Source organism: Arachis stenosperma, chromosome 5 (genome assembly GCF_014773155.1).
Source record: "Arachis stenosperma cultivar V10309 chromosome 5, arast.V10309.gnm1.PFL2, whole genome shotgun sequence".
NCBI classification, from domain to species: domain Eukaryota; kingdom Viridiplantae; phylum Streptophyta; class Magnoliopsida; order Fabales; family Fabaceae; genus Arachis; species Arachis stenosperma.
Window position 1 is genome coordinate 4,116,430 of NC_080381.1, and position 141,072 is coordinate 4,257,501.

General features: G+C 31.7%; 21 protein-coding genes, 2 long non-coding RNA genes, 1 other non-coding gene and 1 pseudogene across 42 annotated transcripts; 14 read left to right on the forward strand and 11 right to left on the reverse strand.

Moving 5' to 3' along the window:
- Positions 1-12,165: 12,165 nt before the first annotated feature.
- LOC130979174 (acidic 27 kDa endochitinase-like) lies at positions 12,166-14,092 on the forward strand. Its single transcript, XM_057902546.1, has 3 exons — positions 12,166-12,501; positions 13,221-13,365; positions 13,560-14,092. Exons 1-3 carry the CDS (start codon positions 12,219-12,221, stop codon positions 13,924-13,926), a joined length of 795 nt encoding a protein of 264 aa, XP_057758529.1. The 5' UTR covers positions 12,166-12,218; the 3' UTR covers positions 13,927-14,092.
- Positions 14,093-15,201: 1,109 nt separating this feature from the next.
- On the forward strand, positions 15,202-26,866 carry LOC130982057 (DNA (cytosine-5)-methyltransferase 1-like). The gene is made up of 20 exons (XM_057905903.1): positions 15,202-15,495; positions 15,594-15,696; positions 15,938-16,045; positions 16,714-16,833; positions 16,937-17,036; positions 19,291-19,505; positions 19,611-19,676; positions 22,310-22,567; positions 22,693-22,751; positions 22,944-23,010; positions 23,134-23,463; positions 23,582-23,650; positions 23,743-23,829; positions 23,956-24,043; positions 25,121-25,239; positions 25,323-25,424; positions 25,536-25,579; positions 25,677-25,746; positions 26,211-26,314; positions 26,537-26,866. The coding sequence occupies exons 1-20, from the start codon at positions 15,308-15,310 to the stop codon at positions 26,706-26,708; spliced, it is 2,469 nt and encodes an 822-aa protein (XP_057761886.1). The 5' UTR covers positions 15,202-15,307; the 3' UTR covers positions 26,709-26,866.
- Positions 26,867-34,350: 7,484 nt separating this feature from the next.
- LOC130979147 (uncharacterized) lies at positions 34,351-35,304 on the forward strand. Its single transcript, XM_057902514.1, has one exon. The coding sequence runs from the start codon at positions 34,351-34,353 to the stop codon at positions 35,302-35,304; it is 954 nt and encodes a 317-aa protein (XP_057758497.1).
- Positions 35,305-39,142: 3,838 nt separating this feature from the next.
- On the reverse strand, positions 39,143-39,988 carry LOC130979090 (uncharacterized). The gene has a single exon (XM_057902446.1). It carries the CDS (start codon positions 39,986-39,988, stop codon positions 39,143-39,145), a length of 846 nt encoding a protein of 281 aa, XP_057758429.1.
- A 1,203-nt stretch (positions 39,989-41,191) lies between these two features.
- LOC130979155 (uncharacterized) lies at positions 41,192-42,016 on the reverse strand. The gene has a single exon (XM_057902519.1). The coding sequence runs from the start codon at positions 42,014-42,016 to the stop codon at positions 41,192-41,194; it is 825 nt and encodes a 274-aa protein (XP_057758502.1).
- A 4,740-nt stretch (positions 42,017-46,756) lies between these two features.
- Positions 46,757-47,880, reverse strand: LOC130982909 (uncharacterized). The gene has a single exon (XM_057907044.1). The coding sequence runs from the start codon at positions 47,851-47,853 to the stop codon at positions 46,870-46,872; it is 984 nt and encodes a 327-aa protein (XP_057763027.1). The 5' UTR covers positions 47,854-47,880; the 3' UTR covers positions 46,757-46,869.
- Positions 47,881-51,790: 3,910 nt separating this feature from the next.
- On the reverse strand, positions 51,791-52,637 carry LOC130982440 (uncharacterized). Its single transcript, XM_057906449.1, has one exon. The coding sequence runs from the start codon at positions 52,613-52,615 to the stop codon at positions 51,791-51,793; it is 825 nt and encodes a 274-aa protein (XP_057762432.1). The 5' UTR covers positions 52,616-52,637.
- A 1,197-nt stretch (positions 52,638-53,834) lies between these two features.
- On the forward strand, positions 53,835-57,625 carry LOC130981757 (uncharacterized). The gene is made up of 2 exons (XM_057905435.1): positions 53,835-55,709; positions 56,357-57,625. The coding sequence occupies exon 2, from the start codon at positions 56,754-56,756 to the stop codon at positions 57,570-57,572; it is 819 nt and encodes a 272-aa protein (XP_057761418.1). The 5' UTR covers positions 53,835-55,709; positions 56,357-56,753; the 3' UTR covers positions 57,573-57,625.
- Positions 54,395-55,234, reverse strand: LOC130980293 (uncharacterized). Its single transcript, XM_057903981.1, has one exon. It carries the CDS (start codon positions 55,232-55,234, stop codon positions 54,395-54,397), a length of 840 nt encoding a protein of 279 aa, XP_057759964.1.
- On the reverse strand, positions 55,254-66,238 carry LOC130981753 (putative pentatricopeptide repeat-containing protein At5g65820). Of its 4 annotated transcripts, none has more exons than XM_057905431.1 (4): positions 66,155-66,238; positions 62,756-65,187; positions 62,365-62,514; positions 55,254-55,724 (listed from the first exon to the last, which is right to left on the reverse strand). In XM_057905431.1, the coding sequence occupies exon 2, from the start codon at positions 64,920-64,922 to the stop codon at positions 62,922-62,924; it is 2,001 nt and encodes a 666-aa protein (XP_057761414.1). In that variant the 5' UTR covers positions 64,923-65,187; positions 66,155-66,238; the 3' UTR covers positions 55,254-55,724; positions 62,365-62,514; positions 62,756-62,921. The 4 variants fall into 4 exon arrangements, with proteins under 4 accessions (XP_057761414.1, XP_057761412.1, XP_057761413.1 ...); XM_057905429.1 differs by lacking the exon at positions 55,254-55,724 and adding an exon at positions 59,382-59,617; XM_057905430.1 differs by lacking the exon at positions 55,254-55,724 and adding an exon at positions 59,382-59,617 and having other exon boundaries at positions 62,756-65,201; positions 66,155-66,234.
- LOC130981756 (uncharacterized) lies at positions 59,171-60,076 on the forward strand. The gene has a single exon (XM_057905434.1). It carries the CDS (start codon positions 59,171-59,173, stop codon positions 59,993-59,995), a length of 825 nt encoding a protein of 274 aa, XP_057761417.1. The 3' UTR covers positions 59,996-60,076.
- On the forward strand, positions 61,273-62,124 carry LOC130981755 (uncharacterized). The gene has a single exon (XM_057905433.1). The coding sequence runs from the start codon at positions 61,273-61,275 to the stop codon at positions 62,116-62,118; it is 846 nt and encodes a 281-aa protein (XP_057761416.1). The 3' UTR covers positions 62,119-62,124.
- Positions 66,239-69,686: 3,448 nt separating the features above from the next.
- LOC130983275 (uncharacterized) lies at positions 69,687-72,974 on the forward strand. Of its 2 annotated transcripts, XR_009087298.1 has the most exons (4): positions 69,687-70,078; positions 70,607-70,752; positions 71,158-71,217; positions 72,521-72,974. It is a non-coding gene; the product is annotated as an uncharacterized LOC130983275 (long non-coding RNA). The 2 variants fall into 2 exon arrangements; XR_009087297.1 differs by lacking the exon at positions 72,521-72,974 and having other exon boundaries at positions 71,158-71,516.
- A 209-nt stretch (positions 72,975-73,183) lies between these two features.
- On the forward strand, positions 73,184-76,194 carry LOC130983274 (inositol 1,3,4-trisphosphate 5/6-kinase 4-like; annotated as a pseudogene).
- A 169-nt stretch (positions 76,195-76,363) lies between these two features.
- LOC130982358 (uncharacterized) lies at positions 76,364-79,002 on the reverse strand. 4 transcript variants are annotated; one of them, XR_009087150.1, is made up of 4 exons: positions 78,602-79,002; positions 77,876-78,319; positions 77,696-77,768; positions 76,364-76,956 (listed from the first exon to the last, which is right to left on the reverse strand). It is a non-coding gene; the product is annotated as an uncharacterized LOC130982358 (long non-coding RNA). The 4 variants fall into 4 exon arrangements; XR_009087149.1 differs by having other exon boundaries at positions 78,520-79,002; XR_009087148.1 differs by having other exon boundaries at positions 77,876-78,117; positions 78,228-79,002.
- Positions 79,003-79,480: 478 nt separating this feature from the next.
- LOC130982064 (protein S-acyltransferase 10-like) lies at positions 79,481-85,344 on the forward strand. 2 transcript variants are annotated; one of them, XM_057905916.1, is made up of 11 exons: positions 79,481-79,967; positions 80,157-80,271; positions 81,293-81,367; positions 81,495-81,566; positions 81,685-81,822; positions 81,909-81,942; positions 82,264-82,373; positions 83,205-83,291; positions 83,473-83,556; positions 84,328-84,393; positions 84,545-85,344. In XM_057905916.1, the coding sequence occupies exons 1-11, from the start codon at positions 79,874-79,876 to the stop codon at positions 84,717-84,719; spliced, it is 1,050 nt and encodes a 349-aa protein (XP_057761899.1). In that variant the 5' UTR covers positions 79,481-79,873; the 3' UTR covers positions 84,720-85,344. The 2 variants fall into 2 exon arrangements, with proteins under 2 accessions (XP_057761899.1, XP_057761900.1); XM_057905917.1 differs by lacking the exon at positions 81,293-81,367.
- Positions 85,345-86,549: 1,205 nt separating this feature from the next.
- On the reverse strand, positions 86,550-89,703 carry LOC130980003 (lysine histidine transporter-like 8). The gene is made up of 5 exons (XM_057903594.1): positions 89,156-89,703; positions 88,926-89,062; positions 88,073-88,500; positions 87,619-87,750; positions 86,550-87,380 (listed from the first exon to the last, which is right to left on the reverse strand). Exons 1-5 carry the CDS (start codon positions 89,617-89,619, stop codon positions 86,895-86,897), a joined length of 1,647 nt encoding a protein of 548 aa, XP_057759577.1. The 5' UTR covers positions 89,620-89,703; the 3' UTR covers positions 86,550-86,894.
- A 2,456-nt stretch (positions 89,704-92,159) lies between these two features.
- On the forward strand, positions 92,160-97,947 carry LOC130980980 (uncharacterized). Of its 4 annotated transcripts, none has more exons than XM_057904622.1 (15): positions 92,165-92,288; positions 92,601-92,751; positions 92,919-93,237; positions 93,369-93,461; positions 93,554-93,644; positions 94,191-94,257; positions 94,360-94,402; positions 94,741-94,912; positions 95,014-95,112; positions 95,860-95,928; positions 96,123-96,261; positions 96,734-96,881; positions 97,195-97,301; positions 97,400-97,436; positions 97,624-97,947. In XM_057904622.1, exons 2-15 carry the CDS (start codon positions 92,617-92,619, stop codon positions 97,776-97,778), a joined length of 1,674 nt encoding a protein of 557 aa, XP_057760605.1. In that variant the 5' UTR covers positions 92,165-92,288; positions 92,601-92,616; the 3' UTR covers positions 97,779-97,947. The 4 variants fall into 4 exon arrangements, with proteins under 4 accessions (XP_057760606.1, XP_057760605.1, XP_057760603.1 ...); XM_057904620.1 differs by having other exon boundaries at positions 96,734-96,932; positions 97,624-97,943; XM_057904621.1 differs by having other exon boundaries at positions 92,173-92,348; positions 96,734-96,932; positions 97,624-97,944.
- A 210-nt stretch (positions 97,948-98,157) lies between these two features.
- LOC130980981 (putative F-box protein At1g65770) lies at positions 98,158-99,959 on the forward strand. Its single transcript, XM_057904624.1, has one exon. The coding sequence runs from the start codon at positions 98,378-98,380 to the stop codon at positions 99,500-99,502; it is 1,125 nt and encodes a 374-aa protein (XP_057760607.1). The 5' UTR covers positions 98,158-98,377; the 3' UTR covers positions 99,503-99,959.
- A 4,635-nt stretch (positions 99,960-104,594) lies between these two features.
- Positions 104,595-106,652, forward strand: LOC130979399 (L-aspartate oxidase 2-a, chloroplastic-like). Of its 7 annotated transcripts, none has more exons than XR_009086643.1 (5): positions 104,595-105,081; positions 105,317-105,556; positions 105,717-105,838; positions 105,929-106,009; positions 106,368-106,652. XR_009086643.1 is itself a non-coding variant. In XM_057902833.1 (5 exons), exons 1-5 carry the CDS (start codon positions 104,755-104,757, stop codon positions 106,431-106,433), a joined length of 771 nt encoding a protein of 256 aa, XP_057758816.1. In that variant the 5' UTR covers positions 104,612-104,754; the 3' UTR covers positions 106,434-106,652. The 7 variants fall into 7 exon arrangements, 5 of the variants coding, with proteins under 5 accessions (XP_057758818.1, XP_057758816.1, XP_057758817.1 ...); XR_009086642.1 differs by having other exon boundaries at positions 104,598-105,081; positions 105,922-106,009; XM_057902833.1 differs by having other exon boundaries at positions 104,612-105,081; positions 105,782-105,838.
- An 18,766-nt stretch (positions 106,653-125,418) lies between these two features.
- LOC130982296 (uncharacterized) lies at positions 125,419-127,376 on the reverse strand. Its single transcript, XM_057906251.1, has 3 exons — positions 127,044-127,376; positions 126,697-126,961; positions 125,419-125,926 (listed from the first exon to the last, which is right to left on the reverse strand). Exons 1-3 carry the CDS (start codon positions 127,171-127,173, stop codon positions 125,704-125,706), a joined length of 618 nt encoding a protein of 205 aa, XP_057762234.1. The 5' UTR covers positions 127,174-127,376; the 3' UTR covers positions 125,419-125,703.
- A 5,738-nt stretch (positions 127,377-133,114) lies between these two features.
- On the forward strand, positions 133,115-134,859 carry LOC130980294 (uncharacterized). The gene is made up of 5 exons (XM_057903982.1): positions 133,115-133,595; positions 133,715-133,798; positions 133,841-133,971; positions 134,017-134,138; positions 134,238-134,859. Exons 1-5 carry the CDS (start codon positions 133,115-133,117, stop codon positions 134,857-134,859), a joined length of 1,440 nt encoding a protein of 479 aa, XP_057759965.1.
- A 2,214-nt stretch (positions 134,860-137,073) lies between these two features.
- Positions 137,074-137,223, forward strand: LOC130983382 (U4 spliceosomal RNA). Its single transcript, XR_009087377.1, has one exon. It is a non-coding gene; the product is annotated as a U4 spliceosomal RNA (small nuclear RNA).
- LOC130980295 (uncharacterized) lies at positions 137,095-137,540 on the reverse strand. Its single transcript, XM_057903983.1, has 2 exons — positions 137,535-137,540; positions 137,095-137,231 (listed from the first exon to the last, which is right to left on the reverse strand). The coding sequence occupies exons 1-2, from the start codon at positions 137,538-137,540 to the stop codon at positions 137,127-137,129; spliced, it is 111 nt and encodes a 36-aa protein (XP_057759966.1). The 3' UTR covers positions 137,095-137,126.
- A 420-nt stretch (positions 137,541-137,960) lies between these two features.
- Positions 137,961-140,838, reverse strand: LOC130980259 (thiol-disulfide oxidoreductase LTO1). 2 transcript variants are annotated; one of them, XM_057903937.1, is made up of 6 exons: positions 140,339-140,838; positions 139,848-140,101; positions 139,629-139,741; positions 138,965-139,112; positions 138,372-138,509; positions 137,961-138,285 (listed from the first exon to the last, which is right to left on the reverse strand). In XM_057903937.1, the coding sequence occupies exons 1-6, from the start codon at positions 140,691-140,693 to the stop codon at positions 138,211-138,213; spliced, it is 1,083 nt and encodes a 360-aa protein (XP_057759920.1). In that variant the 5' UTR covers positions 140,694-140,838; the 3' UTR covers positions 137,961-138,210. The 2 variants fall into 2 exon arrangements, with proteins under 2 accessions (XP_057759920.1, XP_057759919.1); XM_057903936.1 differs by having other exon boundaries at positions 139,842-140,101; positions 140,339-140,832.
- Positions 140,839-141,072: the final 234 nt, after the last annotated feature.

Consider the following 141,072-nt stretch of genomic DNA (forward strand, 5'->3'; position numbering starts at 1 on the left):
TATATGTATATTAAAATTAATTACTAAAATCTATCTTTAATATAAAATATATATTAAAAATAAATTAAATAATTTATATATTATATATAAATATATTAATAATTAATTTTAATATACAAATTAAATAGCATATTTGTTTTTAATAAAATATGATTAACTTGATTAGTATTAGCAAATTACCATTTTAAATCTCATTATCATTATTCGGTTAAAAAATAATAAAATAAAAAGTTATGATTTATTTAATTATATATGCATCGCACTATATATAGTTAGAGTGAATGCGGACTAAATTAATAACAATTCATCGCTAATAACTTAACAAATTTGTTGTAATTAACCTTTAACAATAAATTAACTTTCTTTATCTCCTTTATCTCCCACAACAACGAAGGATTGTCTTGCCAATAAATTTGAGTTTGCTCCAAAATTCATTGAACAAATAAGAAAAAATGGACTTAGTGATAATATTGGCGATTTAGATTTAGAATACAAAATAAAGGTCTAATTCAGCATATTTAAATTTGGAGTACAAAATTAGATTTACATCTAATATAACTACATTCATATTATCACAATAAATTATAGGTGATTTTGTCATTGGAGTATGGATAACGTGTAGCAAATTCTGAATTGAGATTGTCTCTACAATAATATCAGTCACACTTTTATATTCATGCTTAATTGAGATACAACATGTCATAAAATTACTATTTTAAAAGTTTAAATTTATAGAATGAGACAATATACACAATTATATTTTTATCCTTCTTTTTAACTACTTCTTTCTTTAAAAAGTCAAATGATGTTGTAAACCAAAGGAAAAAAATTAAAAATTAACTTTCATTCATTATTTCTTTGTAAAGTGATTGTTGCTTAAGAAAAGTCTCTACAGCAAAACTGTTAAACAAATTTTAATTTGATTCTTTTATTTCCTTTCTCTGGTTATAATTTAATTTGAATAATTAAACTTATTTTTGTTTCACTAAATTAATGATTTCTTTCGCTATTTAATTTTTAAAATTGTTGAATTTATATATTTGAATTTTTCATCTTCTCATAAATTGATCATTATATAAATTAACCTTTATAGAAATTTATATATTTATTGTTATAAATTAAAATTCATTTTTTCTCTCTCATTACTCTTAATAACATTTTCTTGACTTTTGGTCGTCTATCATCATTTAGTCACTTTTTTTTACATAGTAGTTATTTATTAAAAATAAATTATAAATAATAAGATTAATATTTTATTTTAAAAATTAAAATACGTATAACGTGTTAAAGGCGTGTATAGTGCATCAAGAAAAAGACACGGTTGCTGATTAATGGAATCATTCATCACTCATCACTCGTCAGCATTGCAGTGTCATCCTATCCTTGCCTTTAATTTGTAAATTTGGAGTGCTTTATATATTTTTATTATTTAACTTGACGAACATTTGCTCAATTTAATGGTATAGATTTCACTCTTTATAAGTTTTTTTGTCAAAATAGATTAGATAGTCCCAATTTTAAATATTATATTCATGTTTCGCACTTTATTTTTATCCGTATACCTCTATGAATAATATAACCATGTTATAAAGTACTGTTTAAATACTGAGGTATGTTCTCAAGAATCTTAACAAGTTTTTATTTTTAAAAATTATTCTCGTCAAACATTTAATAATATACCTATTTAAAGAGAATAACTTGAATTCTATGAACTATATGTATTTAAATTTAAACATTATCAATTTACTAAATTCAATTTCAATTCAAAACTAATAGTACAACAATAACAATATCATTTCATTATAGCATTAGAATTCACAAAAGTCTAATAGCATAATCTAATTCTATTTTAACAAAAAAAATTACTTCTAACTAAATTATTATACTAATTAACAACTAAAACCAAATAAATTTTAAATTTAGTGAAAACAAAACGAAAGAAAGAAAGTTGATAATGATCGGCATTGTTAGTGGCAGCCGGCAAAACTAGATAAAGGCGAGAGGGAGAAAAGCTACTAGAGAAGATGCGGCGGCGGGACTGACGAAGCGGAAGGAAGAGAGGGTTAAAGAGAGAAAAAGAAAAGAGAGACATATTGAGAAGACAGCGGGGCTGACGAAGTGGTAAGAAAGGAGAGGGCTAGAGAGAGAGGGAGAGAGAGACAGATTCAAAAAAAAAGAAAAAATGTTGGCGCTTTGAATTTAGGGCAAAATTACCCTTAAATTATCGTCGAAAAAATTCGACGTAAAGTCAGTTAAACGTAACATTTTTACTAAATAAATTCCGTCAGTAAATTTAATACTAATTTATGCACCTATTTTTTTCAATTATTACCACAAATTTATCGTCGAAAATATAAATTTACCAGTAATAATTTAATATAACAAAATTCGACACCTTTATCATCGGACAAATTTATTGCTATTCTACAATCCTAAATTTGATTATATTTAATATTTTTTTATAGTAGTTTTTCCAATTAGGCTCATCATGAACCTGGAATTGATGTTATTAGGTGCAAAAGATAGCACAGGGAAATATATGTATGTACGGTGTTTGGTACATGAATTAGGGCATCTATTTATTTATAATAAATTAAAACAGAATTGGAGAGAGTGTTCTAATACATTTTTAATTTTCTAGTTCTCTAATATTATGCGATATCAACATAAGTAATTAATTGGCACAATTCACATACTATTTATCTAATTAAATTATTTTTTAACTTTTTTTTTTCTAATTAAATTGATTTTAAATCTTTTAATTTTTACTTTTTATGTACCTTATTATTATAGTTGTTTTTTTATTTTTTTTTTTCATTCTTATGACAATTATTTTTCTTGATGTTATTCTATAATTTTAATATTTTCTTATTCTTTATTTTATATAGGATATTATATACTTTCAATGTTAATATTAATATTTTTTATTAAGTATAAACATAATTTACTTTCTTTTATAATCACTCTTTCTTATGATTATTATATAGAATTGCAATTTAAAATTTTTTATGCTCACTCTTTTTTATGAATATTACATAGAATTGCAATTTAGGATTCTTTTTTATTTTTCTTCTCACTCTTATGTCATTTATTTATTTTTAGATTATTCTATACTTTTTATATTCTCTTACTCTTTATTTTAATATAAGATACTATATGATTTTAATGTTAATGTTATTTCTTTTTAATAGGTATAAATTGAATAATAAAACACAATTCACTCTCTTCTTTTGTACTTACTTCTTCTTATATTTTTATATAAATCAACACTTCATATCTCTTATCTCCTCTTTTTACATAATATCTCGTCTCTTAATTTTTTTCATTCTTAGTAATATTTTACACAAGTATTTAAAAAATTCGGTTGATGATCATAACTTTTTTTTTTAGTTTACTAAACATATATATGTGTTAAGTAATAAATTTTTAACACTAGACTTTTATAATATTTTAATTTTTTTATCTAATTATATTCATTTGTTATATCATTCATGTATCATATCTGTTTCTTTAAACCATTTATATATTTTTTAATATTATTTAGTAATTTTAGTTATAATATATTAAAAATATATGATACTAACTACTATTGTAAGCCATAGAAAATAAAATTAAAAAATTAAATATTAATTGCAATTAATATCATGTCTTTTATAATATTTTTGAATTTTTGAATTTTTAACCTATTTGTATTCATTAATTATATGATCCAATCCTTTTTTAAATTATTTATATTTTTTAATATTATTTAATTATAATATTATTAAAAATATATAGTATTATCGTGAATTATAAAAATAAAATTAAAAAATTAAATATTAATTTTAACTACTAAAACATTATATTTAAAATTGTATTTCATCTAATAATTTTATATATGTATTATAATATTTAAATATAATTTAAAAAATAAAAATAAAAATGAGTACATAGAAGAACAAAAATAAAGATAATAATATAAAATTAAATAAATAAATTTGCATTAATTATTTTTATAATTTTATTAAAATCAAATTTATGTATAAATTTTAGTTATATAATATAATTATTAAATTTTAAAATAATTTATACATTTTATACAATATATATCTATTTTATTTTTGTGCAATGCGTAGATCTAATCGATCTAGTGATTAATTGTTATTATTTCTCAAATGTATGTAATTAATGTGAATAAAGTTTACCAAGTTTACAGTTTCAAGAATTTGCTATTAGAAATTTGAGAAAAATAAATAACCGTCTATGATGCATGAATATTAATACAGACACGGAATACGATATGACACAAAATATATGAATACGTAAATTTAAAATTTTTATAAAATATGAAAACACGGTAAATAAATACAATATAAAGTATTTTTTAGATAAATTAAAATAATATTTTAATATTTTATTAATATTAAAATATAAATCAATCCTTTTGTTATTTTTATTATATAAAATATTTTAAATATATTTTGTTTTAATAATTAATAATATATATTATTTTTAAACTCATTTTAAAAATACATATTAAAAATAAAATTAAACACACTGATACATATAGTATTTATGTATGTTCAAATTTATCTGCAAACGAATTTTTTATTTTTTATTAAATTACAGTTAAATACAAAAAAATACGTATATTGAATAAATATAAATATGTATTGTATTTAAAATATATCTGACGTAAGAACGCAACAAATTAAAAAAATATCCTTACTTTATAACTAATAATTAATCTATAAAACCACGTCATTTTATAATTATATTTTTTAGAACCAACATACTGCGCACAGTTTTCAATTATTTACGCAGAGTTCATTTTTACTATTTTTTTTTTTTTTACACGGCTATTGATGCTCTTACTCTTACTTTAACTCCTTCTTTCTTTTTTATATTTTCGTTATATCTTTCTTATTTTAATTTATAGACAGTTGCATTGTTGTGCAGGGACATTTTTTGTTGTTTTGTTTTATTTTTTCTTAGTTGACGGAATCTCTTTTACAACATGGTCATGCTATACGAATCTTATTCAATCCCACTATGTATATTCTTAAGAAATAATAGGAGACAAGTATGTTAATTAAAAGCGAATTCTTGTAATATTTAGTTGTTAATTATTAGAATTTTTTACATTTTAGATGCCAACCAGACACTTAATAAATTAAATTATGTAATTTTTAATCTACCAGATATGCTATAATAGTTTAATTAAGTTAATTAAACCTGCGATAAACTAGTAATAACCAAATTTATTTATATTAGTATAATAGAAAATTTTGAGAGATGTAAAACATATATTTTATTATAATTTATGCAGGGACGGATCCACTTATGTGAGTTTAGGGGCAAGTGTATCCACTACAATTTAAAATTTTATTGAGTAGTATATAATAATAATATTTATTTGTTCTTAGTAAATTATTAAATTTGACCCCACAATAATTTTTATTCAACGTTTAATATTTGATAGTCAATTTGAGAACTTCATATTAGATGTCTATTATAATGATCAATTTTTAAATTTAAATAAGATTGATGTTATTTCTTAAAAATCGATTTGAAAGAATATTATCTATCCATTTGTGTTTCTTCTTTTAAAATTAGTTTTAGTTTTTTTCCATAATAACTACACTAATTGAATGAACTTTTTCAACTATAAATATCATCAAGAGCTGATTGTATGAAAGTTGAGTTTTAAATGATTGTTTAACGATATACAAAAAAAGACATTTTAATTATATTGTCAAGGTATTAAAATATGAAATATAAAAAAGTAAATTTTAAATTACATGTTATTATTTAAATTACTATTTTAGTATTTTAATTTGTAATTAGATATTTTAAAACCTAATCATAGTTTACAATAGCAAAATATAATTATAACAACAATTATGTTATATATACATAAAATAATCACTTGTATAAAATAAATCTTAAAATATAAATTTTGAAATACAAAATACATATTAAAAATAAGTTAAATGATATATATATATTTATACACAAATTTATAATAAATTATTTGATAGCTAATTTTTTATGTAAATATAATATTTTTATTATAAAAATAATTATAATATTATATATATTTCACCCCACTATCAAAAATTTCTGGATCCGTCACTAAATTCGTGTCATTTAAAAAAGTGATTTTGTACACTATTGATAGTGACCCGAAAGTAATTTAATTTATCTATTAGTATTCAATATATAAATAGTTTTGTAAATTTGATTTAAAAGACTATCATTGTTCATTGATATAGTCATGGTTTTAGACTTATTTTAACGCTATTTTATTAGTATTTGAATTTACTTAATTTTTTAAATTAAGATTAAGTCAATCTAATATTTAATACTTTTTAAGAAATCTAAAATAAATAAGATAGAGAAAGAAAATTTTGGTGTGAAAAATATTTTACTAGCTAATTTATTGGATAAATAGCTCAACCAATAAATTATTATCCAAATTGTTTACTTTAAATTTAATTATTAAAATTATATGAATATATAAAATATAATACAATTCGTTTGGAATTGTATGTAATATATAATAACTAACACTTTTTTTTGGGTAAAAATAATAATTGACACTCACAATTATAGCATTGTTCTAGTGGCAAAGCTTTGGGCCTTACGAATGCTCACAGAATATTTTTTTTTTCTCTTGCACTAGGTAAAGCAAGTAGCATATTGTGTCCGTATAGTTGATATCCATCAAAGCTTTAAATAAAAGGACCAATTGTCTTTAAAAAGCCCTTTCATACTTCTCTTTAATTTTTTTTTTATTATAGCTACTTTTATATATATATATATATATATATATATATAAAGAAAAAAAAGAGACAAAACAAAATTCGCTACATATACAAGTGTTTTTGGCATACAAATTTATACAAATTGGTCTAAACTCAATTAAAACCGCAATGCTAAAAATTCAAATAAGGAGTAAAATTTCTCAAAAATATTTGAAAATCGTCGCGAAAAGTGAAGGAAGTTGTGAAGCTGAATTCGAAAAGAATTATGAGAAAATGAAATAAGAAGATGAAGAAGAAGAAGCACCAGAGATGTGGATGAGGAAGATGAAGAATTTTGAATTATATAGAATTTATCATACACTGAACATTCTTAAACAATACACTGAAATATGCTGCAAATAGAGAAAAATATTTTTTCTGCATTTTTTTCTTGACGCGGAAAATATAATCCACATGTCGTGTTCTAATTTATCCACATTTTTATTGTATCGTTACATATAAATTTATTATCGTACCAAAACAAACACTTTTTTTTATATAAGTACAAAATATGACTTTAACGACGGCAAATAGTTAAAGTGGTTCAAAATCTAATATTTGAGAACAAACCTACTCTTCTTTATGAGTACCTGTCTTATATGCATTTGCAAAACTATAAAATAAACATGAAAAAAAAAACGCTAACTTTAGGTGACAAATTTAAAATTTACAATACTTCACAGAGATTTGAAGTGTTCATAAATACAAAAGGAAAAATCTACACATTTGCATAGTGAAAGCTATAAAATTACGAAAGAAAATAAAAGCAAACTTGCATGAAAAGATAAACTTTGCATGAATATAAAGTTCAAAATAAAATGATCCAAAAATGAAAAAATAGAAAAAAAGAAAGATAAAAAGAATTTTACATGGAAAAGTAATTTGAACAAGATTCAAAATTTTGTTGGAATGTAAAAAAATGAAGTATACTTTCTAGTGAAAAATTTTAACTCTATTAATCACTTGTCACTTTATTTATAAGTATTTTTAATTAGTTTTGTACTGTTATCTGTCAACTTTAGAGCAGATTCAAAAATAATTATTTTTATATTAATTATGTAAATAATTATATAAAAAAATTAAATGTAATTAAATAATTATATAAAATATTATATTAAAATATAACTCTTTAAAAAGAAAAATACTGTGTACCTTGTTTAAAAATAATTGGCTCTAACATAGTTTAAGGGAAAAAACATAACACATTTAAAAAATAATAAATTATTATTGATAACACGAAATTTTAGACTTTTATACCTAAATGCGCATGTGAAACACTTTAATTCCTAAAATGCGCATGGATTGAAATCTTTTTGAAAATGCGCAGCTCCGTTTCTTGGCCGGCGTCCGCAAAATGAATTTCCATATCATTTCAAGTCAGGTGCCCACAAAATGGGCCAACCATATCAGGTGCAGCTCCCACGAAATGGTTATCCCCATTTTCTTAGTGACAGTAGCGAAATGGAAGAAACAACTCAGGGACACCAGGCGCGAAATGGGGACACTGACTGTTTGCCAGCTTAATATTGTACAATGTTAATACTTAGTTGCTAATAAAAACATAGATTGAATCCAATACAAAGTATCTAATTGAGAAAGTATTCTTTGTGCCCTAAATGTTATTATCAAGTTTGTCAACAGTATATTATCAACCTTAGATTTTCAACTATATCTTAATTAACTTTGCTGCCCTTGAATGGTAAGTAATATGAATCAACAATACCCACAAAACATATAGCATCATAAAAGTTAAGCAGCTTATCCGAAACTGTACAAGTAGAAGGAATAACCTTTGGTTGTAACGTTGCAAGAATTTCACTAAGTGAAGGTGCATGAATTAGCAAATATAAAATGCAATTATATGAATGAACCCAAAATCTCTTCTACCATGATAATAAGAAAAATGTGTCACTTCTATAAGAGGTAATAAGTTGCAAGCTCATTAGCATCAAAATTACAATATTCCAAAGTAGCTTTTCTGAGTTCTTATGGATTGTCTGCCTATGATGATATCTCATAAAATAATTTTATAAGAAAGCACTGGCATAATATTAGATTAATAGTTCATGTTCACCTACAAACCTCAAGAAATGTCATCTTACATATAGAGAGACTATAATAATGAACAACAACTAAATTATACAATTGACCAGCAAATAAATCATCATAGGACTAGTTTGAATTGGTTTTTGAAAAAAATATTTATCCTTTTATCTTTTTTAAGAAAATCATTTTTTATAGATAAAAGTTATTTTATATTTGGGTAGACTTTTTAAAAAGAATTTTCAAATATTAAAAACGTCTTTTGCTTCTATTTTTTTTTAAAGCAAGGTATTACTAGCTTTTAGAAAAAAGCAAATAATTTACTTTTTTAATAAAAATACTTATTCTTAAAAGATGTATCAAAATGTGTTTAAAACTTAAAGTATTTTTTTTTTTATAAAAAGTACTTTTTAAACTCAAATAAGTTAATTCAAACCAACACATAATCAGAAAATTCTTACTTCTAAGTACGTCCAGATAATTATGGTCAATTGTCTAGATAATTCTGCAACACATACAAACACAAGTAACCTAGATATAACATTTTAAACAAAATCTTTTTTAATATAAGGGCAATAATATTCACTTTTCTACATCAAATTATGACTATACCATAGAGTGAATATGGGAGTGTCTTCACCTCCGCAGTGTCCCAATTTCGCGCTTGGTGTCCCTGAGTTGTTTTTTCCATTTCGCTACTGCCACCAAGAAAATGGAAGTAGCCATTTCGTGGGAGCTGCACCTGATATGATTGGTCCATTTTGTGGGCACCTAGCTTAAAATGATATAAAAATTTATTTCACACATGCCGGCCAAGAAATAGAACTATGCATTTTTAGAAAGATTTCAATCTATACGCATTTTAGAAATTAAAGTGTTTCACATGCGCATTTAAATAAAAAAGCCCAAAATTTTATGAATATATGTATGTGTGGTGGCCTCAACAAATCATGTCTTTATTTTGTTCATGCATATTACATGATGATAACTCTTTTTATGCGGCTATACGTGTCTGCATCATCTGTCACGGAGGTCTCATTAAAGACTACATTATACATCCATGGCAAATGTAACAAAGCTTGAAAGAAGACGTTGATTGATGAAATGCAAAACCTAAAATAATATCTCAGTTGTATTTGTTTGTTAGAATAGCATAAAATAAAATATTAAGAATAAGACATAAAAAATAAAAATATAAAATTTAATATTTTTATATTATATTTAATAATAAAATAAAATAAATTATAAAAGTTGTTTTATTTTTATTTTTTATTAAAATTTTTTAAAAATATAATTATAAAAAAATAAAAAATAAAAAATAAAAAATTATATTTTTGTTAATATTTTTATATTTTTTTGTCAAATTACAAAATATATTAATTAATTATATGCTAAATATTAATTTTGTATTTTTATGTCCCGTCATATAAATAAATACAGCCTCATATATATAATAGAAAGAATTTTAAGTATATCAAATATATCGACATTCTAATAATTTTAACCATTATTATCAATTATAAAAAAAAATATATAATATATTTTAATTAAAATCAATACTAGAATACCGGTGTTTTAAATAAATTTTCTTATATAATATATGGTATTGCATTATTGACTAGCTAGCTTCATAGTAACCGTTTTGAATGTGGGTGAATTTCCATGAATGCCCTTTAATAAATTTCCCAGCAACTTCCACAAAAATACCACCTAAGCATTTCCCTACTTTACGTATTCTCTTTATTGGTCACGGCAAAGACTTAAGAAAATACTTAGTCAAGTCTAGCTAACATAAGTAGACATAAATTTATGTGACATATCGACGGTCCATACGAAAAAGAAATGATAGTTCTGTCTTAGAATTAAGAAAATAAAGTAAATTATTAATCCAGAAGTATTACTTTTCCGTATCTGAAAAATCTCAATCTAATGAGATAAGGGGACGGTGCAACCTTTTTGTCAAAATTCGAACTAAGAGTCACCATTTTATTAGAACGCTTCATCAGCTTATATAACACAATTCCTCCACTTCACGGCATTGATATAGTCAATGTTGTGGGGCACAAAAGAAAAGAAAGTCTTTGAACTCTTTGGAATGTTATTCATCAATTGAAACCTGAATGCAATTTTTTTTTTCTTGTCAGAGGAGACCAAAAAAATCACATGTTTCAAGATGTTAGAATTCACTCGCCATGATTTGGAAAACAACTAAATTTGGTGTATTAATCATATTGGGCTAGAATTGCTTTTCATATACGTATGTACTATAGTCTATGAGAACATAAAAATTAAACCTTAAATATATGTTAATGGAATAAAACAATAACTTCCAATCATATTTATTAAAAAATTAAATTAACTCTATTTGTCTATTTTTTAACAAATCTATGGTGGTTCTAATTCTATAAGTACATCAAAGGTTTTTGAATTAGATGAGTTTTAGAACAAAAAATAAATTAAAAAAATGCCAAAAAGATAAAAGAAGTGTAAAAGAAAAAAATTCGAAAAGTAAATTGACTGAAATAAAAAAAGGTTTACATTAAATGTAAACAAAGCAGTAAAATGCATTCGATTGAATTAAAGAACTTTTGACATAGAAATTAAAGATGTTGAAATATAAATTGGGTAAAGAAATTAAACATTGCTTGAAAGATAAATTGGATAAGAAAAGTAAAGTTATACATAAAGTGTAAATGGAAATTTAAAGACAATAGAAGGAACCCTACCGAAATTGAACTCGAATGCAGACTCAGAAATTCGCTGGAGATGTGAGTGGCTTGAGTGTATTTCTGAAGAAAAGTTCCAATGCGCACTCTAAGTAACCGTTTCTGCTCTTTTGCTGATAAACGTTACTCATAAATTCCTTACTTAAAAACAACCTTCCACTTCTCTATTTAGTGTAACCGTCCGATTCTTTATTCGAAGTCCCATTCAATTCTTCAATCGAATGTTTGTTTGATTTTCCATGATGTATAGATCGAGTTCTTGTAAAATAACTTCTAATAAATATCTGTACGTGCGTCATTTCGACCTTCGCTCCCATCTTAACATCTCTTCAAAATTTCGAATTAACTTATCCTAGTCAAAAATATTTTTTGACTAACAAATTCTAACAAATAAACCTTGCTGACATGATAATAGACATTGATACATTTGAATATACGATAATATATAATTATGCATTATATTTAAATAGAAAATATTATACTTAAAAATTATTAAATAATTTAATATATTTAACTAAATTATTAATATTCTTGACATAAAAAATTATTTAATATGACACGTATATATATACTTTTCCTATATCTTTACCTATATATAGATATAGATATATGGTACATCCCAAACTCAAAACAGAGTGGTAGAGTGTAAAAACAACAAATAACAATGAAGTTTTGCAATTTCTTTGCATTCACCTTGGCTTTAATAGTAGTGCTTCAAGCCTTAGGTGCAAGTGCGGACGATGCTGGAACCATAATCACTCAGCCTCTCTATAATGAATTCCTGAAGCACTTAACCGATTCCAGATGCGAAGCCCATGGCTTCTACACCTACAATGCTTTTGTCACCGCCGCCAGAGCATTTCCCGCCTTTGGGACAACCGGTGATGACGTCACTCGCAAGCGAGAACTCGCCGCCTTCTTCGGCCAAACATCACACGAGACAACAGGTACGTACACATTACTGTACAAAGTTAATATTCAATTTAGTTCTTGAAATTAATAACAGTCTTTGATCTTTTAAAATGATCAAATTGATTTTATGTTTGTAAATTTACGGAATAATTTAGTAATGTTCAAAAACAAATAACTGTTATGACTAACGTTGAAAATTTCAGAGACTAAACTTAACATTATTTTTTCAGTAAACAACTGTATATAACTTGTGCACAAATTAATTGAAAACTTTAGTTAATTGATTACTGTGTGTGCATTATATTCTTAGTGTAACTAAGTATTTTTAAAATATTATTCTTTATTCAGTTTTTAGAAAAAAAATAAAATAAAAAATAAGTATTTATTTTTATTTTTTTAACAATTAATACGTAAAAATAAATATTTAAATTAATTAAATAATAATAAATTATTAAAAAGATTGACTACTATAAATTAGATTTTAAAAGACAAATAACATTTTTGTTATATTATATATGTTATCGAATTACAAAATATTTAATAACAAAAAAATATTTTATTTAATATTTATTTAGTGTACTAATTAATAAAAAAATATTTAATAATTAAAAAGAATTAACTAAAATAACTTAAATTTATCTTATTTAATATTTATGATATATTATATTATTATAATTAATAAATATTAAATAAAATAAATTTTGATTATATTTGTTTGTTTTTTTAATATTACCGTTTTAATTATATGTTGCAGGAGGAACGACTAATGCTCCAGATGAATTTGAATGGGGTTATTGCTTTTTGAGGGAACAGACTAAAGAACAACACTGTGATTCTACACAAGCACCATGCCCCGCTGGCAAGCAATATTATGGCCGTGGTCCCATTCAGCTTACAAGGTAATTATTAATTTGAAAGTATATATATTTCATTTCATATATGTTGTAATTAGCTTTGGCCTCTAAGATATGTTGTCACAATATTTTTAGTCTTTATACAAATTAATGATCAGTCCGCCACTTTATATGTAATATTTTTTGAAACAAATATAAGTCTAATTTTATTTATTTTTCATATATTGTTTTCCATTTAGCAACTCCAACTATCAGCTAGCTGGACAAGCTATAAAGGCAGATTTGATAAACAATCCAGACTTGGTAGCAACAGATGCGGTAATATCATTCAAAACAGCTATATGGTTTTGGATGACACCACAAGGGAATAAGCCCTCGTGCCACGACGTCATCACCAATGCATGGAGGCCAACCGCCACTGACTCGGCGGCAGGTCGAGCCCCAGGCTACGGTGTCATCACCAACATAATCAACGGTGGGATTGAATGTGGGAAAGGTGCCAACACAAACTCCAATAATAGAATTGGATTTTACAAGAGGTACTGTGATATCTTGAAGATTGGCTATGGGAGTAACTTGGATTGTGCAAATCAACAGCACTTTTAAATTAACATTACCGCCCCTAGGGTAAACTATTATGTTTAAGTTGTTGAATAAATATAGCTATAGTTATATAGCAGTATAGCACTACTGTAATAAGAGCGTGTGCAAACTAGATCCACCTATCGGGTGTATCTTTGTTTTGCCTTGCAATAAAATTTCAGTTTGTCGATATAGAGGTTGTTGGCCTAATTAATCCAACATTTTATAAGCACGATTTGTTGTCCTTTTTTTTTTGGTTCGAAGCAGCTTTAGTTCGAAAAACGCCCAAAAACAAAGGATTAACCAATCACTAAAATCAGCCACAAGTATAAAATATGTACTGAGTTAAATCACACATGTATTTATATATAAATACATTAATGACTGATTTTAGTGTACAAATAACATTTGTCAAAAAAAAAAATTATAATTTATAAATATATAATAAATTATCTGAATCAATTTAAATTTATTTTATCTCATTTTGATTTTTTATTCCAACTGTGTAGAAATTAGAATAGATAATAATGGATTAATCTACCCTTTACCCTTTATAAAATTAATTTCCGAAGTTCATTCCAATCATAGTACAAGAATCACAACATTTTGGGGCGAAATTATTGATTTAAATTGATATACTTTCTATAATTTTTTAAGCTGATCAATATCACTTGCATATCGTTCGGGTACAAGCAACTTTTATTATTACCATAAATGGATAACTTTCAAATATGAAAAGGTTTTTTTTTAGTCAAAATAATATATAATAACACCAATAAAAGTTCATAAAGCTCCAATACTCCATTTGTTTCCATATATGTATATCAATAGAAAAAATAAATAAATAAAGTAGCATTTATTTTGAGATATTGGAGCGAAAACTAAAAATTTAATATCATTTTTATTAATCAAAGAAAATTGGTATTAAAATTTCAGTTTTTGTCTATAAAATTTCAATATTTCAATATTTTAAAAAAATAAAGACATAGGAATTAAAATTTATAAAAACAAAGAATAAAATTTTAATAACATTTTATATTTAAAATATTTATATTTAAATTAATTAATTCTAACTTTATTTTTTATATAAATTAAATTAAAATTTTATTTTTATTTTCGTCTCTTACTTCACACTATCAATATAATATTAAAATTTATTTCAATATCTGTCTCTCCGTCTTTATCTTTTAGTCTGTTTCTCAGATTCTGTTTCTATTCTGAACGCTACCTAAAAAGTAAAGTGGCGAAAAAATCGGCGGGCTGTTTTTGGCTTTTCCCTCCCAATTCGAGGAGTTTCAAAAATCAAAACCCCCTTTGTGCTCTCTCACCCCCTCACTCACTCACTCAGCTGAATCCAACTGTATCACTCGGTGCTTCTGTTTTTTTTTTGTCTCCCTCGCCCGAGATGGGTAAGAGGAAAACAGTAACACCCCCATCCAAACCCACAAACGACGCCGTTTCGAAGTCAAAGAAGAAGTCCAAGGGTTCATCATCCACCCCTAACCCCGACGACTGCTGCTTCGTCGGAAACCGCATTCCACCAAACGAGGCCCGGGCCAAATGGCCTGCGCGCTACAAAGGAGCGGTAACAAAGTCAGTCGTCAGTTTTTCCATTTTCCATTTTCCTTTTTTTTTATTTTATAATTATTTTAGTTTGGTTGCGAATTTTCTGAGTGGGTATAATGTTGCAGTGGAAAGACTGAAAACGGTGACGTTTTGAAGGCCAAGTGCCATTACCGTCAAGCTACGGTAGATGGGGTTCTTTTCGAGCTTAACGACCATGCCTATGTTAAGGTGTTCTTCTTTCTTCATCTTCTCTGCTTTCAATTCCTTCAATTTTCTCTCATTTCAGTTAATTGTTCATTCAAGAGTTGTAAATATGGTGTGTTATTGTGAGTTTTATAGAATCCTTTTCCTATAGCACCATGTTACTCTAACGTGGGAGTAAAATTTGCAAAATTGAGTGGCGCTTTCGATTGTTAACTGCTACTGTTTTACTGCATATTCGGTTGTTCATGTATTGCATGTTTTTCAGGCTGGGGATGGTGAGCTTAACTACATTGCCCGGATTGTTGAAATGTTTGAAACTGTTAATGGTGAACAATATTTCACAGCCCAGTGGTTTTACAGAGCTCAGGACACGGTGCGATCCTTTTTGCTTGAATCACCTCTGCACGCTCGTTATACCAGCTTTAGTTGACTAAATATCCATTTTGGTCCTTGAGATTCACGCAATTACTCAATTTGTTTTCTGAAATTCAAAATTATCTATATTAGTCCTCCAAATTCAAGTCTGGGTACCAATATGGTTACTCGACTCTTTTCGGCGGTGACTAGGCAAACAGAATGCTGAGATAACACCCTCTCTACCACGCCGGATGATGAGTAAACGACATAGTTTACCCTTGGCATCCAAAAAAGTCAGAAATGAAGAATAGCGGAGGTAGAAAAGAAGAAAAATATTTTATTTTGGATCTCCATTGTTGCTTCTCCCTTGATATACAAAGCGACGATCTTTCTGACTTTTTTGGATGCCAAGGGTAAACGATGTCGTTTACTCATCATCCGGCGTGGTAGAAAGGGTGCTATCTCCCGTTCGTCTAGTCATCACCGAAAAGAGTCAAAGGACCACATTGGTGCCCGGAGTTGAATCTGGAGCATCAGTCTAAATAATTTTGAATTTCGAGGACCAAAATGTAATCATGTGAATCTTAGGACCAAAACAAGAATTTAGTCAGCTTTAGTTATTGTTTTTCCACTCCAAACTATTTTAATTAAACCTGTTTGTTTCGAATTTCGAAATTGCTGCAGGTCATCAAGCAACATTCAGAACTTATTGATGAGAAAAGGGTGTTTATGTCTGATGTACAAGATGACAATCCACTTAATTCTATTGTTTCCAAAGTTAAAATAGTTCAAATCCCACTTGATGTGAGTGCTATTTCGTAATCACATTCTTATTTGTAAATTACTTGTGGCTTCCTACGCAACTTTCAAGTAGTGGGATGTAAATATTTGCAATTTGCTTCATCAGATGGACTTGAAAGAAAAGAAGAAAATAATTGCTCCTTATGATCTCTATTATGACATGAAGTACACAGAGAGATACCATACCTTTTCTAGTCTTGTAACAGGTATGGATTTTTATTCAGATGTATGTTGATTTGTATGTCACTATTTTAATTTATATAGATGTAGATAAGAAAAAAAGTTTTAATGTTACATAAATGTGTGCAGATAACTTGAATGAGGAAAAAAGTTACACATATTTCATAAACTGAATTTGTTTACATGCATGTTTAGTTTGTCTCTGTAAATTGAATCAAATAAATTCGATTTATATTTTTTTCACTCTTTTTGTTGATGAATTCGGGGGTCCCATTGAGTACTTAATAAGAAGAAGATTTCTTATTCTATAAATGACTCAATAGATAATTTTTTCAATGTTTTAAAAAAGTTCATTTCAATTTTTTTTAATGTTTTTTAAAAATGAATTTTATTTTTTGATTAAAAAAAGTCTTTTCCAAAAGAAAATTTCTTTCAATTTAAGTTGAAAGAAAAGTAAAAAAAGAATAAAAGGGGAATACAGTTGATTCAATTTGATATGTATATAATTTACTAGTAGTAAATTGAATCAACTAATTCGATTTACTACTAATACAACAATACATCGTAAATCGAATCAATTATACAACATATATATGATAAATCGGATCAACTTTATTCAATTTACTACTATACAACATATACATAGTAAACTGAATAAACTTGATTGGATTTACTACTTATACAGTTTAATGACATTTCTTACTTTTAAGTTAATCGTTTATATTAACTTTAAAATATAAACGTTAATAAAAAAATATCCTTTTAGATTAAAATAAAATATTAAAAAAAATCAAAACGAATAAGAGTAGAAATTTAAATTTTGTGTTTTACTTTAAATTTCAGAACATTTACATTTTTATAAATTTATAAATCCAAAACGAAACAATAAACGATTTATAAAAATTCATTAGATATTATCCTTTGACTCATTAGCATCTAAATAATCGTTATCATAATTTTTGATGTTAAAAAAGTTATTATTAAGTATAGCTCTTCAAGATAACATAGGAGTTAAAATTAACAAATAGCCATCCAATACAAAAAATTAATTATATTTATACAATATGTAATTAATTAAAATAATTAAAATATAATAATTAAATTATTATTTAATTTATGAAATTAAGCGTAGAACAAACGATTTAATTTACTATGTATATATTGTATGTTGTATAATAATAAATCAAATTAGATTAATTCAATAAAAATGTTAAGACATACATATAACAAAAATTAGTTTAGCATATCTGCATAATTTTAAATTCTAAATTATTTATTCATATCAATTACCCTAAATCTCAGGATGCCATCTTAAGTGAATAGACATTCTAGATAAGACTGGTAGCATTACACTTTATTTGTAGGTTCAATTTTGCTTTAGATGGTCTGAATGCGTGTGGAGAAATCTATAAAAACCTGGTTTAGGATACTAAATAACATTGAGTATATCTTAATAGCTATATATGAATCATGAGTATTAGAAGATTTTATGATGCATGGACACGTGACATTTAGATATAGAAATTTTAAATTTTTATAAAACATGAAGACATTATATATATATATATATATATATATATATATATATATATATATATATATATATATATATATATAAAGTGAAAATTTAGTTATATTAACTTTACGTGAAATTGATAGTTAAGAGTGTTAAATAATTTGAATAATTCGGCTAAATTTTTATTTAACGGCTTTCAGTTATTAACATTATGTGAAATTGACTGCACTAAATTTTTACCATATATAAAACATAAATTATTTTTTAGATAAATTGTAATGATATTTTAATATTTTATTAATATTAAAATATAAATTAAATTTTTAACTATTTTTTAATTGTATAAAGTATTTAGAATATTTTTTGTTTTGATAAATAGTAATATATATTATTTATAAACTCATTTAAAGAATACATATTAAAAATAAGATTAAATATGATAACATGTGATAATGTTTAGATATATCTAAAGTCTAAAAAATAATTTTTTTATTTTTTTATTAAGTTCCCGTTAGACACATAAGACAATTGTGTTGGATGAGTGTTATGTCTAACATGCAGACATAACAACTCAACATAATATCTGTGCTTTACAAGAAGATTTAGATTCTAATTATTTGTGTGCAGTGACAGATCATTTTGCATCCAGTCGAATAAGACTTATTTGTTGCATGATATTAGTTACTGTTGATTTTTTTTTAATTTTTAATTTTTGCATGAACTATTGATTTGTTAATTAAATGTGATTTACTCTGTTAATCCAGAAACAAGGATGGAAAGTGATGGGAATTCAACAGTCTCTAGTGAATCCGGATGTCCCAGTCAGCTTAATGATACGGTTATTGAGAAAGAGGAGACATGTCCAAATAATGTATTTGATTCATCAGAAAGGACTTTATTAGATTTGTATTCTGGCTGCGGTGCTATGTCCACAGGACTTTGCTTTGGTGCATCCATATCTGGCATTAAGCTTGTCACGGTAAGCGCGTAATGCTTGTTTTGACTAATTTATTAAATTTCTTTTATTTAACTTTTATTCATTTGTTATTATTGTTTTGACGAATATTTTTGTTTGTCTTCAAAGAGGTGGGCTGTGGACATAAATGAACATGCATGTAAAAGTCTGAAGCTAAATCATCCTGAAACTCAGGTGAGTGTTTGTTGGCGTTTGCTGTAACATTTTAACTTTTTGAATCATATCACTATTCAATAACCAATTAAATAATTAAAATGATAATAATTTAAGAAAGTTTAAAAAAAAAAAATAGAAAACAATGCATTTGGAAAACTAACATATTTAATTTAAAATTTAAATATATGAATATTAACTTAGTAAATTCCTAACAAACAATAAATCACCTTTCAACATATAGTCATAACTAATTTTATACTTTTGGAATTTGAATGATCTTTAATTATATGAAAAGATAAAAAAATTAATTTTATTCTTTAAGTTCAGTACAAAATCAAATTCAAATTCAATTAGGTAGAAAAATCTATTACAAGTCTATAATAAAAAATCGTGTTGTTACAACCAGCTTGATATACTAATAGTTTTTCGGAAATATCTTAAGCTGTGGTTATCTAATTGATTTCGTTTGAGATTTGTTTTAAGACTAACTCATTTCTCTATAAATTTGTGTCTAATAGCTATTTTCAAATTCCAAACGTAGAAAACTTTATGGGGCTTATAATGTGACGAATTAGATTAGAGATTTTACTTAAACCGGAATTAGATTCTCTTAACATAATCTATACTACCTAAAAGCTATTTGAGTAATTTCTTTCTCATTCTATTCCCTTTTTTCTATACAAAATATTCTAGGTAACTTATCTTTTTCACTTTCTATTATCTCTATAAATTGTCATTCACATACTTTTTTCATTATAAAAGAACCATTATCTCTTCTCACTACTTTACTCTCACTCTAAACCTTTTGCCAAAATATTTACAAAGTCCATTCATATATTATTTAAGAAGATATACTTTTTGAATTATGCAAACTACGCAATATGAAGATTTACTTTCTATCCAGTTAAAGATTCATACATACATCAAAACATATACAAAGTATAGTTATCAAACAAGTTTCTCTTCTTATCAAATTGCGTCTATTTGCATCTGAATACATATAGAAATTTCACTCGAGGTAGGGATTTTAACTACTTTTTTTTTATATGTCATATCTTAAATATTTTATTTTTGTATAGATGTTAGCATTGCATGTCATGATATAATGTCTTTTTATTTCATACACATTACTGAGGTTATGATCTTTTGGTAAGGGAATGTGACTCCTAAGATAAGATAATCGAAATGATCCTTTGGTAAGGGGAGGTGATTGAATCTAAATGATCCTTTGGTAGGTAAAGGTGATGGCAAATTTTTAGGATAAGAACTTTCGGTAAGGGAAGGGAACTCCCATCAATTTTATATAATAATATATCTTTGTTGACATAACTCTTTTCTTGTGTATATTTAAATAACCTTGATTGTAAATTGAACTGAGGTTTTCGGTAAAAGAAGGTGACCTCCTAAAGACAAGATATCGGTATGATTCTTCGGTAAGAAAAAAGTGATCAATTGAAATGATTTTTCGATAAGGAAATGTGTTTTCCAAAACGTTTGGGATAAGAACCTTCGATAATGGGAGGTGACTCCCACTTTTTATACTTTGAGCTCAATACCTTTTATAAAAGCCATGAGAAAAAGTAATGAACAGTACAATGAAAAATGTGATTATGATTGTTCTTCTTTTATCCTTTTTGTTTGATTTATAATTATAGCTATTATTCTTATTTTATTCAAAGATCCTTCTTTTATCTGAAGTTTGTTTTGTTTGATTTATGATATTATTTAAGATCTTTATTTTATTCAGATTCATTTTGTTTGACTTATCTATGCCAATGTTATTATTCTTCTCTTATTTTTTTTTATTTTGCCTTGCTTTATGGTCTATGAGAACATCAAATCAAGGTTTATGAGTTTGTATTCTATATGTTTTAACGCTATAGGTATTTTATATGTCACTTATGTAATAACATAAGTAAATGAGAAGCATGTAAAAGTCACACTATTCCGACTAACAAAGATTTTTAGAAATAATAATTGAACAACATTGCATCATTACTGTTTTTATTTTAAAACTCTGAGTGGCTGGAGATGGATACGATGATACATATAGATAAACTATTGAGAAACTTTTGGCTTTTAACCCTCTTTCCGTACAAAGTAATACACTGCTTGGAGGAAAGACAAATGCACTATTAGGAGTGAGATATCAAGGACGTAGATATGAAATGTTAAGCGCTTACCAAATTCATATTAAAGAAAAAGAGTAGGCGATTGTTTTAGTCATAGTTATACAAATTAAGAGAATTAAGATTTTCTATGCGTCTTGTTTATTTTTATTGAGTGATTGCAATAGTGACTATGATATTTTTTTTAATGATTATTTCATATGAGTAAAACTTGTCATTATTTGTGCCTTCATAGTTTAACACGCCCGTTTTTCATGTTATTACCTTCAAATCCACTTATATTTTTTTAACTAGTAACCATTCTAATAAAAATTAATTATTTACTAATTTTACACCTATATAAATGATTTTATATAAAGATTTCATATTGTTTTAAAAATTTCACATGGTTTTCAGTATCAACGACCAATATAATCTAAATAAGGCTTAAACTCAGTTTAAAATATTATGGTGGTACATTTGCTATTTTTATTTTTAAAATCTTTATAGCAATACTTAACCTGCTTCCAAAATGATAATTAGGTGAGAAATGAGCCAGCAGAGGATTTTTTAAATCTGATAAAAGCTTGGGCTAAGCTTTGTGAGGATTTAAAATTTGTGGGATCCGACAGGATTGAGTCTAGTTCAATTATGGATGAAGATGGTGCTAATGATGAAGTTGATGATGGCCATGAAGCTTCAGAAAAACCATCTGATTCTGAGGAATTTGAGGTGGAAAGGTTACTTGCTATTTGCTATGGTGATCCTAATAATGTTAAGAAACCAGGAATATATTTTAAGGTATGCTAGTATTAGAGATGTTTTAATTGTGTTGAAGTTTTGTACAATGATAATTTTAAGAATTTTTTTTTTTAATTTTTTAAAAAATATATAAGCAAACAAATCTTGCTTTTACAATCCTTCAGGTGCGTTGGAAGGGTTATGACTCCAGTGAGGATACATGGGAGCCATTAGATGGCTTAAGGTATAGACTTGTTATTTGAGCTGTATATATAATTTTTATGCATTGTGAGTGTAACTGTATAAAATTTTTTATAGCGCCAAAGCATGAAAGTTTATATATATATATCTGTGTGCGTGTGTGTTTTATTTGCTAGATATTATGTGCTATTTTTGTCATTGCTTTGCATAATTGATTGAGATTGTGTTATTATAGTGATTGCAAGGAAGTTTTAAAAGTTTTTGTGAAGCAAGGACTTAAAAAAAAGTTATTGCCTCTTCCAGTAAGTTTTCTATTTCTCTTCTATGAATGCATTTAAATTTTGGTTTCATGCAGTTGATCTTTAGTTGGACATGCTCTTTTTAATGGTTTATTTATCGGTTTTGTATATTTTAAAAATGTGTAGGGTGATGTTGATTTTATTTGCGGAGGACCACCATGTCAAGGAGTTAGCGGTTTTAACCGCTTTAGAAACTATGAAGATCCGTTGACAGATATAAAGAATAAACAACTACTTGTATTTATGGATATTATCGAATTTCTTAAGCCGAAGTATGTACTTATGGAGAATGTTGTTGACATTTTAAAATTTTCTGGTGGATTTTTGGGTCGCTATGCTATAGGCCGCCTTGTTTCTATGAATTACCAAGCAAGAATGGGCATTCTAGCTGCGGGCTCTTATGGTCTTCCACAATTTCGCATGCGTGTTTTTTTGTGGGGAACTCTGTTCACTGAAGTAAGGATACTATAGTGTTTGTTTTTTTTTTTTTATTATTTTTTATTTTGATAAGAATTCAAGTTTTTTCCTTATTTAGGGAGAATATTTCTAATTTAACTATACCTTTTGTGGTTAGAGATTGCCTCCATATCCGTTACCAACTCATGAGGCTGTGTCAAGAGGTGCTCCGCCGGTAGAGTTTGAGGTATTCAAAAGACCAAGATATCTTTTGCTTTATTCGAAGATAAATGTGTTATGTTTCAATATTCAATGGGTTTTTGTATTGTCATAATGTAGGAAACTACAGTGGCTTATGACAAAAACGAAACTTGTAATCTTGCTGAAGCTCTTCTTCTTGGAGATGCAATCTCAGATCTCCCTCCAGTGAGTATTTTTCTCTAAAGTGTTTTTTGTTACTCTAATTGAATTAATGAGTTAATTATTAATATACAATCTGATGTCATTTAATAAATTGATTATTATCATTTTTAAAATCTTCTTGCTATTTAGGTTGAAAATGATGAAAGTCAAGATGAAAGAAGTTATGGAACAAGTGCTCGTACTGAGTTTCAAAAATATATTAGATTGAGTAAAAGTGGTACGCTTTTTACCTTTAACATGGTTAATGCATGGTATCATGTTATATGAATTGAGTAAAGTATCATTTTAAGTCCTAACGTTTTAAAATTGACTCAATGTTTTCCTACCGTTAGGAATCTGTTAAAGGAATTGACGGCCGGACAAAATTGAGACGATTTTGAAACGTTAGAGATTTAAATAAGACGAAAACGTTGGGGACAAAAATGATACATAAAAATAAATTTTAATTTTATCCTTCACTAATATCAATCTTTTATGGTACATAGTTATTCAATTATTTTTAATTACATCTAAGTAAATGACACTTAATTACATTAATTTTATTCTAAATAAATTTATTTTTTTATAATTTTATTTTTAAAAATTTTTACTCATCATAAAATTTTTTTGAAAATTTATTAGAATCACATTACTTTATTGTATATTTATCATTTTTTTCCCCTACAAGTTTATGTACTAGTCATTCTATAAACATTTCATGATGAGTAAAAATCTTTAAGAGTAGAATTATAAAAAATATAAATTTATTTAGAATCAAAATAATGTGATTAAGTGTAATTTATTTAGATGTGATTAAAAATAATTGAATAATTATGTACCGTAAAAGATTGATATTAGTGAAGGATAAAATTAAAATTTATTTTTAGGTATCATTTTCGTCTCTAACGTTTACGTCTTATGTAAGTTTCTATCGTTTCAAAATCGTCTCAATTTTATCTTGCGGTCAATTCTGTTAACAGATTTCTAACGGTAGGATAACATTGAGTCAATTTTGAAACATTAGAGACTTAAATAGGACGATTCAAACGTTAGGGATAACTTTGAGATCCTAAATGTTGGGGATAAAAATGATACTATACTCTATATAAATTATATCTGATTTTACAGTGTGTATCTTTAATTTGTAAAAGTAAATTAATTTATCTGCTAGTTATAGTTTATTCATTCTCTGTCTTTGCAAGATCCATGACTTTTTTCTACAATTAGATTAGTATTATGCACTCAACAGTCAGCACACAATATTTCAAAACAATTTGAATATTTCCTGATTATAGTTTCTTTTTTTCTGTTTTAGAAATATTGAACAATGGGAGTACTTCTCAAAGCAAAGTACCCAGAATGCTATATGATCATCGTCCCCTGCGATTAAACAATGATGATTTTGATCGAGTTTGTCAAATTCCAAAAAAGAAGGTATTGTTATAGATACATTGATTGAATTCTTTTTTCTTCATCTATTATTGGTTAAGTTTACGGTGCTTGTTTATCTTTTATAGGGTGCAAACTTTAGGGACCTACCAGGTGTGTTAGTGATAGGCAACAAAGTTGAATGGGATCCGACGGTTGAAAGAGTGCTGCTTAATTCTGGAAAACCTTTGGTATTATATTTGTTTTATCCTCTTATCTCGAATATTTATCTTAGTTATAGGTTTTTTCTTGTTAATATTAAAGCATATCCTCAAATATATCTTTGTAATGTTTTTGTTTAGGTTCCTGATTATGCTATGCAATTTGTTCGTGGAACATCTAGCAAGTAAGTATCAAGTAATATGATTTTGATTTTTTTGAAATGTTCTCAAGTTTCTGAACTGTAAGAATTCTCAAATGAACTTTTTTGGAATAAAACACAGGCCATTTGGTCGTTTGTGGTGGGATGAAATTGTGTCAACAGTTGTGACTAGAGCTGAGCCTCATAATCAGGTATTATTCTTGCATTGTGATCTATTTAGTAAAATAATCTTTTTCTTAGTTTAGAATATATTTGAGTGTGGATGAGATGGACGATAGACAAGGGGTGAAAGGCAGAGGAAGACCTAAGAAGACCATTCATGAGATGGTCAAACAAGATTTATATGTAAACGGTTTTTTTGTAGACATGATATATGATAAAGTACAATGGTGTCGTTTGATTCATGTAGCCGACTCCACCTAGTGGGACAAGGCTTTGTTGTTGTTGTAGTAGAATATATTTGAGTGGATTTTATTGTTTCTTGAATAGTGAAATATTGTAATCTGCCTCGGTTTTTAGTTAAACTTATGTTGTCATATTAACTGTTTAGAGTGTTATTGTTAGTTTTAAGTTGCTTATGCTCTTTTGTATATTTTATTATGTATCAACTCAAGTTCAATTTTTCTTGTTTGTTTGTTTTTATTTAATTTGCTAGGCCATTATTCACCCAAAACAAGATCGAGTGCTTACAATTCGAGAAAATGCTAGACTACAAGGATTTCCTGATTGCTACAAACTTACTGGCCCTATTAAGGAAAGGTATGTTAATCAGGATTTCAAACTTAGTTATTATTACTTGAAATGTGTTACTTTCTTGAAATCTTTAAATTTCAAGTCCTTGACCATGGTTCAGGAAATTTTTCCTCCCTAATATATCATTTCACTTAATAGCATCCATCATTTTATTACCACTTTGGTTAAGTTGATTATTTAACTCAATCTTATATTCAATTATCTTTCATTTTTTTTATTTTAATCTAGGTACATACAAGTTGGAAATGCTGTTGCTGTACCTGTAGCTCTTGCTTTGGGATATACATTTGGTTTGGCATATCAAGGTTTGTCTAGTGACAAACCTTTGACAACCCTTCCATTTAAGTATCCAAATTGTCTTGCTTCTTTATCCTCATCTCAAGTTGATAATAATGATTAGTAAATTGAATTGAGACTGTTATTTGTTTAACAGTCATTCTTATGTTATTATAAAATTTTATTTTTATTTAAAATTTATCTTGAGATGAGTATAAGACTTGTACTATTGGTGGATTGAAGAAACTACAAGTATAAATTGTTTTTTATGGTTAGAACATTGTTGTGATTTATATTGAACGTTGTAACAACTTTCGCATATTGTGTGTTGTATTTAACAATGCTTAATATATATTTATCTATTTTTTGCTTTGACAGTTTAAAACTTAGTTACATTATTTCTTGATACTGAAATGTTTATATATTCATATTCATATTAAGAAAGTTTGTTATGGTTGAAGGTTTTTTATAATCTTATGCATCTCATCACATGCATTTAGTTGAAGTGTTGATTGACCAAATTCATAAGTGTGGTCTAATTTGTCCCAATATTAAAAATTAAACTATAATGATTAGTTATAATGTTTATAAAACTAAAAATTGCCATGAGCTGAGGTTGTGATTAATCAAGTTATGTTAGTTAAACACAAATGGAGTCACATGCTAGTCATCAGCGATCAACTATTGGTCCCTCAAGGAGGGGCCGGTTACATCGCATGTTCACAAATCACAAATAGAGGTGTCAAGTGTGCTAGTTCATCTTGGCCTATCAAAAGTTTGCCATTTGGCAGATTAGTCAGCTTTGTTTAGTAAGGTGATTTCGATTTCTTTTTTTGCGTCGTCTAATGGCAGGTTAGTCAGCTAAGCCTGCTCATTATATTAATAAATTATTAAATATTAAAATATTTATAATTCTAAATATATAATAAATATAATTATTAATTAAATTTTTTAAAACAAAATAATAAGTAAAATATTATTCAAAATACATATATTGAAATAAAAGAGTTCAACACAAAAGAATGGAACAAATAGAAATCAATAAACAAATTAGACAAGCAACATCTAGAAATTAACACAAAATAAAGAAATTCCTTATGTCATATCCAACATAGCCATCAACAACACAAAGAGAGTACGCTTTTCTACTCGTTATAGCTAAGCACGACCATATTGATTATTTCTTTTACATCTTTGCCTTTATTTTGAAATATCTTCCTATTGATTTTCTTCCAAATGTTCCATATGACCGCACAAAAGCACCTCAACCGCTGCTTTCGATCCTCCTTTCTATGCGGCTCTTCTGTCCAACTTAAAAGTGGTCCTTCATCAATCCCGGAACTTTCTACGCATCCTTCATCAATCGGTCAAACATAGATATCCAAGTATTCCACACCTGCCAAACAAAATCACAGCAAAAAAATAAGTGATGGATTTGCTCAACATTCTTGTTGCATAAAACACACCTCTTATCATCTTGATTGATTATTCCGAACCGACTCATCCTTTCCTTCCTCAATAATACTAGGGAACCAAGATGGTTCCAGCAAAAAAATCAGCCAAATGCTTTTGGGTGAATCCAAAACTTCTATGTGGATGGTGTTTATGCTAGGCATTAGGATGTTTCTTTTCTTTGTAAATTGGATGGTTCTAAATCTATTTTCTGATTTATCATATTTTAGGCATTTGGAGAGAAAAGGATGAAAAGGATGAAGAAACGGAAGCTAATTGAATCGTGATTTACGTTGCAATGATACTGAACATCTCCTCATAATTTGAATGTGGTGAAACATTTAATAATCAATATTTTAAATCATAAATAAATAAAACTAATTACTATATTTATAATTAATTAAGTTATTTCATTTTTGACTGATTTAGAGTTGATTTCATATACTTTTCATTCCTTAATATATAATTAAATATCTTTAATTAAACGGTACAGATTAACAGACTTTTTAATTATAGTGGTATCAAATTTTCAACCGACCTACTTTTTTAATGAGTTACGCAATTCAACCTGATAAATTTTGGCTTGTTTACCATTTCTATTGACCTATTCACAAGTGCATAAGTCTCTCATATTTAGAATAGATAAAATAAAAATAAAATTATAAAAAAAAGGAGATTCTTTAGCAGTCAAATATTTTTTAAAATGATTTCAGTGTGGTTTTTTTCATCCTTTTTTTCCCAAGAGTAAAAACGATATGAAATCCTTAAATTAAAGAGTAGTATAATAAGTAAAAAAATTAGGAAATGGTTTGCCTGTGAAGTGTGACTACCTGTACCTGAGTTGAGTCCAAAAACCAATCATTCATTCTCTATCCTTTCCCTGATAAAAATAATAATAATAATAATAAATTCTCTACCCTTCCTTCTGCTTGTGACTACTACACATGCTATATTTTCGTCATTCTTTATGTATTGAATTTTTCTTGAATAAAATCTTTTTTCTGCCTTTATCCTTTTTCAACATATACAATTCGCACTTCAACGATTATAAAATAATAATTCACTTTTTATTTTTTTTTATTAGAAGTATGAGTCATTTTGTGAGAATTTTTAACAAATGATGATAGAAAATATTTATGTATGACGTAACTTTTATGATTTAATCTTCATTAGTTTTACGTAAATAATGATTATTTGATTGAGACGGTTTAATTTTTACATAATCATTAAAATAATGTTTCAATCAAATAGTTGTCATCCTTTTATAACATTTTGATAATTATATAGATGAATAAACTATTTTAATTAAATAGTTATCATCTATATAGAATAGATAAAGATCAGACTATACAAGTTAATGTCACGCATAAATATTTTTTGTCAATTTTTGCCAGAAATTCTCGTGGATGGACTTATGCATCTAATGGAAAAAAAAGATACGGAATAGATTATATTTTTTAATCGTTAAAGTGTGGGGTGTTTAAATTAAAAAAAGAGAGGAAACGAAAAGGAATTTTATTTTGTTTTTTTTCCCATTTTAAAAGTTGGAATCTTAAATTTTATTCTTTTGTTGTAAAAATAGAGTATGATCTACGGACTCAGATGAAAAAGAAGTATTATTTATATAGCACCTTTTCAATTGTTTGTTAGTAGTATGCTTTATATTATTACCGAAAAAAAAAAAGAGAGGGGTGTTTTCCCCTACTAAATTGAGTTGTGTTACCCTATTTTCCGAATAAAAATCAAAGCTAAAATTTCTCTTAATTAATATTTTGCTAAGAGCTGTATGACTAATAATTTTATTACATATTAAGGAGTATTCAATTCATATGGATGTCAACATTTTTGGCATTATTAAAATAGACAAATAGTAATGGTTGGCCTTCGGAATATGAACCTTGATTCCACGTGAGAATCCAATAAAATTAAGAGCGTTAACTGCTTGAATATCTAAAATTAGTATTTTAGACATCTACTATTTAAAAATGCATAAGATAAAAACAAATAAAAATTTGATTGTTAAAAGAATATTTGAATGTTATAAATAATGTTTTTTTACTAATATCTTTTTATTTTCATTTTTCTTTCTTTATAATTCTGAGGTGGAAACCATGAAATCATGGATCAAGTTTGAAGTATAATAATAATAATAATAATAATAATAATAATAATAATAATAATAATAATAATAATAATAATAATAATAATATTACAAGACATTGTTTCCAGTTTTCATGAGACACATGAGGATACACATGCTTTATATAAAAATCACATGATCCATTCCCAAGAGCCATGAATTCTATAATTTTTTATGCCATGCTATCATATATATAATAAATAAACCATGATTATTGAAACTAAATACTACCGACCTTTATGTAATTCTGCTGAAACATGAGATCTATGAGTTAAGATATTTAGGTTTAACAATCTACATATCATGCTAAAATAATATTTGTTCTATCAAGTCCTAAAGTGGTTAACCTAAGACGATAATGGAAATGATGAAAACTAGTATCCTTAAGATGAGAAGTTTTGGTTTTACACAAATACTAACCATATAAGAAGTTTTGGCACAATTTTATTGCTACAAGATATTAAATATTATTCCTTTAGATGAGAAATGAATTCCCTCACTAGTTATTATTCAACTACATATTATCATAATTGCTCTGCAATAAAATATTTTTTTCTTATATTTACATAAGAAGAATATTATTGATTAAATTTAATTACTTTTAATTCGCAGTTAATTATCAATGTTTAAAAATGTAGACTAAAATATTTTGTTAGATTACTAGATTAAAGAAATTGAATTGATAACCAACTTATTGAATTGGCCGAGTGATCGACTCACTCGTTCATTTAAACAAGTTGATAAATAAAAAGACATCAATAAAAGCCCAATAAAAAAAATATTAAAATTGAAATAGAATCAAAAGAAATAAATTAAAATTGAATACAAAGAGAATCACTCTACTTTCTACCCAATTTCTTGACGCAACAAGAAAGGGACTCGTCAATCTTACCTAGCTAACTTGTCCACGCCATAGTTTTAGAATTGAATCGAAATGATTTCTCAACCTTCTACTCGATTCCTGATGCAACAAGAGAGGGACTCACTCAACCTCACTTGTCCACATCATAATTTTATCACGAAACTAAAAGAGAGGTTTCACACATCTAATCACACTACAACAGTTTACGAAATATTTATAACTTCTCATTAGACTTAAAATAAAAAAAGTCCTAAACCTATAACATAAATCTCAATTTAATAACTAAATAAACAAAATTAAAATATATCAAACTAAATTGAATGTTCTAAAAATATAACCTAATAACTTTTAAATAATACTTGAACTTTTTATATCATGAACCTTTGAAACACGTATCACAAGTGTTGGAGGTTTGAATTTCGCCTTATGCATGCAGCAACTCATTTGTTGATGATAAATCTTTAAATAGAACTCAAATCCGTAACGAATTAGTCTTTTGACTAAAAATAATAAATTCTTATACTTTTTCAACATTTTTTTTTACATAATGGATAAAGATGGACCATTCTGCTATGCACAAAGAAAGCTATTCATTCACTGGCAGTGGCAGAGTTTGCCATATTGATCTGAACTCTTAAAGTAAGAAGCAGCATATGATAATTTTGGTGCACATGGTGATGAAAATGGTGTCTCCCTTTATAAATCCTAAATAAATTGAAATCATGGCATCAAAGAAACAAGAGACTTTATGATACCAATGCAATTGAGGGTAGAGTACATAACATGGCATAACAGCAATGTTCCATGAAGCATGAACTATATAGATTTAGAACACGACATGTTTTCATGGCTTGAAATATAATGGAGCAAGCCCATTACTTTTGGCCACATCTCTTGGTGAATAGTATTATTGTGACTATATATGCTGACACTAATAACGTGCACCCTTTAATTAAAAAGAAAAAAAATGTTATTTTAGTCTTAAAGATTATAATATTGAATTTATTTCAATTTAAAGTATTAGTAACTTTCAAGGGTGAGAGTTGTTTCTCTCTTTCTTTAATGTTCTTTTTTTTTTCTTTTGGGATTTAAATCCTACTAAATTTACCAAATCATAAAAGATATATAAATAAAAACTTGTATATTTATATTCGAAATTAAATAGTCAAATTTTAATATGTGATATTATTTATTTTTTTATTATCACAAATATCATATTATAATAAATCTAGTCAATTAGAATAATAAATAGCTCTTATAAACATAAATAATTTATGTAAAACTTAGCAAATAATTAAATATATAGTTAAAATCTGTGGATCATTTTTTTGAATACGAGAAGCATGTGTGTGTTGTGCATTGTTGTGGAAAATGCAGGTGTTGGACATGGATGTGGGATAGTTTTTTCTGAACTAGGGAAAAAAAATTAAGCTTACTAATTGGACTAATGTAGAAGAGAAAATTTAAATTTTAGCGAAAATAATCGGACATTTCAATTTGTGTTTAAAAAATTAAAAAAATTTGGGGTACACAAATCGGACATAGAGAGTCCGATTTGTGTATCCAAAAATCGGACGGTTCAATTTTTGCTGTTAACATCACAATTGCGTAAAACACCTATACACTCCATAATTGCGTCCTACACCATTTTCTTCTCCGCATCTAAATTAAAAAGTGAAAATCTGTCCATATAATAAAACAACACAATACTTTAGACTTAACAAAGAGCATTTAAATAATTGCCCCAAAAAAATGCACACAGATTATTACCTATTTAGTTCAGGTAACAAAATTAAATTGAAAAAAAAATTATTTTTTTCCCTTTTAAATGAAAATTCTATATGTACTACAAGGACAATAATAACAATAATTTTATACTATCGAAGTAAGTGAGTACGGCAACACAGTGTGAATATATTATTGAAGATTTGAATAGAAAGATGTGAAACTTCAACTATATCACAATATGTTCCTAACTCCTAAGCTTACAGTCTAGCAGAGAATATGATTCCTAGATACATTGATCTTGATACGTAAAGTTGTTTAAGCTTCAAATGCATGCAGAAGAACTATACAATATACATGTGATATTCCTCTACATATGTCCCCTTTTAATTGGTTACTTTTAACACAAGCACCACATCAAACATAAGTCACACAAAAAATAATTTGTTACAATGCTTTCATTATGTTAACATTTTGTTTCCAATTTTCAATTTCCAATGTAGAAGGAAAAATAGTATCATATGGTTGATTGAACCCTTGTGTCTCCTTATAAGAGTAAATGCACTAGCAACACAATACCTTATGGTTTCCATTATTCATAGCCATAAGCCACCAAGAAATTAATTATATCAATTTGAAAAAAAAAAAATTGCTCATATGTCTCCTTAATAACCCTTCTAATGTTACCCTAGATTCCAGGCCTATGATGCTTCCCAACATTAGGCTACAACTACTGCATTGTTTGAGCTTGTTATTATTCTTAGGAAATATTTAAGGTTTAATTATTTTATTAGTTTTATAATTTTACTGAATTTTTAATTAGATATATATATATATATATATATATATATATATATATTATTAATATTTATATTATATCAGATTTGTAATTAAATTTCTGTTGGGACAAAAATGCTAGAATTAATAGAATATTCTATTAAACAAAACAAATATATCTAACATATGATTGAATATTCTGTATAATTTTAACGTTTTTGTCATCATAAAAATTTAGTTACAAAATTTGATATGGTATAAAGACCTAATTAATATATATATATATAAAGACCTAATTAAAAATTCGATGAAATTATAAGACCTACAGAATAATTAAACTAATATTTAAATCAATCAATTACTAATTATTCTTTGACCCAATACATGAATTGGCAATTCAATCATACACATGACAATTAGTATTTGAATAATGTTTCCTTTTTGAAGATGAAATTATTGATGGATAATATTTAATAGTGGGGGGAAGCAAGGGAGCACATACCAGCAATGCACTGTATGCATTGTGTACCACAATTTTGATCATAGTACTACGTTGCAATATCTTAGGCCATTGGATTAATTAATAAAAGGGTGACTATAACTACCAAATTGTTGGCCTAAAATGTTACATAAGCCTTGTGAAAAGTAATCACATGCACACATTTGTAACACAAGTTTTTTAAGGTTATTGTGCGAATGTTCTTGTATAAATAGAATGGAGGATTAAGGCATGTTATGAGTCACAAGCATTAAAGCATTCTTGTGTTAACAAAACTCTTTCTTTCTTTTCTTTAAAACAAAAACAAAAAGATGGATCATGAATCCATTTCTAAATTACCCTTTTCACATCAACCAGTAAGGTCTATTAGTTTTCCCTCAAGAACACACCCTTCTTCTCAAAGAATTGAATCACTATTCACACACCTTAAACCACATTATTATTCTTCTCAATCTGTTTCAAGCACTGGTTGCTTTGATGCAGAAACAATTCAGAATGGTTTGGTTGTTCTTGCTGATTTGTACAACTTCATGGAGGAACTTCTTCAATCTACACAAACTCAACAAGCTCTTTTGCATCACCAAGATGGAAAGCTTGTAGAAGAGTCATTAAGTGGATCAGTTACATTGCTTGATGCTTGTGGTTCTTCAAGGGATTTGTTGTTATCTCTAAGGGAACAAGTTCAGTTGCTTCAATTGGCGATTCGACGAACAAGAAGAGGAGATTCAAGCATTGTTGAAAGCAGTGTTTCTGCTTATGAATGCTTCAGAAAGAAGGCAAAAAAAGAAATCACTAAGCAACTTGGTATGCTGAAGAAAATGGAAAGCAACAAAGATAGTTCAATTTCTTCTTTGTTGGGTCAAGATCAGAATCTAGTGTTCTTTGCTAGAGTTCTAAGAGAATCAAGAACTATAACCACATCTATATTTTGTTCTCTTCTATTGTTCATGTCAATGCCAACACTTGGAACAAAAGGGTCATCTTTGATCTCAAAGTTGAAGCCAAAAAGATTGTTTTTTTCTTCTTCAAACAAGGAACAGAATAAGAGCAATGATGGAGTGGTAGCAGATCTCAACACTGCTCTTTGTTCTCTCCTTGGAAGAGAGAAAAATGGTGGTGATTCAATTAAGAGTGAAGTTCAAGGAGCATTGAGAGTGCTAGAGACACTAAATACTGATCTTGATGGATTAGAGGGTGGATTAAATTGTATGTTTAGATGTTTAGTAAGAAACAGAGTTTCATTTCTTAATATGCTTACTCATTAGTAATTAATTAGCATAATGATTTTGAGTGAGGTACATATAAATTCAATGTCTTTTGTAAATTTAAGAATGATCATGTAATCCGAGTTTTAACTCTTAAGGATTTTGAATGAGAGAATCATGATTCTGAATTCAATTTTGTCTACTAAAAGTTTTCATATTCATTATTTTTTCTTGAAAGTTAGATCCTGTCAATGCCACTTAAAGCCTAAAACAAATTGTTTTGCACTTTGTAAAATTTGATACATTCAAAATGTTTAGATACATTAAATTTTAAATATACCAAATTGGAATAAACCTTTTTTTTTGAAAGAGTTAGATACAATTATTTGATCAAACACTAATGTGAGATTTCGAGTAAGTGTTTACATAATCTTCTTCTGTCCGAAGAAAATTTTCATCAAAATAATGAGTCACCATTGATATCGACACATCTGAGATCGCTAAATGTTCGGGAGTTCCTCTATTCAATCCTTTTCCTTCTTCTTGTTGCTGGATATCTCTCGTTCGTACACATCTTCTCTTTGTTTTTCGAGCCTACAGAGAGTTACAGACAGAGTTTGAAAAGGTCAAATCTTTGATGATTTCATCATACATGATTGAGTTGCGAAAACTTTTAGATAGGTATCCTACATCTGAACTGAATTCTTTCTGGTTAAAGAATCTCTTTCTAGTTGCTCTGGAACAATTAGGAGATTTTCTAGAAGAAATACGGGATTTTTCTTCTGGCGGCAACATGCTAGGGGATGGTGGTCCCGCTTATGGGGTCAAATCAATACGTTCTAAGAAAAAATATTGGAATCTCTTCTATCTCATAAGTATCATACCAAATCCCATCAATCGAATCACTGTTCGAGAAATATGAGACATCTAAGTCATACAAGTAAAGCGATCTATTCCTTGATAAGAAAAAGAAAAAACGTGAATGGTGATTGGATTGATGATCTTCTCTATCTAATGAATGGGGAGTCCGTTTTGAAATCGTCTGCCCTGCACCCCCGAGATATGCTTCAACAGGAATCACACAGGGGTAGATTGATACAATAGAAACCTCTGGTAAAATGCCTACCCGTAACCTGATAAAGTACATTACATAGTCCGTTTTAGGGATTGACGACTTACCCATTCAATTACTTTTGCACCGGACGTTCCCCAAATGGGTACTCTCGGGTCGGGTGAATTCCATAATAGACGCCTGTTGGCATTCCAACCTTCCTTCTCCTTTCAGGGCTATCCGAAAAGAAAGAGAATTCAGTAGCTAGAGACACTAAATACTGATCTTGATGGATTAGAGGGTGGATTAAATTGTATGTTTAGATGTTTAGTAAGAAATAGAGTTTCATTTCTTAATATGCTTACTCATTAGTAATTAATTAGCATAATGATTTTGAGTGAGGTACATATAAATTCAATGTCTTTTGTAAATTTAAGAATGATCATGTAATCCGAGTTTTAACTCTTAAGGATTTTGAATGAGAGAATCATGATTCTGAATTCAATTTTGTCTACTAAAAGTTTTCATATTCATTATTTTTTCTTGAAAGTTAGATCCTGTCAATGCCACTTAAAGCCTAAAACAAATTGTTTTGCACTTTGTAAAATTTGATGCATTCAAAATGTTTAGATACATTAAATTTTAAATTTTTCTCTTTTGGCTCAAGCAGGCTAAGGTTAATTGACTATTTGACTTAGTGTAATAAATTGAGAATTTAGGCTGGTTAATGCATATTAAATCGTGCATTACCTAAAAGTAGAGTAACTTGTAGGTAATAACATTACTTAAAAGGGGAAATGATATTTTTGTCTTTGAAGTTTGACAAAAATTTTAAAAATACTTCTAAGTTTTATTTTGTTTCAATTTTGTCGCAGAAGTTTTCGATTTGCATCAATATTCCTAACGGCTAATTTTTAAAAAAATTTAAGACTGATTCAACAACAATTTCATAAGAATAACTCTTAATACAAGCATAATTTTCATACATTATTGTTAGATTAGTCTTAAATTTTTTGAAAATTCAGCTATCGAAACTATATTTGATGCAAATCGAAAACTTTTAGAACAAAATTGAAACAAAATAAAATTTAAAGGTATTTTTAAAATTTTTTACCAAACTTCAGAGATAAGAAGTATATTTTACCCTAAAAAATGAAAAAAAATGAGGTTTTTTATTTTTTGTATTGTAGTATATTAGTGTTTTTCAATAATGTAAAAACTTAGTGTGTTTTTATTTTGTATGAATGCTATAAATTCAAGGGTCAGATTTGTAGATTTTATTTTTTTTAAAAAAAATTACAAATATAAACATCAGATTTATATTTTAATGTTAAAAATTTTTTAAAACATGCAAATTGAATCTCCAAATTTGGATTTTCTGAATTTTTTTTTGTTTTTATACCCAAAACTGACCCTCAATTTTCTATCTTCACCCAAAATCTGATACCAATTTTCTATCTCTATCCAAATCTAAACTTCTAGTTTGTAGTTTCTAATTTAAAAAAAATATCTCCATATTCACAAAAAAAAAAATACCAACTCTCCATAATAATTATAACACACTCCTCTAATCCATGAAAAAAAAAATTAGCCGGAAAATGAAGAGTATCATACATGTATACTATTATCTTCTCTTACTCATTTTTTTTCTAACAAATTTTTGTGCATGATTATGCTCCTTGTATTTTTGTTAAGAGACTATAGTTGTCTTCTAAATTTTTTGTGATGGGTCGTCTTCAACTTATTATTATTATGGCCTTTTTATTGGCCCAGATTTTATGGGCTTAGTTTATGTGTAGATTTCTTTTTTATAAAGTATCAAAAAAAATTATTTGAATTCTTTTGGTAGGCCTAAGCCTGCTTCCTGATCAATCTTTGATCTCTACTTTCCACAAGAACTATTAATAGATACAATTTGACCCGATTAAAAAATTGGGCCTATATAGAAATCAAAATTTCAGACGGATTCGATTTTTGGCAAGAGATTTCAAAAGAAATCAAAAGAAAAGAAAATTAGAATAAACAAAAACAAAGATGCTTGGCGTATATAAAAAAAGTCATTAAATTAATTATTAATATAAATATAAAAATACAAAATATATATTGAATATCTAATATATATATATATACACACATAAATACATGATGACTAATTTTTAGCGTGCACATAATATTTTTATAAATAAAATAAAAATATCAACCGTACACACAAAAATAGCCATGAACAAGCATATTTTGAGCATCAAGATCTTAATATTCTAAGAAAAGTCATAGCAATGAACATGAACATAAGGGACAAGTGAACATGCTTTCTGTTCAATTAGATTATGTTCAAATCTTCTTATGCATCCCAATTTTTGGGATATAGAGAGGTTGTAAATGTAATAGTTGTATGATACAAAAGAAAACTTCATGCACTATATTTTTTGGTTTACCCAAATGGTATCCCCCAACCCGACAGGTTAAAGACTAATCCGTCGCGGATCTGAGCTCCATTTAAGGGTCTGTCGCTGGCTAATAGGTTGCTGCATGCACAAGGCAAGGTTTGAACTCCCGACACTTGCTTAAGCTATATTTATTAGGTCTATAATATTGGTTGGTGCAAATAATTTGGAACAAAAGATGGAATGAAAAGTTAATACTTTAGTTTTTGAAGATAAAATTAATACAAGCAAATAATCCACTATATAATTGGCTATACTCTGCAATTGTACTGAAAGTATAAACTTTGATTGAATAACAACAAAGGCACCAAAATATAGAGTATAAAATTTTCTCTGTATTTGATTTGATTGTATAACTATTTATATACATATGTACAGAATTGCTTTATGTTAAAGATAGTCTCTATTGGGATAATATGTTCAAAAGGGATGTCTTAGTCTTAATCATGCTCCTAAATAGGCTTTCTAATCTAATCTCAATGCTTTCAATTGCAATCTCCAAATCCTCCAATTGCTCATGTGCTACTTTCATGTTGGAACCATTAGCACCTTCTTTTAAAAGGATGTTCAAAGTTGCATCCACCAATTGCAATTCATTGCAATTCTCTGAGTTATCTTCAGATGCAACCACTCCTTTATGCATCAACTTGTTCATCCATTTGGCTGCCTTTGACTTCGAAGCTGGACGAGCGAAAAATGTCAAAAGGGATTGGAAGATAGACACATTCATTGCAATCACTTCTCTTAAAACACTCATCACTTCTTCATTCAACAGTTGAGATGCTCCAAATTTGCTTTGTAGCTGCTTCAAGGATGTGATCACCTTGTTGACATTTTTCTTCATCTTCTTTGAGAAGGAATTGTATTCAGCTATGCTTGTTTCGATGGTTGAATCACCCTTTCTCCTTCTAAGAGCTGAATGAAGGAATTGCACATTCTCCTTGATCTGCATAACTGTGTCCCTTGTGATGCCACATATATCCAAGACCTTCATGGATCCATCCAAGATTTCTTCAATGCATTTGTCACCTTGTTGTTGAGAGATGATCTTTTGGGTTGATGCAACATTGAGAAGATCATCCAAAGAAGAGTATAGATCTTCCAAAAAGGACAAGCTAGTGACAATTGACTCAGACGTCGAAGTTGCTTCGAAAGCCTTGAGGTTCTTCAATTGATCTCTTACTCTGGAGGAGCATGGATGAGATCCATTTGGCAAACTGTTTGATCGAACATGCAACTTGCTTGCCATTGTCACTACTCTTTTTTTGGAGTAAGTTCAATGCTTGTGTTCTGCAGTCCAAAGTCCATTGAAACTCTTTATATAGGGGCTATTCAATTATCATGATTTGATTCCATAGGCTAACACAAGAAACATTACAACTCACCTATCTTATAATCAAAGTGTATAAACCAGAAAGCATGTGGATCATGCATATACTTTATTGGAATATGTTAAGCTTGTCACATCTCTGCCTAACAATAACAATAACATTATTGAAAGTTACATGGTTTCAAAGTTTATTAAATGACACCACCTAATGTGCCTCAACTTGCTCCCCATTAATACATTACCCTCTTTGATTCCAAATAATATATAGTTGATGCTGCTTCAGATATTGTCTCAATATGAGGGGGTTGGAGCTATGCAAAATTGGATTAAATTACAAATTTTTGAGATGCTGGGGATCTGGATTGTGATATGGAGAATGGTAATAATATATATGACAGATAAGTTTGTTAAGATTAAGAGAACATAATGATGGACAGATTAGCAGCATTGGAATAGTTCTTAAATCATGTATCCCTTTCTTATTATCATAATTTCTTTCTAATAATTTATTATTATAGAAATAAAAGTATTTAACTCAATTATCTTCTAACTTGAGGATTTTAAAGTTTTAAATATGTGATTAAATAAAAGCGTTAACGTTTTTCACAAAATAATCTCTCTTTCTTGGAAGGCAGACATGTTCATCAATAATCACTATCACTTTCCTGGAATGCTAAGATCTTGATGTTGATTCAAGAGTGCATGCTCTTAATTTGTTTCAATATTTTCAAACTCAATCAAGTTTCTTCTGTTTATTAGCAAATAAAAGAAAGAAAAGAAGAGTTCTGTGACTAATCTTGTAAAAATATGAACAGTAAGAGCTGCTATAGATTTAGTTTGTATTTCAAGTTAGCAGGTTAATAAATTTGGGAAATTTGAATTTCTTTTTTTTAATTTGAAGCCTAAAACTAAAATCTGATAACTGGATATTAATTGTTTTGTTCACTAGACAGGAGCATTTTCATATAGTATTTGCTATTTAGATAAATAAAACGAGTAAACAAGAAAGGCACAAATTTAAGAGTATAAACTTTTATATGCATTTGATTTGATTGTATTTGTACACATATATATATACACATATGGTAGATCAAAATTGGTATTTTGAAGATAGTGTGTATTCTATTGGGATAATATGTTCAAAAGGGATGTTCTAGTCTTAATCATGCGCCTAAATAAGTTCTCCAAACCACTCTCAATGCTTTCAATAGCAATCTCCAAAGACTCTAATTGTTCATTGGAAGCTTGAATCTGGGAGCCTTTAGCACCTTCATTTAAGAGGGTGTTCAAAGCTGCATCCACCAATTGCAATTCATTGCCACTCTCTGAGTTCACTTCTTCCTTTTGCATCAACTTGTTCATCCATTTGCTTGCCTTTGACTTTGAAGGACCACCCAAGAATGATAGCAGACATTGGAAGACACACATGTTCATTTCTATCACTTCGCTTAGAATTCTAAGATCTTGATGCTGATTTAAGATTCCATATTTGCTTTGTAGGTGCTTCAAAGATGTGATCAACTTGTTGACATTCTTCCTCATCTTCTTTGAGGAGGAATTGTATTTGGCTATGCTCTTTTCAATGCATGAGTCTCCCTTTCTTCTTCTAAGAGATGAATGAAGAGATTGTACATTCTCCTTGATCTGCATGACAGTGTCCCTTGCAATGCCACACACATCCAAGACTTTGATTGAGCCATCCAAGATCTCTTGGAAGCATTTCTCACTTTGATGATCAGAAATAGCCTTCTGGGTTGAACCAACATTGAGAAGATTGTCCAAGGAGAAGTATACATCTTCCAACATGGACAAGCCTTTGACAACCGACTCAGATGTGCAAGTTGCTTCAAAGTTCCTGAGGTTGTTCAACTGCTCTTGCACTCTTGAGGAGCATGGATGAGATCCATTTGGCAAACTGTTTGATCGAACATGCAATTTGCTAGCCATTCTTCTTTTTTTTTTTTTCTTTTAGAGGAAGCTCAATGCTGTTTGTTTTCTGTAGTCTAAGACCTTTGACACCTCTCCTTATATAGGTTCCATTCAATTATTCATAATTTGATTCCATAGACCAACTTAAGAGATAATACAGTTCACCAATCTTAATCATGTGTAGAAAGCATGTGAAGCATGCATTATTCTCTTGGAATATGGTAAGCTTGTCCCATCTCTGCCTAACATGTGATACTTTTGCATCAAATTATTCAAAGTGAAATGGTTTTTGAAACTCAGAAGTGTATTATCTGGCATGTCCCCATTACTCATCACCTAATGTGTATATAATATAATCCATGCTTCTTCAGAGATTGTCTCAAAATCATGAGGTTGGAACTGTGCAACATGGATTAAATTACTCATGTTTGCAAAGTTAAGATCCACATTTTGTGATATGAAGAATGGTTTAATATGTGACAGATAAGTTTGTTGAGAACAAGAAAACATACTGATGAGCAGATTAGTAGCAGAAGAGTAATTATTAAGTGTGTCCACGAATAACATGTAGTATTCATGTCTCCCCTTCCTATTATCAGAATCTCCTTCATCATGTAGTACTAATCTTGTTTTAGCTTTTAGCATATCATAAAGAATGTTGATACTAATATTTAGCTCAATATTCTTGGGAAACTTCCAAGTACATAAGGACATTCGATACTGTTCTTGCTGTTTGTTATACTTATATAGGATCATGAATGTTTGTGAAGATTTCTTGTGACAATTCAGCCTCATTTTTGCTTTTGACTATTATTGGAGTTTTCTATTGTTTGAATTTAAATATATACAATTTGATTAGAAAAGTTTTGTGCAAAATCTAAAAGTTTTCTATTAAGTAAAAGTATTTAACTCAATTTAAAAATAGTAACTTGTCCTAATTACTTTAGAGTAAAATCTCACCCTAACCGTTATTATTCTTGTCCTTCATCAATTGAAAAATGACAATGTGGCTCTTAACCACTGATTTCGTTATATTTTTTGGCCTCTGTTAAACTTTGCAATCAAAATTAATAGATTATGTTTATGTGTAAAAAAATCATTCCAAGAGACAAAACACTTTCTGTCGTATCATTAATACACGACAGTAAAGTAGAACAAGTAAATTCTTGTGAAAATTTTTATGAGACACTTAACTCCTAACTAATTATAAATATAAACACATAAATTTACAATAAACTATAAGTAGGACAAGTATTCTTAAATTTTAACAAACCATTATACCCCCTGCTATACTAATTGTTGGCCTTAGTTGATAGTAGCCTCAGTTCCTTTCTCCTCTTTATAATCAACTACTTTGTGATGTTCACATGTCACATCCAATGGATATGGATCTCAACAAATAAAACATATGAGATTGAGATAGGGAGAGTGTTAATGTGGCAGCAATACAAGGCAATGTTTTTTATGACTAATGAGGTTTTCTGATTGCAAACACTATGAGGACATGATAGGTAGCACCATATAATAATAATAATAATAAGAGAATAATGTTTGGAAGAGATGTGACAAGCTTCACATATACCAAGGATTTGAATGCATGCATGAAGCACATGATTGGTGAGTTGTATGTCAGTGTGTGTTGATGCCATTTAGAAGCATTCATCTATGAATCATTTAGTGGCTCCTCCTATGTCCTATGGTATATATAGAATGAGACTCAAGAGACTTGGTAACACCACATCCACATTCATCTTCCTTTAATAAACAACAACTTAACAGCAAACATGGCAAGCAAATGGATCTCACCCATGCTTCTTAGAAGATCTATACATTCAAAGTCTTGGATGTATGTGGCATCACAAGGGACACTGTGATGCAGATCCCTTCACTCTGCTCTTAAAAGAAGAAAGGTTGATTCTTGCATTGAAAAAAGTGTATCTAAGTACACTTCCTTTTCAAAGAAGACAAGGAAGAATCTTAACAAGCTGATCACACATCTTTGAAGCATTTACAAAATAAACTTAGAGCATCTCCACTCTTGAATCAACTTCAAGATGCTAGTATTCTAAGGGAAGTGATTGCAATGAACATGTCTGTCTTCCAATTCCTTCTCTCATTCTTAACTGGTCCTCCTTCAAAGTCAAAGGCAACCAAATGGATGAACAAATTGATCCACAAGGAAGAGAATTTGAATGAATTGCAATTGGTGGATTCAACTTTAAGCACCCTTCTCAATGATGGTGCTCATGGTTCAGCATGCAGATAGCATCTGACAGATTGGAGGATGCCATTGAAAGCAATGAAATTGGATGATCAAAACAGGAGCATCTCTTTTGAACATCATGACTCAATTGAGAAAGAATCTACATAATCTTTTTTTTTTTTTTTTTGTCTCTAGATCCTACAAAAGCATCCAAAATTTTGAGGATGTTATAAGGATAAAAAATTTTGATCTCATTTATTTGTACATGTATACATTTAATAGTTACACAATCAAATACAACAAAAATTTTATAGTTTATACACTATATTCTCTTGGTCATGTTTTATGCTTCCCTTAGCTCATACAGTGGTATTTATTTCAAAATCAATATAATATTTTGGATAGTGTTGTGTTGGTTTGATTTTTTTTATTAAATTTTATTTAAATAATTTAAAATTTTAAAATTATAAAATTTTTAACTTAAAATTTAGATGACTATAATTTAAATTAATGATTTAATTCAATCAAATACAAATAAATGTATTCGTATGTTTATATATATTCAATTTTGAAAAAAAAGGTATACAGTTTTTAAATTAACAATTTAAAATTTTAAATGCATCATATGTGCAAAATAAATTCAGGATTTGATACGTCAAAATAATATCTTGAATACTATTGTATTGGTTTGATTTTTATTTTTTTATTTCATTCAATTTTATTCAAATAATTTAAAATATTAAAATTACAATTTTTTATTTAAAACTTAGATGAATATAATTTAAATTAACGATTTAATTCAATTCAATATAAATACACGTATTCATATTATTATATTTGTATGTTTAATTATGTTTATATATTTGATTTTTAAAAAATATAAAGCTATAAATTTTTTAAATTAAAAAAGTAATAATTTTTTAGTCTATATACTCGCTCAAAATGTGTAATGGGTATTTAAAATCATAATTCATCTATACATTATACATTTCAATAAATATATTTTATTAATTTGAGTAAAAAACTTTTAAAATAATAGATGAACTTTTATTTCATAATTAGTTATAGAAAAATTTATATAATACTAAAATGTGTAATGATGTGTAGTAAATTTAATTAATTAAGCGTATTAATGAATGGAATATATTTTTTATTGTAATAAAGAAAGAAAATATATAATATAATTTTTTTAATAATTGCCATCTATTTAAAATAAATAAGATAATTCAATAACAAATTTTTTTTTTTAATGATTGTCACCTATTCAAAATAGTTGACATGATACAAGGAGAAGTAACTATATGTCTATATGTTATAAACTCATTTTACATAAATTTAATATCAATTTTTATATAATAAAAATATATTAATTAATCGCTGTTTTTATTTATTTGAGTCTTCGTAACGCGTTAGTTTCATTCTAGTTCTGATAAAAAAAATTGCAAACTCTTTCCAGAAGTTATTTCTTTCTTGAGTGAGCAAAATAAAGTTTTTTTAGTAATTTTTTCTTCAATTAATGCATCGGTCCCATTATCTCCTGAATTGTTAGTTGTTATTATTGCTAGTTGGGTATTCAAGAAATTGTTTGCTGTTAACTGATGAACCACACACATACATTAAAGTTATTCCAATATTCTCAATATATGATTTCTTAGTAACTATTAACATGATTCCTTAACTTCTAAGTCACATATTAGAGTAATTATCCATTCTGAATGATATGATTATTTATGTTTACGTATTTATCAGTAAAAATAGAGAGTAAAACAATGATTAATACATGCAGTTGTGCACAATTATAACTGGAATAATTATGTAACATCAAAATAGGTTGATGGATGATGAGAATCCATAAATTGGATAGCAGATCAAAATAATGACACTATGAAAGTGACTAAAAAATCTAGTTTCATAGGGTTGGACATGAGTATATGACTGGTGGTTTTATTATTGTTGTTCTTTCAATTATTGGAAGGGCCCTATCTCATTCCATAGTCATAAGCATCATTAAACATACCAATTTCAACTATGCACTCCAATTAACGTTGTCGTCTGTATTAATTAATCCACAAATTTATTAATTAAATAATAATAATAATAATAATAATAATGATAAATTTGAAGTTAACTAAAATAATCAGTATGTTACATTAAAATCAAAATGACATGGGTTTAATTTTTAGAGTTAAGAATTTTTTTTTATAAATTAAATGATCAAAGATATTTTAAAAAAAAAAATTGTATACCAACTTTTTACTTTCTCTCTCATATTCCCATTATATATAGTAAATTATTTAGGTTATGTTTAGTAAAAGTTTAACAACAATAATAATAATAGAAAATTAAAGAAAAAGTAGATAAATTGTGCCATTATTTTTATAGATGAATAAATATCTCTTCTCTTTAAATAAATTTAAGAAAAGGAATACCAACTAAGTTGTTATTGAATTGCAGCATTGAAATAGCAAATTTTATACTATATGGCTACAGAGAGATTAAAACGAAAATGATGTAATAACAAAGTTGTGAAAATATGATTAACAAAATTTGCAACAACTCTTTACATTTACATAAAAGCATCAATAAACTTTATGCAGATATATAACCCTCATTAAACTTAAGTTCTAAACTACACATGCTTAGAATGTTCATGATATTAAATATAGTTTCAGGGAGAAATTATATTAAGAAAAGATACTCGAGTATTAATAAGGTGCTTAAACAAGCCCTCTAATCCATTCTCAAGCCCTTCAATGACTAAAATCAGAGCTTCTATCTCTCTTTGTGCAGATTGAATAATCTTCTGAGTCTCAAAATCCTTGCTTTGATTATTATTATTATCCACAACCATTCTGCAGAGTGCTAAATCCACCTTTTCTATTTCATTCACATTGTCCTGTTGAATATTGTTGCATACAAGCACTCCTTTCTTCATTAATCTTGACACAAAATCCCACTTTCTAGCCTTAAACTTGAAGATTGGTGAAGAAAGAAACACAAGAAGTGACTGAAAGATTGAACTTGTGATCAAACTAGACTCTCTCAGAACCCTTACAACTGCAGATAGGTGCTGATTAAGATCCAAGGGTGGAGAATATGATCCAAAAGAGTGATGATCCACATAATGCTTCAATAAAAGAAGAGATTTTGTGCATTCCTTCCTCATGTTTCTTCTCAAAGTCCAATATGAATTGAGATGGTTTTCAATACCAAAATCACCAACCATTTTTCTCCTTCTGAGTGCTGATTGAACTTCACCAACATTCCCTTTGAGCAACATGATGGAATCTCTTGTCTCCCCCAAGATCTCTAAGAATCTTAGAGGGAAATCAAGAAGCTCATCAACCCATTTCTCATTGTGGTGCTGGGAAAGTGCTTGTTGAGTGAGTGGAAGATTCAGAAGATCTTCAACCACACACTTGTACAACTCTTTAAGGTCATGAAGGCCACAGCAAATTGTTTCCACCACCTTTGATGATGATGATGATGGCTCCCATGATTTCAGCTTGTTCAGCTCCTCTTCAATCCTTGCTGTGCTTGGATGTGATCTTGTTGGCAAGCTTATAGATCGAATATTGTTAGTATTACTGCTATAATGCTTTTGTGAAATGCCAGCCATAGCTCCCCTTTTCATCATACTACTACTGCTCATTCTTCATCTTTTTTATATACTTTTTTTTCGAAATTTGTGTGTGTATATATATATATATATATATATATATATATATATATATATATATATATATATATATATATAAAACATGTGAAGAAAATGTGGGGTATAATCTATTAATTTAATTTTGATGTACTGATAGTATAAAATATTTTACACAATGTACAATCACATCTTTTATTTTAAACGATTATTTACGATGATTAATAAAAGGAAAAGTATAGGTAAATAATAAAAATACTAAACAAGGTGAACAATTGATATATCGGATATTTATTTTACTAGTTGTGTCGGATAGTTATTCTAATATTAAGATTTAGGTGAGTAATTTAGAAGTATAGTGTGTTTTTATTTGATTGATAGTTATTCGTATTGTTCAAAAAAATTATTGATTACCTAACATAACCATTAATAAAATAGTACTTAATTTTAGTACATAATTAGATACACATATAAAATTATTTTACGTTGTGGGTACATCAAAATTAAATTCATATCCTATATGGTCGTCTTCAAGCAGCTACACAATTAACCACTCATATTGTTTTAAAATGGAGGCCCTCATCTCTCAGTGCTGTAATTAATGTGCACCTCACAATTCTGCCTTGAGTTTTCCATTCCAAAGATATTCCATAAAGTATAAAAAATTATTTTTAGTTAGGAAATATTAATTAATTTTAGTGTTTAGATTTAAAATTAAAAATTAAAAATTATAATTTAAAATTAAAATTCAGATAAATAAAATAATTTTAAAATTATTGATTGATATTAATAAAAAAATTATTTACTTAATATTTTACAAAATAAAAATATTATTTATATATTAAAAAATTATTAAATTAATTATTATATATTTTTGTATAAATATATATATTATTTAATTTATTTTAAATATATATTTTATATTAATAATTAATTTTAATGTATATTTAGCATGACTATTGGCAACCATTTCCTGTCACTGTCTCCAAAGTCTTCAATGAACCTAATCTGGATGTCTGGCAGATTTTTATGGAATTTGCATTCACCTGTTTAGACTTTAGAGAAACCAATCTCCGGAGAAATGGACAAATCCTTTTGGTCTTTATTAGTGCTATCTCAACTTCATACTAAAATTTAAATTTAATTTATGATTTATCCAATTCAAGAAACAGTAAGTATTTGTTTCATTTTTTTAAAATAAAAAATTTCCAAGGTTCAATTTAAAACCATTAAGAAAAAAAATTATAAGAACTATTTCTTAAATTAAATAGTAATTTAATTGATATAATATTTTAATTATTTTTTAAATTATATAAATTTAGTTAATTTTTTATATTGTATAACACTATAATTATTTATTATTTCTGATTTTAAAAAAATCTAAATTTTAACTCGTACTATTTTAAAAGGCTATATTTTATATTAACTATTTTAATATAAAAATTTTTAATAAAGATTCTTTAGATATCAACGAGTGAAAGAATTATTTTTAATGAATTTTTTAGAAATCAATTATTATTTCGTTTTGAATTTATAAGTTTGTAAAAATGTAAAGTTTTTAACATTTGAACTAAAACATAAAATTAATTTTTTTTTTTGATATTTTATTTGAATTCAAATAATGACTATTTTTTATTGATATTTATGTTTTAAAGTTAATGTCAATAATTTATACTAATAGTAAATCGAATAAGGCAATTTGATTTATATTAAAAAAGTGTAAATCGAATTTATTTGATTTGATTTATATATAGAGTAAAAGAAAATATGCATGTACCCAAATTTAATTTAGAGTATCTGTATAATTTTTTTCTTATTTAATTTATCTATATAAATTATCCTAAATCACATGTATAACTTGTGTTATGTACAAATATTTATATACTATGTGCAAATATTTATGTGTTATGTATAAAATCTTTTATAATATATTAATAAATTTGTCAAATATATAAAAATATTTGTGCTATATTAATACATTTCTCCACTCCTTAATAAAAAATTTTGTACGGTAGAAACACACACACACACAAAGGACAATGAGATATATACATATATATTTTTTTGAGTAATTATTTAAATTAGTCTCTAAAAATTTTAAAAATAGACATTTTAGTCTTTAAAAAAAATTAGTATACAAATCAATCATTATATGTCGACCTTTATTATTATTAATTTAGCTTTATAAATGTATATGGATGATAACACTAGTATATTAATACACTTTTTTTTGTTAGAAACAACTAAGGTGAATAATAATGTTTTGAAATTCAAATTAAAATATTTTTTTAATACAAATATAATTTTAAAATAGAATATCTTTTGATTATATTAAATACAAAAATATTAAATAGTTTTAATTTTAAATTTTTTGTAGAATAATCTCTAATAATTTTATTATTATTATTATTATTATTATTATTATTGATGAGTGGATATATATATATATATATATATATATATACTTTTTATATTATAAATACGTACATAAGAATTTAATAAATAAATTTATTATTATTTTTGTCTAAAAAATATAAAAAAAATTATAGTACAATATTATTGTACAATTAATAATAATTTTATTTTTTTTAGACAACGGACTGTTATGTCTGATGGAAAAAATGTTGGAGATTAATTTGTATATTAATTTTTTTAGGAATTAAAATGTCTGTTTTTAAAATTTTTGGGGACTGATTTGAGTAATTATTCTGTCGAAAAATAAATTAGAGACTAATTTATCTATCGGAATAAAATCTTAAGAATTATTCTATATATTAATTTTTTTTAAGACTAAAATATCCACTTTTAAAATTTTTAAGAACTGATTTGAGTGCTTATATTTTTTTTATACTAGACTTATACCAATCTATTTATACTTAATTACAAAAACGCTTTTAGCATGTAGCATCTTTCCATAGATATCTATGCAGGAATTGTCATTTTCTTATTAACATTTTATTCCTAAGGCATTTGACATCTTTTAAAGATCTTATTATATTGAATTATAATTATTATTTCTTTGATCATTGTTAAGAGAATCTTGATTATAGCCAATTCTGGTAAATGCATCAATGATTTGAAATTTTTTTTTTTTTTTTTTTGGTCGATGGATTGGACAACCCCCAATCCTAGGTTACACACTCAATGATTTGAAATTAATGTCAGGAATAATAAATCCACCAACATAAGGTCAATAATAATGGGCCATAATGCACCATGCTTTCTAAAACATCTCAAAACATTAGGATTATGCAAAGTAACATTTTTTCAGAATAGGACTATACAAAATCATACAATTGGGCTTTTTTTTTTACCGTGTCTAGACTCACACAAGACCCGACCCGAAAAGCGCCACTCCTCCACCTGCCCGACCCGGTCCATACTCAATCAGTCAATCTGTTCTTCTTCCTGGCCGCTGCTGCGATGACTGAAGACAGCGCTCAACCTCCGGCCTTTTCACGATCGATGTGCTCCGCCAGGCCGGTCTTCTTCTCTGGCTGATTTCCGCCGTCGCCTGACACATCTTGGTTCGGGGCACTCCTTTCCTCCACCGCAGTGGATGGCTGTGCTGCTCTTCGCCGACTCCCTTCTGTCAATGATCGGAGGTAGATCCGACGGTTCGTTGCTGCTGCATACTTGGACTAGAAAATTTTGATTTCAAATTAGCAGGTTAATTACTTTGGGAAACTTGAATGGTTTTTTCTTCAAGCCTAAAACTAAAATCTGATAACTGGATATTAATTGTTTTGTTCATTAAGCAGGATCATATTCATATAGTATCTGCTATTTAGATAAATAAAACAATGATTAAACAAGAAAGACACCAAAATTTAGAGTATAAACTTTTGTATGTATTTGATTTGATTGCATTTGTACACATATATATATACACATATGGTAGATCAAAATTGGTATTCTGAAGATAGTGTGTATTCTATTGGGATAATATGTTCAAAAGGGATGTTCTAGTCTTAATCATGCGCCTAAATAAGTTCTCCAAACCACTCTCAATGCTTTCAATAGAAATCTCCAAAGCCTCTAATTGTTCATTGGAAGCTTGAATCTGGCAGCCTTTAGCACCTTCATTTAAGAGGGTGTTCAAAGCTGCATCCACCAATTGCAATTCATTGCCACTCTCTGAGTTCACTTCTCCCTTTTGCATCAACTTGTTCATCCATTTGCTTGCCTTTGACTTTGAAGGACCACCCAAGAATGATAGCAGACATTGGAAGACACACATGCTTATTGCTATCACTTCGCTTAGAATGCTAAGATCTTGATGCTGATTTAAGATTCCATATTTGCTTTGTAGGTGCTTCAAAGATGTGATCAACTTGTTGACATTCTTCCTCATCTTCTTTGAGGAGGAATTGTATTCGGCTATGCACTTTTCAATGCATGAGTCTCCCTTTCTTCTTCTAAGAGATGAATGAAGGGATTGTACATTCTCCTTGATCTGCATGACAGTGTCCCTTGCAATGCCACACACATCCAAGACTTTGATTGAGCCATCCAAGATCTCTTGGAAGCATTTCTCACTTTGATGATCAGAAATAGCCTTCTGGGTTGAACCAACATTGAGAAGATTGTCCAAGGAGAAGTATACATCTTCCAACATGGACAAGCCTTTGGCGACCGACTCAGATGTGCAGGTTGCTTCAAAGTTCCTGAGGTTGTTCAACTGCTCTTGCACCCTTGAGGAGCATGGATGAGATCCATTTGGCAAACTGTTTGATCGAACATGCAATTTGCTTGCCATTGTTCTTTTTCTTTCTTTTGGAGGAAGCTCAATGCTGTTTGTTTTTTGTAGTCTAAGCCCTTTGGCACCTCTCCTTTTATAGGGTCTTAATTATTCACAATTTGATTCCATAGACCAACTTAAGATATAATACAGTTCACCAATCTTAATCATGTGTAGAAAGCATGTGAAGCATGCATTATTCTCTTGGAATATGGTAAGCTTGTCCCATCTCTGCCTAACATGTGATACTTTTGCATCAAATTATTCAAAGTGAAATGGTTTTTGAAACTCTGAAGTTTATTATCTGGCATGTCCCCATTACTCATCACCTAATGTGCCTCGTATGCTGCCACACTAACCCCTTTGATTTCAAATATATAATATAATTCATGCTGCTTCAGATATTGTCTAAAATCATGAGATGGAGCTATGCAACATGGATTAAATTATACATTTTGACAAGGCTGAGATCCACATTTTGTGATATGGAGAATGCTCTGACAGATAAGTTTGTTGAGATTAAGAGAACATAATGATGGAGCAGTTAGTAGCATTAGAGTAATTTTTAAGTGTGTGCACGAATAACATGTAGTGTTCATGTCTCCCCTTGCTACTATCAGAATCTCCTTCATCATGTAGTATTAATCTTGTTTTAACTTTCATATCATAAAGAATATTGATGCTAATATTTAGCTCAATATTCTTGTGAAATTTCCAAGTACATAAAGGACATTCAGTACTGTTCTTGCTGTTTGTTATATATATAATGAGGAATATTGACACTAATCTTTAACCTGATATTCTTGTTAAATGTTCAAGTTAAAGGACATGTTGGATTTTTGTCGTTATGGGATCAAAGATAATTGGCAAGATTTCTTTGTGAAAAATCAGCCTCAGCTAATCCATGAACTTTTCTGTTAAATTAATTTTGATATATATTTGAAACTTACATAAAAGATTAATTCTGGATTATCAATAACAATATTTAACTCAATCACTTATAAATTTTATGAACTATAATATGGTGTTCAATAATAGTATTTTTTTAATACAAATTTATGTTTGATCTCTCTCTTTTTGTTAGAACTAGTATTACATTATAGTTGTTATAAAAGGATTTGAGACTAGTATTGATGAAAATAAATTCATATGAATCTAGTAATGTTACTTACTTATATATATTTTCTTTTTTTTCCCCATAGTTTTTGTTAATCTCTGTTTCCAAATAATAGTCAATTTGACCTGAAATTGCAGAAGATTGTGCAACTTACTACCAAGTACCAACCCATGAGTGTTGTCACTGTTGAATAAATGAAAATGTTTTATAGCACTCTATACCAAAAAGAAGTCTTAAAATTGCAATATATAAGAAATTACAATGACTAAAAATTTTTGCTGAGTTTGATGAGGTTGCTTGGGGCATGGAGACTGGTCAATGGATATTGCATTGTTTGTGAGAGAGGTTGAATCCAAAGTCCAAGCTATTGCTTTATGTAATCCTTAGTAGTGAGAAGCTTTATATTTAAAATCCTAAAAGATCAGAGAAAGTAACTACTCTACTGTGCTTATTAGACATTATGCTTCAACCAACTTTATATTAAGTTTTAGAGCATGGGCTAAACAGCAGAGAAGATGGCAAAATATAGATAGAGTATAAACATTTCTTTGTATTTGATTGTGTTATATATTGAATTGAATCATATACATGTACAAACTAAGTAGGTCAAAAATTTTAATCCTCTAAGGTCTACAAAATTTGGAACCTATCTCAGGATTTATAAAGAATAACAACAGACTCTATTGAGCCATGATGTTCAAAAGAGAGACTCTTGTTTTGATCAAATGCCTAAATAGGTTCTCCAAATCATTCTCAAGGCTTGTGATGGCATTCTCCAAAGCCTCCAATCTTTCATGTGCTATCTTCATGTTGGAACCTTCATTTAGCATGGTTCTTAAAGCAGCATCAACACACTGCAACTCATTGGAATTTTGTGAGTTCACTTCTTCCTTATGCATCCATTTGTTCATCCATTTAGCTGCCTTTGACTTTGAAAGAGGACCAGCCAAGAATGAAAGTAGGGATTGGAAGACAGACATGTTCATTTCAATGACTTCTCTTAAAACACTAATCACATTAGCAGCATCTTGACCTTCAGTCAACAATGGGAATGCTCCAAATTGGCTCTGCTTCAAAGATGTGTTCAACTTCTTGACATTCTTCTTAATCTCCTTTGTCAACAAATTGTATTCGGCTATGCTTGATCCAATAGTTGAATCTGCCTTTCTCCTTCTGAGAGCAGAATGAAGGGATTGTACATTTTCCTTGATCTGCATAACTGTGTCCCTTGTGATTCCACATATATCCAAGACTTTGATTGAGCCATCCAAGATCTCTTCAAAGCATTTGTCACCTTGATGATGGGAGATAACCTTTTGAGTTGAAGCAGCATTGAGAAGATCATCCAAGGAAACATATAAGTCTTGAAGCAAGGACAATCCAGTGCTAATTGACTCAGATGTTGAAGCAGATGTTGCTTCATAAGTCCTGAGCTTGTTGAGCTCCTCTTGAACCTTTGTGTAGCTTGGATGAGATCCATTTGGCAAACTGTTTGACCGAATGTGAAATTTGGTTTCCATTGTTGTATATATTTGTGTGTTCTTTTTTCTAAGGGATTGAAGAAAGCTCTAATGTTAGTTTGTGTGTGTTCTCTTATCAAATCCATTGGCTCATTGTCTTTATATATAGAAGGTAGCTACTTTTTCATGATTGATTCCTATTGGCCAACATAATAAAGCATCACAGCTCACATATCTCAACCAATGAAAGCATGGGTTACATGCATGGATTTTCTTGGAATTTGTTAAGGTTGCCACATCTCTAACCAACATTATTGTGTTGTTATAAATGCATTAGAAGTGCTATCTGTCATGTTCTCCTTGTGTTTGCATTCACAGAACCTCATTAGTCATCACCAACATTGCCTCCTCTGCTGCCACATTATCCTCTTTGATTGCAAATATTATATGATTCACTTCAATAATGTCCATTGGTTTGTCCCAATATGATAGAGCTATGGAGCTGCAGCATGGATTAAAAAATGGCTCCTGCAAGGTTGAGATTCTGATCCTGTGAATATAAAATATGGTCAATCATTAATGGTGTCACATATAAAATGATGGTTCAATTAGTAGCATTTAGACTAGTTAAGTCATAAGTGTGTGTACGGGTAGCATGTAGTATTCATGTCTCACCTTTTTTAATGGTAATCTCCTCCTTGCTAGGATTTCATCATTTTCTGCTAAGATTTTTCATGTACATTGTTTCTGTTGACACTAATCTTTACCTCAATATTGTGAAATATCAAAGTACAGAAAGGACATGTACTATTCTTGCTGTTCTAGGATTAAGGGGTGCATTTGCTACTAATTGTCAAAGATCTCTTGTTTAATTTTTTTAAGTAATAATATTTTAATCCTAGTAATTGTCATATGCTATTTAACTTCTGGAATTTAATTAGATATATATATTAAGCAACATGCAAAATAACTCTGCTCATTTTCTCTTTGTTCCCTCTGTATCCCTAAGGAACAAGGTTTAATAGATCAGCCTATTTACCTTAGTCATAAAACAAAGTTATATTGAGTTTTATAGGTAGGTATGTAAATTATTCTCTACATGTTTCATATTCAATGCATTTGGATCCCAACCCTCTCATAAAACTAAAACCATTTGTTTAATGGATTTTGCAAATATGGCAGAAACAGCAATCATTATAATATTTGCAATGAAAGAGGGCAATGTGGCAGCAAGAGGAGGCAATGTTGGTGATGACTAATGAGCCAACACAAGCAAAACAAGACAGGTAGCACAATTGCATAACATCACATTATAATATAATAACAAGAGGGTATGTCAGAGATGTGACAAGCTTCACATATTCCAAGGGAATTCATGTATGGACCACATGAATGATTCTCACTCTGTGATTGGGAGATCATTGATGAGCTGTGTGTGATGCCTATAGAAACCAATCATCAATAGCTTCTCTTATATAGAGAGAGAGTCAAGGACTTGGTACCAACACATCAGCATTCACAGCTCTCTTTCAGAAACAATAATCACCAAAAAAGAGAAAGAAAAAAAAAACAGAAAACAATGGCAAGCAATCTTCATGTTCGTTCAAACAGTTTGCCATCTGCATCTCATCCATCCTCCACAAGGGTTCAAGAGGAGCTCAACAAGGTCAAGACTTGTGAAGCAACATCCACATCTGCATCTGCATTTGGATTGTCCTTGTTAGAAAATCTATACATTTCCTTGGACGATCTTCTCAGTGTTTCTTCCACCCAAAAGGCCATATTTCATCATCAAGGTGAAGAGATATTGGATGGCTCTTTGAGACTTTTGGATATATGTGGAATCACAAGGGACACAGTGATGCAGATCAAGGAAAATGTACAATCACTTCACTCTGCTCTCAGAAGGAGAAAGGCAGATTCAAATATTGAAAAGATTGTAGCAGAATACAATTCATTCTCAAAGAAGATGAAGAAAAATATCAAGAAGTTGATCACATCTTTGAAGCAATTAGAAAGCAAGTTTGGTGCTTCCTCACTCCTGAATGAAGAAGTGATTAGTGTCGTAAGGGAAGTGATTGTGATGAACATGTCTGTCTTTCAATCCCTTCTCTCATTCTTGGCTGGTCCTCCTTCAAAATTAAAGGCAACTAAATGGATGAACAAGTTGATGCATAAGGGAGAAGTGAGCTCAAAGAATTCCAATGAGCTGCAGTGTGTTGATGAAGCATTGAACACCATTTTAAATGAAGGTGCTAATGGTTCCAACATGCAAGTAGCACATGGAAGATTGGATGCTCTGGAAGATGCCATTGAAAGCATTGAAATTGCTTTGGAGAACTTATTTAGGCGCTTGGTAAAAACCAGAGCCTCTCTTTTAAACATTATGACTCAGTAGAGTCTACTCACTTATTCTTATCTCTCTCTAAATCCTACAAAAGAATCCCAATTTTAAGGATCTCTTGAGGGTTGAAAATTTTGATCTCTTTGATTTGTACATGTATAAAATTCTATGGTTACATAATCAAATACAAAAGAAAATTCACATTTCATATATTTTGCTCTCTTTTCTTTTGTATTGGGTCATCTTTTTAAGTTTCTCCGCACATACATTAACATTTAATTTAGTCTCTCTCCATCACTTATCTTAAAACTTGGGTGGAGTATGATATCTACTAATGACATGCCACTCGTGCACTGAACAATTCTCTTTAAGAGGAAGTTAAATCAAATTCATTGAATAACAATCTGTTAGAGAAAGTACCTCAATTATTATAAATCATTAGACATAGTCCAAAATGAAACAAAAACATTATACATTATGGAACTAGAAAAATGAAAGACACTTGATCAACATCAGTTAGAGTTATCATAACAATTTTCTTCCACTAGAGAATCCACCATATTGTTCTATTTTGACAATAAAAACCATTGAGGCAATTATTATGACAAAATTATTTTTAGGGATAAATAAGTCAGTACCATTGTTGATATTTGATGAATAACTAATCCTTGATTTATTAAATTTTTAGTCTCTATAAATTTTTATTGAGATATTCTTCCTTTTTTTTCTGCTATGGTGTAGGATTTATAAACATTGGAAACTACTTTTATTCGGCCAACATTTTTCTTTCTCTTTAACTTTCTCTTTTCCTTTACTTGATCTTTGCTCATCCTCTACTTTGTTCATATTTTCCACAGGAAATCTTGACAAATATCTATGATCCTATATAACAAACAGCAAGAACAGTACTGAATGTCCTTTATGTACTTTGAAATTTCACAAGAATATTGAGCTAAATATTGGTATCAACATTCTTTATGATATGCTAAAAGTTAAAACCAGATTAATACTACATGATGAAGGAGATTTTGATAATAAGAAGGGGAGACATGAAGACTACATGTTATTCGTACACACATTTAAAAATTACTCTAATGCTCATAATTGGTCCATTATTATGTTCTCTTAATCTCAACAAACTTATCTGTCATATATATATATATTAGTTAGCATTCTCCATATCACAAAATGAGGATCTCAACCTTATCAGAAAAGTGTAATTTAATCCATGTTGCATAGTTCCAACCTCATGATTTGAGACAATATCTGAAGCAGCATGAATTATATTATATATTTGGAATCAAAGGGGTTAGTGTGGCAGCATAGGAGCCACATTAGGTGATGAGTAATGGGGACATGCCAGATAATACACTTCATAGTTTCCAAAACCATTTCACTTTGAATAATTTGATGCAAAAGTATCACATGTTAGGCAGAGATGGGACAAGCTTACCATATTCCAAGAAATTAATGCATGCTTCACATGCTTTCTACACATGATTAAGATTGGTGAACTGTATTATCTCTTAAGTTGGTCTATGGAAACAAATTATGAATAATTGAATAGACCCTATATAAGGAGAGGTGCCAAAGGTCTTAGACTACAAAAAACAAACAGCATTGAGCTTCCTCCAAAAGAAAGAAAAAGAACAATGGCATGCAAATTGCATGTTCGATCAAACAGTTTGCCAAATGGATCTCATCCATGCTCCTCAAGAGTGCAAGAGCAGTTGAACAACCTCAGGAACTTTGAAGCAACCTGCACATCTGAGTCGGTTGCCAAAGGCTTGTCCATGTTGGAAGATGTATACTTCTCCTTGGACAATCTTCTCAATGTTGGTTCAACCCAGAAGGCCATTTCTGATCATCAAAGTGAGAAATGCTTCCAAGAGATCTTGGATGGCTCAATCAAAGTCTTGGATGTGTGTGGCATTGCAAGGGACACTGTCATGCAGATCAAGGAGAATGTACAATCCCTTCATTCATCTCTTAGAAGAAGAAAGGGAGACTCATGCATTGAAAAGAGCATAGCCGAATACAATTCCTCCTCAAAGAAGATGAGGAAGAATGTCAACAAGTTGATCACATCTTTGAAGCACCTACAAAGCAAATATGGAATCTTAAATCAGCATCAAGATCTTAGCATTCTAAGCGAAGTGATAGCAATAAGCATGTGTGTCTTCCAATGTCTGCTATCATTCTTGGGTGGTCCTTCAAAGTCAAAGGCAAGCAAATGGATGAACAAGTTGATGCAAAAGGGAGAAGTGAACTCAGAGAGTGGCAATGAATTGCAATTGGTGGATGCAGCTTTGAACACCCTCTTAAATGAAGGTGCAAAAGGCTCCCAGATTCATGCTTCCAATGAACAATTAGAGGCTTTGGAGATTGCTATTGAAAGCATTGAGAGTGGTTTGGAGAACTTATTTAGGCGCATGATTAAGACTAGAACATCCCTTTTGAACATATTATCCCAATAGAATACACACTATCTTCAGAATACCAATTTTGATCTACCATATGTGTATATATATATGTGTACAAATGCAATCAAATCAAATACATACAAAAGTTTATACTCTAAATTTTGGTGTCTTTCTTGTTTAATCATTGTTTTATTTATCTAAATAGCAGATACTATATGAATATGCTCCTGCTTAATGAACAAAACAATTAATATCCAGTAATTAGATTTGACTTTTAGGCTTCAAGTAAAAAAAAAAAAAAAAATTCAAAGTTCCCAAATTTATTAACCTGCTTACTTGAAATACAAACTAAATCTATAGCAGCTTTTACTGTTCATATTTTTATCAAGATTAGCCACAAAACTCTTTTCTTTCTTTTCCTTTGGTATTTTTTACATTTGTTATTATTTTTTTTTGGGTCTTTCTTTCTTTTATTTGCTAATAAACAGAAGAAACTTGATTGAATTTGAAAATATTGAAACAAACTAAGAGCATGCACTCTTGAATCAACATCAAGATTTAGCATTCCAGGAAAGTTATAGTGATGATTGATGAACATGTCTGCCTTCCAAGAAAGAGAGATTATTTTGTGAAAAATGTTAACGCTTTTATTTAATCACATATTTAAAACTTTAAAATCCTTAAGGTAGAAGATAATTGAGTTAAATACTTTTAATTCTATAATAATAAATTATTAGAAAGAAATTATGATAATAAGAAAGGGATACATGACTTACGAACTACTCCAATGCTGCTAATCTGCCCATCATTATGTTCTCTTAATCTTAACAAACTTATCTGCCATATATTATTACCATTCTCCATATCACAATCCAGATCCCAGCATCTCAAAAATTTGTAATTTAATCTAATTTTGCATAGCTCCAACCCCCTCATATTGAGACAATATCTGAAGCAGCATCAACTATATATTATTTGGAAACAAGAGGGTAATGTATTAATGGGGAGCAGGTTGAGGCACATTAGGTGGTGTCATTTAATAAACTTTGAAACCATGTAACTTTCAATAATGTTATTGTTATTGTTAGGCAGAGATGTGACAAGCTTAACATATTCCAATAAAGTATATGCATGATCCACATGCTTTCTGGTTTATACACTTTGATTATAAGATAGGTGAGTTGTAATGTCTCTTGTGTTGGCTTTTGGTCTATGGAATAGCCCCTATATAAAGAGTTTCAAAGGAATTAGACTGCAGAATACAAGCATTGAGCTTACTCCAAAAAAAGGAAGAGGGAAAAAAAAGAACAAACAAGAAAAGAGTAGTAAAAATGGCAAGCAAGTTGCATGTTCGGTCAAACAGTTTGCCAAATGGATCTCATCCATGCTTCTCTAGGGTAAGAGATGAATTGAATAATCTCAAGGCTTTCGAAGCAACTTCGACGTCTGAGTCAATTGTCACTAGCTTGTCCTTTTTGGAAGATTTACACTCTTCTTTGGATGATCTTCTCAATGTTGCATCAACCCAAAAGGTCATCTCTCAACAACAAGGTGACAAATGCATTGAAGAAATCTTGGATGGATCCATGAAGGTCTTGGATATATGTGGCATCACAAGGGACACAGTTATGCAGATCAAGGAGAATGTGCAATTCCTTCATTCAGCTCTTAGAAGGAGAAAGGGTGATTCAACCATCGAAACAAGCATAGCTGAATACAATTCCTTCTCAAAGAAGACGAAGAAAAATGTCAACAAGGTGATCACAACCCTGAAGCAGCTACAAAGCAAATTCGGAGCATCTCAACTGTTGAATGAAGAAATGATGAGAGTTTTAAGAGAAATGATTGCAATGAACGTGTCTATCTTCCAATCCCTTTTGACTTTTTTCGCTCGTCCAGCATCGAAGTCAAAGGTAGCCAAATGGATGAACAAGTTGATGCATAAAGGAGTGGTTGCATCTGAAGATAACTCAGAGAATTGCAATGAATTGCAATTGGTGGATGCAACTTTGAACATCCTTTTAAAAGAAGGTGCTAATGGTTCCAACATGAAAGTAGCACATGAGCAATTGGAGGCTTTGGAGATTGCAATTGAAAGCATTGAGATTAGATTAGAAAGCTTATTTAGGAGCATGATTAAGACTAAGACATCCCTTTTGAACATATTATCCCAATAGAGACTATGTTCAACATAAAGCAATTTTGATCCCACTAATTTTGTATATATGTAAATGACACAATGCAATAGTTATACAATCAAATCAAATATAGAGAAAAGTTTATACTATATTTTTTGGTGCGTTTGTTGTTATTCATGGTTTTATTTACCTAAATAGAGAATATTTTAAATTTGTTGCTGCCAAAAACACTAAAGTACAATCGGAGCATAATGTGCAAGAAGCAAGTGAAGCATTTAATTTCACCTTTTAAGAGGTAGCAATGCGCTTTTGCAATCCAGAGACCCTTGAATCAATATTGCACAATGCTGCAGGAATCTCAGAAGTTCCTCTTCAAATTGCCCATGAGCAATGTGCTTAATAGTACTGATATGGTGAAGTGCAGTGTCTTATCCTCTGTTAGAGAAGTAATAAAAAAAAGCAGCATATATTAAAAATTTTCAACAAATAATCTGTAATACAATATACTACCGATGCTACGATACAAGCCCTTTTTCACATTAAAAAAAAAGTAATAATAAGCTTAATATAAAGCATTCAATTGCATTCATAAACCCTTGTCCAATTTAAAATGCAAACCACTCCTTGCCTCAACATCTATCCATTAAAGCATTAAGTAAAACATAGAAATTGATACCTCAAAGAACAAAGCAACTTCTCCTATGTCTTCAATCATTCCTTGAATCAAACCAAATAACATCATTAATTTTCATCCAATTAAATTGCTTCACCAAATTCTGGTCCAAAATGAGAGTCTCGTTTGGGGAACCTCTAGAATGTATGTCAAGCTTCACTAGTGAAATTTATAATGTGCTAGATTTCTGCCGGCTTCCACCCCAATGGCGTTGCCTAGCCCTCCTCTTCCTCCCATCCTTTTTCTCCTTCGCTTTTTCTTTCAAGTCCCTCTCTCCTCTCCGCTTGTACATCTTGAAACTGATCTTCTGATCAGCAGCCATTTTCCTCACCTTTTCAGTGATCTCTACCGCAAATTGTCTGTTATATAGTTTCCGCAGACCGCGCATTAGCTTGGCAAAAGTATCTGGCTGTGGCATTAACCCCTGATCCAACATGTCTATGCAGAATGAACAAGCTTCCTTCACATGCCCCTTTGAAAAGAGTGCATGAATCCATATTGTCCATGCACCCACATTCAACTCACATCCTTTGGTAGATGTAATACAATTCCAAGTATCTTTAGCCAGTTCAAGCTTTTGAGCTCTTAAAAGGGAATTCATCAACTCCTTCAATGTACCGTACTGAGGGGTGGTAAAAAGCCCTCTGCCAACCATCTCCTTGAAATGTTCACAAGCTTCAATCTGACAACCTTGCTCAAGAAAGCCATTAATCATTATGACAAAGGTGTCAATGCCTGGACTAAGCCCACTTGCTTCCATTTCATTCCAAAGCCGAACACCTTCCTTGATCTCTCCCAACTTGCAAGCCAACCTAATAACCGTATTGTAGATGTTAAGGTCAGGAGTGCAACCAATCTTGCGCATCTCATTCACCAGTTCCATACACTCCTCCAGTTCTTCCTTCTTTTCATGGGCCAACATGAGATGATGATAAGTCAGCTGATTTGGCACATGGCCTTGTTGTATCATCCGATCCAAAAGCTCATAACCTCTTTCAACTTTTCCCCACTTGCAAAACCCACTAATCAATGTTGTATAGGTTATGGCATCCACATCACAGCCATTTCTCTGCATCTCAACAAATAACCGCATTCCCTCCTCCAATCTTTCATGTTTGCATAGTGATTGGATCAAAATTGTGTACGAGGTTGCATTCGGTCCACAACCTATCCTTCTCATCTCCTTCAAAAGATCATAAGCATCCCCCATTTTCGCAGCTAAAGCATAACCACTAAGCAAATTGTTATAAACAACGATATCCGGTTCAATGCCTGCATCCTTCATTTGCACCAACACATGTTTTGCTTCCATAAGTTTCCCTTCTCTACACCAACCATACAACAAGGAAGTGAAATGTTTGATGGTTGGAGGAAATCGATATCTCATGTCCTCAAAAAGCGAAGCGGCTTCCTTAATGCTACCATTCTTGCACAATGCATCCAACAAACACCCGAAAACATATTCATCAGGCTCACATCCGTAATTGGGCATTTCATCTAATACTTCAATAGCCTTCTGAACCATCCTTGCAGAAGCAAACTTCCTCATTAGAATAACAAACATCTGCGGAGAAATTAACATAGGATTCTCTTGCCTCATTTCATCAATTAGTGCCCAAACAGCTCCAAATTGCCGCATTTTGCCCAAAACCTTAATCATAGCTTTGTAAACTTCTTGACTGTGTTGATAATCGGACTGCTTAGAAGCCCATGCATAGAATCTATATGCCAAATTCCCGGCATCGCCACATCGATTCAAGATGCGCTCAGTTAATCCAGGCCTCACAACAATTCCAGATTCTTTCAAAGCAAGCTCCAATTTGGGAACCCTAGAATGATATTTTCTCAATATTCTATAAACTTTTTCCACATCAGAGGCAAACTCATCGTAGCTTTGGTCATTTACATCCTTTTCTGGACTACATTGAAGGCGAATAAGGCCAAAATGGTTTTTTGACGCGGCACTGCTGATGCAGCTGCTACTATTATCAAATTCTGAGGACTTATGATTGAGTGGTGGTGAATGTGGTGAACACACCTCAAAACTAGTAGAAAACAGCTGGGATAGTGTATTTTTCTGTCCAATAACTGTTAATGAATTTGTCAAGGGAAGTTGGAAAAAATTAACTTTTTTGAAGAAAGGCAATGTTTTTTTCGAAAATCTCTGCATTTTCTTGAGGCTCACTCAACCCTGGTTTGGTACTCCGCCGCCGCCAGATGATTCAATTTGAGAGGAACGAGGGTGAGATTAGGAACAATGACAAAGTAGCATTGGAGAGGGGAGTCAAGAATTTCGCAGTGGAATAAAGCAAAGCACCCAACTCTTGTTAATCACAAATTGGAATCTGAAATTGAAGCATAAGGCAATGGAGTTGCCAAGAAAGGAGTGAATGAAGAGCTCATCCGCGAGGTTTTCAGCATCCCATGTCCCGCCGCTGCAAATACTAATCTGTTAACGGGTGCCTATTGGGTTACTACCGTATAAGAAAAGGACATAAGAAAAATTTTGGATAGATTTATTGGCTAATTTTTTTGGATATGGAAGAAACTTTGGTGTAACACTCAGTTATTGGATTTTATGGCATATTGTCCCGCCTCCAGAATTTTGAAAAACACCATAAAATCCAATAACCGAATGTTACACCAAAGTTTTTACCAATATCTAAAAAGACAAACAATATGAGTAATATTCCGCCCCTGGCCATTTGCAGTGGCGTCCCCAAAATATAGTTGTCATAACTGACTTGATGATCAAAACGGTCAGACTATTGGGTCACTAGTTCAACTGATTGACCCGGTCTTATTTAAATAATATAATATAAAATAGTCAAAAATTGAAATGCATGTCTTCACTAACAACAACAATCAAATCTCAAATTATAAAAATAACTAATACGAAAATAGACATAAAATTAATCAGTACTACTACAATAGTATCTTAATTTGACACACTAAAAATAACAATCCATAAACTATGTCCAAGGAGTAATTTGAAAGTCTAGGTATATCTTCATCTGATGTTCTTGGGATGATGGTGTTTCTGATGAAGCCATCTTAAAATCCCATAAAAGAAAAAAAATCAATCAACTAAGTAACAAATAGCAAAAGAAACCAGCATCATTACAGCAACGACAATTAACAATCAACAAAATTAATAATCAGCGAAACCAATTCATAAACTAATTCAACAATTAACAAAACGACTACATATTCAACAATTAAACCATATTCATAATCAGCAAAACCCCTGCATATTCATATTCATAAACCAATTCAGAAATCAATTCAACATTTCAATTCAACCACTGCCATGTTTATTTCTAATCAACTCATAAACCAATCAACAATAAAATTCACAGCAATAACATCAATAAATCAACCTGGAAAAAATTAAATGCTCACCTGTTGTTGCAGAGGCAGAAGGTGGACGATGAGAAGCAGTTCAGGCAGCAACAACCACGGAAGAGAGGAGAGGGAGGGACGGAGGCGCAGCGCGGCGAGACACGAGCACTCACCAGGAAGCACAGCTGCAGGAAGAGAGGCAAGACGCGAGCAGTGGAGCACACCAGGCGTTCGGTGCTGTGATGGCGGACGACGACGACACGCTGCACAGCTTCAGGAAGCGCAGCTCGAGCACTCACCGGCGGAGGCACGGCGAGACGCGAGAGGCCGAGCACACAGCACAGACGGAGGAGAGGGGCAAGACGCGAATCGCGAGCACAGCATTCGGAGAATCCGGCGAGAGGCGCGGCGATGGCGGCGAGCGTGCGGTGGCGGTGAACCGAGGTGAGCTGCCAGTGCTGTGCCTGTGTGTGTAGTGTGCCGTTTCCGAAAGTGAGAGGGAGAGGAGAGTTTGGGGATGGCGTGGGCAGAGAACTAGCCTAGGTCTGTTACAATTTACAAACGACGTGGTTTTGGACTTTTGTGGTTGGAGACTTGGAGTGGTTTTAAAAATTTTCTGAACCGGTCCGGTTTCTCACACCTTCCGGTTCATCGGTTTTCACAAAATCTGACCGATTCAAACTGGTTCTCACCGGATTTGTTCCTTATCCAGTCCAATGTTCACCCGGACCGGCCTAGAAGCCAGATCGCCAATTTTCTAGTCCGATCACTCGGGTTAGTCCATTTTTTTCAACTATTCCCCTAATCATCCTGAAATATCAGGATGGTCCTCATCCGTTTAAATAATTAGATTAATAAACTCCTACAACCATTTGCTCAAAAACGATTACATAATGATGTGTCAGATTATGTGTAATGTAATGTGTTAATTATCAGTGCCACGTCGTCATGTCCATCTCCATTGTCTCAATTGCATGAGGCTGTGAGTACGAGCTTTTGTCTTCGTCAAATCCTAAGGACAGATAGGCATGAAGTTGGAGAAGAGAGAGACCTTTTTAAGGACTTATTAGTCCATATTTTAAAAAAAAAAATATAGATAGATAATGATAATATTAAACAATGTGAATAATAGATATATTAAATGTTGAATTAATAGATATACAGATGATTATATTGATTATTTTTAATTAGATAGTTATTTCTTTTAATTTGATTTACTCATATACAGTTAACAATGATTGGATATTCAATATTATCTACAAAAGTCATTGTTTACTTAACAAAATCCTTTTTAAAATTGCCTCTATGTGACATTCATGTGATTTTTTATATCTGACACGTCAGTATATTATCAGTTAACCATTGATTACAATAATTGTTTAAACTAATTTATCAAATAATTAAGAGTTGGTTAGAGTTTTTTGAATTATGAAAAAATATTATTTTTTAAATAAATAGTTAGAGGATAAAAAAAAATATTTACTTTAATAATAGGAGATATATCATTCTATTTAAATATTATCTTTTTTTTTTCTATAAATTCATACAAAATAGACCAGCCGATTCATCTAACTATGTAGGTGCATTTTATAATTTTTTTAAAATATCAATTAAATAAAGTTAATCAAGTATTGTGCTAAGTATGGCTATTTTTTTAAGAATAAAATATATTTTTTATTTTTTAAATTTGAAAAAAATTTTAAAAATACTTTTTAAATTTTATTTTGTTTCAATTTTATTCCAAAAATCTTCGATTTATATTAAATATATTTTTGAAGGCTAATTTTTTTAAAAAATTAAGACCAATTCAACAACAATTTTATAAGTACAACCCTCAATACAAGCAAATCAAGCATCATTTTTATGCATTATTGTTAGACTGATCTTAAATTTTTTAAAAATTTAGTCTTCGAGGATATATTTGATATAAATCGAAATTTTTTAAGACAAAATTGAAACAAAATTAAATGTAAAGGTACTTTTTGAAACTTTTGCCAAATTTTAAGGACAAAAAATATATTTTATCCTCTTTTAAAATATAGTAATGTTTCTTTTTGAAAAAAATATTGTGCTAAATTTGTTAACAGATTATCTATTCATAATTTAAATGTTTTTTTTTATCGTGATTTCTTTTTAATACTCTTTTAGTTTATCAATTTTTTCCTTTTAAATGATGATGGAATTAGTATTATCATTTCTTTTTAGAGATTAGAATTGAAATTAGAAAATTAAGATACAGATGATTAGAAACTATAATTAAAATTTTAGTGTTAGGATACAAAATTTCAATTTCTTTAATACTTCTAGAAAATAAGAACACAAAAGACTAAAACTTCAATAACATTTATTCTCAAAAATATCTTTATTTAATTTTTTAAATTTTAAATTTATTCATCAATCTCTATATTTATCTTAAACTAAACATAATATAAATACTGTCTTTGTCTTCCAGTTTCAGTCTTTCAATTTCAGTTTTCCTTCCAAATGCAGTCTTAAAGACACATGCTAAAGAGAAAATACTCAATTTTGTTCATAAAATTATACTCGAGTCTTAATTTAGTTTTTAAAATTTCAATTGCCTCAATTTATTCTTTAAACTTTTCAATTGACTCTGTGACGGAAACCACCGTAGGAACTAACATGATTAAAATTTGAAAAATTTAGGAAATAAATTGAGACAATTAAAACTTGATGGACTAAATTGAGGTTTGAGTGCAATTTAAAGGATTAAATTGAGTATTTTCTCCATGTTAACATTATAAATTGAAAAGTTTTTTTATTGGAAATACAAAAAATTTAATTTCCTAATGCATTTATTTTATATTTATTAAAAATATTACAATTTTCTACTAATAATAGTCTTATTATATGTCCTAAGAACACATATTAACTAAATTCAAATTATAATTGAAAAAACATTAATTACTCATTTAAAGATGTAGAAGATAATAATTAAAAGTTATTAAAAATATTCTCCGGACTTAAAGTTATTAATTACTCTATTTATTCTTGAATAAAAATAGAAAAGGAACTCCATGTTTGTATTACTAAAAGTTTAATGACTTATTATAAACTTCTTTTAGATATGAATCTACTTGATTCAGAAGAGAAAAACTTACATCAGTATCAATTATTATTATTTTATATATAGACATTTTCTCAATACCAATCCATCTCAAACTTGGTGGTTAAACTCTACTACGATTGTAGGGGAGGTCTCGTGGAAACATAGCTTGATTTAGTCCTTAATATTTTAAAAATCATATTTCAGTCTCAAAAAAATTCAAATAAGTGTAATATTATTCTACAGCTAAGTTTGACACGAACAATAAATATATTTAAGATCCAATACAATGTTCGGAACTAAATTGACTAACCGAACAAAAAAAAATAAAAAATCGAACAAATCAAAAACCGAAAAAACATGTTTTTGCTGTTTTATTATGGTTTGGTTTGATTTTCGGTTCTAATAATAAAATCCTAACCGAACCGAACCGAACTCCTAAAAAAACCAAGCCCACCCCACCCCACCCCACCCCCAAGTGAACGTGACCTAACTTCTAACCCAGTAACCCCCACGTCCCACCCCCAAACGGAACCTAGCCCCTCTCTTCTCAGTTCTCACAGTCTCGCTCTCTGCACCCCCAGCGCCGGCGAGACCGTTCCTCCCACCACCTCGCAGCGCCGCGAATCGTTCCTTCCAGCGCCGCCGAATCTTTCCTCCCACTGCTCCCAGGACCTCCTCGCGGACAGAGAGAGCACCACGAAGCCCCAGCCACAGCCAGCGCCCAGCAGCCCAGCACCACCCTCGCACAGTCGCACCCAGCTGGCCAGCAGTAGCACAGCACCACCCACTCACCCAGGACCACCCAGCGGACAGAGCACCACGCCACCACCCAGCAGCGTTTCTGGCCACCCACAACACAACACCTCCCACCCAGTCACCGATTCAAGTCAGAGATGGAGCCCGAGCCACCGAGTCAGGTATGTAATTTGACTGAAATTGCTGTTCTGTTTGTTGTTCATGTTCAATTGCTGTTCTGTTGAATTACTGAAACTGCTTTGGTTTGTACTTTGGATTGCTGGTATTGTTGAATATCTGTTATCTGATAAAGTGGATAATATCTAAAAACTTTATCTGAAACTGCTTCTGGTTTATTATTATTAGTTTTTCTGGAAAAATAATATAAAATAAAAAATTACTTTTGAAGTGATTTAGTATGATTTATAAAGTCTTGGAGGTTCTGGATCTTGATAGGAAGAGATTGAAATCAGTATGGTAAGATAAATTTGAATAATGAGAAAATGGAAGCAGATTTGAAGTATTAGATTACCTCCGTCATTGTAGCTGCTATCTTTTAATAGGTTTAGTATTGACATCATGAAGGTAACATATAAATGGAGAAGTCTTGGAACTTGGGCGGCTAAGGTTATATTTCAATTGTGTCATCTGATGGTCACTACTGTTTGATTTGTACAATATGTAACAGATTTCTGTCTACCATGGTCTAGGTATAAAGGTGGACCAGCATTACCGAAGAAGTTGATCTCACAGGGTGCTGCACAGAAGCAATATAGTGTTGAGGTTCACCCACTCATTTTGAAGTTGACTGATGCCAAAGATAAAGAGTGTGTCAACTGTAAAATTAAGCAAAAAGGTACCAATTGATTTCATATGGGGTTGTCTTGTTGGTTTTGCGGTTATGTTGCACTAAGTACAGATGAGTATCGAATCCTTTAAAGTACGACACGTATTCAATTTTAAAAGCATATGTAATACACATTGGCATTACTATGTCAATGATATTCATCTTTTATCCAAAAAGAAAAAATACTGTTGAGTATTTTTATGTGAGGAAGACATTGGAACACTGACATTACTTGATAGCCTATTGCAAGTAAAGAACATGATTTGCTATTATATGTGAAGTTCTTCTATTCTTTCTTATTAGCATATTTTCCAAGGCCATCTACTTTGGTTCTAACTTGCATAATGTGATAATTGAAATGTTAGACCAACGTAGTTCTGATTATTGCTTTTCTGTTTCTCTGATATATTTTAGGCGAACATAAGGGAACTATATGAACTGGTGTGCAAAATCAAAGGAGTAGAACAAAAAAAGGTGCTTGTTTATTTATTTTTATATTTTTTCTTATGTGGTTATGTTTTGCTTTCTTTTTCCCTCATCTGTAATCAATAATGCTTTCCCCTGTTGTCTCTCTTTTCTTTTCCTGGTTAAAAATGATGTTAGGCCTGTATTTGGGATTACTTCAATTTAAACAAACATTCAGTGCTAGCTGTGTTAGACCAGACAAGTATGGTAGTATTTTTTTTAATTGATTGAAAAAACTGAATAAACTGAACCAAATCAAACCGATTTTAATTGGATTGGTTTGGATGATCTCGTTAAAAAAATCGAACCAAACTGAACTGCAGTTTAATTAGACGATCGGATCGGATGATCTTTCTCTCAAAAACCGAATTAAACCGGACCGCGAACACCTCTACTCGATGGTCTTGTCAACGGCGAGCTTCTTGAGGTCGCCCTGAGTGAGGGAGGGCGGAGAGGTCCTCTGAGGGAGATGGATCTGTGTGTATTGTTATTGGGGTGCGTAGATTAGTGTGGGAGAGAAGGAGAAGGTTTTTATAGTTTTAATTAGATTTACTTAATCAGTTTTTAATTATTTAATTTTAAATTTAAAAATTTAAAAATTAATTATTAATAATTATAATTAATTGAGTTGTTCAATTTTTAGTTTGTTAGACACTTGATTCCCTATATTTTTTTTTTAAGATTAATTAGCATTAGCATTTGTTTTTAGAGACCAAAACTGAAATTAGAAAATTGAGATACAATATTATATTTGGTGATCAGAAATTAGAACTAAAATTTTAGTGTCATGTTACAAAATTTCAATCTCTTTAATACTTCTAAAAAATAAGAACACAAAAGACTAAAATTTTTTAGAATGGAGAATAAAATTTTAATAACATTTATTCTAAAAAATATCGTCATTTAACTTTTTCAATTTTAAATCTATTAATCAATTTTTATATTTATCTTAAACTAAACATAATACTAAGATATAATTTAATCGAGTATATTATTTTACACAAAATATAATACAAATACTATCTTTGTCTTTTCATCTTTTTCTTTCAATTTCAGTCTCTTTTTCAAACGTAATTTTAAAGACACGTGTTTAGATACAAATTGAAAATTTTTATTTGAAATACAAAAAACTTAAGTTTTTAATGCATTTATTTTATATTTATTAAAAAATTACAATTTTTTACTAATAGTAGTCTTGTTATGTGTCTCAAGAGCACATATTAGTTAAATTCAACTTATAATTGAAAAAACATTAATTACTCATTTAAAGATGTAGAAGATAATGCCAAACATTTTCCTTGAGAGGGTTCAGGCATGTGACGACGACGTTCTCTTTGGATTGGATCTCAAGAACGGCAGTTCTACGACAACTTTGAGAGTAAGAAGGGAAGAGTTACTGAAAGACGATAGTGAAAAAAGAGGTAAAGGCACATTTTCCTGATTAATAAAAAGCTAGGCAAAAGAATTAGGAATTTTTTATTTTAAATTAATTATAAAAGACAATTCAGTAACTAGCTAAAAAGATATGCCATATCATTAAAATTCCGTAGTCATTTTAATATTTTTTTCAAAAAAATAATTTAATGAATTCAAAGACATGTTTATCAATTTTAAAATTTTTTCAAAAATTATTTTATCAATAATATTATTCAAATACTAATTTATCAATGTCAAAATCTTTTAAAATATTAAATTAATATTGGTGTTTGTTACGGTATGATGATAAATTTATACGTACTGATATAATAAAAATGTTGACAAATTAAAACAAGACACGTGGATTATATTTTCCATGTCAATAATTAATTTTTCTTTTTTTAAATACAAATTATATCAATACTTTTACTAAATCACCCTTATACTTTAATAAAAATAAAAAATAAATTTTATTTAATTTTAATAAAAAAACTTAAATATTCTTTTCTTTTCTATTGGACAAAAATCACCCTAATTCTTTTAATTTAACCAAAATTCAATTAACTTTAGTTTATAATTTTATATCTGAATCAATTTAAAAATCAAAACCAAAATACATTTTATTATTCATATACACTACAAAATTATTATTTCTAATGAACCATAATCTAATTTCTCCTTCCCCATTCGTACCAAAAAATTATTCCTAAAATCTGGGTTTTAGAAACCCTGAAATCTTCTCAAGTTCTTCTCTCCTCTTTGTATCTCTCTTCCTCTGGAGCTCGATCTCTCTCATCTCTCTCACCGTGGCGTCGCCATTCCTCTCTGTCTCGTCATCGTCTTGCACATAGTCACGCCCCTTCGTTGCGCTCTTCGTCGCCGGCGGCAGAAGCAGCAGTTCCTGGGGCTCGTCGTCTTCTTGCTTGAGTGTCGCCGTCAGCCTCCTTCGTGCAATCAGAAGCTGCTTCATGATTTGGTGAGTTCTAACAAAGGTAGGATTTTATTGTTCCAAGTTAGTTGAAACTTAAAACCGTGACGCTGATGTTTTCTTCCCTTTTCATTGGAATCATTGAAACCAAAGCCACACACTGTTAAAATCAGTGTTCCTCAGTTTTGAAGATGCTTCCTGATCAGAGAAAAAAGGTAAAGTTCTTTTATACTCAATTGGATCTCATGATTGATCTTCTTGAAACACCATCTCTTTTAACTTCCCTTATGCATTTATTTGTTCTTGTTCAAATGGTGCTGCCTGTTTTGTACTTATAAATAACTAACTCATTCGGGAGAAAGTGTTTCTGATATTCTGTTATTTATTAAGAATTAGAATGCTCATGATAAGACACAAGTAAAAATTGGAAGAAGTTAGGGAAAAGAGTATTGGCTTTCACAACAACGATGAAGATTTTTGTTCATTGAAATATTAATTCAATTGGACACAAGGGAAAACTTAAGAAAAATATTAATTCCCTTATGCTCATGATTGTTGATTGCAGATCCTTCTTCACGGGGCATCTATCTGAGGGAGGCTACTGCTTTCCAACAATCTACTGAGGTGAGAGCATAATCAGCTTGTGCACCATTGATGATCAAAGCATATCTTTAGGTCAGATATTTGAAAACTATGATTTGAAAATGGATTAAAGATTGGAATGTGGGAAAAATACTACTAGACATGCTACTTTTGCATTTGTCTTTACTTAAGCATGTTTAGGTGTATCAATGAACAAAAGAAAAATAGAAATTTTGTTGATAGTTTAGACGTAGAGTATTTTGATTGTTTTCTTGTTCAATTGCTTTTGTGTTTTTGTTCATTTATATATGCTTTGTAGGACTCATGATGACCTTTTTGTGCTTTCCTATTCTCTCTTAAGAGTACTTTTATTTTATCATAACTTTTTAGTAATTTATTAATAGAACGATAGATTTGGTTGAAATGGATAGATGGTATTTACCCCTGTTTATGTCCATCACAATTTAAAAGTATGCATATTGCCTGTATATAGCAAGCTATTGTAACAACACCATGTGAACACTTTGGAGTTCAGAGGGTTTACCTTTTTTATCTGTGTGTCTGAAATCTTTTTATTAAACAATCCCTTTGTTCTTATTTTTCACGATATAGCTATAATAGATTTCATATTGCATTTCTTTGTCCTATTGTCCTTTATGTTGGCTTGACTTGTCCACTAGGTAAGAGATGAAAAAATGAAAGTTCTTGGAGGCCTAAAACAAGAAAATGATGAAGAGCTTTTGGAATGGAAGAAGTTGTCTGACTCTCTCAAAGTGAGCATTGAATTTTATTTGAACTTTTACTTTTTGGTAGTTGTTGGCTTCATTGATTTCTTTTATAAGTTTCAATTCATTTGATAATCTTTTGCAAAATTACTGATGTATTTTGTTTTATGTTAATAAGAAATTATATACACTTGTTTGTTTTCTACATTCTAGATTAAAATGGAATGATACAAAATTTATCATGTTTTCTTGCAGGCTGAATACCCAAAGTACACTCCATTGCTTGCAAAGATTTTGGAAGGTTTAGTTTCGAGGAGTAATATCAAAGATAAACTGCAACATCATGAAGAGGTGAAAATCGGCAGAACTAAAGTTTTGTTGTTAGTTATTCAGTTTGATAGTAAATGAATATAAATGGCTGATCGCATGACAAACGTGAAATGCTTTGCAGGTAATTGATGCAGCGAATGCGGTGATTGACAGTATTAACGGACATAATTCAAGACGACGCTGAGCCTGCTAAGAAGAAATTCTATGAATTAAAGCTGTCTTTGATTGAGGAGATGGGATGGTCTCGTGGCTACGTATGAGAAACAATGGATGCTCGTGCGTTTTCCACCAAGCTTGCCTCTTTTCTAGTGACATTCTATGACAATGAAGCCTTCTCGATATTTGGAACTTCACCAGGATCTTTGTGTGATTGATCCACTGAAGAACATATATCCATTATTGGATAGACTAGAAATACAGCAAATTCTACGTGGCTTAGAATGAAGAACTAAATAAGGAAGGGAGCCATTTGATTAGAGGGGCCCATTTTCTTAAGTTCGATAATTTTGAAGAATTCAATTTTGAGACTGGGTTAGCTGAAGCCAGATTGTCTCTTCCATGTATAGTGAAACCTAAGGTTGCTTATGGTGTCAGTAATGCACATAAGATGGCAATTGTTTTCAGAGTTGATGATCTTAAGAATGTAAATGTTCCTCTTCCAGCTGTTATCCAGGAATATGTTGATCATTCATCCACTTTGTATAAATTTGTTGTCTTGGGTGAGAAAATTTTCCATGCTGTCAAGAAGTCGATACCAAATGCTGATGTTTTGAAGAAATCATCCAACGGTGATGAACTCAAACCTCTATTTGTATCTATGATCGAGGGAGTTCCCATATCTTAGTCGGCGCATTAAATAAAGATAGAAAAGTAACCCTTAGCCTTAGGTGTGGCTTTCCTGGTTAGCCAAAATTTAACTAAAAATCTGATTTAACAATTGACTTGCCATTTACTCAATATTATTAGTCGGTTATCTACCATGCATTCCTGCCTCAAACTTTTTGCATACTAAGTGATAATTGGTAATTCATCCACTTATTACTAAATAAGGTTAAAATAACATTTCTGGTTAATTAATAATTATGAACAACTGAGAAGATTTCCTCAAGGGAAAAACGAACTTTCATTATAGTGAAACTTAATATATAGAATAACGAAAAATTGATTACTATACTCAATAATTGCAGTTAATACAATAGCTTAACAGTGAAAATAGAAAATATAGTAGCCAGACATAATTTTCCTTTTTGTGCCAACTATTGTGGAACAATACTATTTACCGGAGAAACACAAAATTTAGGCAACTTGCATGGAAGCCATCAATAAGTTATTTCTTACAAACAAATTTTCAAAGGGGAAATCACTCTGAGACTCCTTCAAGTTAAACCTAAAAAACTGGTTGAACCTATTCTTGTATGTGGCAGGTCCTTATGATGATCCCAGAGTTAATATTTCACCTGAACAGATCCATCTCAGCATGTGGCCTTCACTCTTGAGGCACAACACAAAGGAATGCTTGAGCAGCAGTGTACAGTAACTCGGTGGCTCATGTAAATTAATCTGCATGAATGAAGTTACTTTCTTTCGCATCAATTAATGTACCAAGTGGCATGTTTCTGAAGAATCATGCCAATTAGAATTTAGAACCTTGAGGCTTGTGAGCATAATATAGGTCATTGCTGAAAATAGCATAATCCAGAAAAGCCTCCAAGGAAAGGGGTTGTAAGGAAGGTTAGCAGCATATACTGGAGTCAGAACTCGAATGACCTAAGAACGGAGAAAAAGGGAAGATATAAGTCATGGAATCAACAGCTAAAAATGATACGACTTATTAGCTAGGAGCATCATCTTTATCTATATAGCTAGGAACATCATCTTTATCTATCAAATTGATATATATGCATAATAAAGAAATACTTAACAGTCTACTCTCATGGTTTCCAAAATATCAGAATATCTATGAAAGTGCAATTTTAATGTACATAATACTAACAGAATGAGTGCAAACATTATTAAGAGAGTAAAAGCTTTATATTCTTCTTGCTTTCTATGTTCACTGGGTCTCTACCTTTATCTTGAATTTATATATACACTAAATTCAGTGTCCATGTTGTAAACACTAAAAAGATATACCAAGCAGTTTGACTCACTTTAAATTGAAGAATCCTCACTTATAATTCATTTCCAAACAACAAAATGGTCAAGAAAACTTAGTTGTCCCCTGAAAACATGAATTAAATATACTGCATTCAAATTTTGTAGAAGAAATTCCGTGATAATTCAATTTTGTTTTGTCACTTCCGTAGTTAAAGCCTATTTGCAAATTTTTTAAACTCTAAAATCACCACGACTCAAATTCAAAATAAACCTGAAAAATGATAATACAATAGAAAATCACTAGCACAGCCTTCGAAAGTCAAGATTACCTAATATTCGTGTCATGCAAATTCCATTAAAATACACGGAAATTAAATAGAGAAACTCCTAAAATAATTTCTAGTGTTACCTGTTTCCATTGGAATAAGGCGGATGAAGAATCTTGATCACTGAAATTTGATCAAGTGATATTCCAACTTCATCTGCAAAGGTGAGTATCATTTGAAATATGTTAGATGTTAGAGAAATGAACAATAATTGAATTTTTTTTTTTAAGTTTTGTGCTCTAATATAATGTAAGCATTATTACCTAACACCCTTCACAAGTCATTCTATTCCCCTCCAAAATGAAGTACAAATATTCTAGTAGCTTTTTTTTTCCTTCTCTCTTTTTCTTTTTTCTTTTCATGAGCCACCTTCCTATACTGACTTCATTATAGAAAACTATCAGATATAACATTTGTAGGAACATAATAAGGCAATAGATCAATTTTTCTGCTTTTAGCGTCAAACTTCAACACGTATACCATCCCATGCTCACTCCCAATATACCTAAATATCATAAGCAGTGGGGAATAACTAATAAACCTATGTGCATTATTTATCAGAAAGTGTTATATATATGCAACTACTGATTCCAAATCACATGAACAGGTATTTACATGTAACTGGTGCCATAAATAACAGAGAAAGCAGTTATAGTGGACTCCCACTGCAAAGCAGAAGCAATTTACCTGCTTTCCAAATCTCAAATCTGCCATTATCAGAAACGTAATGGGAAAATTAGTAAATAAAACAGCGATAAGGGGGAAGAATAAGAGGGAAACAAGAAATCGACAAGAAATAAAGCATAAAGAAAGCTCAGATGAAAAATAAAAAAGCAGTCAAAAAGCTCAGATGGAAAATGCCTGATCATAGACAGTTTTTAAAAACTTTAGTAGCCTTAGAAGGTACCTGAATCTCATTACGACTTGAGACACTAGCAAGAAAACTTTGATTATCCAAGAACTAAGAGAGATCAAGAAATATTAGATACCATAATATTCATGAAAGCCTCAATAAATATTTCACTTTGTAGCTTCTATAGTTCACCAAATCATGAAGCAGCTTCTGATTGCGCGAAAGAGGCTAACGGCGACACTCGAAGCACGAAGACGACGAGCCCCAGGAACTGCTGCTTCTGCCGCCGGCGACGAAGAGCGCAACGAAGGCGCGGGACTATGTGCAAGACGATGACGAGACAGAGAGGAATGGTGACGCCACGGTGAGAGAGATGAGAGAGACCGAGCTCCAGACGAAGAGAGATACAAGGAGGAGAGGAACTTGAGAAGAGATTTCAGGGTTTCTGAAACCCAGATTTTAGGAATAATTTTTTGGTATGAATGGAGAAGGAGAAATTAGATTATGGTTCATTAGAAATAATAATTTTGTAGTGTATATGAATAATGAAATGTATTTTGGTTTTAATTTTTAAATTGATTCAGATATAAAATTATAAACTAAAGTTAATTGAATTTTGGTTAAATTAAAAGAATTAAGGTGATTTTTGTTCAATAGAAAAGAAAAGGATATTTAACTCTTTTCATTAAAATTAAATAAAATTTATTTTTTATTTTTATTAAAGTATAAGGGTAATTTAGTAAAAGTATTGATATAATTTGTATTTAAAAAAAGAAAAATTAATTATTGACGTGGAAAATATAATCCATGTGTCTTGTTTTAATTTGTCAATATTTTTATTATATCGGTACGTATAAATTTATCATCGTACCGTAGTAAACACCATTAATATTTACCTCATCAATTAAACACTTAACTTGCTCCAAGATATGGGGGTAGTTGAATCATGAATGATTTGAACATAGGAGTTAACTCGCTTGAATTAATTCCCTCAGTCATAGACTCATAGCTACAAGCCTACGACAATACGAAAAACAAAAAACAAAAAACAAAAAAGAAAAGAAAAGAAAAATTGAACTAACAGTCTCACTCGTATCTAACCTTGCCATCGCTGCGCACTGCGCACCCTCTCTCTTTTCCCCAATTCCCCTTTCAACACAAGATTGATAAGCATCATCCACCTATGTAATATAAAAAAATAAAAATAAAAAATTTAAGATCGAAATCCGACATCCAAAATCACTTCTTACTGCCACTATCCATTTTCTCTCTTTTGCTTTTCTCGGGAAAGTTCGGTTCTCACCAAGAAAATTTTTTCCCCTGGAATCAAACAACACCGAAGACCGAACCAACACTCTCTGATGCGAATCGCTTCATTCTCACATGGCTCTGCTCTTAATTTAGTCTCATGACGATCGTTGGTATATGCCGCCCTATGCGTTCCCCTTGGGATCAACCCATGGATCGCTGCCTCAGATTCTTTCCATGCCTCATTGACCCTGGTGCGTTTGCTGCAATTCCTTTTTTTTTGGTTTAAATTAACTTAGTTTTTGTTTTATCTGAATTTGCGTGCTGAATGGTGAATGCTGTTGCTGAACTGTTCTGACTTTCATTTATGTGTCTTCCTAACAAAAACTATGCGAATTTTTTTATTTATTTATGCATTTTGGAATTTTGTCACTGAATTTCAGCTCGGAGGTCTGCGATGTGCGTGAAATTGGTCTTGGTGACTGTCCATTTGGTTTATATTGGCGTTCTCTTCTTAATTGATGGAGATTTGATAGAAAAGACTAAGAAGGAACCGGTGTATGTTTTTTTCCCACTTTTAAGTCACTGTATTCTATTTTTTGCATATTTACTTACCATACTGAAGCTTCAACTTAGTGGATGGTGCTGATTCGCTGGCACTTTAATGGGTTTAGTGGAACATTATTTGTACTTGACAATTTGTTCAATAGACCATCTAATGAAATGAAACAGATTGAGATACCTTTGAAAGAGAGGATAGCTTTGCTGATGAGTTGCACATAGTGAGAGTCTGTGACTGGCAAAATAAAGTAAAGTATAAATGTGCATTTGGGTTAATGAATTTATATGGATATTATATTGTTATGGAAGTATTCTATACTTTAGATTTGATGATACATTACAAATTCACAAGTTTATTGATCTTTTAAAAGGAGGCAAAATTAAGCAAAGGATGCATAGAAATATGAGGCCTAGAATTATCTATTTAGACATTTTTGGCAGGGACCTACCCATTGTTTGAGGCTATTTAATATCTAGCTACGTAAGCAAGGATGCTTTTCAGTAAATGTAGTGCCTCTATCAATGGTTCTTTGTTTGCTTCCAAAAAATGTTCCAATTTGAGAAGGACTACTAGGCCTTATACTTTCCTCCTTCTTTTTTTCGGATAGACTACTTGGCGTTATACTTTGTCCAAGATGCATAGCAGTTAAAATTGGTGTTAGAATTTGTAAAGATTGAATTTTTGGCAAATCATTCAGGCAAAATTCCAGCTTCAAAATTCAGGCAAATAGTATTTTCCCATTTAATAAGCATTTAGTTGTGACTGTTCTTGAATGATACATCTTTTCTAATGCTAATATGGCCGATGAATAGCATGAGATTTCTTTTGCACTTCCATCAATTAATACGAGAAGTGTGCTGGAAGTCTGAATAATTAGTAGACGTTAATAATTTTCTAGATTTACGTATTGTTCTGCATGAATGTCTGTTTCAGTGCTTTGATTTACTTTTGAGGTGTCTTTATTTTTTCCAATTTTTTATTTTATGATTATTATTCTTTTTTTTGTTTTTCTGTCAGGTACACTGCTTGTTACTTGCTGTTGTTCTTTGTTACTTTAATACAATACTTTGTTACATCTATTTCTTCTCCGGGGTAAACATCACAACTATTTTCTTCCTTTGGATGAAGCGGATGTGGATTATGATGTGTAAACGTGATATTTATATTTATATCTTCCTGATCTTCTTTGTTTTTGTATATGCTACATTTGTGTTTACAGCTATGTCCTTGATGCCATGATGACTGTTACTGAGAGAAATGTCCTATACAGAAAGACATCAGAAGCCTCAAGGTAATTTATCGTTGTTTTCATCCTCTTCAAAGGTTTATTATGTAGTGACATATGACGAAAATTGATGTATTTGATCTCACCTAACTATTATTGTCAATTTTGTCATGTTTAAGCAAAGTCTACCAGCTTCAAGCAAAAATGGGATTTTCGTTGTTGCTGTCGAGGGATCTCAGGCAGGAAAAAATATTTCAGGAAATAATACACCAACTTGGTCAAAGTTAGTGGCAGACTTGTATCCTATGGGAACAACAATCAGGTAGACTGGGCTGGCTAGATAATCTTTAATTTCATCCTCTATTAATTAAGTTTTTAACATTATTTAGGGTTTTCTCTGTCTTGCAGAACATGGACATGCAGCTACTGCAATGTGGAACAGGTAATGATATATATTATGTATTACGACATATTAAATGAAGGTACCTTGTGTAAATACTTGTGTTATTGCATTGCTGGATTGTATGTTCCGAAAAAAACAAAAATGAATAAACAAATTTTCCATTACAAATGAAAAAAGGTGGACTTAGCTGCACTATTATAAAATGGTTTTATTTGATTTATATATCACTTTTTGCACATGAGGATTTCCTACTTTGCATAGAAACTGGGCACCTCTTGCAGTTGCTTTCTTTTGTTCCAATAATGTAACACTCTATTGATGATCAATCATATTTTGTTTCCTTTCATGGCCATTATCCAGCCTCCACGATCAAAGCACTGTCATGATTGTGACAAGTGTGTTCTTCAGTTTGATCATCATTGTGTTTGGCTTGGTAACTGCATTGGGCAGGGCAATCATTGTCGATTTTGGTGAGCCAATTATATGTAATTTCATCATTTGCATGCCGTTATTGAAGCTCTTCTATTGTACACTTAATTTGAGCTAGCTAGTATGGAGATAAGAGCTTCCACAGTTAACAAATCTTTAGCTTGTTGATATTAGTATTTATATCAGTAAGGATATTTAGTTGAAGAATCATTGACCTGGAAATGGAATCGCTAAAAATTTTCAGTAATGTGCCGTTGATTTGTTCTGTTTCATAGTCATGGCATTTGTTACAATAATGAAGCTGCAACATGTACTTGTTAATCATTTTTAATGCTGATTATAAGAGAGACCAGCAAGAAATGTGTTGGATGAATTTGGAAATCTATAGTGAACTTAAGCATTTCATTTTCACGTTATTTATTTATTTATTTTGAAATATAGGTGCTTTCTTCTCCAGATTGAGTTATATGTACTACTAATTGGATTAAAATAAGATTTCCTTAATCAATCAATTTTACTTGAATGCAAGAGCTGTGGTTACTACTGGATTGGTCTTAAACTTCTTGAAAATTTAATTACTAGGGGTATAATTAATGCAAATTGAAAACTTTTGAGACAAAATTGAAACAAAATAAAGTTAGGGGTATGTTTGAAACTTTTGGCAAACTTTAGGGACAAAAGGTATACTTTACCCTTTAAGATACTATCTATCTTGAGAATATTAAGGCTGTGCTCTCTATGTTATAAATGATATGTGATCATGATGCAAAGGAGTTACTTATATTAAGTTGTTTTATGTATATATGTGTTAAATTATTATAACTATATTTTCCTTGTTATGAATCCTTCTCCTTAATGTCTAAATACTTTAGGTGGTACCTTTTTGAAGAGACAGCGTTGTGCCTCTGGACTGGCATCTTATATATTTCATACTTGAAGGATCACATTAAAAGTGCTTGGTATGATATCTGATTTATTTACTAGTAATCTTTTTTATACTGATACAGACTCTCCTCCCAAAACACACACAAAAAAGAAAGAAAGTAGCAAAAAACAAAAGGAAGGAAGCACAATGCTCATGCAATCTCCATTTTTTCCCTTTATATCTGAAATTAGAGCATGATTTTATGATGCTGTCAGGTGGCGGGATGCAATCGTGATAGTACTGTTGATCACTTTGTCAATCTCTCTTATCTTTCTGCTTTTGCTACTTCTATTTCATAGGTACATATTTGTCTTTCTAGTTCTGTATTTTGCATTGGTTGCATTTGTTTAGATTTTCATGTATACTTAACTGTTTCTAGAGTGCCATGCTCCTTTATGTTGAATAGTTAATTGTTTCTGATGTCTTTTGCATCTGATCTTCACGTGGAGGGATGGGACCTCGGTTTCTGTTTGCTTTCAGTGCACCAGTTTAATATGACTGCATGTGGTTCTCACTTCTCATTTTGGTTTAATATCTTTAACTCTACAAAATGAAGACTAAAACTATGTGACTCTCTAACTTGTAAATTTTTTTTTATATATTTGAAAGAGCCAAGACTAAATTTTTATATCTGAGAAGCTATTCCTTTAGCTTCTGCTAAAATATTGGGAATAAGTTCTTCTAAGATTGTGATTAATTATTTGATTTTTTTAATTAAAATCAAAAAATGATTTATTTTCCTTACTTAAAGAAATAGTTTGCAAGGAGTAATCGTGCAGTATATGTAAAGGAAGATAGTAGCACTGCGGTCACTTAGTATAGTCTATGTATATATGTTACAGCATACGTATATATATAATTATATATAGACTATGCTAAGTGAATGCAGTGATACTATCTTCCTTTACATGTACTGCTCTGTTACAGTATTACTCTTTACATAGTTGAAACAAATGCAAGCTCTAGGTTTACTTTTACTTTATGGCCCAATGTCTCCATCATGTTCACTGTTTAGTTGAGCATCCAGGTTAAAGACTATAACAATCACTGATGTTTTGATTTCCCTGCAGTTATCTTATTTTGACAAATCAGACTACTTATGAACTTGTAAGGAGAAGACGAATTCCTTATCTAAGGTTAGATTAGCTATAGTCCCTTGTTTTTCCATTACTTAGAATTTTCAATAGATCAAATCTTGGCATTTAGTTGTTTTAATATTTGTATGTTAGTTGTTTATGTTTCTTGGGATATCTCTCTTAAGCACACCATTCATCAATTCATTTGCAGGGGAATTCCTGAAAGAGTGCATCCATTTAGTAAAGGAGTATCTAGAAATGTATACAATTTCTGCTGCGGAAGTAGCAGCGTATACAACATGGAGCGGCTCCCGACCCCTCAGGAGACAGAGGAAAAGTCAAGACCGTACACGTGTCTGGATGTCGTAACCTGTCGATGTTGCTGATGACTGTTGTAAACAAATTGTATAAGTAGGAGTCTTTGTCCCTGAGAGTTTTATTGTGAACTTAAGGCCATTTGCAGTGTGATTTTCCATGTCATCCATTCTTTGTTTAATTGTTTTTTGGAAGTGGATGTTTTAAGTTTAATGTATAGTTGCAGTGCTAGGGTGTGTGTCATTTTGCCAGTGTTGAATTTCTCAGACCTGGGATTCTTGGAACACAGGGCACCATGCGGAATTGTTGGTTGTGGTAGTGTTGATTGTGGTCGAAGCAATTAAAGTTGAAGGTAAGATGAATGAACATTGAACAGAGTGTTGCTCACATGCTTTTTTTGACTTTTGGTTTCCACATCTTATTAGAAGTCAAATTTTTGAATGTCCAATTACTTTGACCGTAAAATGTGGCTTTGGTCAGCGGCACAGGTGTAGTTAAAATACTTCAAAAGAAGCTTCGTGTTTAAACTTTAAAGAAGCTAAGAACAAGGAGGAAATCGATTTGAGTATTTAACAAAGTAAACGCCGTTAGTTCCACTTTTCTGTCGCAATCTATGGCATTAAATAACAGAGGATGAGGATGGCATCTTTTTCTCCAACTGGCGAGCAAGACGTTAATCAACTATTAGTTAGTTATTAAAATAAAGGTTTAACTACCATGTGTTCCTACGGAAACACATTATAAAGTTATAAATTAAGAAAATATTTATAGAAAATAATATAAATTTAGATTCTCAATACATTTGTTTTTACTTTAAAACTTTTTATTATTAGCAACCTTAACTTGTGCCTCTAAGGCATAAGTTAGCTAAGTCTTTCAAATAATTATTAGTATGAAATATATAATGAAATATAAAATATATATTAAAAATAAGTTAAATATTATATTTATTTATACATAAATAAATAATATTTGGTGGTTGATCTTAATATACACATAATATTTTCAGAAATCATTATTATCCTTACTTAACATGATAGTTGCCTAGTTATTTAGTAGCAAAGTTTTTTTTTTTTAAGTTTGGTTTTTCATGATATTTTCAATCCAACAAGGCTTCTATTTAAGAATTTGCTATTAGAAAATAATTTAAATGAGTTACTAGGTGCGTAAGATGGGACAAAGTCTTTTTATATGTTTAGATTTAGATATAGATATGGTTTTAGTTTCTATGACTTCTTAGAACATGTAATAATATTATTATTATTAGTAAACTTTTATTTTAATAAATACATTCAAAATTTAATTTTGAATTTTTATTATTTTTATAACTTTTTAATTAATAATTTTAACATGGATTATTCTTAGAGGAAATGTTAACAAAACTCGATAGATATATATTAATTAAGTGATTATATTTATATTCATTGGTTACACACTAGGGCCCAGAGCTAGAACGATACTCTTTCTCACACGCATATTTTGACTCTGACATTTCCCTTAAAAAGCAAAAAAAACTGAAAATCATTTCTGTATTTCACCAGTGAAAATGATGTGAAAATTTGGAAAAACAAATGTAGTATAGTTAATTATTTACTAGCAGGTTGAAAATGGTGGCAGCTCCTTATTAATTTGTCAGCGACCATGGATAGCAACCGTATTTAATATTCTATGCTCAAAGCCTCCGTATTTAATATCTTTAGAAAATGGATCAACTAATATGATATCAGATGCTTATCCTTCAAATTACGCACACCCCATTTTCAAATCAAATTTTCGGAACTCACTAACAAAGTTTCCGCCACCTTTGACAATGCTACTTTGTTAAATTGCCAACCTGACTATGACAAAATTTAATGGCATGTATATAATAAAATGGTGACTGGCTCTTCCAAACAAGAAAATTTATACAACATTCATTCATTAATCTTATATCTTTTTCATTTGGAACAATTAGTACACGTTCACACTTCACACTAGTGAAAATTGCTACAACAGTTTTGAATTTCTACAAAAAGCAAAAATAATACTTAAAGAAGAATCACAAACCCTTTTAGTACTACTTATTCATCTAGCTAGTTTATCACTTTGTTACATCATCCAATATATTTTAAAAAAAAAAAGAATAAGATATTAACAACCCACAAAGATAATGTGTTACATAATAAATCAAACAGAACAAAAGCTTTTACCTAATTGTCAGAACTTATGAGAAGTTCAAAACATGGTACATTAATTGTTCTATCTCCTTACTTAGGATTGAAAAAGCTAACATTAACTCCAGTATCAACAATAACATAGATGCTAGCTGCAACAAGAAGGGCACTAAGGCACATCCCTAAGATCCCCAAGAACCAATTGATACACCAAGAAGGACCATATTTTTTGGGCTTCTTAAACTTGAGCCACATGAAGGAAGGGTATGCCAATGTCACAGGCAATGAAATTCCTCCAATCAAACCTGCCAAGCTTGACAAGAATGGAATTGCCACAGCAATGAAGAAGCAGATAAACCCAAATAAGATCCTGAAAATTACCCTTAGCCACCATGGGCATGGCTGCTTCTTCATTTTCACGTAATTTGATTCCATGTCATCAAAAACCGGCATGCCATAGATTTGGAATGAGCACAATCCATTGATTACTACGAATAAACTCGTCAATCCCAGCACAAATCTTGATACGTCATGAGAATGGAACATGTATAGTGCAGTCAGCATTCCTCCCGAAGGAATCTGCAAAATTCATCACCAAAATTTAATTATAAAAATATTATTAATAACACTCTAGAACTTCACGTGAAGTTAATAACTGAGAGCTGTTAGATGATTTGACTGATTTGACTAAATTTTCATCTAATGATTTTCAGTTATTAACTTCATGTGAAGTTAACGGCACCTAAATTTTTACCAATTATAAAATTATAATTAATTAAAGTATAAGATATTTATGAGCATAATAAATTATAATTACCATTTGGCCATAAGCCCAATAGCCGCCAATGGATAGGGGAAATAAGCATGCAGCAATGAGTGCGTATGAAGCCTTCACTCCTTTCCACATTGGCACGTGCGATGGATGCTTCTCGCTTGAAGGCATAGTGGCCTGAAAAAATAATCAAACATGATATTCAATTATTAATTGAAGAAAATTCTTCAAGAGATACATACATACATACAAGTCCCTATCTATAACAACTCTTCCAATAATTCATTGTATTCACACTACTAATCCAAATTTTCTTCTTATTCATTCAGGACCATTTCAATGGTCATACATGTAAAAGGATAAAAGTCATCCATTAACTTCAACATTCTCTGCGTGACTTACAATTATTATTATTAGGTGAAAATTTACCTACGACTCTTAACTATTAACTTCACATAAAAATAATTACATAGCAAAACAAGATAATTATGATATGTACCTGAATTTCGAGGATGAGATTATGTCCCCTAAAAGCAAAGGCAACAATCCCAAGTGCATTAAGAATATTAAAAGCATCCTTAGCACTGGTTCCATGCCTAACAGGATTATAGTTAACACCGGGTAGGGTACCCTGAGCAACAGAGGTGATCCAAATGGAGGTACAGTACCCTACAGCAGTGACAGCACCAATGAGTGAAACCCCAGCAATGGAGTTCAAACTTGGCAACTGGGACAGCACCACTGCCACACATGTGAACACTAGGTACCACTCTACTGTGGTCATGGGCTTTGCGGTGCACGTGGTCCCGCATATGATTTGGTAGAATGTTCTTGCCGTTGATGCTCCCAATATTATTATGGTTGTGCATGTCCCTGCTGATAGGTATATTATTGGAAACATTGCTAGCACTTTTCCCAGTCTCTCCCCTGCAATAATAATTCATATTAAACATTATATTATTTCTTACCTTATGCAAAGAATTTCATCTTATAATTATAATATTACGAGTAAAAAAAGTGATTATATATTAATATATTCAACTAAATTACTTAACAGATGAAAACTCAGGTAAAGTCGACTTCATGTGAAGTATCTAAGAATCATTAGATGAAAATTTAATCAAATCAGTTAAATCATTTAACGACTCTCAGGCACGTGAAGTTAACTACACCTAAGCTTCCACCTACTTAACATAACACAAACTCAAATGCAGTTGACTTTATGTGAAGATGATAGTCGAGAGTTATTACACGACAATTCAGTCAAATCTGTCAAATTATTTGACTGACTCTCAACTATCAGATTTACATGAAATTAACGGCATCTGAGTTATCGTAAATAAATTTCATACCAAATGTAGCAAAACAGAGTTGAAGGTATCGACTGAAACGAATTCCATGTTCCACAGATTCGTGAAGATGCACCAACAACCATAGAGTGTATAATTGCCATACAAAAGCTACACTCAAACTGATTATTCCCCATGTCCTGCATATAAAATTACACTGATTAATTAGTTTCCTTTGTTATTAATTAAAAAAGTTATTAATAAAAGATTGAATTAATGAATGAATTACTTACCAACCAAGAACAGTGAAGGAGAAAGGAAGAATAAGAGCCTGAATTCCAATCCCAGAACAAAGAGTATGAAAAGCAGCATAAAACTTGTTTCCATTCCTTGATTGAGTGATTGGAAGCCAAGCATCATGAGGATCAAGCTTTGTGAACCTGAGTGCTTTCCTCACAGGGCTTCCCAAAGGTGTGATAAACCTTGGTGTCAAATTTGAGATCCTTAATGGTGTTCTTGGTGTTCTTGGTGTTCTTGGTGTTTTTGGTGTCTTGGTTTTACTTGTTGCAATCCCATCTACTTCATCTCCATTCTCTGAATGCAGAAGTGGTGACCTTGTTAGTGATGGTGAGTGAAACTGAGAGGGTGGACATGAAACTGGTGGTGATGACACCATTGGTGTCCCTGTTCTTGGTGTTATTGGTGCTGAACTTATTTCCATTGTTTTCTTATTAGCTTCATTTGTAGCCATAGCCATCTTTGTTTTTTCACCCTCTCTGGCTATGTCTTCTAATTTTCAAGCACCTTTTTTTTTTTGTTTATTTGTGCTATTGTGTTTGTTTATTTGGCTATGTATTTATATACATGTAACTAGTTAGGTGGTTGATATTTGTGTTCAATTATTAATGTTAATTGAGGCTATGCAAATATCTTGACTTGGAATCATGGTATTTCCACATTCCTTTTTTGACACAACTTCTCAATCTATAATATAAAATAAAATAAAATAAAATAAAATATTAGTTTAGTTTATATTTTTTTATAGGTTAGTCCGGCTCATTCTTAATTAAATATCTTTTGTTTTTATTAAATAAATTTTCATTTATTTATTTATTATATTTTATGTCAATTGTTTAGATTTAGGACTTATTATTTAGAATTTAAAATTTAGAGTGTTTTATTTTATCTTTAATAGTAAGTTAATTTTTAAGGAACATGGCACTTCTTTTTTTTTAAGCACATTAGCATTTTCAATATGACCCATAATATTTATTTATTTATAGAAGTATATCTTGATCTCTATGCTATTTATGTTATATAAATCATTTATTACTTTTCAGTTTTATAAAATGCATGTATGTTTATATTAGTCGACAATATAAGTACGAGGAGATATTAATGCAGCTATAATAAATCAAGAAATCTTATGTGAAACAATATATTATATATTATATTACTTATACACTGAAGTAGTGAAGTTGGTGTTTATTCAGGCACCTTTTTAAATCTAAGAGTAAAAGATCTCAAGATGGATAAACGAGAGATAAATAATATTAGGTGATATAATTAGAGATACCAAAAATTGTTTTATGTGTAAATATATATATTGTTATTCTGTATAGTATTATATTATCATATTTGAAGAAAATTCAGTATAATTTAGTCAAAAACTAATAGTACTCATGTTTATCGAGTTAACATATTTAAAAATTAATTTATTAACTAAATAAATCATGTGTTAAAAGTAGTTCTATATATATAATTATAAACCCATCCAATTAGCATCCGAAATTGACTCAAATTAAAGGGGGATTACAGTGGTTATATTTGAGACACTGTCTGGGCTATGACCAAATAATTTAAGCAGAGAGACTTTGACCAATTAGAAACCAAAAAAAAAAAAAAAAATTAGTTGTCACCCAACTTTAGAATTGGTCATTTTTTCAAGCTACCGAATTAAGAATTGTATGAATTGCAAACGTTAGATTACAGCATGTTGTTATTTTCCTTTTTATTGCTTTCATTGATTATTTTCTTGTGGGAGAGAAAATTTTCATTCGATGCGGCCACCTTTTGCATTAAAAATTGTATTTATTGGGAGAAGAATTTCAATTTGCAACACCTAGTCAACAAAAAACACCCAATAGGGACATGCATGTAATTAGTTTCATCCATCACCTCTCTTAAGTCTTAAGTGGCCAAGAAGTCAACAACCATGTGGTAGGCTAGTAGCGGTGGCTGCTGGGGGTTTATGGAAAATATGGCAAAAGTGAAGGGCCAAAAACAAAATCATCATTTTCAAACTACCAATTACTAAGTGTCAAAGACTTTATGTGGTGTGTAATAAGTGTCGTCAAACATTAAAAGTTAAAATCATTCCCTAATTATAGTAGATTCAACTTCCTAACTAACAGTATTGTCCAATACGTTACTAGTTTGTTAGTGTATATATTTGTTGTCATGATTTAATTTTACTCCCTCCTTTAACTTTTTGAATCGAAACCTTTTTCACATAAATATGTAGAATATTCGTATTTTTTAAATTATCACAATTAAATTAAGAGTACTACTAAAAGAAAATTAAATATTATCATTTTTATGGTATTTTTTGAAGCATCAACCATCATCAAAATGAGTTGCAACTTGAGAGTTAGTTCAATTCACTTGGAAAAAAGCCACTGAAATTATGATTTGTTTAGAAGTAGGTCAATTTGTCTCGTTTAAATAATTCGCAAGTTAAATGGGTTTGAAACTTTGAATTGAGTGAGTATGGATTAGCTAATTTGTTTTTATTTATTTATTTGATAAATAAAGTCAGATGAATTTATATTATATATCATCTTTGTTATGGATTTGTTAACTATATTTTAATTTTTTTTTTGTTTGTACCAGGATATCCTCCCAAACAAGCAAACTTCATTCCTATCCTCCAATGAGTATTGAACCCAGGAGAGATGGTTAAAAAACACACACCCTCATCCATCTGTGCCAACTTGCATAAATATATAAAATCAGATGTGTGGGTGAGAATGAGATGTAATACCTAAAATTGGAGTTTGTCGGATCCATCCAACTTAAAAAAAAAACAATGAGGCTTTTGTTTTATAATTTTCTTCTCATATTTTTGGACCTGTAATTTTCTTCTCCTTAAGTCCAACAAGAATGAAGAAGGCCCAATTTCGTAAGCTCTCACTTAGCCCAGCCTAGCCCAGCCCATAGAATTGGGGGACCACGAAGGTCCTCAAGTTACAGGTTCCACATTAGACTGTCTCCAACACTCTCTCATTACAGTACCGACGTGGCACCTTGCGTTTTCTTCAGAAAAGAAAGACACCAAATTTCACGAGTATCGAAAACTCAGGAGAAGGAAGGAGTAGAAGACAAAGCAAATACGCATAAGCTACGTATATGCATACCTTCTCAACCGTATGTGGTTCTTCTCTTCTTCCCTGTTTGGATTTCAGTTCACAGGAAGTGTTTAAACCTGTAATAGTTCTCTCAGCTGAATTTTGCTTCCGTTGCTCCAATCGACTATAAAATCTTGGGGCTATTAATTAGTGTGTTCTAAGTTTTGGTAAATTTGATAAACTTTTGTGCCCCAGTGCAGTGAATGTTTCACTTAGTATACCTCTTTTTATGACATTGCATGCCAATGATATAGTTATGTAACATCAATAGTCAGATGAAGCTGAAAATTGATTAATGTTGATAAAAATAGCATTTGAATAATCATTTCAGAGGTAGTAGTAGTTTAATGGGAGTGATAAAGGATGGAACAATCTCAGGGGTTCTACCACAAAATCAGGGATTTGTGGTCCATTATCCTGGGTATCCATCTACGGTTTCTCGTGCCGTGGACACTCTAGGTGGAATCCAAGGCATCCTTAAGGTATTATTAGACAAAATTTATTAATATGGTGATAATTTTGCTAATTATGATACTTACTTTCTTTTTTAATTGCAACCTGCATGGCTTATATTTTGTAATTTATCAATGAGGTTTGGTTTCTGTGTGGATTTCCACTTTTGTTATGGTCTGTGTGGTGACATTTGTAGGCTCGCAGTTCGCAAGCAAACAAACTAGAGCTCTGTTTCCGCCCTGAAGACCCGTATTCGCATCCTGCATTTGGGGAGCTTCATCCCTGCAATGGTTTTCTTCTCAAAATATCCAAGAGAAAACTTTGCAGTGAGCATGATGCCAAAGCTAATGGAAGTGTGCCTGGAAATATAACGGAAAATGAGAGGCAAGCTGATCAACCAGAAAGTGAGGGATTAACCGAGGATGATAAAGTCGAGGAATGTATATCTGCAGATAAAGAAGCAAACCTTTGTGCTGATGTTGTTGCTCATGTTTCTGAGGCTTACCATTTTAATGGTTAGAAGTTTTTAGATGGGCTTGATTTTGGTGATTTCATGTGGCCATCCATCATGTATATTAATTAGCTTTATAGAACCTCAGAAGCAAGTTAACTAGTTGCTTTTGTTTCCTATTTCAATATTACACAGGAATGTTTGACTACCAATATGTTGTTCCTGTTCATGCGGAAGTTGCCCAGAGGAAAAAGAGAAATTGGTCAGAACTTGAGGAACCACACTTCGGTGAATATCTTAGTTTCAATATTCTGTTATTTAAACCTGGTGTTTTGATGGCTTTTACCAAGTTTGTAGTGTGTGTTTCTGTTCTGTCATAGGTGAGGGTGGTCTTATGGATGTGGATCATGAGGACATTATGCTTATTGTGCCTCCACTTTTTGCTCCGAAGGATATGCCAGAAAATTTAGTGTTAGTTTCTCTCACTTTCATTAATTCTTATATTGAGAATGAAAAGTTGGCATTCATTTTGGGATCAGCATGGTTCTTGCTAATACCATAATTGTGTATGATCATACTTTATAAATATGAGGAAAATGATGGCAGTTCCAATCATGTGAATAGCTTTAATCACTTGTATAATTTGTTGCCTACATTCAGAGATCCTTGTCTTTGTGTTACTCTTCAATGAGGCTTTGCATTGTTTCATTTCTGTAGCTTATTCCATTGTTTCTGTAGTTTGGGGTGTTTAGGTGACAGACAGAACATGCCATTTCTTAAATTGAATTTTTTAAATTCTCATATCTTAATATCTTTTCTCAACTGGTGGAGTGGGAGGTGCCAATGAGGTTCTTAGTTCAGCTATGTTTTTCCTAGCACTATGCTATATTTTCTGATTAATTATCCAATATCCATAAGCTTTATAGTATATCATTTTCCCCAGTTTTCCTTGTGAAGTTTCAATTGGCAGTTTCATCTTTCTTTAACTTCAAAGTGAATTAGTCTTCTTTATTTCAGCTTGAGAGCACCTGCTGCATCAAGTTCAAAAAGGAAACAAGAGGAAATTGTACAACCACATCTTGAGGTAACTTCAATTTGAAATAATCACTTTGACTATCTATGGTTACTCATCCTACTATCTATAAAGCTTAAGTAAGAAAGCTTACTCATTGCCATGTGTGTACAGATGGACACAGAGCCAGTTCTTGCAATTGGTTTTGACATTAAAGATATCCTTTTCTCAGTTGGTAGAACCATTATATGTAGATCTATTGAAGTTGTAGAAATGGCAGTATATATCGATATGGATATTAAACACATTGAAACAGTTTTCATCGTAGCTTTGCATGGACCTGCAGATTTTTCTTAAAGAAGTATTTGAATTACGTGCATGAAGTAAGCCTTCTGTAATGTAAGTTTATATTAGGCCAAAGGAACCACTAGCTGCTTCCTGATTGGAGTTCGAAATTTACATGTTCTGATGTCCGCACCTTTTTAATACTTATCCTGATTGTCGCCGGTTATGAAACTGCACTTCTGTGGATCTGGTTTTTCTTAGCCTTCTTACAGGTTCCTAAGATAGTGAATTGGGAGGAATATATACCCCAAGGTTCAGATCAATGGGAGTCACAGATGGCTGTCTCTAGAATGTTTGATGAGCGACCTATTTGGTCCAAAGATTCATTAATTGAACGCTTGCATGATAAGGGATTAAGCTTTTCACATGCCATGCTTAGAAGGTGACTTACCCAGACTCTGCTGATTACCTTTCTAACTTGCAGCAGTTGAATTGCTCGAGCTTGATGAGTGGGCATTGCCCTTCTGTTCTCACTTCTTGTAGGCTTCTATCCAGAATTTCTTACTATTTTTCCAGTGGACCTTTCTTAAGGTTCTGGATCAAGAAAGGATATGATCCACGCAAGGATCCCGATTCTCGCATGTGAGACTTGCTCTTTTCTAAATAATCTGTTGGGAGAGTTAGATATTAATAATCATTTGCGCTCAAAATGTTGGTCCCTGCATGCTATAGTTACTCAAATATCTGGTGGGTTTCTTGTTCCTTCTTTTCTTTTTTGTTTTTGGGTAGTACCAGTCTTCCAACACACTACAGGTCATGTTATTTTTTTAAACCTTTCATAAAAATGAAATGTTAGATCAATTAGGAATAATGATTGGAATCTTGAGGAATCTAGAAGTTTGTCTGAGGTTTTATCATGATCAACAAAAATTTACAGAGTTACCCAGTTTGGTGTTGCTTTATTTGCACTTCATAACATATGGGTTCCATTTTCCTGAAGAGGGAGATTAGATATTATTAACATTTAACTATTAAGTTTATTTATCTCAAAGGAATTTTTATGGTCCATAGACAGGAAGATTAATTTTTTTATTATTTTTCTGCTCTTTTGGTATTTTCAATGCCATCATGTTTAAAATTCGATTTGTGTTCTTCATTAGCTTCAGTTCATTGGTTATGTTTGATCCAGAACTGTGATGTCATAAGAAGAATAAGGATGTTTGAATACTAGTTTATGGTTTCCATTATGACGAGAAAGTATAGTGTTATACATATAAATCAATGTTCTCTTAACATACCTGTAAATGATTTTATTAAATTGTTTTTGGTTTTCTTAAAGAATAAAACACTGGGTCTTTATTGAATATGTTTAGATGTTTGAATTAGCAGCTATCAAAGACTTGATTATCGAGTACCAATCCCATTACGAAGTTACTGTGATGCTCACTCGGCCAATACGTAAGTTCTTTTCAATTTTTCTTTGTTTTCCTCTTGTTTTTCTATGCTTGTTTGTGTGTGTGCGTGTGCTTGCAGACTTACAAACAATCTCATTATTCTCATGCCTAAACATATCTGTTTTCGGTATTTGTGGTTATTATATTTCCATTTGTGTTGTTTTGCTCATTTTTATTAAGACTATTTTCCCCCTGTAGATCAAAACATAGATGGGGGGATATATGTGCCTTCCATGCTTTCCCTTGCAAGTTCCAGACATCTTTACAGTTATTCGAGCTTGTTGATGATTATATTCAATCAGAAATAAATAAGCCTCCCTTGCTGGCAGTTTGCACCGTAAGTTTCTCAACTATCTCAGATTTTATGTTGAACTACATGTCATGATGTCATTGGCCACATCTTTAATAAGAGATAGGTCTGCTTTTGATATGTTCTTAACATTTTCGTCTTATTTTTTGGCATGAAGTTAAGTTTTATAAATACTATGGGGATGCAGAGCTGCCCTTTATTTTTCCTTTATCCTTGAATGACAGAGATAGATGGCTTACTCTATAGATTCCTTTTTAGTTCTGAAGATTTGTGCTTTTGAGTTGATTAATATATGTTGATTAATATAGTATCACTACCATTAATGTTTGAAGTTACTGTAAGATATTCAACTAGGTTTCTAATTTGTATGCGTTGTGAGTATGAGTGTTTTAACTCAACCACTCATTATCTTAAAAGTTTTTATAGACACAAACGTTTGATTGGATGACAATGAAACATTCAAATTATTTGAGTTGCATCTAACATGCTAATTTCACAGTTTGCAACTGGATGGTTTACACAAAACATGCTCAATTGTATTAGACAACGTATCATGGTGAGGTTCCTATCAGTATTTCCAAAGCCTGGTGCAGAGAATTTACTCAGATCTGCCACTGCAAAGTTTGAAAAAATGAAAAGGGACTACAGTAAGATTGCCACAAAGCCTGAAGGGGAGGGTAGTGAACAATCTAATTTAGGTTGCACTATCTCTCTTTTCACAATTCTTTAAATTGATATTGCATTAGTAATAGAGTCAACAAATGACTGCATTTGGTAACTTATGCTTTTCAATACGTCTCTACATAGAATATGGTTGTGTTTGTAAGTTGTAGCAAATTCTACATAACTTGTTATCTAATATTGAATGAAACCAAACAGGAAGAAGTCTTCAGTTTGATCGAGAAATTATTGATATTTTTTTAAGAGAAATTATTATAATTTTTTGTGTGGAACATATAGGTTTGGAAGAGAAAGGTGAGGCTGACAATGTTGATGATGAAGAAGTAGCAGCAGCTGAGGCTAATAATAGTGATGAAGAATGGGATGCTTATGAAGAACTTGATCTGGTAATTCTTATTTATACTCTGATTTTTAAGTTTTTCTCAATAGATTATATCATCAATGGCTTTTGACTTTTAATTTGTGCTGTTGACTCTTGTTGTAGGTTGGAGATTGTGAAATACCTCTGCCGTCTCATCCTAGTATCCTTTTATCTGTGAACTCTAATTTTTCATGTTTAATACTCAACTCTCATTATTGGTTGTTGCCTGACACCGGTTTAATACGAAAGATAAATCATAGTGCACTACCATTTTCTTCTAATGTCATGTTTAATATATATAAGTGGAAGATGTTGTGGGCACTTTTGAGTTCCTTTATAATGATTAGATCTCAGCATGGAGAATCTTTCAAGGACTCATTTACAGGATCTTTTTGTTAGCTTCCCCTATGATGAAAATGACAATAACAAGGCACAGGAGATAGGAAGTGATGAAGAGTATCAGATATACCAAGAAGACAGTGACAAAAACAATTCCGATTAATGATTGCTGCTGCTACTATATAAAATTGTCATATGCACGTATCTCCTAAAATAGTTTTCCATGTAAAGCAGTAGAGTGGTAGAAAGAGAATAATGGCAACGTGGCTTTTGTAGAACACATGAATATGAAGAATGCAGTATAGAAAGAACTCAAATTCATGCACATATACCACCAATTCATCCCTTTTAAACATTGGCTCCACCTCCACCTCTTCTCCTCTCTCACCTTCACTGTGACCACCACCTCCTCCTCTTTTCCCCCTCTGCCTTGTCTCTTCGAGCTCGACAGCATCCTCTGATGGAGGTCAGAAACGGTGGTAGTGGATATTCTTTTAAGCGAGGCGTGGAAGCAGAAGAGGGTGGTGGTGAGAAGTGGTAGGGATAAAAATGAAAAAGAAAAATTTGACGTTGAATGAAAAAATTGAGTCGAATTTTAAAAAATGTAAAAAGCGTTAAGACCAAAAAAACCTTATTTAGTCTAAAATTTATGCACAATTGAAGTTGAACGCGATTGGAAGAGAGAGAGAGAAGAAAAGAAAAGGTAGGCACTTGGCAGGTTAAAATCAAAGAAGCTGAAAATTCCACTCATTCGCCAAAAACATGTCCACTATGAACGAAGAAGATAACAAGAAGAAGGAATCGGTGGAATGGTTAGCTCTCCCAAAGGAACTATGGCCCCTCATATCCAAACGCCTAACCACCACCGTCGACCTCCTCCACTTCCGCAGCACCTGCTCCACCTGGCACTCCTCCACCCCTTCCTCTCCCACCTCCACCACCACCACCGCCTTCCCCCTCCTCCCTCCTCCTCCCGACAGCAACATCAAACTCACCCTCTTCGAAACCAAACTGTACCGCATCCACCACCCTTCCTCCTCCTCCTCCAAAGGATGGATCATCCTCCTTTCTCACAACGATTCCTTCCCTCTTCGCATCTTCGACCCTTTCACGAACTTGCCACTCTCTCTCTCACACACAAACCCTCCCCCCTTTGTTTCCCCCTCCCACTTGAATCTCCTGAATTTCAACCTCCTCGAGCTCCTTCAATCCCATTCTCTTCACCACCACACTCATGAATTCCAACCCTTCATGCCTCTCCCTGAAACCCACAAAGCTATTCTCTTCCCGAGTTTGACTTCCTCCGTTGACTCCCGCAAGGTCTTCGCTCTCTACAACCACGGCAAGCTTCACGTTTTGAAGATCGGCGACCACAATTGGACGATTCTCGATGACGCCAACTGTTTCGATGACATGATCGTCCACAATGGTCAACTCTACGTGGTTGACAAAGTAGGTACGATTTCATGGGTGGATAGTGAAACCCTAAAATTGGTTCAATTCTCGCCAATGCTGTGTGGTTTGGGGAAGAAGAAACGGTTGGTGGAGTGTGGTGGGTGGCTGTATGTAGTTGACATGTACATAGAAGGTGAACCCGACAGCCCTTGGGACATGTATTGGGAGGTGGTGGATGTTAAGGTTCATAGGCTTGATGAAGAATGGGGTAGGTGGTTGGATGTTAAGGATTTGGGTGGCTATGCTTTTGTTTTGGGTAAGATGTTTACTTTCTCTCTTTTGGCTCAAGATTACTATGGTTGTGAACCCAATTCTCTCTATTTTTTCTCTGCTAAAAGAGCTTCTTCTTTCACCTTGAACGATTCAAAGTTCAAGCTCCCTAATCGCTTTTGGCCTTGCCCATCTCTCTTTCAACGCAAGTTCAATTTGTAAGTGCCTCAAGTCTTGTTGGAACCACAAGGTGTATCTGTTAAAGCCTATTAATATTATTATGTCATTCATAGATTGAAGGTTACAAATTTGTAAATCATTATTATGTCATAAGTCATAACTGCTTTATACTTCTGTGGGAAAATAATTGATTCTGCATCAGCAAATATTTTGCTTGCCTGCATAGAAAGAAAAAGATTGTTTACCACATAATAAAAAAGCATGATTGATACCCCAACAATTTTCAAGATATTTTGGAGTTGGCTGATCATTTTAAGGTGAAAACTGAGATCCAGTTGACTTCATGTGAAGTTGATACTTGAGAGCCGATAGATAAAAGTTTAGTCAAATCAGTCAAATTATCTAACAGTTCTCAGGTATCAACTTGATGTGAAGTCAACTACACCTGAATTTCTACTTAATTTTAATTAATCTTCTTATTATCCACTTGGTGAAGCCTGGTTAGAATTATATTTTAAAATGGAAAATGTATGCAAAGTAGTGTAATAGGTAAATTGATATAAAAATTTAATTTTAATGTACGGTCAATATAAAATAGTTTTACATATATATTTAGTTATTAGCAGTATATGTATATCTAGTTATTAACAACATAAATTAACTCATGAATAGTTATTCAAAAATATAGATATAATTATACGATATTATAATTTTATTAATGTATCAAAATTAAACACTTTATATAAATGGCGTGACATTTTTTCTTCTACTGACATAAGCATCCAATACAGTTTCCAATTGCTTCATTGTTTCGTCCAATCCCCATTGGAATAAATTCCATTAGTTCGAGTGGATTTGCATATTTTGCTGTAACTACTAGTAAGTGATGAACTAGTTTCCTCACACTATTATTAGATTTAACCCACCCAAGGGCTATTGCGCTCAATGCAATAATAGTGACTGAGTTGCTTTATTTATATGTTGAAGACATTTTTGGATAAGGCAAAATACCATATTAAACTAAAGGGTAAACTACCATTTGTACCCACGAAAGTTGAAAATGCTGATATATCTACCTATTAAAAAAGGAAATTACCATTTGTATCCATAAAAAATAGTTTTTATAAGCAAAATTATCCAAACTCTAAAAAATTACTTAAAATCCCTAAATTACTCTTATCTTCACCACCACACCACCTCATTCACCCAATCACCTTTCTAATCCTAACTCTCTTCATCCAGCCACCACCCCTTTTTCCTTTCTAATCTCAAATCACACCACCATCTCATTTCCTTTATCATTACCATCACCACCACCACCACTATACCTCTATCATCATTTTCTTCACATAAAGAAGCAGCAGTAGCAGCAACAACAACAACAACAACAATAGAAAAAATGGTTCTTGCGCACCGTCGCCCTCTCCTCCTTATCCGATCTCTTGCATGCTCTCTTCCTTCCAGAACAGCGATAACGACAGCGAACGACTCAATCAATGACGACGACAGATGTGACAGAGCCGGCAGCAGTAGGGCGCAACGGCGGCGACAACTCCCCCTTCCTTGGTTCTGGCTCGCATCCCCTCTTTGGGCTCCCTCAACAACAGCGACGATGATGCGATAGCAGCAGCGAGTCCCCATGTTGCCAGTGCGATTTCGCTCCCCCTCCTCTTCTCTTCTTCTTCCTCGGGTGGGGGTGTGTGTAATGTCTCCGTGTGTGAGTTTTGGAGGGAAAGGGAGTGGTGACTGGGTGAAGGGGGTGGTGGTAGGATTTGAGATTAGAAAGGGAAAGAGGGGTTATGGTTGGGTGAAGAGGGTTAGGGTTAGAAAAGTGGTGGTGTGGTGGTGAAGATAAGGAATTTTACAGGTAAGAGAGAGTGCGGGGGCAAAGAATCTGAGGATGATTTTGTTGTTGTTGATGATGGTAAAGCCTTTTTTCTAGGTTGAGAATTCGAAGAAGCAGACGAGAGAGAGAAAAACAAAACACAGAAGGAAAGTGAGAGAAAGAGAAAGAGGAAGGAGTTGGCAGAGTTGACGGATTATGGTGGCGGCGACAAGCTCAGAAAATGGAAGGAGAGAGAGAGGATGGGTTAGTGGTGGTGGTGGCAGTGGTGGAGAAAAGATGAGAACATTGAGAGAGAGAGAGAGAGAGAGAGGAGAAGGGGGGAGGGGAGGGGAGGAGATGATAGTGGTAGTAGTAGAGAGAATGGTAGTTTAGGGATTTTAATTAATTTTTTAGAGTTTGGATAATTTTGCTTGTAAAAATCATTTTTTATGGGTACAAATGGTAATTTTCTTTTTTTATGGGTAGATATGTCAGCGTTTTCAACTTTCGTGAGTACAAAAGGTAGTTTACTCTAAACTAAATGGAAGAGGAAATTATGTGATTTTACCAAAACAAAAAATATAACATGTATCTGTCAAAAGTATATTTTAATATAATTCGAATGAGGTTGGTTCGAATTATGCATGAGTGGATCTAAGGAGTAATTCAAATCATATTGATTCGAATTACATGTAAACGTGACTCACATTAGTTCGAATGAGGCTGATTCGAACTAATCCACCATGTTGACATTTATAGTAATTCGAAACAAGTTGATTCGAATTGGACACATAGTAATCTATACAATTATTTTGATGCTCCAACAATTATATCGATATGGAACCAATGCTAAATCGAATTCAATTAGTTCAATTATACGAGTCTATGAAAAAAATTTGTATTTTATAAATTTTAAAAATTTTTATTATGTGATAAGTTAGTAAAAGAGTATATTACAAATTTTTATAGTGCTCATCATAACAATATTTAATTTAAAAATTGTTATTTAAATTTTAGTTGTACTCATTACAAAATAATAATTATAATATTTTTTTTATAAAACTTCGGTAAAAGATGCCATGAGTATTAAAAAAGTAATCAATTTACAAAAATTGGCTTACAAACTTTTTATAGTACTCATAAAATCTTCTAAAATATTTTCACATTTTATAAAATTATTTACAATAATAATAATAATAATAATAATAATAATAATAATAATAATAATAATAATAATAATAATAATAAGAGATAAACCTCAATGTAGTCTCTAAACTTAAAAGTTCCTCAGAGTCATCTTCGAATTTGCACACCGGGACTCAAAGTTGTCCTTCCGGTAATTTCTAGACACCTGGCGCAACCGGAAAACTTAGCTGGTAGCGTTCGTGACACGTGGGACTTACAACGGCTAGCTGATGTGGCAGAGTAAACTCTCCCGCATCAATTTGGTCCCTCAGGTGAAGTTAAAACCATAATCCCCAAATTTAAAAGCCACATTGCTCAATCTGTTCTCTTCTCATCGGTGTTGTGTTCTTGTCTTCTCCCTCTTTGAAGCCCGACGGTTATGGCAAGTACAAGCAATGCAGCTGGGAGCTCGAACAACCCACGATCATTTGGAAGTATCATGAGGAGAATGAACAAAAACAGAGAAGCTCGTTTGCCAGAATGGTGTGCCTGCGGGTCGAGACCGATGCTGCGGTGGTCAGGGATGGATTCTAATCCAGGAAAACTGTTCCTGGGTTGTCCAAACTACAATGTAAGTATTATTGTTGTTGATTGCTGTATTTAAGGATATAAATTTTGCTGATTGAATTTTTTTGGATGTGCAGACTGTGGGTAAGAAATGGTGTGGATTGTTTTTGTGGGTTGATAAAGTTTTGGAAGATGTCATGCCATGTGATGATAGAACAAGACATTCAGTTGATGATGAAGAATGAAAGATGAAGATGGCTTGGAAATTTGGTAAATTAGAAGCTGAAATTAGGGTTCTAAAAATGGGGAGAATTTTGATGTTTGTATTCATGCTGCTGATTGTAATTGGTGTTCTTGTATTAAAGATGAATAGACAGCAAGGTCAACTGTATCTAGCAAAAAATAAATGACATGCATGTTATATGCATATGTTGTTCATGTACTTGTTTCTGTCTTTTTGTTTGAAAGAAATGCAAATTAAAGTGTTTGATTATATGCATACTTCTGTTCCTGGACTTCTTTTCAATGAAATAGAAATGGACAATATTTGAATTACTTTTAAGTCTGTAACAAAGGATAAAATATAAACAAAAGGCTGACAAAACTCAATTAAATAAAGTCATAATTTATATTGGTAATGTTTGATTCAAAAAAAGCATTATAGAGCCAAAATACCAAGTATATCAAAGTTGTTAACATATTGACCTGGTAAAATTCAAATACTAAAATCCATAACACTAGGACAACGTTTAAGGCATTGTAAACAACTTCAGCAAAATAGATACAAAAAAACAACCTTCTTTCCCTAAACATAATCATCATAATCTTCATTTTTTGTGTCTGGGTGCCTTGAATTCAGGGTTGGGCACAAACTTCATGAAGTTTGCAAGTCTTGTAGCAGTTTTCTGTGTTACACCTTGCATAGGGTTAGTGGGGGATTCCTTGATGTATGACTACTTCCTGGTGGGGTAGCAGCAGGTGGGGTGGTTGCTGATGGATTGCTACTTCCTGAAACTATGTAGAAGAAACACACACCCGAAAATTCCCCAAAAGTATATGGGAGTGAACTTGATAGCACTTACAAAATTCAGAATTAACTTCCCACCAGGTTTCCACCACTTATAGATATCTGACTATAGCAAACATTGCAGTAATGAAGGAAAATGAGAAATGGTAGTTAATGACAAACATAAATCAGTAAAACTAACATATAAGGATGTGAAACACTAAATAATTTTTAGTGTTGTAAAGCTGATTTGGACAAGAAATAAGTACCTGTCCAAAACAGAAAACCGGAACAAGGGGTTGGCTCTTCTGCATGGTTATGCGGATAAATCCTTTTCTTGCCTTGAGATAGGCAGTCTAAAGGGTAAAAATATCTTAATATCACTAACCCATTTAAAGTTTTTAACAAAAATCATGCAATGACAATAATGATGCTCATCTTGAAAGACACAATTTATTTCAAATCTTCTTCAGCGTGTCTTTAAAATCAGTAGAAAGGAGAAATACAGCACAAAATCAAATATCAAGAAAAACCAGCAAGATGTAGGCACTAAAAGATCTAACTAACATAATGTAGTCATTATACAAGAGGGAGAGGAAGTTTTTCTTTGTTGCTGGTGTAAGACCCAACCATGTCCATATAAGTCTCAGTTTGGCAGAGAGACAAATACTGAGAGACAGATACTGAGAGACAAGAATTAAAATAAGTCTCAATATTATGTTTGGTATAAAATATCATTCAAAATAAAACACAGAGACTAAAATAAATGAAATGACCAAATTATCCCTACTAATTAAAAGAAAAAAAACAAAAATAAAACCCAAATCCAATCCTTCAGACAACCATTTCCCCTTCCTCCTTTCTCAATCCCTAATCTCCCGTCATTTCACCCAATTTCGCCGCGTCAATCTCTTGCTTGGCGTCGAGTTCGCCGTCGACGAGGAAGCCTTGCCACCGTTTCATCAATTCCTTCGCTTTTTACGGTTCTCTCCATCTGTCTCTCTCTTTCTCTCTTGCTCTCTCTCACTTTCTTCTGTTAGTTGTAGGGGCAATTTGGCTGCTATTCATGCTGGAAACAGGGGCTATCCTCCGAATAAGGTATGTAAGCTGATGATTATGATAATTTTGATACCAAATTTCTGATGTTTCCTTGTCTTTGCAAAAGGGTAAAAATTTCAACAAAGGGCATCTGTAAAAATTTGAACAGAACTGTTCTTATTATAGAGATGATTATTTTGAGCATGATAGAATTACATATATACTTGTAAGCAATCACTGATTTCTCTGACTACTGCATCAAGTTTTGTACTAAGTATGACCCTTCCTTTTCCAGGTTGTCTGTACTGAAGGACCCGACAGAGTCAGAGAATTAATTGCCATAGGCGCTTCATTTGATCATAGAGAAGATGGTAACTTGCATCTAGTGAGGGAAGGGGGTCATTCACATCGTCGAATTGTTCATGCTGCTGATATGGCTGGAAAAGAAATTGAAAGGGCTCTGCTAAAGTCAGTTGTTAATCCTAATATTTTTGTGTTTGAACACCATTTGGCTATAAATCTTCTCACTTGTCAGGTTTGTTTTCTCTGATATTATTTTATTTTTATACTAATGGTTTTGTACCGTATCCCTTACTGGTACCTCGCTCCAAGCATGCTGGTATTTGTCAAACATTTGAAGTTTTAAATTCATGGGCTCCATTCACTTGAAATTGTTGCTGTTCAAATTTTACTAGGTACATTTTGAATGTCTCAGTGCGTTCTCTAACTAAAAATATAAAATATGCCACTGGTGTTGTAGAATGGATCTGATATCACTTGTGTTGGTATTGACACTCTGAATACTGAAACATTAGAGGTGGGGAAAGTGATTTTGTGCAATTGCTTGAGAAAGATGTTATTGCTATTGTTGAATATATTTCTGAATTTTCACCTTTGTAGTTTTTAGGTGGTAAGATTCCTTTCAAATGTGACTTTGCTTGCATTAGGTGGAGCTGGACATATTTATCCCAAAACTACAAATCCTCTGGTAGACCTCTTTTCTATTAATAAGATAGTTTTATCTTGAAAACTAAAGTTTACAAATAAACTACTGATTATTGTTATTTACTCATTTGCAACATCGTATTAATTTATTCTGATGATACACTATAAATTTAGAAATAGCATGATTAAAATATAAACAAAATTAATAAGGTCTAGTTTAAGCTGAAATTGTTGATTGATTAAGTGGTTTTCTTTGTCCTTGTAAGTGTTAATTGATGGCAGTGAAGTGATCCATCTTATTCTGGTTGCACACTTAATATGTTGACTTGCTTATAGTGCATGACCTGCATTTTATGGTCTTATTTTTTTAATTTAACTTGTTTATCTTTTTGTTATCGAAGGTGGCTACCGGAGATGGAATTGCCATGGCACACCGAGTTCAAGCTGTGATTTCAAACATGGAGTAAGTAGATGAAGGCAAAAGGATACATAACTTATGCATCACAAAATCTCTTGAAGGCAAAAGGAACTACATATTAAGTTATAGTGTTGGGTTTTAAATTGCAGCATGAGTATTTATGTGTAATTTGTTTGTATTTGTAAACATGTTGTAAAAGCATGTATATGAATGAATTAGATTGACGTTGACATTAAATTCTTGAAATTAGATTGGCTGTTTTGGGAAATTCTTGTATTCTTTACCTAATTCCAAACAAAACAACTGCAAAATCTGATCCAACTAAAAAGTTATATTATCATAATATCATACAAAGCATTTAATATAGATGGGAATAACAACTTGCTAATAACATAGATGGAAGGACACTGAATTTAGCATATTGAACTCATTAATGTAAATTCAGGAAGCATTAGTTTAAATATTCAATATGTAACATTACCTTGAAAATTTATGAAGCAATAATTTGAAAAGTCAGAATCTAATAATAACTTGTGAATTAGGACATTTCACCTAATAATTTATTGAATTCGTAAAAATAACTAAATCATCCTAATAAGTTAATGAATTCATAAAAATAACTACATAAAAATAACTAAATCATCCTAACTAGTTATTGAATTCATAAAAATAACTAAATCATCCTAACTATGTTCAACAAGAATTGTTAAATAGAACCACTTATTCTAATTGAGAATGGATCGCACATAACCACTCTTCTGAGAATCCTTCAAACCCCAAAAAACCTTCTCCATCTGTGCATTATTAGCAAACTTCACTGCAACCTGCACCACCTCATCGTTATCGAATCCAAGCTGTTCAAGCTTCTCACCGACCATGAACTTCTCATTCACCCCAGATATAGCATCAGCAAGAACTTGGGCATTCCTTCCTTGTTCAGCAGTCGAAAATTGCACCTGTTCAACCATCCTCTCTAGAATATCATTTTGCTTCCGCTTCTTTCCCGAATGCCTTCCGCTAGCTGCACAAGCATCAGAGTGTGAACCTGCTCCTTGTCCTTCATGAAAACTTACATTTGCTGACATTCCAAAATCGTCCAAACTTGGACAATGATTTTCCTCCTCCTCTTGAACTTGCTGCTGTGCGTCAAAACCACTGACTGCACCTGCACCCGTGGCTCGATCCTTTCCGAATATACCCTCTAATCGGTGGAACAAAGGGAATGGCTTACCAGGAGTATAAAATTTGGTTGGGTGTGCCTGTGATGAAACTTATAGAAGTTAGTATACATATTCTAAAGTCACTAAAATAAAATAATTTCAAGTAAGTTTGTTAACAACCTTCATCCACGCATCAAGAACGTCTCTACTGTCAACATCTATGCACTGTTTTTCAGAATTTCACCCAAATCCACTGCATGCCAGCATCTCAGAGGAATATTGATACTTCTCATTCAGTCGCTTATGCTTATTCTTGCAATGCTTGGCAGTTACCGTACAAGTTGGGAATGCTTCCAACATCTTCAGGGCTAATTTTTCAAAAGTTCCTAGTCTAATTTGTCCACAATCAGCTTTCAAACCATCAACAACACACTCCTCCATGAAACCAACAAATGCTTCAGTTTCTTCATCAGTCCACATGCGTTTGTCCATTGTCATCTAAGAAATGTAACAATGCAATAAGTTGTACAATCCATTAAAATCAAACATCACCTATGATAATAGAAATCTAACAATGCAATAATTAGTCATATTAATAATTATGAATATTACAAACAAGGCTTACAATAACCATTTAAAAATTTCAATGACAAAAAATCCAACAAAACAATGGAATGTCTTTCGCACACAAATTTAGCTATTACATCACAAGTTTCATGCCAAATTAAACCTGGAGATTCAAGTTGGGCCTATAATCTATCCTACTCCATACGACTAGTTCGCCACTCTTCGTACATCTCAATTGCAATGTTGTCACGCTATTGTGTCCACTCATTCGTATTTTCAACCACATCGATCAACTCATATGGTGCTTCCTCTTCGACGGGCAGAAATTCATCTAAGAAGCTAGTTTGCTCTTCCGGATCCATATCCATGTTCTTCCGAATAAAATTTTGCAACAGACAACAAGCAATTATGATCTGATTTTGTGTTTTTATAGGGTAAAAGCTAGGACTTCTTAAAATTGACCATCTCTTCTTAAGTAATCCAAAGCATCGCTCTATGACATTTCTAGCAGAAGAATGCTTTCTATTAAAATACTCTTGATAGTTGCAAGGTGCACGTGTTCCTTGAGCCCACTCTCTAACATGATAGCGAGTGCCTCTATATGGTGCTAGGAACCCAGGACCATTTGTGTAACCCGCATCCACTAAATAGTAATTACCTATAAATATTACATACAAACAAAATAAGCTCTACAACTGTGCAGTCAAGCTTAATATCAAAATCTAACTTATGACTTATAAATTAGATATTACCATGAGGTATCTTGAGACTATTACCACGAGTGATTGCATCTCGAAGTATTCTTGAATCAGATGCCGATCCCTCCCATCCACTAAGTACATAAACAAAGCTCATATCTCGGTTACACACTCCTAGGACATTAGTACATATTTTACCCTTCCTTGTTCTATATCTTGACTTATCAGACTCGGGGACTGTCACCTCTATATAAGTGCCATCTAATGCTCCCAAGCAACCCTATAATTCACAAAAAATTACAACTTTTAGATAGACAATCCTTCCAGGCTTAAAACAAATTACATACATAATCCATTTAGGTTTACCTTAAACTTTCTCCATGTTGGGTCTACGCAATCCTCTTCAACCGGTGAGGCCTTGGCGAATAACAAGTTTTGCATACGTATAATAGCCTTTAAAACCTTATTGAAATACTTACTAACTGTTTTTCCAGACCTACAAAATCTAACTTGTAGACTACAGTTTTTCTTTTGATGAGCTAAGATAATTAAAAAAGTTGCAACTTGTTCCGGCAAGCTTACTTGACCATCCTCACAAAGTCCTCCTTGGACTTGAAGCAATTCACACAAATTAGCAAAGGCATTTGTGTTCATTCTTAACTCCCAAATACAATTCCTATCACCCTCACCAATAATACGCTCTAAAGCATCACGTCTAATTTTACTATTCATTCTTCCGCCTAATGACACTTTCCCACTACTTCTATTCCTAAAGTACACAAATAATGTAAAAACAAAGTTCAACATCAAATTATCATGCTTCGATCTCATCGTTTCATAAAAAGAAACACATCATTTAATAATCTCCGACCGCTCCATTCCTTCCTAACAAAATCATTTCATACAAAATAAGCATAAACATTCAATTTACTCAAATCAAAATCTAAACTAGATATAGGGTGTGTTTGGCAACCATGTTCAAAGAGAAGAAGTACGTTTAGATATCTTGAAAGCTGTAATTTTTGGTTTGGCAAATTTTTTATTCATAAACGCAGAAGTGATTTTGCATTCAAAACCACGTTTTCAAGAAGCAACAATTTTAAGCTTCTGCGTTTCACCAATGGGCTTTTAGCCATTAATACTCAATCTTTATTTATCTTTTACCAATTTTATCCTTTATACATACTATTATATTATTTATATTATTTTTGTTTATATGAACTATCTTCTTCTATTATTTACTATTTTTTTATTAATTATTTATTTGATATTATACACTTTTATAATTATAATTTTTTGTATTATTTTTATTTTTTTAATATAATATATTGATCCTATTAAGAAAATAAATTAAACAAAAAATTAATTGTAAATAATAATAATAAAAAATTATAACATACTAAAAAAGAGTACTAAGAGTACTAAAAATATACTATATAAAAAATATCATAAAAAATTTTTTGATTTATTTTAATTACTACCAAAATAAATATTTAATTTTTTATTATTTTTAGTACTCTCTAAAATTTATATTTTGTTAGTTTTAATTAAAAGTATATTTTGCCAATTTTTATATATTATTTTTATTTTAGTGTATAAATATTAATTTTATTATAGAATTAATTAATAAGATCTATTTAAATATCTAAATTAAAATAATATACAAAAATTGTTTAAGTTGATGTCTATTTTAATAATTTTGTATTTAAAAGTGATTTTGAATAGTGTAATCCAAACAACATTTATTTTACTATAATCCATTTTGATATAAATATTGCCAAACATAAATCACTTAACATAAACTTACTTTTCATCAAAATCAAGTTTACAAAATCAATTTTATTCAAACTCCCGTTTACAAACTGTAATCCAAACACATACATAATCATTCAATGTCTTTTGTCACATGTACTTGAAACAAGAACAGGTCATTAGCCAAATAGCCAAATAGCCATAGTAGTACAATTTATAGCAATGGAATTAGTTACTTAATACATGCTATTGTCATTTTTGTCCATGTCAATTTCATGTGACTTGAAACGTGTCTTCATTTTAGCATAGAGGCAGGGGCAACTCTCATAATTAAAAACATTGATATTCAAATTTCAAACCGACGAAGTCAAAATCAATTCAATAAACCAGTAACACTGATTTATTTAATATATGGTTAGTACCATACCCACATCAACCTTATCACCCTTGTTTTGCATGCTGTACTTATTTACAATCTCCCATGTATCGAAAAAATAATCAATTAATTTCATACTCCTAAGAACTTAGGAGTAATATTATTTGTACAAAAAAAGTTAATAACTTTATTTAGAATACTAATTTTCTTCCCAATGTTTATATGAACTACCAACTTACTTTTCTGCTAAAGACAAATACAACTAGCATTTCTGGCTCCAAAGATCAGAGAGTGAAGATTGGAGTATCATAGAGCACAAATTCAGCTCAAAAAGTAAGTAACCTACCAAATCATAAAACTCATATATTTGGTTCTTCTATTGGTAAAAGATGTTAAATAAATAAATAAGTGCCATCAACTGCTAACATCCTCTAATATTTGATGCAGATTTTGCAAGCTGTCTACTTTTTCAAGTTCTGAATTGTAATATACTCAAAAGGGTCATTACTATGGTGCTCCCCTTGAGCATCAAAACGTTGTCCCCCGCAAATAAAGCCAGCTTTATTAGCAAAAAGGGTCAAAAGGGGAAAATAAAAATAAAAAACAAAATCATAAGCAACACAGCTTAGAAAAATTCATGCATTTGCACTTTGCATAGACCATGAATTAATTAGATACCCTGTGCATTGCAATTCTAGATCTAAAATAAAAAAGTTAGCTTCGAAAATTTTCGTTGGTACGGTCTGGAAGTCTGATAATCATTTAATTTTCATTTCATTATATATGCTAAAATAAAGTTGAGGCAAATGTTGAATGCAGATATATAACACAATAATTAAGAGATGTATTAATCAGAAAAGATTTTATTTTATACATGCAATGCATTGGCATTATTAAATGGAGGAAAATAAATTTGTCTTATTCAAGCAATTCAACTCTATTATTATATGAACGAATTAACTAACCCTTTCAGTAGCACCAACCCAATTTACAACAACACATATGATCCACGGCAATATATATAGTACCAGGGAACAAGATTCAGCACACTTTTCTGATAATAATAATTCACACATTGCATTTAATTTCACTAACATATAGGTCAGAGAGAATACAAAATCAGTTCTAAATAAGATAAGAAAAAACATGACTGGTCCACACTCCACACATCATGATTTATGAACTAAATGCACATATCACATAAAACACACTTCCCAAATACATTTGACAAAAACAGAAAATACTGAAATAGAAGATAATCTGCAGAAGGCACTGAAATTTACCAAAAATTTCAACAAGCAGAGCAGTAGAAATTTTGAATAAAAAATCATATAACTTCATACAAGGGTTAGCTCCAAGGTCTAATTGACATTATATTAGAAGAACTCAACCCTGATTATTTGATTTGGTCAAAAGGGCAAATTAAGAATTAGATAATTAGAATGAGGGTATTTTGGACATAAATTGTTATTTAAATTTCTGTCTCCATCTCTGTCTCTGTGTCCCTACTTTTTGGAAGTACTGAAATACTGAAATTTTTAAGACAGAGACTGAAATTTTAGTACCAATCTTTAGACCAACAAACATGATACTGAGACAGAGTCCCCCAGTCTCTGTCTCAGTACCTCAAAACAAACGCTACCTATGTGTCTTAAAAATGGTGTATAGAATACCTATGCATCAATTGAGAAAATTTTAATGTTACATACTTAAGAACCAATTACAAAGCAGAGTTGCTACTCTCAAGCAAAAGTCTTACCGCACTGCTAGCAAGAACCTTTATCTTTGGAAGAGGCATAAACCCTGTGTTGTCGGCAAGCGCAACAACACCAATTGGCAAAACCGAATGTGGTTCAAAACCAAAAACTGCACGAAGTGCATACTCATGTTACTATCAATAGCCAGAAATTGATAAAATACAATAAAAATAGGTACCATCACAATGGTTAACTAAACAACTGGACCCCTTTTTTTCACTTCAATACATTGTAAAATCCTTAAATTTGGGTCAGGCTATTGGCAGACTATGCACTGCCTGTTTTGACTCCATACTAACCATTATTTGTAGCTACAATTTCTTAAATTATTAATGATAAGTAGAAATTTTCTTTGTTAAAGTTAAACATTATTGATGTCACATCAAGAAATCAGATCCAGCTGTACGGAAAAATTGTGAAATCAAGAACATTATTTTGGTGTAATTAAGGATGGCAGTTCTCTAGACACTAACTTCAATCTTGATGGATCAAACCATTCAAATTTACATACCCTTTCCAACAACTAATCCACTAGTCTAAACCAAATTCATCAAACAACTTGACTATTCCAATAGCTAAGTTAACTTCATTAGCAATTGCAAAACTTACTTTATAATTAAAGTTAACATAAATAAATCTAAATATAATTTTATTCTACCATATGTATGCAAGAATCCATTATGATCACACATTCAATTTAACTAAACAGCATTACATATTACATTCAGTTTAACTAAACCAACCCAATACAAAGAAAAGCAGTTAGGTAAATCAATCAAATTCAGAATCCATTATCATCACACATTAAGTTCGTTTAACAAGATTAACATGGATATCCCGAATGATCTTTAGTTCTACTGTGATCATGCAAACTCTGTTTAACAAATTCATTGATCAGAGTCATTATCCTGAAACATATTAACAATTTGGAAACTCCACCACTAAGAGCAGTAAACCCTAACACATAAAGAACAAGTTTTCATATCATCAAAACATAAGAAACACTTCTAGTCTATAATTTTCTTGGCCAAAACACTACGAAAGCCAGTACTGATCAAACCCTAGCACAGAGCACAAAACAGAGGCGTTCATACCCACCGATTACAATCGAAAAAAATGGCTTGAACTTTTGTGAATATTAGATTAACAACAATATAAAAAAAACAGAGGAACCACATTTTTTTTTCATTTTTGGCTTACCTATTTTAGAGAAACCAGGCTTCCCAACTTTGTGTATGAAGGAGATGACAACAGCGATGCTCCAGAGCCTAATTCTTCCATTGAAATCAGTGCGGTTAATGCAATCGCACATGCGCCATTGGAGATTGAGGGAGGGAGAAAAAGAAACCTCACTCTGTGTTGTGTTTGTTTCGTGTTTTGAGAGGAGGGAGACAATACGTTATTGAAACGTTGAGCGAGGGACATATTCAGTGTGAAACGACGTCGTTTCATGTCATTTTGGCGCCACAGCCAAAACGGCGTCGTTTCTGTAACGCCAACGTGTCACAACGCTTGGCAACTCAGCTTTCTGGTTGCGTCAGGTGTCCAGAAATTGCCGGAAAGACAACTTTAAGTCCCGGAGTGCAAGTTTGGGGATGACTCTGAGGAACTTTTAAGTTCAGGGACTACTATGAGGCTCGAGTGCAACTTCAGGGACTACATTGAGGCTTATCTCTAATAATAATAATAATAATAATAATAATAATAATAATAATAATAATAATAATAATAAGGTTTAAACATACTTTATTATATTAGGTTAGATAAAAATTAAACTATTTAAATAAATAATTTGGTGTTAAGAAATCAAGTATTAGAATAGCTTCTTGAGAAGTATTTATCATATCATAAATTGATAATTATGTAAGTATGCAAAGGATTTTTTTTAAATTACATTTTTAAATTAAATGGCTTTCAATATTATTAGATTGTCCTATTTTTAAATTAGTCAATTTATTGTATATTTATATATTGTTATAATTTTTAAAAATTTTATTGTAATTATTTATTTTGTAATAAGTACAACTAAAATTTAAATAACAATTTTTAAATTAAACATTATTACGATGATTACTATAAAAATTTGTAATGTACTCTTTTACTAAACTTATCACATAATAAAAATTTTTAAACTTTATAAAATGCAATTTTTTTTCATAGATTCGTATTATCAAACTAATTGATTTAGCATTGGTTACTTATAGATATAATTGTTGGTGTATCGAAATAATTGTATGGATTATTATGTGTGCAATTTGAATCAACCTATTTCGAATTACTATGGGTGTCACCGTGTCAAAATTGTGGGCTAGTTCGAATCAGCCTGATTCGAACTAGTGTGGGTCACGTTTACATGTAATTCTAATCAATATGATTCAAATTACTCCTTGGATCCACTCATGCATAATTCGAACTAACCTCATCTGAATTATATTAAAACATGCTTTTGGCTGATGTATGTTATATTTTTTGCTTTAGTAGAATTACGTAATTTCCTCTTCCATTTGGTTTAATATGGCATTTTGCCCTTTTGGATATGATATGTATTTGATGAATTAATTTTCATGTATTACAAGTTTTGAAATCTCACTTACTCCTAAAATGTGCTTTTTATGGCACGTATGTTTCACGCTCCTCTTTAATAGATTTTTCAATCAACGGGCGTACGTTCTTCTTCTTCATATTATTGCACGTTCTTCTTCTTGCCCGTTCTTCTTCTTCTTCTTCTTCTTCTTCTTCTTATTCTTCTTCTTATTCTTTTTCGTTATTCAGTTATAATACACATACAAGTTTTTTTGACTTACAAGTCTTTCAAGTTGGGCCAAACCCAACAAAAACTACGTTCACCCAGAAAATAATTTTAACACGCGCATCACGTTTCCAAAGCGCTCATTCACCATTATGAGTGACTCTTCTTCTTCTTCCTTGATGGAAACCACAACGGTAATTTTTTCTTCGCGTTTTTCCTCCTCCTTTGCTTCCTTCTTCTTCTCCTTCTTCTTTGTGTTTCTCTTCTTTTTTTTCGCGTGTTTCATCTTCATCGTCGTGTTTCTCCTCCTTCTTCTTTTGATTTTGCAATATTATGTATTTTTTCTTCTTTATTCGATTTTTTCCTCCCAAAAAGAATGATGAAAATATAAAATAAGAAGAAGAAGAAGAAGAAGCAACAAAAGATGAGGAGGATGAGGAGGAAGAGTTCTGAATTATCCAGAACTGATCAGAATAAAAATACACCCAAATATTTTCGTTTTACACACAAATTTGCTACAAATACAGAAATGAGTTATTCTACATGTACACTAAAATCAACCACCAAAGTCAGCCATCAGTATAAAATACATATTGAAATAAAAATATACATTGAAAGTAAATTAAAGCACACAAATATTTATACACAAATACATTGGTGGTTGATTTTAGTGGCTGGTTTTAGTGTACAAATAACATTTTTGTACAGAAAAATATTTCCTCTAATGCTGCATTTTTTTCTTCTTCTTCTTTTTATTATTTCTTTCTTTCTTTTAATTAAATGAATGTAAGTTCATCATCTTCCAAGTAATTTTACAGCATTATGTGCTTTTTCTTCTTCTTTGTTTGATTTTTTTATTTTTATTCTTGTTAAGAAAGTAAAACAAGAAGAAACTTGAGAAGGTAAAACAAAAAGAAAAAGATGAATAAGAAAAAAGAAGAAAAAGATGGTGATGATGATGAAAAAAAGATAACAGAAGATGAGGAGGAGGAAGAGGAAGAGTTCTGAATTATGCAGAACTTATCAGAATAAAAATACACCCAAATATCTTCATTTTACACCCAAATATATTCGTGTTACACCCAAATATTTTTGTTTTTCACCCAAATTTACTGCAAATACAGAAATGAGTTATGATATGTGTACATTAAAATCAGCCACCAAAGTCAGCCATCAGTATAAAATATATACTGGAATATAAATATACATTGAAAATAAATTAAAGCACACATGTACGTATTTATATACAAATACATTGGTGGCTGATTTTAGTGTATAAATAGCATTTTTGTATAGAAAATTATTTTCTCTAATGTTGCATTTTTTCTTCTTTTTTTCCTTATTTTTTTCTTTCTTTCAGTTAAATGAATGTAAGTTCATCATCTTTCAAATAATTTTGCAGTATTATGTGTTTCTTCTTCTTTATTTTATTTTATTTTTTATTCTTGTTAAGTGAGTAAAACAAGAAGAAATTTGAGAAGGTAAAACAAAAAGGAAAAGATGAATAAGAAAAAAAGAAGAAGAAGATGGTGATGATGATGAAAAAAAGCAGTAGCAAAAGATGAGGAGGAGGAAGAGGAAGAGTTTTGAATTATGCAGAACTTATCAGAATAAAAATACACGCAAATATTTTCATTTTACATCCAAATATTTTCATTTTACATCCAAATATTTTCGTGTTACACCCAAATTTGCTGCAAATATAGAAAAATGTTTCTTCCAATACTGCATTTTTTTCTTCTGAATTGAACCACACCTCAGTCACTTGATTGGATTAAAAAATAATAATTAATTTCGTTCTGGTTCAATTGACAATCTGAATTTGAATTATTCATTATGTTCAACAACGAGATAACTGATGATGGAGGAGAAAGAGAAAAATAAAGGAAGAGAAGAAAATCCAATGAAAAAAGAAGGAGAAAGAGGAGGAAGATGAAGAGGTGATGTTGATGACGACGATAACGAAAAAGAAAAATAACGAACAGGCCTGCTACACATACAAGCCTTTTTGGCTTACAAGTTATACAAACTGCCTAAGCCCAACAAAAAAACGACGCGCACCCACACTCCACACTTGAACATGAAAACCACGTGCGATACTCAACCATTTCACTTGCTCCAAAGCGTGCTCATAATGAAAAACTCTTCCTCTTCTTCCTCAATCAATACACAAACGCTCAAGATTCAAGCCACATTCAAAACAAAAAATTTTTTGAAGAAACCATCCAAGTTCTCGCAAAAAGTACAACAAATCAAGAAGCAAATATTCAAATCTCCATCAGAAAACACCAAAAAAACGAACAAACATCATTCAAGTTGTATTTTTCGAAATCAAAGTACTATATCGTGGTATTTTTCTCTATGTTTGACTGTTTTAGGTTTAGATCTCATATTACTGTTCTAATGAAACTCTTCAAGTTGTTTACGCTATTTTACGTAGTTCAAGTGAAATGATATTTGGGTGTATACATATAAACTCTGTTTTGTAAATGTTAGGAGGCCTTTTAAGTAGGTTTGTATACATATAAACTGTGTATGGAGCATTTCTGGGTGTATATGTCAGTATAGAATGTGACTGGTGCTTCTAGTGACATTTTGAACTAAAATATCATTCTAAAATCGTTTAATTTACTTGTTTGGTTGAGTTGAATGTGATTTTGAACTTGTTTAATTTTGTTTAATTGAAAAAAATAAAATGTGTATAGGACTGGATTTGGGTGGTTGTGGCTGGAATTTGGGTGCACGTGACTGTTTTTTAGGTGTATAGCTCTAGTATTTGGGTACATTTTTTATCTATTAACAGTATTTCTTTTTTCTTGTAGTAAAAATGACAACCAAAAACCAAAGTGAAAAAAAATACAACGTAAGTGAATATATATATATATATATATATATATATATATATATATATATATATCTTACAACAAGTCAATTTTTCCTAATACAAATATAGATTATATAAATGACTCTAATTTTGCTTTGTTTATAGCAAACCAAAGACTTGAAGTGTGCTACCAGACTACTGAGCAAAAAATTTGAAAAGATGAGTGAACCGTAGAAAGCAATTGTTCGTGAATTAGGATTTGGGGGAATCATGCACATCTGCCTATGAATATGCCTCACAAACTTTTAAAGGAGTTGACTAACTCCTTTAAATTGGGAAAAAACACACTGGATACCAGCTATGGTTCCTTTAAGATTAGACCGAAAACAATAGGGGATGCCTTTGGCATCAATGCATCAGGTAACTGATTACAGAAAACCTCTATAGTTCTATTATCTGTAATGTATTCTTCGCATTATCTTATTCTATTCTCATGTAATCAAGTAATAGATTTAGATGCATATGAGTGATATTTGGGTGCACATGAGTGATATCTAGGTGCATGTGAGTGATATTTGGGTGCACATGAGTGATATTTGGGGTGCATGTTAGTGATATTTGGGTGCACACGAGTGATATTTGGGTTCATATGAATCATATTTGGGTGCATTTCAAGTAATAAATTATTTTTTTTGTAGAAGATCTATTTCCTAAAAAAGTGAGTTATAAGAATCTCTCCGGAGAGAACCAACTCATTTTTAGAAGGTTCCAGGGCAACACTCTGAAGCAGCTGACCGATGAGATGATGAGCATTAGTGTTGAAAATGAACAAGATCAGCTGATGTTTAAGAGGATTTTCATCCTCTATATTTAGATGGCGTTCTTGCTACCAAGTACAATAACCAAAGTATCACTTGCGCACATAGCTCCAATTTTTCAGATGGAGAAAATAACAGAGGGCAACTGGGGAGCCCATGTGCTGAATTTCATCATTAAAGGCATAACAAATTTCTGTCTGAAAAAGAAAAAATCAATCGACGGGTGCCTCTATGCCTTAATGATAATATATTTCCATCTCACTAAAAACGAGAAGAAAGGAGAGAAAAAAGCTGCAGTGCCCTGGGTAGCAACTGGAATAGAGAGCAGCTAGTTGCAAGAATTAGAGCAGAGATAGATGGCCATATGGTAAGTAACCAGAATACGTTATCTAATTTGTGTGTGTTTTATTTATCTAGATGCTGTAAACTAACATTTCTACTTTTTCAGGGCATCGTCAAGATGGCGGAGACAAAAAAGTAACTGAAAGAAATGAAAGAAAAAGAAAAGAAAGAAGAAAAGAAAAAAATACAAAAAAAAGAAACCAAGTTCTTCCTCTGAGAATGATTCATCAGAGAATGATGTTGATATTTTCTCTGAGTTTGAGTCAGAAGAAGACTCAGAGGAACCTACAAGGAAACAACCCAAAAGGGGAGCCAAAATGTAAGTAATACTTTTGGGTGCATTTTGTCAATTTTAGATTGTTTTTCCCTAATAAGTGTTTGCTTTTTAGAATGGAATCCAGAAAGAGAAAGCAGATTTTTTAGGATTCCAGTTCAGAGAGCAAAAGTGAATCCACTGATGAGTAAGATTCTGAAATTATCATCACTTTCTTTCTTGTTTCTATCAAAATTTAATGTATTAACACATTATTTCTCATTTAATTTTAGGAGTGAAGAATCATTGCCAGTTAAAAAACAAAAAAAAAATTCACATTGCTACCAAAAAAGTATGAACTGCCTTCGATGGTACTCATCATCAATATTGTTGTATTTGTCTGATTCATAATTTTTTTATTTTCAGGATGCAATCCAGAAAAAGAAAGCACGTAATTGAGAATTCGTCTTCAGAAGAAGAAAATCATTCCTATAACGGGTAAGATACTTTCTAAACCTATCTTAAACTCTGTAATCAGAACTATATTTTGTTAACATATACTTTTGAATGTACTGCCAGAACTAAAATTGGAACTGAAACAATAGAAGAATTTTTAAGACAACGTCAACAAGGGTATGTTGAATTTGGGTGCATATTACCTTTTTTAGGGTGTTTTGGTTGCTGATTATTTATCTTCTGTTAATTGATAGAATTTTGATATACTAAATGATATTTATTATATACTTAGAATGTCGGAGATGAGCTTAGCAATCGAGACTGATCCTTTATATCAAGGACAAAAGGAGCAAACCAGTGTAAACAAACCTTCGGATTTCATGTAATTTCTTTTTCTTATACCATTTTCTAAATTCTTTTTTTACCCTATTCTTCTAATTCTGTATATATTTTTTTTAGAACAAAGAGCCCTTTAAAGTTTTATTCAAGAAAAAAAAAGCACGAAAAAAACATAAATCTGCAACTATGTAAGTTCTCAAAAAAATAAAAGCATTCTCGAGTGCATTTGGTTATTATTTGGGTGCATTGTTATCTTATTTGGGTGTATCTCAGGTTCAATCAGCAAGAAGAATCATTGAGTGACCCAGCTCAACAACAGATCATCGTTTTTCGACCATCCTCTCAACCGTTTGATATGTAAGTTTTATAACTAAATTTCAACCCTCTAATCTATTTTAAAAGGTTTTCTTAACATTTAATTTTTGTCTTATTTAGAGTTCCAATTCAAGTATGCATCCCTTCATCTCAAGCAACATCAGAAAGCCCTGTGCCACCATTTGAACCATCCCCCCCCCCCAACAGAGAGGTGAGCAAATTTATTCGGGTGCATTTCATTATTCTTTGGGTATATTGTTATCTTATTTGGGTATATATTCTAAAAATTGAGCTAAAATTGATATTTTTTATAGTCTGACTCATTTTCTCTAACCCCACAGCACTCCAGAACCCCAAAAATTTGATGAAAGCACACCAACAATGCTAGCAGCCCCATCTAAAATGTAAGTTTATCAAAATAGAAACTGATTTTCGATATAATTCGTTTATTCTTATTCTCATAGTACAATTTATGTCAACACGCAGGGATCCATCTCCTAAAGCGACTGCTGCTGCACTATTGATGATGGCCAGGACAGCGTCCTATATACCCAAAGAACTGTTGTTGCCATCATTCAGCCTTGGCTTGACTGATTCTAGCCAAGAAGAAACACAAACGCAAGAAGGTGTTGAGCAAGTAGAAGCTCAGGTGGTAAAAAGTCCAAAAACCACAATATTAATAGAAGAATTAGATGTGCTGGTGGAAAAGATTGCAAAGAGTGGAAAAAAGAAAACACCAAATTTTCTAGAAGGTAAAACTCCGCCGACTGCAAAGCAAACCGTGGGCCATATTTTTGAAAAATTTAAAACTCCTTTGAAGAGAAATTTAATGTCGCCCGAAATGAGAGCATGAGAGAAAAATGCTACCTCTGGACGACACGTATCAGGACATACGGGGATGACTGCACTGATGAGTATGATTCACTTTGCACACTGAACGCCCAAGAACCGTTGGTGCTGTCAAGAGTCCACTTTGCATCCTTAAAAGCTAAATCATATATTGAAGCTGACGTAAGATTAGAATAAGGTTAATGATTATGTTATGACATGTGACTGCAAATATTGATTGATGTAATTAATTTGGTTGTTTTATTTTTCTAGATTGTCATTGCCATGTGCTTGATCCTCAACCAACAGAATATTAAAAGATTCCAGAAAGAAATTTATTGTTTGCTACCTAATATTGTAGTAAGGTGTAATGTTTAAAATTTTGGGTGCATTTTGTTATCTTTTGGGTGCATTGTGTTATCTTTTGGGTGCATTAAACGATTTCTTTGGGTGTTTCGCAAATGCTGTAGAACATGGCCATTGACAATCATCCAAATGGGTAGTTCTTACAGCCAAAGTCCAAAAAGCCATTTAAAGTTAAAGACTACCCAATATTTTTACCCTATTTGGACCGAAAAAAATTAGCATCACATCCATACGTAAGTTTTCATTTCTAAAACTTCTCATCACAATTCTTTGGTTATCTATGAATTAAACTAAAACACTGTTCAATATAAAGATGTTTTAGATTTTTGCGCGTGTTTACTATTCAAATCATTGGTGGATGTGGGGGGCTGATGTAAGAAAGAAAAAGTTTTATATACTTGATCCCTACCACAAGACGTGTCCCTCCAAAGATAGAATGAAGGTAAATAAGTTTATTGTAAGTTGGACATGTTTTTTCCGTTATGAAATTTGGGTGCATTTCAAATCAAATTAGGGTGTATATTGTTTATATTTGGGTGTATTGTTTTATTTGACTTATTCCTTCTTATATTCGGCTTTGTTTTTTGTTTTTAGGGGTATGTGATTTCAGGAATTAGAGTATATACTAGGGGACACCTCTCAAAGGGAAAGATCGTGAAATTGAGCCTCCTTACATTTCACTCTGAAAAATTGTGTTTTCAATTCATTTCCTATTTTAATTTGCTAAATTATTTTTGGTTTTCAGCTATGATTGTGCTATTTATGTCATGAAATGACTAGAAATAATTGTGCCTCAAAATGTTAAAAAGGGGAAGTATGAATGGGACAATTGGACTCAGGTAATTATATTTAAAACTATATATCTCTCTATTACTTTTCTAAATTAAAAGATTTAATTCGAATAATATTATTTCAAACTGTAGGCGGAGGTCGACCACTTCAGAGTTGAATTTGCTTTCCGAATTATTTTTCATGACATGAATCGCGACAGAGATGCAGCGATCAAGGGAAGCGAAACAATGAGATTGTCGAGACCATCTGCAGCTTTGTTAAGCCCATATTGTCAAGTAGATTCTTATGATATTGAAAGTGACAGTGATTGACGTCAGTTTTATGTAGTTTTGAAATAGTATGAACATTTTTGTGAATATTTTATTGATTTGTATTATAAAATTTGTTTGCATAAATAAACTGTCTGTGCTGTATTCAAAGGCTGTAAATTACAGGTACATAGAAAATAAAAGAAAAGAAAACCAAACCAAATAATGCACCCAATTACTTTAGTTATGCACCCAAATATCACCCGTATACACCCAAATATATACCCTAAATACCTAAAACCCTAAACCCTAAAACCCTAAAATCCTAAACCCTAAAACCCTAAATCCTAAAATCCTAACCCCTAAATATGCACCCAAATATAACCCATAAACACCCAAATATATACCCTAAATACCTAAAACCCTAAAGCCTAAACCCTAAAACCTAAACCCTAAACCATAAAACCCTAAAACATAAAAACTAAACAAAACAATAATTTATAACACAAACAGCATCATCTGAAAATATATAAATATAAAATGTCAAATACAAGAAAATTCAGAAATACACTCAAAAAAATAAGCTTTACACCCATATTTTGTAACTATATACCCAAAAAACTATCCCCTGCTGCTGGTTCACTGAACTAATAATTCATAATATGTCCGTGATATTGGCTGGAATTTGGACGCACCACTAATGCAGCATCAAAGAGGTTTAACTGAAAAATTATTAAACTCACATATTAGCAAAACTATTAACAACAAAATTAAACTCAATCACCACATATTTAAAGAACATCACTTTTACCTCGTTTAAAGCTTTCGATTTCTTCTTCTTTGAGGCATTTGCAATCTGTTTGTCCAACTTTGAATCTAGCCTATTTTTTGGACGTCCTCCCAGAATCGAGTCTCTCTTCCATCACCAACCTCCACAAACAACTCAATAATCATCTTCTGTCTTATACGCTGATCCTTGAATTGTATCTGACAAATATCCTTCCACGGTCCCCCCGAATAGGTAATACCTGAGAGGACAGTAAGATATTTGGGTTCATGTTATTACATGAGCAAATCACCTTCTTTCACAACGGACACTCCTCCTTCGAAAAACGCCACCACCACTTAAACAGGAGAGCTGTGTTTCGCACCATGGCATCCCCAACTTCCAACCCACCAAACTTTTTGGGTGCTTGCACCACCTCCCAGCTAACCAAGACCATACCATTTCTTTCATCCTCCTTACTTCATAAAAATCTTTTCTGTAAGGAAATCAGTTTTTCTGCAACAGTCTTCGCCATCTTATATAAACTCAAGTAATATACAGGGAGACTATTCAACACCGATTTAATGAGTACCAACTTACCAGTTTTATTGCGAACCTTGACTTTTCAAATGCTAAGTTTCTCCTCCACTTTATCTATAATAAGCTTCCAAGTCTTAACCAACCTCGAGTTAGTTCCTAACGAGATTCCAAGGTACTTAACTGGGAGAGCGACTTCTTTACAGTCCAACACACTACACATGCACTGTATCTACTGCTCGTCACAATTAATAGGAATCAAACTGGATTTATCAAAATTAATACTTAATCCTAACATCAATTCAAAACAACAAAAAATTCTCTTGTAATTCTTAATGGTCTCTTTCTCTAAAGAACATAATAGGATAGTATTAAAAAATATGATAATTGGATATGATCTCTACCAACCAGTGGTATAATTTTTCTACAAAAATATTTTATTTGTCAAATTACAAATCGAGAAATTCAATGTTACATCGTAAAAGGTTCTGATTATTCTAGATAATGCGGATAAAGATGAATAATTACATCGTCAAAAGTTATAGTAGCAAATAGCCAATTGTTACAATTTTTTATAGAAGTACAGCCACGTACACACAACAAACTATTATTTGTAACTGTAAGGAACTTCGGTAAAGTGCAGAAGCAAGGATATTTTTATAGTACTTACAAATTTTTAACACAACTAGAAGCATCGTGATTTCCTCATCAGCAATGAAAACCGCATCAAATTTCCTTTTGTAATAAGCGGGGATTAAAACTAAAAAGTACTTGTAATATCTTATAAATGACGATAACCTAGAGAAGCTGCATCCTCCTAAGAATTCGAATCGACAGGAAACTTCCGTCGGTGGACAAGTTTATGCTTTATATACAAACTTTACACATTGGATAATCATACTTCTTGAACATCTTATTCACTTTTTATCCCTATATTTTTTGTGCAAACTTTTAAAAGTAACCTTATCCGAACACAGACCGCAAACCAGGTTCCTTTCCTAGAAACCCGCTAATTCTTAATATCACTGAATTATCCAAGAAGAACTGAAAATGGCATTCCCATAAGTGTGAAGGGTGAAATAAACAAAACAAAAGCAAGCAAAAAAACATATATTGTTTTCCAATTTTCATTTTGATTTCCTTTATACAAGAGCACAATATTTATTATTTATATTTATAATTATATATATAATATAAACAGCCATAAAGGGACGCCCCAAGATAACCACTTGTGAGGCCCAGTATAAAAAAAACCGAAACAAAAAGAAACAAAGCACCAATACACTAACCAACTAACGTCCCCATCCAGACCCAAACAGAGAAAAGAAAAAAAAACTAAGTAGGTCCCAACATGGAATCCGATAGAGAGGGAGATTCTATGAGATGCACCTCATTGAGTAGGTGCTCACCGGTGAGTCCATGGTGGGTGGCACACCGTAGACTCTTGCGTGATCACTCTCCAAACCATAATCCATCATCGGACGGTACTCCAAATCCTCATCGTGATCGAACACAAACTCCGGAATCTCCACCTCATTCCTTCTTACATTCTCCCACAGGTAATCAACCCTGGTCACATACCTCAGCTTCCCGTACACCCTGCCACATGGTATAACACACTCCCAATATTAGCCACTATACAATCTATACTAGAAATATTAATTATTAATTATTTCACTTAAAAACAAAGACGAGACAAATCTGCCCTAAAATTAGGAGAGTTAGTTACAGATATCATATCCTATCCTATCAACTAATAATTCAAATATCTAATTCAAATTTTTGACAACGGAGGTACGAAAAACCAATTAAACAACCCAATTTTAGTATAAGGTAAAATAGATGTATCTGGACGTAAAATAAATCTAGTGTGTTAAAAGATCCAAACCACAATTATTTTGAAATGAAAATAAAGAAAATATCTAACAGCCTAACAGGAGAAGTCGATAATTCGATATATTTAGATTTGATTTTTCAAAAATAACTATAAAAATTAATTTTTAAAAAATATAATATTTATATTTAATAAATTAAATTAAAAATAATTTTAATAAACAGAAATAACAAAAAATATATTTAAATATCAATTAATATACAAAATTATATTAAATTTTTTAATTTTTATAATTAGAGGACAATTTTGAAAAACTTCTCTCTTGACTTTTAAAAATTACAAAAACAAGTAGATAAACTTTTATATTTTTATTTATAAAGTGCTTGTCCTTCTTCAGGAAACTCTACCGAACTAAGCCTTAATTCTAAATAAACAGATAAATTTTGAATAGAATTTAGTGAAGGATAAGGTAAATCAGTAAAATATAGGTTAGCAAAATTGAGTAAAAGAGTGCTAAAATGCGCAGAGTGCGTACCCCGAACTGAAAAGAAAACGACCAAACGTAGCGAGAAAAAGGCGGGCCTGGAGTCCAGGATGGATGAAATAAACTGCTTCAAGATTGTCCCTCACGTTCGCCGGAATGGCGTCGTGGATCGATCGGAGAGCCGAGATCCCGGGGAAGTTCTCGCTCCTCTGAACCCCAGTGTGCACGTAAACCACCGTGAACTTCCTCTTTCCCACCTTCGGAAACACCCTCTCCTCCAGGTACTTCTTCAGAACCTCAACGCTAACAAATCGCGCTGAAAAAAAGATTCAAATTAACTCGCCAGTATAACATAATTAACGATATGATTATTGATGTGAGAGTGGTTAGTAAGTTACCGGGGAAGAATTTTCCTATAATGCGAAGGATCTTGCGTCCTTGTTTGTCTTTGCCTTTGACCTTGAAAACCTCCAACTTCTCCAGCAACTCTTCTTGTTCAGCTTCTGAGATGCTACTAACACCGCTCATTGTTTTTCTTTTTCTTATGAATTTCTCTCCAAAGTGGAACAAGATAAGGGATCAAGTGTGGATTGAGAGGTGGAAGCGTTTAATATAGGATGATGAAGCCAAGAAAGTAATAATTGTTTCGCGTTATGGACAGATTCGAAGAAAAAAATCTTGAAATTAAATTATAATTTTTTTAAATTAGATTAGATAAGAAATTTGGGAGAAGAATGGGAAAGGAACTAAGGAAGTAATAATAGTAGGGATAGGGATTGTGATTGCGCTGCGCGGTCACAGAGCATATTCCAAAGCATCTTCCATTTTATTTTAATTGGGCCCAATCGGGGCCCAATAGTGGGGGGTGTTTATCTGGGTTCAGTAAGCACAAAGCAATCAGAGCCGTCGGTTCCTTGATCATACGGGAATGAATGTTTTTAGTTAGCCTTAATTTAATGCTGATTAGTGATTAGTTTAACGTGATTGGCGTGTGAATGTGGTGTGGCTGATGGTATTGGTGGTGAAAACCGGGGGTCGATATCTTCTTGGTTTGCTTTGATTGCAATTATTTAGTGTTAGCTATTACTAACTAGTACTATTCCTATGTGATTGGGTATGGGAATTATGATGATTTCTTTTATTGGGGTAAACAATTTAAAATAATTTCTTTATTTGTTTGGGATTAATCTAGCTTATCTTGTTACTGTCTCTTGTCTTGGGCGGCCTTTTCCTTTTGACTTGTTTTGAGAACAATCATGTACCATTAGTCTATTACCACGTAGTAGTATCCAACGAAATTAATCGTCAAAATCGGAATTCAAATGTTGGATTTTGAATGCCTACTCAAGATAAGATATTTCCAAATACCTTTGTGTCTATCTATAATTGATTAATGGTATCATACGCTATACATAGAAAAATAGATAAATGTGATTTTATCTAAATTGATAATAGATATTCACACGTTTTATAATTAAAACTCACATTTTTTGACAATTTACATATTTAAATTGTTTAAAAAAAATATGTTACCAAATTACGATTTTTAAAATATATAGACATAAATATAACTTTGATATAATTATATAAGGATAAAATATATATATTTTTCTAAAATTTGACAACAATTTTAAAAATATACTTAAGTTTTATTTTTGTTTTAATTTTGTCCTAAAAGTTTTTGATTTATAAAATATATCCTTGACGACTAATTTTTAAAAAAATTGAAGACCATTTCAACAACAATTTCATAAAAACAACCCTCAACACAAGCAAATTAAGTATAACTTTCATGCATTATTGTTAGATTGGTGTTAAATTTTTTGAAAATTTAGTCGTTGAGGATATATTTGATGCAAATCTAAAATTTATGAGACAAAATTGAAACAAAATAAAATTTAGGAATATTTTTGAAATTTTTAAAATTTTTATCAAATTTCAGGGACAAAAAATATATTACAAAAATCACGATAGGATATCACAGTTTAGAGTATTACACGTAAACTACTACACTCTGTAGCGGTTTACGTTGGTTTGCGTGAATACAGAATTCAGTACACTCTGTAGCAATTTCTAAAAAAGTTGTGTGCATGAAGAAACTACGACATCATGTAGCAATTTTTTCACGATGTGCCTACTTGAAAAATGCCTATATATACCCAACAAGAGAAAATGATGTGTAGAGTGTCATTTTCATTCAAAACTTTTAGAATGGAGAGTGGGGAGAGCTTTTTAGCTCTAGTGCATTACTCTGAAAAAAATTTCAAAAAAACAAAAGGCACAGTGTAAAGTTTACCAATAGAGAACCACTGAGTGTTTTTATCCAGTCATCCAATACGCTGTTAGATCTGAAAACCAGTATATTGCAAAAGTTAGGCCAGTGCGAGACAGAGTGGGTGAAGAAGCTGTTCTACAAAATTCCTGTTACAGTTGTGTCATCTAGCGTGAAGTATGAAACATTCGTGTTAGGATCCGACGAAGATATGCAGGTTTTGTTTCATTGTTGGCGAAGTTTTCCGAAAGTGAGAATACACGAGTTGTATCCCAAGTTGAAACATAACGTCAACGGTTTTGGGGCATCGGTGCCTCAAACGACTACGAGGGGGTGCTTTTACCTCCATGCCTATCGTTGCACCAGATTGTCTGTTGGCTAATCATCCATCTGGTGCAGTTGGGGTAGCTATGTCAGCCCGTCTGATTCTGGATATTATACGGGAGGGTGAACCAGATCAGGTTGAAAATGCGATGCAAGATGATGATTCAGATGAAGAGCCTGCTGACATTGGTGGGGATATTCGGACAAACCCAGCTACACATTAGGGATTGTCAAGTTCCGGCACACAACAACATCCTCCACATTTCTCAACCCTAAACTTGGAAGCTCTCAGCCAACTGCCGAACATAGTTCCTATCGTTGTTGAAGACTTATCCGGCTCGAGTCGGTATTCAGGTTGACGATTCTACCATTTACTTTCATCGTCTTTTTTGGACATTTTCTCCTTGTGTTGAGGCATTTTGACATTGCAAGCCTCTAGTAAGCATAGCTGGTAACACCCTAATCCTCTTATGGAACCATGTAAAGTGAACTGTGAATAGCTTCATTTTCTCCGAGGGGCGGCAGCTCACCAAATTACTCCTGGAACCACTCTCAAGCCGGTCTGCCACCCTTTATATACTGGTGGAAGTTTGTCAGGTACCCAAAAATAGCCTTCATCCATGGACAACCCTAGCTGATATACCACATCATGAAGTGTGATGGTGCACTCTCTAAAAGCATATGAAAAATGTGGGTTTGAGGATGTCACCTTTCAATAAATGCTCATCTAGCTAGAACTAACACATATTCAGCCTAGTTAAGTGGTACAAATCAGCCCTCTCTAAATAAAGTATAATCCTATCATGCAATGGCATGTTCTGTTGCCTTCAAACACGATAAACACATCGATTTAGCTGCATGTTGTGAGAAAAATAACCAAAACCTGATTAATTTCTAATACTTACATATCTAAACCATAATTTATAACTCAAAACAAAAACTACGGTTGCCTTATGTATCCAATCGGTTAACTAAAATGTTAAATATAGTTCTCTTATAATCACTATTAATATAAATTTTATTAAAAAAGAGAAACATATATGATCATTTATATGAAATTATAAAACGAATGTATAAACATCACAACAACTAAAGAATGTCCAATTTTTACATTCATAAGTCCTAGGTTCTAAAATTTAAAGTTTAAGATCTAAATCTTAAATTTCAATTACAAATCAACAAATCTTAAATTATTTATTTAAAATTTAAATCTTAAATTTTAAATAATAAATCCTAAACTTTCGAAATTTTAAATTTTAAATATTAATTTTTAAATACTAACAACAAGCCATAAATTCTATATTTCAAATTATTCCAATTTTAATTTTTAAATACCTAATTCCAAATTCTCTATATTAATTTTTAAATTTTAATTTTCAAACTCTAAATTACATACCTTAGATTTTGTATTCTAATTAATATACCATGAATACTACATAAATATACGTAAATATATAAATGAAAGAAAACAAATTTATCTCTTCATTGATGCCGCCGGCAACGTGAGTAACGCCGTTGAGTCGGTATAAACACCCTTCATCCGCCATGGTCCCAATTGAAGAGATCGCTTCGAGAAACTCAAACTATCTCCAATTTCTTCTCTCTACCTTCTCACTACTTTTCCTCTCTACCAAACTTTGAAAAATCTCCAAATGAATAATCCGCTAATGCCTCAAGCGGATGCCATTTACTGCTAGTAGGTGTCGCGCTTTCTTCATGCACCCAATCTCTTCATAAACCGCTACAGGATGTAGCGGTGTTCAAATCCAAACCGATCCAAATTAAACCGTTCATTCAATCCAATTCAAAACGAAAACCGATTAAAACCGCACTAATTCGGATTTGATTGGATTATATTTTTTGCAAACCGATGGATCGGATCGGATTTCGGATCTAATTTTCATAACCGATCTAATCCAATCCAAACCGCACAATGTGCTATAATATTATTATTTTATTATTATATTTACAATTATACTTATAACATGTTCAATTTTTTATATATTTTTATATTATTCATATATTATTATTTAATAAATATTTTATGTTCAAAATATTATTTATTTATTTATTTTAACTAACCTATAATTTTATTTCTATTGTTATGTTATTGTTGGTTTTTTAAGATATTGTTGAGACTTGTTATGTCATTGTTAATTATTTAAAATTTGATGTTGAGACTTGTTATATGTATTTAATTTTTTTAATTTATAAAATCGCAAATCCAATCCAATCCAAACCGCTTGAAATTGGATCGGATCGGATCAATTTTTTTTAAAACATCCAATCCAAACCGTACCGCAAATAAAATCATTGTTCGGATTGAATGAATTTTTAACTCAAAATCAATCCAAACCGTACCACGAACACTCCTAATATGTGGTGTAACGATTTACGTGCAATCTAATCCGCATGAGAGAGTCGCAATTTTTATATAATTACAAAAATTGCATTCGTATCTGCATATTCCAAAAATTATAATCATGTTTCTCTAAACAATTATTTTTTTTTTTGCATTAATAATACCAACTGCTTAGATGCATAATTTATTCATCACTATCAAAGTGGTTAGCAGAGTTGATTAGAAACAATTTCATAAATTTCATATCTCATAAGGATTTAATTTTGAATTTTATTTTTGATGGATGAAATATAATAAAAAATTTTGTGATTTGGACAATATAAACAACCACCAATCAAATAAAAATATACTACACTTTTAAATTACTCACTTAAATTTTAATATTAAAATAATTATCAATATACTTAATAAAATAAACATCTGATATATCTATTGTTTATATTATTTAGTATTTTTATTGTTTACTTATACTTTTTTTTAAGTACTTTATTTATTTATTTATTGGTTGGGCCTCACAAATTAGTAAATTACTATCACGGTATATTTCTTTTTGACATTAGGTTACTATCATATTTATGTTCCACATTTAAGACAGACCAGCCTATTTATTGGTTTCATGTTTTTCGCTATCCACATGCTTGGTTGATTTGTGTATATTATGGTATTGTAGACATAAAGATAGTACGGGAATGGACTTTTAATTTTTTAAAAAATTATTTGGTAAAGTATAATTTTTTATTTTACATTATTTAAGTAAAATTAAGAGAAAATATATAAAAATTATCAAATAATAAAAAATTACATTTTTATCAAATAATTAAGAAAATTCACTCTCAGAAACGCATATATATTAGAGATAAATTATTGATAATTTTTATATTGTGTTTAGTATAATTAATGATTAAGGCACAACAAAACTTTTAAAAAATCATATTACTCATCCACCATAGTCTAATTTCACCAAAAATCATCTCAGTCCCACAACAATTCTAAAAAATCTTAAAAAAAAAACACACACACTAGGCTACAAATTTTACAATTAGATGTAAGAGATGATAATCTAAAATTATTTTTATTTAATTTAAAATTCATAAAATATTTACACGTATTATATTTAATATTATGGCAAATCACTATAATAAGTCAAGGAGAACAAAATTTTACACAAATCTGCCAAACTAAAATTTAGTTCAGGAATTCACCAGTGCACGTTTCTATATAATTCGAACCAGGTCAATTCGAACTCAAACTACATGTAATTCGAATCACATTGATTCGAACTATGTACACACGCACACACCCACTAATTCGAATCAACCTAATTCGAATTACACACAAAGTAATTCGAATCAGGGTGATTCGAATTACTCCCCATCACGCAATCTCAAGTAATTCGAAACTGGTTGATTCGAATTACACAATGTATAGTTCGAATTAGGCTAGTTCGAATTATAAAGGGCCAGACGTGTATAAATATGGTGTGAACGTGACTGATCTCATTAGAGTGAAAAATGGCTAGTGACGAGAGTTTTGTAGTGTTGGTTCATCACAGAGGATCGATTAAGAGAAAAACACGATCCGGTGTGAAGTTCACCAATAAGGATCCTTTCAGTATTTTTATGAGGCCTACGACAAGCTATGATGACCTTGTTAATTCTGTGCTACAGAAACTTGGTCTGGAAGGCGTGAAACGGGTTAAGAAGTTTTTCTATCGGATTTCAATCTCGGTGCGACAAGAAATCGTGAAGTATGATTGTTTCACGATCAGGAGTGATGAGGACTTGCATGTCATGCTTCATTGTCGTCGGCAGTTTCCCGAAGTTAGGACACCTGAACTGTTGGCGAAGTTGGTTGATGTGGTATCCAGCTCGGGGGGTTCGAACTGGAATACCCACACCGTAGGCACGGTAGCTGGTTCTAGCTCCAGACCTGTTGGTGTATGTTCGTCTGACCCTGTGTATGAACCTCCGGTCGAGCCTGTCGCCTCCCCTCGTTCGTTGTTGATCTCAACTGTAATTGAGGCGGCGAGGTTGGAATAGGAGATATTGTGCCGACCTCTTTACAGTGTGCTGCACCGGTTGGTCTGGGTGATGCATTATTGTATGATGTAGACGATGATGATGTGGAGCCGAACATCATTGCTGATGACAGCAGCGATGATATTGGAGCGAGTGAGCCAGCTGGGGCGGGAGCTGGTTCTAGCTATGGCACACAATAGTACCCTCCGCACATTTCAGCTTTAGACTTGGATGCCATGAGACAGGAAGGGGTTCCTGGGGAGCCTGATGGATTTGGTGCTAGAGATGCCGAAGGGTCTTCAGGTCTGACAGAGTTTCAGGTTGGCCAGCAGTTTCAGGATAAAGATGAGGTTGTGTTAAGTGTGAAGACATACAGCATCTAACGCGGGGTACAGTACAAGGTGGTGGAGTCTGACTATCGCCGGTATGTTGGGAAGTGTTCTGAGTTTGGGAATGCATGTACATGGTTGATTAGGCTAAGTCTCCGGCAGCGCAAGGGCATTTGGGAGGTCAAACGGTAACACGGACCACATACATGTCTCGCGACGTCCATCTCCAGCGACCACAGGAGTCTGGATTATCATGTGATCTCGGCATTTATCATGCCAATGGTTAGAGCTGATGCATCCGTTAGCATCAAGGTGCTCCTGAATGCGACGGTAGCACACTTTGGGTTCAAGCCGACGTACAGGAGGGTTTTGTTGGCGAAGCAGAAGGCCGTTGCCCACATCTATGGTGATTGGGATGAGTCGTACAACGAGCTCCCTAGGTGGGTGTTAGGAGTTCAGCTGACGATGCCTGGTACTGTTGTAGTCCTTAAGACGAGCCCAGTTCGAGTTGGGGGCCAGGTGGATGACTCACAAGCTTATTTTCACCGACTGTTCTGGACGTTTCCACCATGTATTGAGGCATTCCGTCATTGCAAGCCCTTGGTGAGTATTGACGACACCCATCTTTATGGCAAGTATGGGGGTACATTGCTCGTCGCGATTGCACAGGACGGTAACTCCAACATTCTGCTTGTAGCATTTGCACTGGTTAAGGGTGAGAATGCTGAGTCTTGGTCCTTCTTTCTCTCCCACCTCCGTCAGCACGTGACCCCGCAATCGGATTTGCTGGTTATATCAGACAGGCATAACGGCATCAAGGCTGTGCTTGAGGCTCCGGACGGAGATGGCTACCTCCAGCTGCCTACCGTGCATTCTGTATTCGACATGTGGCAGCAAATTTTGCCCTGACCTTCAAGGACAAGGATGCAAGGAGGCTTCTTGTGAATGCAGCCTACGGTAAGACTGAGATGGAATTTGATTATTGGTTTGATATTCTACAGTCTGAAGACCTTGCCATGTGTGAGTGGGCGAACCGGATCGAGTATTCATTGTGGACTCAGCATCGGAATGAGGGTCAGAGATTTGGTCACATGACGACAAATATCTCTGAGTGTGTTAACTCAATCCTGAAGGGGGTCAGGAATCTCCCTGTGTGCTCGCTGGTGAAGGCAACTTATGGGAGGTTGGCTGAACTATTCGTTTGCAAGGGCAGAGAGGCTGAGACCCAGCTGAAAACCGGACAACAGTTTAGTCAACATCTGGTGAAGTGTATAGAGGTCAATCTGAAGACGGCGAGGTGCTTCACGGTGACTTTGTACGACAGAGATAACTCGGAGTTCACTGTCTCGGAGACGACTCCTACTGATTCTTTCTCACTTGGTAGCTACAGGGTGTCACTTGGGTCTCAGACTTGTGACTGCGGAAACTTTCAGGCACTTCATTTCCCGTGTCCTCACGCCCTGGCATGCTATGCCTATTCACGGCTTACTTGGGAGCCGTATGTCCACCAGGTGTATCGTCTTAGCTCCGTGTTCAATGTGTACCGGATGGGGTTCACACCGCCCATTCCCGAGGGTTTCTGGCCACCGTACGATGGGCCGACAGTGATACCAGACCCAAACAAGAGGCATGCGAGTGAAGGACGTCCTAGGTCCACTTGGATACGGACTACTATGGACGAGGCGGATCCGAACAGGCCCAAAACCACTAGCATAAACCACTTGCAAGACCGCTGACATAAACCACTTACATACACCACTTCCGACACCACTAACAAAACCACTAACATAAACCACCAACAAAATCACAAGCAAAACCACTAACATAAACCATATTCAAAACCACTAAAAAAACCATTTACAAAACTACTAACATAAACTACTAACATAAACTACCAACAAAACTGCAAACAAAACCACTAAACTAAACCACAGACAAAATCACTGACATAAACCACTAAAAAAAACGGTAACTACCAACCTCGTCGTTGATGACCCCGGTTATATGAGCCACTCCATCCAAACGATATAGTATTTCCGAATCGTCTCTCATCGTCTAAGTATCCTGCTCGAGTCTTTGTCGGAGCGAATCTGGGTCGTTTTTTTTGGGATTTGGTGGGGTATGAGAGTAAAAAAGTGATTCGAATGAGGTGGGTTCGAACTATATAGTAATTTGGTGGATTCATAAACCAGTTTTCAGTTTGGCTGATTTGTGTAAAATTCTGCTCTCCTTGACTTATTATAATCATTTGCCCTTAATATTATTTAATTATTTTAGTAATAATTAAAAAATATATAATATAATAATTTTAAACTACGTTGAACTAATTTTTCTTAGTTTCCCAAAAATTTTATTTCACAACAATCATAAATTTAATGTTCGCAAAATGAGTTCGGTAAATTTGTGCTCACACACTACATGAAGTCACGAACACAAACATGAAAGCATTACTAACCTATGTCATGCAAGTATGCAACTATATATCGATCTTGTTACCAAGCAAGCTTGTTTTTCGATTTTAACGCCATCCACATCATTCTTGACCAAGAATTATAATTCTTACATTGTTATTAAGCACTAACGAAATCAGTGGTGTACCTGAATGTTCACCAGGATGGATGAACAACTACTCCTATATACTGATGTGCGATGCAATGTCAGTTCAGTCCAAATTTCGAGAAACAAAACATATCATGATTCCTCCTAGATTATTCATACGAAACTTATTAGTAGTGCAATTAGTGTCAGGTCATAAATTTTATCACAGACAACAGCAGTTACTTTTTTTTTGTGTGTGGATTATATGATACACTTGTTTTGTGGATTATATGCTGTTCAATAACTATCTTGGCATTACATAAAATATGGGATAAAATGATTTTTTTTATTGATTATCCAAACAATAATCTCATTTGAATGATGTTTAGCTTGGAAGGTGGAATCAGAATCCCGAGAGAGTCATTGAATAATTGGGAATTGAGACGTGGAGACTCTGCCATGGATGTTAGAGAGAGGAAAATAGAACAATGAGCAGTGTAGCAGAGAAGTCTTACATCGGTGAGATTATAAATGATGTGAGGTGAGAATGCCTATAAAATCAGAGGGAAGGGAGGTGCAGAACCTATCTTTGCGCTTGGGGCAATGACGCAGCTAGTGAGGTTCTAACCGAGGCGCGTCTATTGCTGGTTGAAAACTATTTCCAAACCCCCTCTTAGGCCTAGGTCAACCCTAGGCCTTCGAGAATTTCTGGAAGGGCTCCCTTCGGGTAAAGTCCTACAATTCTAGTTAAAGTTTTTTATTAATAAATTAATAAGTAAATAAACTAGATATCAGTTATTGTCAATTTTATTTTTATACCAAGTGTATAAATAGAGTAATTATTTAAATCAGTCTAGGATTATTCTATTTTTCGGATAATGCAAATTTGATTTGTATAAAATCAACTACTAATATATACTCGAATATAAATATTGAACTATAAATAATTAAATATATCTAAATATGTTGTTTAATATTTATAGTTTAATATGGATTTTGTACATAAAAATGTGTTATTCAATATTTATATTCGAATATTATATTACCGTCATTTTCAAATGAATATATTTGAACTCTAGACCCCGGAATATAATATCAGTTAAATTTAAATAGCTTTCTCCATAATTAACTGTTAAATGTTAATAAATTCACGAGTGATTGGTAAATTTTAGTAGTTGGGGGAACTGGGAAGGTGACGTCCATGTCCAATTGACGATATAAGTATTGGAGTGGCCTTGTAAATGCCATTCTTGTGAAACACGCAATGATGAAATTTAGAAAATAACTCCAAAACTTACAATTTTTTTTATTCCATTCCAAATATTTCTCACACAAGCTCGTTGATCTAATTTCTCCGATGCCGCCAATGCTTCTATTCAGACTGTAAATCAGAAACTACGCATTTAATGTTTTTTACTTAGCTTTTGTGCTTTTTGCGCTGGCCGTTTATACACATACATACATACTTCTAATCTACAAGAACTACGATTTATTCTATTAGGAAACAAATGGGTGACATTACTCAAGGTTGATTCCGACCCCTAATGTGTACAAAACATTCAACTAGGGCAAGGGGGAAAAAAAACATAAGATACATTCTTACTTGGCATCATAGAACAACAGGGAGGAATAGGTCTAAAAAAGGACAAACAAACTCATCTATAAGCTGTACAATATATGTGCTTCTACAATGCGATATCTGTTAGTTCCGAAGTTCAAACCCTAGCTAGGTTGAGCGGATCCATTATAGCCGGAGACTCGTGCCAATTCAGATAATTCTACCTCACCACTCACAACCTACAAGAAATGACAAAAACGATGAGAAATCAATAAATATGGATAAATCAGAGACAGTTATAATCACAACCTAATGGCTTCTTTACCTGACCGTTAATAACCCACATGGGGAAACCATCAACTTTGGCATCCACACATGCTTTGTTCATCACAGTTCCAGGCCGAAACCCTTCAGGATAGCATTCCACAATATCCAACTCCTTCACTGCCTCACGACCAAACATCTGTCATGGAGGGTTAAAGTGAATGAGCCCGTGACAATTAGGATCATTATAATTTAAGGCATATAAGACAAATAAACTGCATGCATGGAAGGCTTGTGGTGCGTCTTGTTCGTGGACAGTATCATTATGCATGTAATGGGATCTGCTCGTCATAACATATACATATAACAAAGAAATAATGACAAACAGAAAGGTTTATATATGTAATAACAAGCATGTCTCAATCACGGTAAAGACATTCACAATAAGATGCCATATCCATGTGAATTGAATTCTTTATATAAACTTGCACTAGCAGTTAGATTTTGATAATCAATCCAAGCTTGATGACAGGTAACTCAATTATCACTAGAATTGACAACAATTTGCTGCATAGAGAAATCCATAAAATTAATGATGATTAATTTTCTTAGCGTGGTTTAAAACAATGAAGGAAATTATAGAAGACCACATACCTCTTTTTGTTCTAAGCAGTGTGAACACCAGAAGGCTCCATACATTTTAGCTCCTATTGAGTGCAAATGCTTTGCGAGAGAGAGTGAAAAGGGGCTTGACGGATTTTTTATCTCAGTTGCATAATATGGCAATTCCATTTCAGCCAGGCTGTTAAATTAGAGAACAGAAAAATTGAGATTCAAATTGTAAGTTACAAGTGTAAAATTTTACATTGGTTTCATCTCCAATTGCATGAACAGATAAATGATACATCTATTTCAAGCAGATGTTTGCTTGAAAAAGTGTATCCTTTAGGTGAAAATTAAATCAGAATATTATCCACCAAGTCAATACGTCAACCATGTCACACACAATTGCACATTTTAGTAGAACAATACTAATAACACATTGTGATGTAACAGTCACAGGCTAACATAATGATCTTCATGCAAAATCCTTCATATTGGCTCAAACACATTCCTTGTATGTCATTAAACTAAAACATGTATATCCATGAGTAGAAAGTGAAGTTTTGTATAGGAATCGTGGAAAGGTTATATTAAATAAGTAAATATTGGCCTAAAAATTACAAAAGAAAATGACAATTGGAAACTAGATGATTGCCTTAGTTTCTTGAACCTGAGAAAATGAAAATAGAGATTTGCGCAAAAAAGAAAAAATCACCTCGAGGAAGCAGATATAGAATTATTATAGGAGGTGTTCAGAGTGAGAATCACCAAGCTGGCAATAAGCAACTGCATGCCCACTTGTTTATTGGTCTCTTGCAATCCAATGTCCTATAGCAGAAATTCCAAATAAAAATAGCAAAACGAATTAGGCAACAACATGAAAAAACAACAACCAAAATCAACAATGCAGACTTGAACACAATTAAACCTTTACTGCGGTGAAGAACAAGCTGAAAGACAAGAATGCCGAAAGCAAACAGTACGAGCAAGTCGACCCAGAGAATTTTGTGCTGAGAATGAACAAGAAGTAGGCACTAGCAACTGCCATGGAGGTAGTGGTTCCCAACACCATGAGCTGGGCACTGGACCTGCCAATCCCAAAAGGCAACATCTTCTTTGTGGCCAATTGCAGACCAAGCGCCGCAACCAAGCCATACGCCACCATCCCAACCAAAGGAAGAGGAACACCTATCAAACACAAAACAGAAAAATGTCACTCACACATTCTTTCAAACACATTGCCTGCAAATAATACCCTTCACCCCACAAAATCCAGAGACAAAAAAGAATCACACATAGAACAACAATATGGCAAACACACACATCAAGCCAAAACCCTAACAGAATCAAATCATAGAACAGTTCAATTGCAAGCACCATCGAATAGTTGCAACATATTCAAGAGAAGGCAAAGAAAAAAAATACCGAAAATAAGTGCGTAATCACTGTTGAGTATGTCGCCGCAGGGAGAACCACCGATAGGGCAAAATGCTTCGGAACCGGTGAGCTTCAGGTAGGTAAGGTACGAGGTTTCAAGGAAGCCGATCCCGGCGATCCCCGCGGTCAGCTTATGAGTCCATTCGCCGGAGCCGGAGGAAGTGGCGGGAACCTTGGTTTCCTGGTCGGGTTCTGCGGCGGAGCATTTGAGAGGCGGCGGCAACCTCATACGCTGCGTGACGTCGAAGAGGCCCAAGCTCCGGTGGTTGGGAGCACGGTGGTGCCAAATGGGCACAAAGGAACGAAACGACGATAGGGACATGGAGAAGGTGAAAGTGGCCATGGTGGTGGAAGCTTCTAGTAGCTTAAGCTAACCAACTCACCTTCTTCCTCGATAAGCTCATCTACCATATTCCACTGAATGGGAGTCAACGAAAAAGTCAAACAAATTTGCTGGGTGCAGTGGTGGTTGGTGTTAACTGGGCTTAATATTGGGTCTGTGATTACATAAAATGTCTTGAGTCGTTTTATTGGGCCCATGTTGGAGGATAGTATTTGGGCTTGAGTATTAAAATATCTGGGCCCAGTTGAGTTGTGGTGAAGCCACGTGTTAGCTTCTCTCTCACAAAAAAGAGATGGGCTTTGTGAGGTGGAGACTTATCCAAGATACCAAGACTTGAGGAAGTGGTGGACAGTGGGTCCCACACGTGTTTTGATTCTAT

Excerpts from the sequence above, each read along its gene's own strand:
- LOC130979174 (XM_057902546.1), top strand. The coding sequence starts at position 12,219 with ATGAAGTTTTGCAATTTCTTTGCATTCACCTTGGCTTTAATAGTAGTG. Across the intron at positions 12,502-13,220 it reads AACATCACACGAGACAACAG|GAGGAACGACTAATGCTCCA; the intron begins GTACGTACACAT and ends TATATGTTGCAG. Across the intron at positions 13,366-13,559 it reads GGTCCCATTCAGCTTACAAG|CAACTCCAACTATCAGCTAG; the intron begins GTAATTATTAAT and ends TTTTCCATTTAG.
- LOC130982057 (XM_057905903.1), top strand. The coding sequence starts at position 15,308 with ATGGGTAAGAGGAAAACAGTAACACCCCCATCCAAACCCACAAACGAC. Across the intron at positions 15,496-15,593 it reads TACAAAGGAGCGGTAACAAA|TGGAAAGACTGAAAACGGTG; the intron begins GTCAGTCGTCAG and ends ATAATGTTGCAG. Across the intron at positions 22,752-22,943 it reads GAGCCATTAGATGGCTTAAG|TGATTGCAAGGAAGTTTTAA; the intron begins GTATAGACTTGT and ends GTGTTATTATAG.
- LOC130979147 (XM_057902514.1), top strand. The coding sequence starts at position 34,351 with ATGGATCATGAATCCATTTCTAAATTACCCTTTTCACATCAACCAGTA.
- LOC130979090 (XM_057902446.1), bottom strand. The coding sequence starts at position 39,988 with ATGGCAAGCAAGTTGCATGTTCGATCAAACAGTTTGCCAAATGGATCT.
- LOC130979155 (XM_057902519.1), bottom strand. The coding sequence starts at position 42,016 with ATGGCTAGCAAATTGCATGTTCGATCAAACAGTTTGCCAAATGGATCT.
- LOC130982909 (XM_057907044.1), bottom strand. The coding sequence starts at position 47,853 with ATGAGCAGTAGTAGTATGATGAAAAGGGGAGCTATGGCTGGCATTTCA.
- LOC130982440 (XM_057906449.1), bottom strand. The coding sequence starts at position 52,615 with ATGGCAAGCAAATTGCATGTTCGATCAAACAGTTTGCCAAATGGATCT.
- LOC130980293 (XM_057903981.1), bottom strand. The coding sequence starts at position 55,234 with ATGGAAACCAAATTTCACATTCGGTCAAACAGTTTGCCAAATGGATCT.
- LOC130981757 (XM_057905435.1), top strand. The coding sequence starts at position 56,754 with ATGGCAAGCAATCTTCATGTTCGTTCAAACAGTTTGCCATCTGCATCT.
- LOC130981756 (XM_057905434.1), top strand. The coding sequence starts at position 59,171 with ATGGCATGCAAATTGCATGTTCGATCAAACAGTTTGCCAAATGGATCT.
- LOC130981755 (XM_057905433.1), top strand. The coding sequence starts at position 61,273 with ATGGCAAGCAAGTTGCATGTTCGGTCAAACAGTTTGCCAAATGGATCT.
- LOC130981753 (XM_057905431.1), bottom strand. The coding sequence starts at position 64,922 with ATGCAGAGATTTTCGAAAAAAACATTGCCTTTCTTCAAAAAAGTTAAT.
- LOC130982064 (XM_057905916.1), top strand. The coding sequence starts at position 79,874 with ATGACGATCGTTGGTATATGCCGCCCTATGCGTTCCCCTTGGGATCAA. Across the intron at positions 81,567-81,684 it reads AAGACATCAGAAGCCTCAAG|TCTACCAGCTTCAAGCAAAA; the intron begins GTAATTTATCGT and ends GTTTAAGCAAAG. Across the intron at positions 81,943-82,263 it reads GCTACTGCAATGTGGAACAG|CCTCCACGATCAAAGCACTG; the intron begins GTAATGATATAT and ends GCCATTATCCAG.
- LOC130980003 (XM_057903594.1), bottom strand. The coding sequence starts at position 89,619 with ATGGCTATGGCTACAAATGAAGCTAATAAGAAAACAATGGAAATAAGT. Across the intron at positions 89,063-89,155 it reads TCCTTCACTGTTCTTGGTTG|GACATGGGGAATAATCAGTT; the intron begins GTAAGTAATTCA and ends TTTTATATGCAG. Across the intron at positions 88,501-88,925 it reads ACTCTGTTTTGCTACATTTG|GGGAGAGACTGGGAAAAGTG; the intron begins GTATGAAATTTA and ends TTATTATTGCAG.
- LOC130980980 (XM_057904620.1), top strand. The coding sequence starts at position 92,617 with ATGGGAGTGATAAAGGATGGAACAATCTCAGGGGTTCTACCACAAAAT. Across the intron at positions 93,238-93,368 it reads TGAGGCTTACCATTTTAATG|GAATGTTTGACTACCAATAT; the intron begins GTTAGAAGTTTT and ends AATATTACACAG. Across the intron at positions 93,462-93,553 it reads ACTTGAGGAACCACACTTCG|GTGAGGGTGGTCTTATGGAT; the intron begins GTGAATATCTTA and ends GTTCTGTCATAG.
- LOC130980981 (XM_057904624.1), top strand. The coding sequence starts at position 98,378 with ATGTCCACTATGAACGAAGAAGATAACAAGAAGAAGGAATCGGTGGAA.
- LOC130979399 (XM_057902832.1), top strand. The coding sequence starts at position 104,755 with ATGACCAAATTATCCCTACTAATTAAAAGAAAAAAAACAAAAATAAAA. Across the intron at positions 105,082-105,316 it reads GGGGCTATCCTCCGAATAAG|GTTGTCTGTACTGAAGGACC; the intron begins GTATGTAAGCTG and ends TTCCTTTTCCAG. Across the intron at positions 106,010-106,367 it reads CCAAAACTACAAATCCTCTG|GTGGCTACCGGAGATGGAAT; the intron begins GTAGACCTCTTT and ends TTGTTATCGAAG.
- LOC130982296 (XM_057906251.1), bottom strand. The coding sequence starts at position 127,173 with ATGAGCGGTGTTAGTAGCATCTCAGAAGCTGAACAAGAAGAGTTGCTG. Across the intron at positions 126,962-127,043 it reads TATAGGAAAATTCTTCCCCG|CGCGATTTGTTAGCGTTGAG; the intron begins GTAACTTACTAA and ends TCTTTTTTTCAG. Across the intron at positions 125,927-126,696 it reads CGTTTTCTTTTCAGTTCGGG|GGTGTACGGGAAGCTGAGGT; the intron begins GTACGCACTCTG and ends ACCATGTGGCAG.
- LOC130980294 (XM_057903982.1), top strand. The coding sequence starts at position 133,115 with ATGGCTAGTGACGAGAGTTTTGTAGTGTTGGTTCATCACAGAGGATCG. Across the intron at positions 133,972-134,016 it reads AGTTTCAGGATAAAGATGAG|TACAAGGTGGTGGAGTCTGA; the intron begins GTTGTGTTAAGT and ends CGCGGGGTACAG. Across the intron at positions 134,139-134,237 it reads GGCATTTGGGAGGTCAAACG|AGCTGATGCATCCGTTAGCA; the intron begins GTAACACGGACC and ends GCCAATGGTTAG.
- LOC130980259 (XM_057903936.1), bottom strand. The coding sequence starts at position 140,693 with ATGGCCACTTTCACCTTCTCCATGTCCCTATCGTCGTTTCGTTCCTTT. Across the intron at positions 140,102-140,338 it reads TGATTACGCACTTATTTTCG|GTGTTCCTCTTCCTTTGGTT; the intron begins GTATTTTTTTTC and ends TGTGTTTGATAG. Across the intron at positions 139,742-139,841 it reads TGTTCTTCACCGCAGTAAAG|GACATTGGATTGCAAGAGAC; the intron begins GTTTAATTGTGT and ends TTTCTGCTATAG.